The 140,067-nt window shown below is 35.8% G+C and overlaps 6 protein-coding genes across 11 annotated transcripts; 1 reads left to right on the forward strand and 5 right to left on the reverse strand.

Moving 5' to 3' along the window:
* Positions 1-6,523: 6,523 nt before the first annotated feature.
* LOC105233905 (transcription initiation factor TFIID subunit 1) lies at positions 6,524-10,221 on the reverse strand. Its single transcript, XM_011216081.4, has one exon. The coding sequence runs from the start codon at positions 9,970-9,972 to the stop codon at positions 8,026-8,028; it is 1,947 nt and encodes a 648-aa protein (XP_011214383.2). The 5' UTR covers positions 9,973-10,221; the 3' UTR covers positions 6,524-8,025.
* A 6,132-nt stretch (positions 10,222-16,353) lies between these two features.
* Positions 16,354-19,642, reverse strand: LOC105233912 (uncharacterized). Of its 2 annotated transcripts, none has more exons than XM_049447616.1 (2): positions 19,496-19,642; positions 16,354-18,914 (listed from the first exon to the last, which is right to left on the reverse strand). In XM_049447616.1, the coding sequence occupies exon 2, from the start codon at positions 18,895-18,897 to the stop codon at positions 18,559-18,561; it is 339 nt and encodes a 112-aa protein (XP_049303573.1). In that variant the 5' UTR covers positions 18,898-18,914; positions 19,496-19,642; the 3' UTR covers positions 16,354-18,558. The 2 variants fall into 2 exon arrangements, with proteins under 2 accessions (XP_049303573.1, XP_049303572.1); XM_049447615.1 differs by having other exon boundaries at positions 16,354-19,057; positions 19,496-19,639.
* Positions 19,643-19,781: 139 nt separating this feature from the next.
* Positions 19,782-32,276, reverse strand: LOC105233906 (alpha-protein kinase 1). 5 transcript variants are annotated; one of them, XM_029548385.2, is made up of 8 exons: positions 32,134-32,276; positions 31,713-32,064; positions 28,607-29,262; positions 26,942-27,100; positions 21,988-22,564; positions 20,424-20,536; positions 19,971-20,339; positions 19,782-19,891 (listed from the first exon to the last, which is right to left on the reverse strand). In XM_029548385.2, exons 3-8 carry the CDS (start codon positions 28,946-28,948, stop codon positions 19,886-19,888), a joined length of 1,566 nt encoding a protein of 521 aa, XP_029404245.2. In that variant the 5' UTR covers positions 28,949-29,262; positions 31,713-32,064; positions 32,134-32,276; the 3' UTR covers positions 19,782-19,885. The 5 variants fall into 5 exon arrangements, with proteins under 5 accessions (XP_029404245.2, XP_029404246.2, XP_049303567.1 ...); XM_029548386.2 differs by having other exon boundaries at positions 31,713-32,077; positions 32,134-32,273; XM_049447610.1 differs by having other exon boundaries at positions 31,713-32,256.
* On the forward strand, positions 25,473-92,240 carry LOC105233910 (cytochrome P450 4c3). The gene is made up of 9 exons (XM_011216085.4): positions 25,473-25,556; positions 65,195-65,364; positions 65,452-66,332; positions 84,872-84,987; positions 85,572-85,688; positions 85,937-86,096; positions 86,228-86,297; positions 90,749-91,311; positions 91,378-92,240. Exons 3-9 carry the CDS (start codon positions 66,098-66,100, stop codon positions 91,716-91,718), a joined length of 1,602 nt encoding a protein of 533 aa, XP_011214387.1. The 5' UTR covers positions 25,473-25,556; positions 65,195-65,364; positions 65,452-66,097; the 3' UTR covers positions 91,719-92,240.
* LOC105233908 (uncharacterized) lies at positions 32,829-34,243 on the reverse strand. The gene is made up of 3 exons (XM_011216083.3): positions 33,824-34,243; positions 33,670-33,758; positions 32,829-33,602 (listed from the first exon to the last, which is right to left on the reverse strand). Exons 1-3 carry the CDS (start codon positions 34,093-34,095, stop codon positions 32,929-32,931), a joined length of 1,035 nt encoding a protein of 344 aa, XP_011214385.2. The 5' UTR covers positions 34,096-34,243; the 3' UTR covers positions 32,829-32,928.
* LOC105233909 (uncharacterized) lies at positions 35,135-44,815 on the reverse strand. Its single transcript, XM_011216084.4, has 12 exons — positions 44,574-44,815; positions 44,351-44,432; positions 38,932-39,214; positions 37,875-38,849; positions 37,424-37,741; positions 37,135-37,357; positions 36,952-37,073; positions 36,682-36,862; positions 36,261-36,617; positions 36,045-36,190; positions 35,841-35,982; positions 35,135-35,776 (listed from the first exon to the last, which is right to left on the reverse strand). The coding sequence occupies exons 1-12, from the start codon at positions 44,617-44,619 to the stop codon at positions 35,772-35,774; spliced, it is 2,880 nt and encodes a 959-aa protein (XP_011214386.2). The 5' UTR covers positions 44,620-44,815; the 3' UTR covers positions 35,135-35,771.
* Positions 92,241-140,067: the final 47,827 nt, after the last annotated feature.

The raw sequence follows: 140,067 nt of genomic DNA on the forward strand, positions 1-140,067 counted from the left end.
CAATTTGTAGAATTTGTAGATGTTTCTTAGCTGCAAGTAGTAAATTTTCCTTACATTTATGCTTCGGAGAATCCAAACCATTAACTTTTTCTTTCAATTCTATAAATTCTACCGCATTGTGCGAAGTTAGAGTTATACCTTGTCCGTGGTTACACTCTAAAATATAATACTAACTAACTACTTGTCTAACGTTCAGCAAATACAACTTTTTATTCCTGGCATAGAAATAATTAAAACAATTTGAAAATTTAAGCAGAAGTGAGAGTAGACGGTTCAATTGATCCATCCAATATTTCATTACAAGAAACCCTGAACTTAAGGGTTTTATCAAGGCTCAGCTGCTCGCAAAGACTGCAAGCACTTTTATCTAATTGTCGAGATAACGGAAGTTGAAACATAAATACAGCCTACTAATGGCTACAATAACTTATTTTCTCCAGTAATACAAAATTACATTACTTATAATAATCAATCTAATTGTCTAGTCCATTATTGGACTTATCCTTGGCTACATTTCAGCTGTGATTTGTAAGTATTACTAATACTTGTAACATTTTGCTCTTGGGCACTTAAACCGGAAACTCCCGAACACCTATTTCTAGACCGCAATTTATGGACACAGGATAAAGGCGCTCTATATGTCCCAATAGTGGGATAGGAGATTCGACACAATAGCACCTAGCAGGATACTGAAATTTATCAAAGTACTGGTCCATTATGAGTCTGTGTGATCAGGGGAGTGACAAGCCTTAGTTTGCGATGCAATCCACCATTTATTTCTACCTATCCATCTATATCTCGCACAAGAGAGTTAAAATTATAAATTGAAATTATTCATCAAAGAAGTTCCATTAGATTTTGTGTACGGAATCAAATTTCTGATACTGAAACGTTCAGAATGTTGGAAAAGACCTTTGGCGATAATTATTTATGGCGAACAAATATTTTTGTTAGGTACAAATTATTCAAAGAGGGTCGAGAACGCGTTGACGACGAACCACGACCAGGACGGTCATCAACATCAACTGATGATCAAAACGGCCATAAAATAAAGCAATTGAAGTTCAGATTCGTCGATTAACAGTCAAAGATCTTACTGATATCCTTGGAATATCGCAAAGAGCAGTGAAAACCATTTTGCTAGATCATTTCGACCTAATAAAAGTGAAAGCAGGATTGGTTCCAAAATAACTCAATTTTTTCGAAAAACAGCATCACGTTAATGTCTGTGAAACAATGCTTTCTGACTACCAGGAAACGTATTACTGCTGGCGATGAATCTTGGATCTTTGTTTACGACCCGGAAACAGAATATCGAATATCGTGGCAAATGTGAGCCGAAGCCCAAAAGCCACGTTTTATTCGATTATCGAAGTGTGGTGATTTCCGATTTCCTGCCTACCGACCATACTGTTAACAAGGAATAATGATCGTAAGAGCCGGAATTATCGGTTGCCAACTCTTGGTTTTTAAACCGCGATACTACACCACCGCATACTGCATGGATTCAAGGGGGGATTACTTTGAGCTTCCCCGTCATAGATTTTGAAAAATTAATTAAAAATTTCACAATTATGAACAAAGTCTTACTCTTTTTTGCCCACAGAATTGAATATCGAAGTACTCGTTTAAGGGGTTATATGTATACAGTTAAAAAGCCGAAAAAGCGAATTTTCCAGATTTTTTCTGGGAAAACTTTTGAATTTATTGATCCATTTGTACACATATTATGGCATCTCTCAATTGTATTTTAAGAGTTAGTATTAGTAAAAGTATTTATTTGGAAAGGAATTACGGCTGTTCTCCGGGATCTCCTCTCAAGAACAGTGCTTTGCGGTGACCATTATATTTCTGAACACATAATGAAGGCTGACTAACTCATTTGCAATGACCAGAAAATATTTGAAGCCCATATTTCGCACCAAAAGAATAAACGAAATAATTAATTAACCGGCCAGTTGAGACCTCTTATTAAAATGTTAAAGCAAAAGCAAAAAAGTTGTTCTATACTCAGCATACGCTTTGAAGAGAGAGAGGATGAGAAAGAGAGAAAGGATATTTTTTTCAAAACATCTTATCATTTTAGATTTCCTAAAAACGTTACATTCGAAGCCCATGTTAATGGTCGAGGATTAAAAATCAAAAATAGAAAAAATATCTGAAATTAAATTGTAGCTTGCAACAGGTTCACATTGATGTACCATAAAATGTCCGCTAATCAAGGACTAAAATAAGCAACAGGTTTGCAACAATCCACCATAAAGGGACCACTAATAATACGAAGGTATGCCAAATATTCGCACATTCTTTTTGCAAGTCGTTTTACCCAATTAATTCAATTAGTTGACACCTCCAAAAATACATTTTCCACTTTTTCACCTTAAACGATTTTGAAGTGCTTTTTATTTATTACTGAAAATTCCTGCGTTGGGAACTACCTGTTTAACTTGTTACAGACTACATCGTCATTTTCAAATTGCTAGGTTATGTTGCATATCTATCATTATATGAGTTTATTAAAATTGACAAATCGGATTTGGCAACAAAGTGGCGCGAACCAGCAACAAACGGGTTAAATAAGAAAATAAGAAATCAGCCGAAAATGACTAAATAATACAACATAATACGACTGTGTCGCTGTCTCATACTTTTATTTACCCACAAGCAATTGCTTTCGTTTTTTTGAAGTTCAGGTTCAAATGCAGGAAACGTGCGCGTGCAACTAAGCCACATACACCGCAAGCAGGCGCGGCAACATTGCAACTTTTGCTTTATGCAGTCAATCGGATTGCCATAAGGAGCTAGCATGTGGCATGTTGCACGTTGCAAGCTGAAGGTACACACTTACATATGTATGTATATGCCGCATGCCGCAAGTCGCGCAGCTCATGCACTACTTTCTAAGGCCGCGACCGATTGCCTTGGCATTGACGTACGTCGCTGTCAGTAGCAAGCCACGAGCCAGCAGCAAGCAGCTGTTGGTGTTGCCCATTCGTTGGCGCTACAGGATGTGCTGCGCGCCAATGCGGAACAATTTTCTTGTAACTGACTGGCTTGCTTTGCACTCGTTTGGCAATTTATTTATTATGTCTGTATGCGTTCGCAAGCGGCTAGCAACAACAGGTCGCCTGCTTGGCAAGTTGCACGTTGCAAGTGGCAAGTTGCAGCTATTTTCCCTCATTGCTGCCGGTGTTTTTGTAATTGATTACTTCATGTTGTCGTTTTTCTTCGTCTTTCCGTCGTTGCTTTTATTTCGTACGCGCGCAATAACTGTTGCGTAACCATTTCTTTTGCTGCTTGCTTGTGCGGCCGTGTTGGACTTGAATTTTTCAAATTACTCAATAGTTGTCGTGGGCACGTACATATAATCGCGCATGCGCACATTTCCTCGGCACATCCTGTCTGTCGGGTGAGCTGTGCGGCGGGTTCGCGTTTTATGCTTCGCATGTTGCATTCGTTATGCATTCATTTATGTTTATCTTTGGCACGCATAAATGCAATTGCAACGTCTAAATAGTATGAAAAACCAATTGCTTTAATTACCGTCAAAGTAGCCGGCGGGAATATCCGATTTTGGGGGAGCTCCTTAAAACTAATAGATGTGTCGGTAATACAGGTGAGATTTGTATTTAATTGCGTAATAGCGACAGTTGTTGAAAGCGAAGCCACATGCTTGCATATTTATGCCATAAATGAGCTCGTGCTTGTCGTAATTTGATAGCCAAAATCGACAGGCTACTTGTTATTTGAATTTACTTACTTTTCTCCAGAGTCTTCATCTTTATGCAATAAAGTCAAGCTTAGCAGCGGAGTATTACACGGATTAGCTTATAGTAGATAAAGTTTTTGCAGTTAAACGTGTGAAATTACATTGACAGTAGCGCAACAAAGTCGGAGTATTTGACAAGACTTTCTCCGAAATCGAAGGAGGGTCAAAGTTAATCAAAGAAAGGTTTTGCGCTACAAAACGTTTATGGTTTGGTTTTATGGGAACCAGATTTCATTGATATTCTCTCTGAACAGCCAAAGTCAAGCATGCAAATTCATTAGTCTCGTATATTGAAAACTTCGCTCAAATCAGATGACGTACTAGAAAACAAATTTGCCTCTATTTTCCAAGCATGGAGTTCTATAACAGTCCTCTTGGATACACCATTGAGAGCTGCTCTGTAGTCAAAACTTTTACATCTAAGGGCATTCGTTTTATAGTTTTAGACCGTAAGTGCTGCCAGTCTGATTGAACAATTCGTGCCTACAGTTATATTAACCTTAGAAAAATTCCTATCAAAGGGTCAAGTTAAGATTATGATAGAAAGTTGATCCTAGAAGGGACCACCCTTTAAAGGCTTAGAACGCCGGTTCATTTAGGTACATAATACTTCTATGAAATTGTTTATGAAGACTCTCAACAAAGCTTTTCGACCTCAATCTTGTAAATGCTAACAATGGAAGAGAAGTATTAGTAGTAGTAGAAAAGAGTTTTCGTACAACTTTGTCTACACATTTACTATATGTACATATGTCCAGTAAGAACTCCCACGATTGGATTAAGTTGAATTTTGCTAAGGACAAATAGTTCAGTATATGTTCTGCATTCCACTCTAGCCCAAAAGTATCTCGCAGTAGCCCAGATGCTGGTTATAAAGGCCTGCTAAGCGCACACGAGGTCCATAGTTCCAGTGCTAGAACGCAACATAGATCCAACTCGTTACCACTCCGATGTGAACCCCCTCTTGCTACCTCATCAGATTTGAAGTTTCCAGCGATTTCGCTATGACCAGACAACCAAAAGAGTCTGGTATTGAAGTAACTTGATGTTATTTTTAGTGAGGACAGATGCTCCTTGATTAACTTTGAGTGCACAGTCAGCGAGCTCTAAGGTAGTATTGCCGCTCTATTATCCGAGTGAACGCTCATCTCCTAGAAAGAGACATCAATTTGAAGCTACTAATCTAGGCTTTACTGAGATCTCCTTACAGAAAGCTCTCCCTCCAACCTACCCTCCTACCTTCGACCTATCTATGAAAAAGCTCCAGCGACTACTCCCCGTCCATATGTCCTTCGTCGGTACCACGAGTAGCCACTGCTCCGCAGGTGTCCAAGTTTTCAGAAGTTCGATTGCTTTACATAAAACTCTTCTCACAAAAACTAAGCATTTATTTGGATTTATAGCGACACAACCGTTGATTGAACATTTGTTTCTCATTGTTGAAAATTTAAGCACCACGAATGACTGTTTTAACCGGGATTCACCATCAAATAGCTATATACTACTGTGCCCAAAACGACACGTATCTCAAACACTAATGAATATTTTGACATGAAATTTGACATAAATGTGACTGACGGTGCTACCAACCTAAAAAAAAATAATTCTCCAAATCCTTCGACGCGCGCTGTTTAAATTCAAATGTCACTTTATTTTTTGGGCACAGTAGTAATTCAAAAATCTATCAAATTTTCTTACTCAATCGACATACAAGAGAATACCTGAGAGTTCTTCACAAACAGAAAATAATAAACTCGAGCTTATGTACTTTCTAAACAACAAAAACTAATTTTCTTAGTTGGGTTAACATTTTTTTTATTATATTTTATTTTTCAAAACATTGTTAATTGAAAGTATTTTTTACTATACAAACTATGTAAATAAATTTCCTTCACTACAACAAAAGTAATTCTAATATTTACGACGCTAGTTAGTAAGTGTATATCTATTATATTATGTATTGATATGACATATGTTACATAATATATAAGACATAATTTATTACAAATAATTACATACATATATTCAAACGAAAATCCGAGCTATTTATTTTTATAAAAACTGTTTTAAATACCAATAACTTTCCAACATCATTAATTTCAATTATTTTTCATTGATACATATCTACATATATTTATCATGGCATTGAAAGACGGTTGAAATATAGTTAAGGGGAAATTAGATATTATAGTGTATTAGCTTTTTAGAACAGGAGGAGTGGAGCCTTTGGAAAATTGTAAAAAGTGAAAAAATAATAATGATAGAATAAAACTAATGAGAGAAGGTAGAGAATATAGCAGAAATTTAAGGAAAAATCATTTACATACAGGCGATCAGAGGCTGGGTAGTAGTACGAAGTGAATGAGAGCGGGTTGGTTGAGTATTAAGGGTTATCTCGATTTCCGAAAAAATACTATAGTCATATGGATAAAAATTTCAAGAAGAAAAAGATGTTTTGTAAAATAAAAATAAAAAAACTTAAAACTTGGTAATGTCAACATAAAATTTGGAGGTTATGTGAGATAAATGCTTACACAAGGATTGTAGTTCTTTTTGTAATCCAGAATTTGGGCTTTTAACTCTACTATGCCATAGTACTTTTATAAAAGGTTTTGCGGAATTCGAGAAAATCCGTTTATTACTTATAAAACTCAAGAACTTCTACTTCACGACCACAGTTCGGCCGAAAATTCTTTACCCTCACCAATGAGTTTCGAAAAGCGATTGATTTTTTTATTGGAATCAAGGGGTTACAAATCTAATTTTTTTATTGTCTAATTAAATTCTATAACATCTCCGAGTAGTAGTTTCGGAGATATGGCTTTGAGAACTTATGCGCTAGCCAAGGCTAGCCAAGCTAAGTGCGCCGCCTTTAAAGGCGTTTTTCTCAAAACTGTGTTTTTGAAGTCGGTTGGCAAGATTTCTCGAGAGCTACTCAACCGATCTTCATGTAATTTTTTACAGGTCTTTGAGATACAATTCTTAAAGATTTGGACGGAGGATTTTTTCCGATTACAAGTATATGAACAAATAAAATAATATCACGAAATGTTCACTGAAATTTAAATTTTTTTGTAAAAATGTAAAATCCAAATTTCAGTTTATTTTCTTCGTCCAAGTTCTAAGTTAAGGTTTTATTTTTTCCCTTTAGATTATCCTGTAAGGATAACATCTTTTTTCCGAGAGGTCTCCGGAATTGGTGTCGCAATAGACGGGCTTAAAAATTTGTTTCCAAACATTTCAGAATTTCCTTGTTAACAATAAAAATGCTAAAAAAATATTTTTCCTTTTTTTATATAAAAAAATGTTGAAATAAGGCTGTTTTTTACCCGAGAAAACCAATGTAACCCCTTATAAAACTCAATGGTAATAATGTTAATTTTCCAGATATATATATTGTAATATAGATTTGATTTCTACGAAAAAAATAGCTTAAACTTAAAATTATTGTTAGTCATCATATTGACACTTTCGACAGAAGCTGCTGTTTTCAAATAATACAGATAGCTGATGAAGACAAGATATTTGCTAACGTCATTCTAGCTGACTATTGAACAGCTGTTTATTACAAATTTTGTTGTAAACAATTGAAATTAGTTTTCTAAGTTAGTATTAATCCCCAGAAAGAGCCTACCGAATTTTCAGATTTTCAACTGAGATTTTTTTTGTAAAAATATTTTCAATTATCACTTTAAAATATATAATTGTATTTATATATGTATATATCATTAAGCTTCATAACCAACAAAAAATATTATTTGTATGTATATAATATATGCTGTAGTAAGTACGAAAATTGTTTACATAAACGTGATCTTGAATTTGAGTGTAGGCTTGTCATTGTATTTATGAATTTCCAACTTTAAGAACACAAAATGCCATAAAATACTAGTTAAGCGCAATAAAAAAACACAGAAGCCATAAATAATGAAATACTGATACATATTTTCATATATACCATGCACCGAAACATTTGTATATAGCATTGAAATTTGCATATGTGTATGCACATATATACTATAACGTTCATAAAGTCACTTTGTTAATTTTCCATTTATAAAATTCGATCATTTAAAGACAAAACCAAAACAACAACATTTTACGATGATATAGCTCATTTTATGAATGATCATTGTATTAGCGAGCGCGCGCCGCAAAACAAGTACGCGTACAAGCCATTCACCAAGCTCGCGCTATACACTGCAGCTGCGCGTCCAACTATGCCGCCTCTAAGCCGCTCAGCGCCAAGTCAGCTGTTAATCGGGCAGACCCACACTAATGCGCTGACGCGTCGCCGTGCTGCGCGCATTGCGCGTGGGTGCCTTTACGGACGTCGAACCGCCGTCATCGCTCGCAATGATCTCGCCATTGTTAAAACAGAGGCTGCTGCGCAAATGCTTTTTAACGCCCGCTCCCGCCGCCGCTTCTGGTGTTGCGCTTCGCGTGGTGTCGGTGTTTTGCTTTGTTGTCGCGGCTGTTGGCATATTTGGTGTGATTTTTCGTGCAGCTGATGCTATAGTTTGATTGTTAAGACGACTGCTTGTATTATTGTAATTATTGTTTTTGTTGTTATTTATTTTATTGACCACACGCTTGTGCTCTTCACCCTCAATGCACGGGCGGTTATTGTTTTTGTTATTGTAAGTGCCAGCAATATTTAATGACTTGATTGTTGCAGCGCTGCCGCTCATGTCATTTTCCATAAATTCCGGCTCTAACGTCTCCACATTAGCATCATCTGCGATATCGATTTCACTATTGTAGCGTCGTAACTCTGTTGGCTGGCGTTGCAGGTTGTTGCTTCCGGTGCGCATATTTGTTGCTGTTTTTAATGGTGGTGGCGCGCGGTTGCGCGACTGCGCGTTTGACGCGAGCGTTCGTCGTGACTGAGTTGGCATTTCATCGTCGTGCGAGTAGGTGTCATCGCTGTAGGTGACATGTTTTTTTGGTGATGTGCGGACGCGCATATTTCTCATGCGATCCTCCATGTAGTCCATATTTTCCTCAGCATCGTGCTCGTTGTAAGCTTGGCGTTCATACACTTCGTTATTTCTGCGTCTATAAGGGGCATTGCCTCTATTGATATCGCTGCTTCTATAACCATCGTCTACATAATCCTCGTAATGCCTGCGCTCTCTTATGGGTTGTTTTAGTATGCGTTTTGGTGGCGTCGTGAAACGTCCAACGCTATTGGAACGACGCACTGACGTCACGCGTCCATATCGTCCAGTGGGTGCATAATCCGGCGCGCCATATTCATCTTCATACAATTCTTGTAAACGATGTTCACGCCTGTAGCCATGCTCTGGACTAACAGTGCGTCTACTTTCCAAAAAATCCAGTTCACGTATGCGTTCGTCTCTAAAACGATCTACGCTTGCACGCGGATTTCTCTTATATCCTGCTGAATTGTGACGTACACCTTCGTATTCTTCATCAAATACTTCTGTGGCGTAACGGTCCTGAGCTCTGCTCTCCGTTTCGTCGCGCATATTGTTTTTCAATTCTATTTCAGTATTCTCCTGCATATTCTTGCTACCCACTTTCTCTAGCTCAACCTTCTCACGTCGCTCGGCGGGATATAGTTTTTCATTCGCGCCTAAGTCGCGCATATTGTTCTTCACTTGCAATTTGGGACTGTTTTTCGTATTCCGCTCCATCTCCTTCTTATCGTTCATGTCCATTTTGGCACGTCTCAAATTATTTCGATTGTTCAACTCATCACCCACATAATCGTAGAACTCGATTTTCGATGTGAACGCTTGCTTCTTCTTGGCAGTGGTATAGCCAGCGTTCACCACATTCTCGGGCAGTGGCAGTTTCAGCGCTGTCGGTTTGGCTGTCACCTCGCTACCAGCACTCCGATGACCCCTAAAGAGCAAAGGTTTTCTAGCTTTCGTTTCATCACAAAGATTATCCAAAAACTCGATTGATGATTTTGAAAACTCTTTCTGAAATAGTTGTCGTGTATTTATATCTCCATCACCGCCGCCACCACCGCTCACCGATGACTGCATGCGCAACCGTGGCCTTTCGGCTTGTGCAATTTGTAAGCTATTACGCCGTTTGACGCGCGTCTCCACCGCGGAGTCGACTTTGGTGTCATCCGGCCAGAAAATACTTGATTGCAGGCGATTGCGCTGTGTCGCACCCCGTTCAATCATGCCGGGCGGCAGACCCGTGTAGAATTTCCCATTTAGCATCTTAACTTGCAAATCACCGTAAACGACCGTCTACGCGAGAATTAAAAACTCAACTGATTCCACAGATTCGATGGCGTGCACTCAGAATCGATTGAAGGTGATAGGTATGTAGGTTGATTGGCTGCAGCAGCTGACACTTGTTAATGCTGACGCTATACAAGTATTATGCTGGAGATTGTTAGTTTTCTTTGGCAGTTAATAGTTGTTGTTGCTGCGTTTGTAGGCGTTGTTGTTATTGCTTTATTGTTAAATATTCAATTTGCTGTTCTGTGCTAATTAATCCCAACAAGCAAATGCATAAGTACGCCATAATATTTACCTTCAAGTGTGTTAAAAGTGTTACTAGATTTAGTTGAAAGCGAAATACTAAAAAGACTTGTCAATGACAGTTTTGGCAGATTTTGATTTACTAACCTTCAGCCTCAGTCGTCTCTGCCGTGGGACCTTAAACAAAAATTATCTTTTAGTTATTTAACAATGCAAATTCTTGGATGAAAATTGTTCGCTTTCAAGGTGAGGCCACATATACAGTTGAACCATACTTTCCAAATCTGAAGAAATATTCTTCAGAAGACGTCAGGAATAAACTATTTACAATAATACTAATGGCAATTTGTAATAATGAGTTAGCATATTGTCGAAAAATCATTTAATGAAGTATACTGCATTCACATAACACCTCTAAGAGAGAGCTTACACTCCGTAAATGTCGTGCAATTAGTATGCATGACATGAATAATATTCTCAAACATTCGAAGCAAGAGTTAGACTAATCATAAGTTGCAGTGAACGAGAGCAAGACGAAATATCTCCTGTCATTAAACAAACAGTCATGGCACTCGCGACTTGGCGCCCACGTCGCTCTTGACATTCATAACTTTGAACTCGTAGATAATTTCGTCTATGTTGGAAACAGTATAAACACCACAAATAATGGCAGCCTGGAAATCCAGCGCAGAATAGTTCTTGCTAACGGGTGCTACTTCGGACTGAGCAGGCAGTTGAGAAGTAAAGTCCTCTCTCGACGAACAAAAACCAAACTCTATAAGAATAATGAGTGATTCCTGTCCTGCTATATGGTGCAGAGGCATGGACGATGACAACAACTGATGAGTCAACGTTGCGAGTTTTCGAGAGAAAGGTTCTGCGAAAGATTTATGGTCCTTTGCACGTTGGCCACGGCGAATATCGCATTCGATGGAACGATGAGCTGTACGAGATATACGACGCCATTGACATAGTTCAGCGACTTACAGCGAAAACAGCGGTTACGCTGGTTAGGTCATGTTGTCCGAAAGGACGAAAACACTCAAGCTCTGAAAGTATTCTATGCAGTACCCGCCGGGTGAAACAGAGGAAGAGGAAGACCTCCACTCCGTTGGAAGAACCAGGTGGAGAAGGACCTGGCTTTGCTAGGTATCTCCAATTGGCGCCACGTAGCGAAAAGAAGAAACGACTGGCGCGCTGTTGTTAACTCGGCTATAATCATGTAAACGGTGTGTACGCCAGTAAAGAAGAATAAGGAGGAATCTAGTACCATCTGTTTTTTAATTCGTAGCATACTGATCGTACTTCTTCAAGAAAATAGCAACCTTAGTTATACAAAGAAACAGAAGAAACGAAGAACGCACTTCACTTGTTGAATAATGCTCCGGCATACACCACAAATGACAGGCACTGCTGGACTTTGTTTTAAGTTTTCAAAACTGACGCCTATTTTTCAAACATTCTTGTTGCAACAACAGTATGTTGGCGACATGAGAGTGCTTCGCTCGATATAGTTATATGTATTATTTAAGTCCAAAGAGTAATTATTGCTTTTGCCTCAAAAAATAGTGGTTTGTATATTCTCCAAGTTAATTAAAAAAAAGTTTTTAAGATAAAAAAAAAATTGCTATTCAAAAAATAATTTGTTTGCTGGGTTCATAAGGCATAACGTTTCAAATAAACACATACAGCTGCACCGACACAAACACATGTAAATGCACAGCAGTTACGTCGAATAATTTATGCCCCCACTTTGATGCTTTTGGCTCATAAAGTATTTCTTATTCTTGTTGTTCTTACTTATGTACTCGTATATGTCGTCGCAGCTATATTTGCAGCAGCAAGTTTCTCTTTATGGTCAATTCAACAGTTCAAAAACAGTTTGGTGGAAGTGGTTGGTGTTTGCCGTATTTATTTGTACTAATGGTTTGATGGAATGCTTGCAAACAGGCCTTTTGGTTACTAAGATTTCATTCAGAATCTTCTAAATTAAAGTGGTATAGGCTCGTTTTTGTGAAAAAAATTGAAAAAAGAGTCGTCTGTTTGGTATTTTTGCAGTGCTGGCAATTGCGCAACTGCAACTTTTATGGTAAATGACAGTACAGCAAGTTTTAAAAGAATTACAGAGCTGTATTTATTGTATTGGATCATAGTTAATTAACAGTTATTGGAATTCCGCTGAATTCCGATATGAAAGTTTTATCAATATTCTATTCTTAACAAGTTCCTGCTCGTATAAATCATCTTGATTAGAAATAGGGAGGTTTTTGAGAATGTTGCAAAAGTTGTGTGAGGAGTCGACTTTATCATGAACACCAGTTTTTCAGTGGCAGAATGTTTACAGTGAACGTCGTGAACTCATCGCTAATCGTTTATCTACCTCTGTTAATACCGATAACATCGAAAAAGTTAAAGAAACAGTGCTTGAAAATCGACGTGTTGTTATCAAAGAGATGTCAGATAGCCTCAATATCTCTTATGGATCGACTCAACACATGTTGGTTAAAGTTTTGGGTATAAAGCGTGTTAGTGCTGGACTCGTACCAAAAGACCAAATTCTTTTGCAAAAATGATATTCTTGAGAACTTAGCTGAAGCCATGTAAACATGAAATGCATCATTATTAATGACGAGCCTTAGGTTCATGAATATGGCGTCGAAACTGTCCAACAATATATCAATAGTGCTCCAATTTTTATACCAACAATATCATTCAACAGAAATGTGAACGGGTAGTAATCACTTGGGAAATAGGCTGATACAGATTTCGATCGTAGGGGAGCAGTTCATAGTAGATGACTCCCTTCAAATCTCTTCAAACAGACAGGAATCCCTTTTTGACAGTCAATCTTGCGTTTACTACCATTTTCATCGGCACACCACGATTCGACCACGACCGTTTTCGCTTAACGCTGACGTAAATAACCCACTCTTCATCGCCAGTAACCATCTGCTAGAGATAGGGAGCGATTTTGTTACAATTCAGCAGCAATTCGCAGATGGAAAATCCGTCCATGATGTTTTTTTGTATGTGATATACAAACATCGAGCTTCTTTTTATATTCAGCCTTATTTTATTTAGCCTGGGTAAAAGAAACAGAGCTTACATGACAACATTTCTGATACTTTATCTATATTTTCGACAATTGGCCTTTCGAATGAATCGATATTGTCATCCAGACATTCAGTAATGGTTTGATATTTTTCTCAGGCCAGCCTTCATGGTGTTCACGTTTGAAGTGCACAGTACAATAGGGTACACTATATTATAGGCCTTCCATTAGTGCTGAGTTCTCTAGCGAATTTATGACACTTGTTTGTAGTCTTTTAAATTTCTCTTAATTATTATCGACACAACCGGACGGAATAGATGAAACCAAAATTGCGTATAATTAACTCCTACACTATCAGGAATGTAAAAACTATTTACATTTTTAGCCGCTTGGCTTGCATTTTCGCTCTTTAGGAAAGAAAAACTGTAAAACATGGCTTGTTTACTCTTATATGGAGTCTATCTTTGACACCTCTTCAAGCAAAACTGAGTAAAGCAATCACAAAACTGTCTAAGAAATTTGTTTAGTATGGATCCTTATCTTTCAAATACCATATTATAATATCCCATCGCACTTATACAACGCTAGATACAGATTACTAAAGCCATCTACTCGATAAATAATGTAGATCTTTTTACTAGACCAAATATGATTCTAAACGTACGGTTGTGTATCGAATGTGTGCCAGTATAAGCCCTTTGTTATGATACGAAAACCTCTCTGGTATTTTGCTGTTGGTGGTGATCTTTGGAAATGGTAGCAAATATATTAGATTTCTCTCCTGAGTACAAAGCATATTTTTTCCTAAAAAATGAAGTGGTAACTCTCACTCAATTTGTTTTTTACACTTCAATTTTATTTATTATCGTAAATAGTTGTTGTTTTGTTTGTTTATTTTGTTTTCTTTTATCAACTACAATACTTGCAAATGCTCTCTACGAATTCGTTTTGTTTTTGGTTTTTTACAAAGTTTTCTTTTCACATTCTACACATTTAAGTTATCAATTAATGAGTCATCATTTGGCTCTTCAATACTACAAATATGCAATAAATATAAATAATATGTTTAAGTAATAATTACAAATGTTAATATCAATAACTCGGTATATATAGTATATATATACTTGGATTTATATGTAATATTATGTATAGAAAGTATATTGTAACAAAACCATAATAATAGATGAATAAGTAAAATTATTTGCGAAAATCGATTCTAAAGAAGATAATCAAACAAATTGTTGCAGCAACTGCCGAGTTGTGTTAAAAAAATAGCGGGAATTGTTGTTTTTGGAAAAAAACATTTATTCATTTGTCTACATTTATTTTGTCGACTGCAAAATAGTCCTCATCCCATATTATTTATTATTTTGATTTTCATCTATTTTCTAAAACGAAGCCCCTTAAGGTTCTCATTATTTCGGGAAATAGGAAAACGTCACACCGAGTCATGTCTGGCGTATATGAAGGCAGGGACATCTTTAGATACTATTTTTCGCCAAGAATTCACTATCAAGTATCGAAATGTAAGCTTTTAACAAACGAACTTTCCAAGCTCATAAAAACAAGTAAATTCTTAGTAGCTGCTTTAGAAAAAGTAAGCACTGAATATCTACAGTTGAAAATATTATCGTACTTCAGGGATATGTACGTAAAAAAATAAACAATTGGACTGTCCAAACCCGCGATACTTTAATATTTCCGTTCCTGAACACAACTCCTATAGTTATGAATCTATAGCTTTATATTTAGTATAAGTATTGAGCCTATAGTAATCTAGCTCGATATTTTAGCTAATTCCCTTTAGGTATTAACGCATATCTCAATTAATTTTAGATGATAAAGAAATCGGCTAGAATACTAAATAAATAATTAATTTATAATTTTTAACTTGAGAAAAATATCGTCAAGCTTCCTTTGTAATGAGGCTTATATGTATAATGATAATGAAAGAAACTAAATCCTTGATGAAATGAGATGAATTCCAAGAGCGCTTATATAAGTTTTATGGAAATTGCACATTAGCGAATTTTAAAGGTCAACGGATAAATTTTTATAGAAATATTTAGTCTTTATGCTTAGGATAAGATCTTAAAAAATCGATGTCTTAACTGAAAGCTGACATGTATCACATAGGGTTGCCATATATAAAAAAATGTGTATGCAACAATATTAAAGAAATTAAAACTAAATGTTATAAAAATATAGTAAATCAAATAAAAATAAAATATAGAAAAAAATATAAAAAAATGTAAAAAAAATAACAAAAATAACAAAAATAAAAACAACCTATCAGACATAAATTCATATATAACTTTACAAATATTTTTTAATATTTCTTGCTGTCTTACTTGCAACACAATTTTCCATTATATTACAACATTTCGATACAAATTTAGAGCGAGTTTAGCTAACTGCAAAATTTTTGAATGCTCTATTCATCATTATATTTATTTTACTTTCTTTATCCCAGATATGTACTTAAATTTTCCTTAATACTAATCATACACAAACACAGTGTTTCCTTTTTATCATTTTTTTTTCAAATTTAAGACGGCTATTTAAAGGTAAAGTATAAGTTCATAATTTTTTTGGAGTTTTTTTTTTTAATCGGTACTATAAAATCATTTACAAATCACACTTTTAAGTTTAATTTAAAAAGCGCTTATGCAAAGTTTTGTGGGTGCATACATACACTTATATGACGCTTATAGATCTGCGTGAGAATTTTTCGCTTTTCTAATTTTATCGGTGTTTTTTATTACTATATATAGATTTTTGTTTTGCATGGAGACGATCACTTGTTTCTTCTAATTTACTTTATTATTTACAAACTTTTTCAAAGTATTTTGGTTTTTCTTAAAATTTATAGTTATACATATATTTTTTTTACGCTTAACGGTAAATACTTAAAAATTTATATTAAGAGGGTTAGCTACTGCAACTTTGTGGTGTTATTTTTTAAAATGTTTGCTTTTTATTTTTGTTGGAATTTTTGAGATTTCATCGTTTTTCAACTTTTTTTTTGATTTTGTAGTAAGCCAACGCTTTGATAAGCAAGTTTGCAGTTTCAAACATAAGCTTACAGCTCTTAGATTAAAGATTTATAATTTTACCGTTACCGCGGCAAACCAAACAGAGTTAATTTCGTACCATAATTATAGTGTGTATACAAATTTTGAACTGTTTTCATTATCTTAGCTTGAAGACATTTCTTTGACATGGCAATTTCTGCTCAAATTCATATGCATATCATTTTTATACCCAACGCGCGTAAACAAACTGAGCCAAAAAGTGTGTGTGAGATATTTGAGGCCGGAAGAGAACATGTAACAGCTATGTATATAATATAACATTGCTAAAGTGAGAATAATCCGACAGAGGTTAAACCAGAAAAAGTGTAGAAATCGAAAATTTGATTAATTTTTGGGAACCTAGCTCCTACCATTGTTTACTTCGAGGCATAAAGAAAGTCTAAGTCGCAAACAAAATGCTTTCAACTTTGAGAAACAGCCTGGTATGCCAAACATATCTTGAAAGACCATGCTATACAGTCTATCTAAACTTTCAGCTACTAAATCCAAGAGGATTAACCTCTGAATAGAGATACAACCTTTTGCGATTTGATTTTTAAGAGACTTAAATATTTTGCAGCAAATCTCTTTTTTAAACGAAATTGACACGATCTACATGCGCTTTACGTTGAGTCTGATAATTCTGCAACTACTAGTCCCTAGTCATAGGGGAATAGCAGGAAACTGCAATGTCCATGAGCTCGCAAAAGAGGCCACACATGCCCAAATTACATCGGATTGTGACGGATTAGGACCCCTCTGTCCTCTTGCGTTCTAACGCTGGATATCTGGACATCACATGAGTTTAACAGACTCTGGTTCACAACTCCACTGTGGAACTGCGAGATTCTTTAGCCTAATACGAAGCGAAGAAGATCCACCGAGCCACTTGCACACAGTAAGGTTAATTTTGCCCCAATATTATTAGTTCTTGCTGGTCATTGACCACTAGGCGTACATGCAGTACGGCTGAAAATTTTGTCGGAGTGGAATGGAGGAAACTATTTCATCTCCATTATCCAGCTTTTTCAAAACTGAGGTTGAAACATCTCGATAGACTCTGAGTGCTTTGTCGATTTTTAAGAGTTTTATTTGATCAATATTTAGAAGCTAGTAGCATCAAAATGGACTGGCGTTCTCAGCCGTCCAAGGAAGATCCGTTTTTCTTTTTTGGCTCGAATCAATTTCAATCTAATCTACTCTGCAACTACTAACATTTTCATCTCTAAGATTAATTGTGAACTATTCAATTCTCACTTCTTGGAACTACTAACATTTTGTCTACGTTGTAGGCGAAAGTTCAGTTCCGTAGTGCAGGAAAGAATAACCATAAAGAAGGGGGGTTTAAGATTTTAACCAATCCATACGGAAGTCATAATATGCTTGAATGACCAATGTTAAGAATTGATAACCAATTCACATTATTAAAATAGGACCGAATAGCATATGCTTGAATGGTTAATGGTAATTATTGACAGCTCAAACCTTTTAAAAGACTTCAGTGATGCATTTTCTGACCAGTTTTGCCGCATTTTCGGGTTCGTCACCGTCTCTGACACGGACTTATGCATACCGGATATGTTCTGAGTGGCCAACATTATCTAACCTGAAGAAGAAAATTGTACATCTATCGATGTCTAAGGTCCAAATTAGTTGAAGTCTAATAAAGAGGAGAGGCAAAAGATCGAAATAAGTGGAAGAGTCTCATTGTGGCCACACATTTTTCGTGAACCATGCAGAATGTGAAAGGTCTTGTGAATCTGAATATTTTAAAGTTCCTGAGAAGTAATCTTCTTTTTTTTGTATCAAAAGCCTTCAAAATATACTCCAAATGCCTCATTTCGAAAAACTTTCTTTTACGACTGCACTTTACGTGCGCGTTGGGTATAACCTGAACTAGTTTATATCAACACCACTTCGTATTACATAGTTTCCGCTCTTATTTGATATCTTGCACTTAAACTAAAAAGTAGAAATTTGGAAAACCATTTGATTTGTTGATTTCGATATCTCGTTTAATGCAACCGCTATACCTTCCTGCATACCGACGGCGCGCCTACCTGTTTAACCACTGCCTACTGGCTTCCGACAATTACCGAACAGCCGACAAATACGCTCGAACCATTCCTGGTAAACCCATTTCATTGCACGCCTCTAAGCGCCTGACTCCGCTTGCCGCGCGGAAAATTCAATTCAATTAGGATTTTGCACTTCCACTTGCATCGGCACGTGCATCTGCATTTGCATCGGCACCGAAACCGGCGACATTAGAATTATATTCGTCTTACCCTCCTTGTCGGTGGTGAATTGGCCATGAATTTGCAGCAATTCCGATTTCTCGGCGGCGCCCGCATCATTGCGCGTTATTACACAATATTGATTGCCATTGTAGGTGACGACCGGTACACCGGCATTGCCGCTGGTCGGCTGTTGTGCCGCATTCGTTGTGATGGTGGCGTTCGCATTGATGTTGGGTGTGGAAATGGTGTTGATGTTCGCGTTAATGTTGCCATTATTAGCGGAGGCGTTCATATTGGCGGCAACGTTGGCTGTAACGGTTTGATTATCAGCTGTGAAATTGATGCCGTTAAGTTGCGCTTGGACGTATGTGGCTGCCGTGGGGGAGTGTGCAAATAAATGGGAAATCTAGTGGAAATGAAGCGAATCATTGTTAGTGAAAGTGATGACTAAACTGGAGTTGTTGTTGTTGTGGTTGTGGTGGTTGTTTTTGCGGGCAAGGTTGGGGTTTGTTGGGTAATGGTTTAGTGGTTTGGTTAACATTCGAGTTGAAAAAGTAAAAAAAGAAACAAAGAAAAGGAAGAAGAAGAAGAAAAATACGTACACGCAAAGTTGTATTACGCAATACATACAGACATACATACAAATGTACACACACGCATACATACATACATGCAAACTTAGCTAAAATAGATTTACAAAGCGGAGTTGCGGTTGCGGAGTGGTAACGGCAGGTGTGGGGTACGGACAACTTGTGACTTGTTTTACTGATTGAGATCGAAATGTTTCCGCTGTTGCAGGATCACTGGGGTGAGGTGATACATATTGTGCGACACACAAACATACACACACAAAGAAGAAGAAGAAAATAAATTCAGTTATTTTTAGTTACTTCGGTTGGATTGCGGTTATTGTTGCTATTGTTGTTGTTGTTGCTATTGTTGCTATTGCTAATATTGCCATTGTTGCCCATATTGTTATTGTTGTTGCTATTGTTGTTCGACATTGCGGCCGTGGTGGAAAATAATGTGGACTGTTGCGTGTGCTTCTTAAACTTTTTGCCAGCATGCGACGGCTGCTGCTGCTGTTGCTGTTGTTGTTGTTGTTGTTGCGAGTTTATAATCATTTGATTTTGTATGATTATTTTCTCTCTACGTGCATTCATCTCGACTTGCATCGCATTTTGATTGGACTCAGTTTGAAAGCTGCTCTGCTTTGCTGCGTTGGCTGTTGTTGCTGTTATTGTTGGTTTTGTTTCCTCTATTATTTCCTGTTCCTGTTGTCAATACTATAACAAATAAACGCATATATGTGTGTGAATTTAAAAGCAACGCATAACTGTTAATTAATGTCGTCAACCAACCCACCTCTAGATGACTCTTGGCATGCAATGTCCATTCGTCCCGACTTGAGAACATGCGTCCGCATAGCTCACAAGTCCACGACAATTGTTGCTGATGATGATGCGGTATGATGATGCCCGGTATGGCTGTGGTCTGTGTATTATGCTGACCGCCAGTTGTTTGCACTATAATATTTTGTGTGGCCACTTGTACGGCCTGTTGTTGCAATTGCAATTCCAGATTTTGTTTATTGTCCTCCGGTTCGGGCTCTTTCTTTTTCACCATATTATTGAGTCGTTTACCCAATGGCGCTATATTCGTTGGCGTCACATGCTTGAATTTGTTCATATGAATCACAAGTTTATCGCGTCTGGCGAATGCTTTATTGCACACCTGCAAGAGAAATGGATTTATTTTTTTTATTTTAGGTTAGTAAATGTTCGGTATGTTTGTAGTTGTAATTGTTTTATTATATACTTCACAAATATATGGTTTCTCGCCCGTATGTATGCGCATGTGAATTGTGAGCTTATCCTTTCTGGCGAGTCCTTTGCCGCATACCGTGCATTCGAATGCTTTATTGTTGGGGTCTGCGAAGAGAGTTGGAAGTAAAAATTTTATTCAGGATAAGAAAGTTCGAATTTTGTGAATTTTTGTTATAGTTAGGATATTTGATCTACAATTTGATTGAATCTTGCACATAAAAAGCTCATTTTCAAATAATTTCCATATATTTCATATCTAGTCAGTTTAGTTTAAAAGGCCGATACTGTTGCAATCGCCAACAGGGATCTGATTTGAATAGCTTAGAATGCCGTGTGGTTGCAGAACTTAACACTCCTATTTACTTCGTTGGAGCCCTACCACAAATTTCTCAAAGCGAGCAATATAAGTTTCAGCTACCTCTCCTGCTGTCGAGATGTTTCAGCCACAGTCTTGAGTCTTGCAAAAGTTGGACAATGAAGAAGAAAGTTCTTGGAAATTTCGTTTTCAACTTTAGCAAATTGCGACCGATAAGCCTTACCGAACAATGCTTAGTAAAACTGCTAAGATTGCGGCAAGATTACTCCTCTAAGCCAGAAGGATCTTTCAGTCGGGCAAAAGATGGTCATCGACCAACTTCTGCCAGCTTATTTCTATAGGTTGAGTTCTAGAGCGCTGAAGAACATGAAGATCCAGCTGTTTCTCACTCCGATAGAAATGGAACGAAGATGACATCTCTTGCCAACTCATCACCTTCGCACTTTGCAGCGATATAAACAGACATCCGACTATTGTAGATCCGTAGTCGGAGTACTGACTGGTAGAAAATTTCCGCCTAGAAGAAGGAGAAAAATTCCATGGCATCTGAACCCTTTTATGTAACCACTCTCTCAGAGTCTTGAAGTCTTCGAACGCCACTAACTTCAGACAATCACCGACCTTGCGCAGTTTCGTCCTGGATACTATAACAGAGTAAACTCCTACTTAACCAGAATCGACCCAAACACATCAAATATATATGTCCAACGTGCTACGAATCCCCGCGTGACACTAACCACCTCTTTGCATGACCAGCTAACCCTACACATTTAACACCTATGAACCGACCTCTTCGAACGGCACGTTTCCTTGGCCTACCGTTGGATGACCTCGATGCCAACTTATCTGAACATTACTATCCTAATGGACTAGATAACCGTTACAACAACAACAACAGTGTTTGAGTTTTTAACAGAGAGCCTATAAGTTCACCAGCAAAGATCTCTCAATCCGAATTGGACCACAACGCCAATGACCTCGATACTGGAAGCAAATTAGGCAAATTCCCCTTAAGAAAATTACTGTGGAGTAATATGTTACATAGCAATACCTCGCAAAATGTACAGCTTTAGAAAAATTAAGGTGCTGATATTTTTGGAATATCAGATCATCTCAGATCCTAAATAGTGTAGACTAAGATAAAGCTTCGCTTCAAAATATCCTTTTTGGAACTTAATCAAAGAAAAGTTTAAGAATGTAATACAAAACCAATAACAAAACAGTTTTCGACCATACTCACTTTTAGATGGATTCGTTTTGCGTACGCCCGACGAGGCTTGCTGCACTTGTTGCAGTGCCTTCAGTCGACTGGCCGGATGCATGGAACCACCCTCGACATATGGTTCGGTGAATGGTATTAGATTTGGCTTAGGTATATTGTAGGTAACATTGTCCGGTGACCAACTGCCTAAACTTTGTAGCACGCGTACGCCGCCCTCGAAACCCATACCCACATCGTCGGGTACGGTGAAAGTGCTCTCAGCGCCACCCGAACTGGAGGAACTTATTTGTGGTACCTTAATCGTGCTGGCGTAATGAGCTTGCTGCTGTTGTTGTTGCTGCTGCTGCTGCTGTTGTTGCTGTTGCTGCTGCAGTTGTTGCTGCGACGAATTGTTGTTATTGTTATTATTATTATTGGTGGTGGGCGAATTCTGTTGTTGCTGTTGTGCGGAATTCGTGGACGTTTGTTGTTGTTGCTGCTGCTGTTGTTTAAATTGTATTGCCGCCTGCGCCATTTGTTGTTGTACTGCCATATGCGCCTCAAGGTATGCATTCTTTTGCGCTACCGTCATTTTATCCATATTAACGGTACCGTCCTGAATGCGCAACAGAATGGAATAAATAAGAAAGTATTTTTGAAAATTATATATTTCTACCATTTGTATAATCTAAATGTAAAACACAGCGTTGTTAGTAATAAAACCGGCTTTAGCGCCCAAAAGCACTTTTTGCCGCGCAATCCGTTTTTACGCTTTCGTTCATATTTCCACTGTTCTGTGCCAATCTCACTTCGTTTCAAACGCACTTTTCACAAGTTCACGCTCATTTTCGCTAACACGCTCACGCTCTTTCTTTTACTCTCTCTCTCTCTCTCTTTCCTTGGCATCCACTTGCACTTACTACACTCACTTTCCGTTTCGTTGTTATACGATTTACGAGTAGAGGGCATAGTCATTTTACCCTTGGAATGTTTGGGGAAGTGAAACATATTTTGGGGCGCATTTGGTGACGTTCAATTGTTTTTGTCACGCACGAGGGTTGGGAACGCAAAACATTACGTACCTTACTCTAAGGGCTTGTGTTTTTTTTGTGTAATGAAATGAGCTTTTCCTGGAGCATTGCAACTTTTTTCGTTTCGTCAAATATCTGCTCATTGAAATTCGTGGAAATGTATATAAAAATAAATTTAATTTGTTTGTATTTCAACACAATCCGGCTTTTTGTATTGGTGAGTGAACTTTATGCTTGTTATTACATTATATGTATATATATGTATATGTATATATATATTTGTATGTATGGGTAAGCCGGTTGAGCTGTTCATTGCCGCCTATCACTTATGTAAGTATATATACAAATAACGGGTGTTTTTTAGGTGTGTGACTTTCAATGTGGCATTACCTTATTCGGAGTTAGTCTTTTTGACAGCTCTTCAATTATACTCAGTTTGGATTGTCATTTCATAGTTAACGGACTTATTATTAAATTAATTGCTCGGTTCGCGCAACGAATCATGCACTTCGTGTGCAATATTATGACATAAGTTCAGCAAAGTAGTAAATCGAGTAAATATAGATCGGTATCGTATCACGTTTACTCTAGTAAATAATGGGCTTCCTCAGAGAGGCCGTACGGTCCCACCGAAGGCGTTATCGCTGCTGTGGAGCAGAGTATCGATAAAGACCCAAATGAGTCCGTCATCCACCGCTCGAAACAATTTGAGCTGTTCCCATCCACTTTAAGGAAGACTTTGCCGACGGATCTTGGTTTGCGGGCTTACAAAATCCAACTCGTTCAAGAATCGAAGCCGCCTGACTGTCAAACCCGTCGAATGCTCGATGAATGGGTTCACTTTATGGAAGATTTTGCAAACAAATCAAGAATTGAAGCCGAACAATCGATCAATGGGCCCAAAACCAGATGTATAGCGAACCCACCCATCAAGTATAGAGTCGATGAGGAACGTTATAGAGCAATAATTAATGGCTTTTTCGTCGACGGATGTTGATGTTGACAATAAATTTATTGAAGTAAACCATTGGTGAGCGCATTATCACGAGCCGTGGGCCTGTGGCGTGGCCTTCAAGACCTTACGATTTAATACGCTGATTTTTTTTGAGGATATGTGAATCGCTTACCTACGCAAATAAACCCAAGACGTTTGACGGCATGGAAGGGAAATTGGTATGCCTGACAAACCGCCCTAAATTGCTGCTAAAATTAATCGAAAATTAAGCCCCTCGGCTGGAATTTATACGAGCTAGCCGCGGCAGTCACTTTTCCATTTTTCTTATCATTTTTTTTAAATAATATTAGGAAGCACTTATCCTTATAAAAAAGCCGTATGCGTATTATTATTTCTTCGTTTAAACCACATGTCTGAAAATACACCCTATATACATATGTGTATGTATGTATGTATGTATGAAAGTATGTAGGTATGAGGTGAAAGTGCTTTAGGAGAGTTTTGTGCAAAAGCAAAAGCGAACATTGCTCCCCGAACAATGGAATAACCTTATGAGGTCCAGCTAAGGACAAAGGATGATGAAGTTAGTGCATGTGTTTTAGGTATATGAGAATTTCGTTGTGATATGTACATATGTACATGAAACTAAGAAATATATAAAGTTATTTAGCTTACAAAAAAAGATAAAAAGGAAATCAACCAAAAAATATAAAAATTAAAATTAAAATCTTTCGTTTAAATAAAATTATTATTAGCAATATTATAAAAATTCGCATAAAAGCAGCTCGCATGTATGAAATAATGTTTTTACTATATTTTTAATTTTTTTTGTCGTTATGTAATCAAAGTGTTTTGCATTTTTTTATTACTTTATGACTTTTTATAATTTGCTGCACTTAATTATACACTTCATACCCATAAATGTTTACATATCTTTTCAAATTATGTGCCAATTAAATTTGATTTTTTCATAACATTTTGCGTGGCGATCTTTCCGTTCGTCACAGCGCCGCCATTTGTCGGTATACTATTGGGGCGCCAACCGGCAAGCACTTCCGTGGCGGCGCTTTGGCGTTACTACAGCCAGCCGTCGTGCTTCCTGATTTCAGCGCTCTATCCAAAACGCACACGCACACACACACATACGTATGCAACTGTAATTTTTTCACCAAATTTGTCAGCAATTTTCGAAAAGCAAAAGGAAAATAAAATATTTGCACTGTTTTTCTTTTGTGTTTTTTTGTTTTTTTTGAAATTTCATAGCAATTCATTTTTTTAATTGGACATTTTTAATTTTCCACCAACAAATATGTATATACCGCTTAAACTCGCTTGCGAAGAGCCCACATAATAAGGTTTGTCGCGAAAATTTTCATTCAGTCACCAAAAGCGAATCAATCGATATTCGCATTTATTGTCCTTAGCCACCATATAAACTTGCACAATGAGGAAACTTTTGATTTTCGCCAAAGAAACACGATAACACAGGAATTTTATTTTTTTTTGGTTTCGGCACCCAAAACGCTGAAACAGTTAAATTTTTTTTTTGTGTTTTTTGGTGTTGCCTAAAATATATTAGTTTTTTGCGGCAGTGAGTTATAAAAACAGTATACACTTTGTGGGTAAGTAAGTGCTTATGAAAAAATTTTCATCATCACCTTTTGTTTGTGTATGTATTGCGAAACTGATTTGCCACTCATGGTGTAGTAGCCTTCCGTTTTACTTTTTCGTACATTTGAATTAACATTTGAGTGATTTCGGATTCAGACGTAGAGCGCTTCTCGGTCGCTAACTGTTGTTGTGTATGGGAATCGTATCGAAATGTATCGAAGTGCCTGCCGCCCGCCGCCGAAGTTATTGCCGCTTGACTTTAACACCCGCACGACGACGGCTAACCCTCCACCCAGTGCGCGATCCGTACCGCCCAACGAATCACTGCCTCATTTGACAGTCGAACACACTAAGCAAATTATGCCACACAATTGTTGTTGCACACATTTAAATCTGTTATATATATATAATTGTGTGAAGTACTACTATATATTTGTGTATAATAAATATATCAACCCGAATTCGTAAAACTTGGACTCGCGCATGGAATTGAATTAATAATTATTTTATTGAGCCCTGAGTTATAATAAGCAGTTATATGTTATGTTGGCTTTTGTCGTCCTCAGCGCCGCGACGTTATGGCAAAGAATGGCAGGAAGAAATAGCCCGTGTCTACTAGGCATTCAAGCGGAATTGGCGAGAGAACAATAAGTTTTTCTTGCGCAACTCATCAGCACCACCGGCGGCCGTTCGCCGGTACTCGTATCCTTGTGACGCTTCGACTCCCTACCCCAAAAAAAATCATGTTGCCTGTATGCATATTAAAGTGTACACAATGTCAAAGTTAGTCGTTCGCAGAGCAATTTCTGTGAGTATCTACTCAGTTGCGATGCCTTTCTCAACTTTTTCCAAAGTATTTCTGCTCACGTTGTATTTGTCGACAGACGCCGGCCGGTCGCTTGGGTGGTGGGTGGCAATTGGTATGTGTTTTTATGTTCAGCCAGTTGGCATTCCAAGAGTCTCTTGCAATGCGTGAAAATGGAACAACGCGAAATGTACTTTACGACGGCTTTTAATTAAAGTTGGCCGAAAGCTTGGAGTAAATGAAGAAAGCAAACAGCAAATTTGGCACGCCAGTGTTTCTTAACTTTTGAGTTTCGGTGAGCGGCTCCACACAAACTGATGTTGTAGAAAAATTATACCGGGAAAACTACCCGTAAGTTCTCAAGCGCTTAAATTGAACTTCAAACTTTCAAACTTTGGAAAAAAACAAATAATTATATCTACTAAAAGTTAGAGGTTTTAAATAAATTTCCTTGACTTTCAGGCTCTCTTCCCTTTAACTCTTCCAGTGTCGCACAAATCATAATTTAACTTAACTATATACTATTACATATGTATATAAAATCGCCCAATTATGTTTTCGGTTTGTAATTCTATTCTCTGTATAAATCACCTGAAAATTAATTGTCGCCGTCACCGCTCTCATCGAGTCCGCATAATTCTGCAGAATATTCTCAATCTGCAATGTCGATTGTCGCCAATCAAATAGCTGTTCCACTTTGTGTACGCACTGTTCACAGATATTCTTTGGAAGGTAGTCGTCCTTGGATATCTAAAAAGCACAGATACACAACAAAAATCAAGTTTGGGAGTTTCACAAAAAAATTGCAAAAAATAAATAATTGAGCAAATACGCTTTTGAGGAGCGGTGTATATTATAATCAAGGCTTGAATTTTTCATCATGGAATTACGAAAACTCACGTTCTGTAAAGAACATGTTTGGCGCGCTTCGCTCAACTTATGGTCAACATAATCGGCCTACTGAGAGTACTATTCGCAACACCATCACCCATCTTGAGACTCAGCATTCATTATTGTGTAATATTCGATCAAATAGATCACGTCCAGCACGCGTGAAGACAATATAATATAGCAACCGCAGCTGAGAGTGTACACGAAGCCCTTAGAGAGTCCATTCGACGCCGTTCACAGGAACTCGGACTGACGTCGACATCTTAAATTGAAAACGTACAAAATACAGCGTGAACAAGGACTGAAACCGCTCGACCTTTCCAAGCAACCTCGCTTCGCTCTATGGGTTTTTGAAAAGTTCAAAGGTGATCCGACGTTTTCGAGCCAAATTTTGCTCAGCGATGAGGTCCATTTCTAGCTCAATTTGTACGTAAACAAGCAAAATAGCCGCATTTGGGACAAAGAACCTAAAGAGATTCAAGAGCTGTCATTTCATCCAGAAAAAAAAACGGTTGGTGGGCCGGTGGAATCATCGGTCCATATTTTCGCAATAAAATGGCGGCAAACGTAACCGTCAATGGCGACCGTTATAACGCCATATTAACCGACTCTTTTATACCTGAAATGGCAGCATGTGATCTCGACGACAATTGGTTTCAACAAAACGGCGACACTTCACACACATCGCATCAATCAATGAATTTATTGAGAGAACACTTCCGTGAGCAGATAATTCAAGTTTTGGACCGGTCGATTGGCAATCAAGATCGTGTGATACCACAGCGTTAAACTTTTTTCTGTGGTGATGTGTAAAGTCTAAAGTCTATGCGAACAATCCTGAATCGATTCAGGCCTTGTAGCAAAACATCACGCGTCTCATTCGGCAGTTACCCGTCGAAGTGCTCCAACGAGTCATCGAAAATTTAACTCAACGGATGGGACTTCATAGACCAATCTTTCTCTCCTTCTAAGATCACATGCCACTCCAGATTTTGTATTGTATACTTCGTGGTTATCAAGAGATGCCTCATTTCAGTAACGGAATTATGTACATATGTATATTCCCTGTGTACTCACATCAATATAAAAGTTTCGCTAGCTTATCCAAACACAAAACTCATAAAAATAATAAATATATAAAAACAGAAGTAGTTGCCGCCAAAACATGTACCTGCAACACACACCCATCGGCGTATAACAGTAAACTTGTTTGCGACTGCATATTTGTTGATGGTTTCTAGTGGCCGCGCTACAACCCACAAGGAGGGAATTACATTGAGAGCACTACATAACCAGTAAATCATATGTATGTAACTATAAGCTTGTGCTCTTATAAAAAATATGAAAAGTGCTTGCTTTACTCACATTTGTTGACATTAGCGTGCGCAGTTTGTAGACCAAATTCCTCTGCTCCGCCTCCTTTTCGAAGAGATGAATTTTGGCGGGACCATTTCGTATCGAACAGAAGCGGCAAAGTTCAGCGAATGTGGTGAAGTTCAAGTCGCCGTTATACACTTGTTGCTGTTGTTGCTGCTGCTGCTGCTGCTGCTGTTGTTGTTGCTGATGATGCTGTTGTTGCTGTTGCTGTGTATTGTGTTGCTGATGCTGGTGCTGATGTTGGTGCTGGTGCTGCGCGTGGTGTTGTTGTGTTGACTGTGATTGTTGTTGTTGTTGTTGCGATTGTTGTGTATTATTGGCGCTCAACATAACTAAATCGTTTTACTATTCTGTTTGCGTTTTTTCTATTTAACTATCGCACTATGGGCACCCAAGTGCCTTAAACATTACTTTCATAACTCTTAGATTCGAATATTAAAGGAGGAATGTTTAAACAATTGTTCGGATACATTTCAGAATATATGTAAACCTTGAATTGATCGGTGTCAATATCTTTTATATCTTTAAAAGTTATCTTTGTTGATTTCTCTTTTGGTTTTACGAAATAACTTTTGGATTTTCCCAAGACTTGCTCTTTAATATTCCTCGACGACTAACGGTGTGTTGTGAGATTACCAAATATTCTGCATAGATAAACATAAATGAAAACCAGTATTTTCTATTAAATGGTTTTTGATCTCAGTGTAACAAATACATTACATATTATAGGTTCATAAATATTTTCGAATAAGTCAATTAGATGCGTCGATGGAAGATACTGACAGTATCGTCAATTACAGACCAATTGATAGAATAAGTGGATTATAAAAGTCTAGGTCACATGAGAGTTACACTGAGAGAATCGTGTACGGAATTGGAAAGCAAATTTTTAAAAGAATCTTCTTTAGACGCGCTAGTGCAATCATTCATATTATCATTTCCGTCCTAGGAAATAGCACAGGAAGATGCACGATGACGTACCAAGATGAAAAGTGTGCTCCGCAAGGTCTATAGAGCCGTCCGCGTGAGATATGCATATCAAAGAAGATGAAATCATGAGCTCTCCTCGAGTTAACGGCGTAAAAACCCTTAAAAAATGCGCTAGTTGAGCCTTGGCGTACGTATGGAAGATGATGAAACAGGGAAAAGCTCTTCCGATTCGAGATCAATGGGTAAAGAACGGAAGAAAAATCACCCACACTTTCAAGAGAAGGACCAAATGCATGAGGACCTGTCGGCACTTGGAATGTACATCGGACGTGACCTCATAAAATATAGAGGCAATTGGCGAAATTTTGTGTTGTTAACGTGCCGTTATAGTGCCAAACAAGAAGAAGTAAAAGTTCATCCGTTTTCACATAAAATCATGCAAATCCAAAATATCAGTTTTCACGAATTTTAGTTGACAAAGCTTTAGTGGCTAACGATGATACCTATTCATATCGGAAGGCGTGGCTATGCCCACTTCTAAAATCATTTCCTTCTATAGATAAATTAAAGTCAATGCGGGAAGTGTTAGAACTAAAACGGTGCACAAAATGGGATTGTTATCTTGAACATCTGTCTGTTCCGTTTCAGAAATTAAAAGCATTTAGAGAGAGAAACGACAGTACATACATATGCCAAGTTACATATAAATTATGTCGGCCCTGTAATTCGCTCGAGAAAGGTGATGAAGGATTTCACTTGGGCAGCTGTAAACGCTGTTCGTTTAGCTATGAAACAAATGACCTTCATATTGTAAATCAACGAAACAGTTTTAGAGTATCACAAATTGAGATCGCGGAAGGTAGTCTAATGAAAGGTGGACAGAGAAGGTGGAACTCCTCTAACTGCGGCAAGATAAACCTTGCTTTGAGCAAGTCATTCAAATGAGCTCTAGCGCTCTGCTAAGGACCAAAAAGACTTTGCAACCGTCACAAGTGCTGATTGTTAACTAGCGCTAACCGAGGTCGCGCGAGTACCATGAATCTTTACACTAAAACGTATGAAGACAATGTGGTACAGACAAAAGTTGCTTTTTCTAGCAAGCTCATTGGATTTGTTATTTCTGCGAAGATGAAATCTCTTAATAGGACAGGTTCGCTGGTGAAGTCCCCAGCTTTCTCAGACACAATATTTCATCACACGAATTTTTTGTGAGTCCTACTGTCTCAGTTCAATGTCGCGGACGCTTAATCGGCGGCATACCAATAGGGACTTTTGTCTTGTATCGCGTCACCTGGAAGTGTCTCATCATAAACCGAGGTTGGGTCTCATTGAATCGCATTAAACCAAGTCGCCGACGAAGGAAAAGCACCACAACTTTGACAGTAGTCCGTCTACGGTAATTTTTTATATTATTATTGTAAATTCTTTCTCTCGCTTCTTCTTGAAGTACTCATGGTCAACCAAAAAATATTCGCAGCCTATCTTGATATATACTATACATATATTTATAAAAGATTTTTAAAGAGAATTCCAAAATTTTAGAAACTATCGGCAATTTATCATTCCGTTTACAAACTAAATACTTATTGGCAAACAGTGTACTGCACTTTTCATTTTACTGCAGTTAGTTGATATACACACATACATACATACATATGTACAGTATACTGACTAACGCGATAATCGCCTGACGCAATCGTCATATACTCGTACTACGATACACAGCACCGAGTGCAATGAGCTATAAATTTGTTTGGTTGGCAAAAACATTGCCAGTTTGAAGAATTGAAGAAAATGTATACAAAGTAGTGTCTTTTTTTAACACAGCGTAAAATTGGCGCTTCGAGCTTAGACTTGCGCTTAGCAACATAGTTACAAACATACATACATACATATGTATATGAATGCAGCAAATGAAGGTGGAGCATTGGGCGCGCAATAACTGCACTTTTGACCACCCACTAACCTTGGCGAAAAATCGATATTGCACTTTTCCAATGACACAAAATTCGCTGCACTTCGCGGAAATGCCTATACAGCGGCAGCTTGAAGATGCAGAGGCGCGGCGCATACAATTACTTGACAGTTATATATTTTTAAAATCGCCACTTAACGCTCAAAAGGAATTGCTTGGAACCTGCGTGCCAAAAAACTGCCCATTTACCTTTTTCCTGAAGTGTTTGTTTACTTATTCCAACGGCACTGCAGTAAGCCATATAATGCGAAGGAATTTCCCATTTGATGATCACATTACTGCAGTTGCTGCTGCTGCTGCTGCTGCGGCACCAAAGTATACCAATAAGCTGGCCATTGCACAGAAGTCATATTCATTCGCTTGTGAGCACAGATTATGTATTTTACTTTTCACTACTTGCACAGTGGCTTTTCTTTAATTCTTTTGTTTAATTATTTCTTTTATTTTTGCTCGGTTGCAATTTCACTTCTCAAACCACTTGAAAATCGCTGCACACAGTGAGCTTCTTCGATTGATTTGCCCTTTTTTCAGCACTCAACTCCTGCAAATGTACACTGAAAATAATTTCCATAGATTTGTGTATTGTTGTTGTTGCATTAATGCACTTTACACTCAATGGAGTTAATATGCGGCAGCTAAACGCTTTTGACCAATTAAATTTCCGGCCTACTACCTTCCTGCTGACAGCTGGCCGCCACCTCCAACTGCTGTCGCAAATGCACTAATGTCAAAATAACGTGTCCAAAAAGTTACAGTTTTAGCAATACGAGAGAAAGGTTATGGCACAACCCACCCTGCCGAAACTGTATTGGCATTTCCGCGTATGCGCAGTTAACAGTTTGCCGCTAGAAAAGGAAACTGGCCGAAAGGAAAGGGTTAACCGACTGACACTTTGTTATGATAAATGTTTCTGGTGCTAAATTGTGTTATCAACAGTTAAGATTTTCCAAATAATTACTTTAGTGTTTAATACCGCATTCATTGGCTTGGAAATGTATGCCAAGGTATCTAAGATAAAGCGCAAATGTTGTTACAATTGCTAACTTGTGGCGGCTGGAACTGTCAAAATAGCCAACAGGTTGGCCATTAAGTGAAGTGTTATCCTCGAACTCACACCCAACCAGCTATGAAATGGCACAATATAAAGAAGAGTTGGCGGGTAGTCCCATACAAATAGCAGTAAAAACAAACCCACACTTTTGCCAGTGTCCACAGGCTATAAAGCGTGTGTTGTTGTTGCCAATATTGACTTATTGGCCTAATAAGATAACACTTTACACACATGAGCTGTTAGATCAGCAATTAAACTGTGGAAAACCTTTAATTTTGCAAAAATAAATTTTCTATAAACATAAAAATACTATTGAAAATGCAAAAACTTGAGAGATTTATCCCCTCCAACCACTCATTCACCTATGGGGAGTTGTTCTTCTTCAATTTCCATTTCGTTAATAACCTCCATATCTCTACCGCCATACGGTAGAACCTTCCGCAATTCCTCCTGATCGGCAATGATCTCTGCCTTCCACTGCTTTATTTGGTCCTCACACACTTGCAAGCACATTTCATCTTCACATTCCTCATCTTCTTCAATCACTCTATTTCGAAGCGGTGCTACTTTTGGTGCGAAAATCTTTTCCGCTTTCTTACATGCATCTTCCGAGCTATCCTCGGCGCCGGTGCGCTCAAATGGCCGACAAGTCATACACGATGAACTGCTCATTATTGCCGAACCTCCGGAAGATGAACATGAAGAGGGCGCAGAAACTTCAGTTGAGGCCGGTTCACCACCAGCACCATCAGTATGAAAGGCACATGGTTTTGATGCTGGCGATGCCAAAAAATTTACCTGTTGACCTTTGTCTTCGTGGAAAAGATTACGCTTAGCTGAACATACATTGCTTATAATTGGCAGTTCGGAGTTTTGTAAGGTCAACCACTCGGCCAACTGTACTTTCCAACTCTTAGACTCTTCATTCGGTTTCTGTACGATTTCATAAAGCTGACTAATAAATGGTGCTATCAAGGGATCTGTGCTGAACTTGTGTCGCTTGAAAATCGGTATCGGCTCGGGAATATCTGTAGGGTGGGACGTATGTATGTAAATGTTACGAACATGAATTTATGTTAAATTCGACAATTTTACAATTTGGAAATATGAAACTTATTTCGAATGCTGCGCACTCGGCACTTTTCGAGACGTGTACATTGCGTTCCATTTCCACAGATGTAGTGCTACAGAGGTTAGAATTTAGGAACCTTTTCAAAACCATATACGGATATATGTATGTAAGTCTTACAAGTAACATATCATCGTGCAGATTAAATCGTCCACAGCGCATTCTTTGGTCAATATGAAAGCCTCGCTGTTGCCCTTCGACAGCAAAATAACTTGCAACATGAAGTCTTTATCGTCCGCCAGTGACTTGTAAAACTCTGCGGCATTCTCTGGCGAAAAGAGTATCTTCCGTTGACCTTTGATCAAAAATTCGTGCTGCAATAAATGCAACAAGACGGGCTTGCGCTTGTGCATGTAATCCGCCTTTATGATGAGCAGCGTATCTTCGAACATGATAAATATTAGTATGGGCTTTAAGTATACCACTTATTACAAATATGTGTGGGTGCACAACGCGAATAAAATAAAAATTTTCTAGGAAATAAAATAAATTTCAAAATCGAAAGTCAAAGACTGGAAGTGAAGTTTACGGAATATATATGTATGTATGTATGTAGATGTGGCGTTGTTGTAAAAACTTTTGTCAGGCATTATTTTCTGGTATTTGAAGAATGCGAACTTCGGTCGCACGGAAGCTATAATACCCTTAACACACATAAAGTATTTCTCAAAAGAACTTGCTTTTGATGAGCTAGTTGTAAGTTGATCTGAACATTATCTATGGAGATGGTATAGGGCAATTTCAGATCGATATCTCAAAAACTAAGCGGCTAGTTCGCTTATATGCAGACTAACATAGCCCAGCTCATCATGCTGATCATTTATATATATTTCTATAGGGCAACCGACGTTTCATAATAGGTATTACAAGCTTCGTGGCAGACTTTAGGATCGTCTTCGTGGGTGTTGCTGCATTTTGGAAAAGTACACACTATAATAAACATTCTCTCAAATTTTGAAATCGAAATTCAAATTATTACGGTCGCTACGGCATTTTTTGTAAAAAGGGATCAGAGTGGGGAACATAGCTCGTCTTCATTAAATCGGGGATTTTCGTCATCAGAACTTTGGTAGGTTTATTGATGACAACACCTTCGACTCATAACTGTAATAACGTTCGACAAATAATAATTTTTTTACTCCCTGAAGACTATATTAAGTTTGCTAGGAAGTTTGTAACACCCAAAAGGATCTGTCGATATAAGGGCAAACCTCAGATACTTTTTGTTCAAACCGCCGCCATTTTGTCAAACTTCAGATAAAACAAAAAAAGCTTCCATAGTGCGTTAGCGACTTTCCTGTTCCAAATAGCTGGTCAAATGAAACTCACGTCTTACATATGTCCAGAATGCCACCAAGCCAAGACCCAAGCAATGCTTCGCCACATACCTTCCTATATAATGCATTTTATATAAAAAATTTTCGAAAGTAATTTGATGTTATTGAATTTTAAAATACAATTTATTTCAGTTACTAATAACATTAAACATTCCACATTGGAATCTAGCATAGAAAAATCTTTCAAACCGAATGTGAGATACAGACTTTACCGTGACTTCAGTACTTTTCATTTCATTATTGATATTTTCGTTTTCATTTTCGTTTTCATGCTCGATTTAGTGCCGCTTATTATATATATAGTATGTATAAGTATATGTATTTATATTCTGCTGCTTACCACAATAAAAACATATTATTATTATTTAAAAAATGGCGCTACAATATTATCAAACTTCGATTTTCTTAGCCAAATATAACCAAGAGGCATCATAGCGCATTCAATCACATTACCTTAGCGCATGAAAAATATACAAATATACTTATATTCATTAAGTGAATATGCAAAAGTGAAAATTTAATTATTTTTTATAAAAGTAAACTCCACTGCTCTTTCTACATAAATGTTGTAGTTTTTGGTTATATATATGAAATAAAAAAATAATAATTCACAGATTTCATAGAATTTAAAGTAAGGTGAATAATAGATTAGTTAAAAGAAGTTAATCGCATCACAATTAATCATCATCACCGCCATTCTATTTACTTCGCAACTCCTGTAGAAACACTTCTTAAGCTAGAAGGCAAAGATAAACAAAATTATTACAAAAAATTCATAATTTTCGACTATTTACACTTACCGGATACTCTGGCAAAAGCCAAGCTGGATTTCTCACCGCTGAAACACTTGCCGATAGTGGCGCAAATGCTGCTTTCGTCGGTTTCGCCATCGCGTGCAAGATTCAGAATGCTCTGACCATAAATTCTAATCATGCGGTTGCACTGAAATACATGAGAAATATGCTTAGCAAAAGTGTGAGAGAATTTAAGTCAAAGAAACTTACAATATCATAGTATTTGGCAGAGAGCACTTGGCAACCCTCCAACAGCATATAGTATTCTGTAACCGATTCATGATCCAAATGCTGTTTGAAATATGGCAATAGAGCCGAGGTAGCGCCATGACAAACGCCGCACTCAATGACTTCATCTACAAGTACCGGGGGAGAGAGGAAGACTGTGCACCCAGTAATCGTGTAAATATAAAAACAAAAACCTACCGCTGACCACATCCAAGCCGGACATACACAACTGCATTTGTTGGCACATCATTTTGGGTGGCACGCTGCCGATCAAAGCCAAAATAGTGTTTATATATTGATCGATGAATTTGGTGCAACTCTTTGTCACCGTTTTCGGCATTATTTTGCAAATATTCTCAACAGTGTGTTTAATTTCATCCTGAGTCGTTGCATTCTTCAATTCAGACTCCAATTTGGTCATAACAAATTCACATAGCACACAAGATGGTGGATCCTTCACTATGTCATCCAAGCCGGTGAGGCGATCATTCTGCCTGGCAATTTTTTGATCGGGTAATACAACAACGTCGTATTTGAGCGCCTCATCGATGTCCACTGGAAGAGTTGCAATGTTTGTATTTAAATATATTTGTTGAAAATATGTTTATATTTTACTTACAATCTTCTTGTTCGCTCCAAAGACACAGGCCGATTTCGCGGCAAATGACTTTCGGCGCCATTTCTTTAACAATTAAATCAGCAATTTTATCGCCATATTTGGCTACGTATTTGTGGCATTTTTCGCGTATATTCTTGCGTAATTTGTCACAAGATTTATCCAGAGCCTGTTTGATTTCATCCTGAAAAGTAAGGATTTGTGAATATAAATTTTTTTTAAGATGCTTTAAATAATTCATTATTCTGCCATGCTGATAAACAGCTTTCTTACCTTGGTTTGGTGTTTTCCAATTCGCTTCTCTGCAATTTTAATGAACTCCTCGCACAACAAACAGTTTGGTGGTGCACCGAATGCGATTTCCACCGATTCGTTGCTATCGATCTCATTAACTCCTAATGGAAAACAAAATATGTGTATATTAAAGCAACATTTTGCTATATAACAACAACTAACCATCTTCACGGCTCTTCGCTTCCAAAATAATACCCAAATCATCCAATTCATCGCCAGTTGTCGGGCATAATTTCACGGCAACACAGATTTCTTGTGGCGTAAAATCGGTGATCAACATATCGACCAGTTCGTTCGAATATGTTTCGACAAAATCAACGCATTCGGTTTGAAGTTTTGAGGGCAAATGGACACACAAATGATCTAGCACATTCTTGATATTTGCCTGAAACAATAAAAATAATAATTAAAACACTTATATAACAACAAAAAAATTACGTGATTAATCTACCTTTGACTTGTCGTTTTTGATTTTTGCTTGAGCTTGTTGCACAGCAAACAAACACAGTGGACAGGTGGGTTTGTCGCTCTCCACATTTGGTTGGGTTGATGGTTTGGTTGTTTCCGGCGCAAATATCTCTACGTCATCGAAATTGTCGTGATTAGCTGGGCACATAGACAATTTCGGACAAACTTCACGTGGATTCAGACCTTGAACGAGGAGCGCTATAACGGCATCGCCGTACATATCAATGAAGTTGTGACATTCACCGCGTAGTGTATGACCCAAACGGTCACAGACATTATTAACGAGATCTTTAACTTTGTCCTAGAAGTAAATGAAAGTAAATCTCAATTCTTAATCACGGTATTCGGCATGAATTATTTTTCAAATTCTGCCGCTAAAACAACAACAACATTGTCAAGTTCTTGTATAGAATCTGGTTTTATACTCATCTTACCTCTGTGGTTGGTGTTGAGAGTTCCACCTGGATATAGTGCAGCACATATTCACAGAAAGTGCACAGTTCGCCATTCTCCACTAGTAAGCTCGGATTAGCAGCGCCCATTAGTGTGTCAATTGGCAAAGCCATCTCGTGTATTTGCTCTTGTGTAAATTTCGGTTCGTTAGCGCCCAATTTGCGTAGAGTAACCTTAATTTCGGCTGGTGGGAACGAGGGCAACAATGGTCTAATTTCACCCTTGAAAGCCTCATCGTTACCTTTTGGACATACACCAATCAAGAAGCAAGCACCACTAGCATCCAAATTGTTTACCAAGGCATTGTAGATCACATCATAGTACTGTTCCACCAAACTGTTGCACTCCTCTTTGAAACCCTTAGTTTGATTGCAGAGGCCATGTAAGACTTGTTTGAATTCCGTTTCGGTTGTGTTGGCAATTAGTACGTCACGCAAATGTTGTACCAATTGTTCACACAATTTACATGGAATATCATCACCCAAATTACTGGCAAGTGCCACCGTATCTACGGGCTCTGCTGGGTCCTCAGCGTGTTGGTGATAATTGGCGACGCATGAGCCGGACATGTGGCATATGCCGAAAGCGTTGAGATTCTCCTTCATATGATTGTAGATGTCGTTAAAATAGGTCAATACAATATTGGAGCAGGCATCAGAGAAGGATGACATTTCACCGCAGAGATGCAAAATATTTTCGAGCACTTCATCGCGGTTGGCCTTATTGAATTTCTCAGCGATCAAGGAGCTCAAGTGATTGCAATTACCACAGGTTAATAGGTGTTGTTGTTGTTGTTGTGGTGTTGTCGTAACAACTTCTTGAGATTCTTTGGATTCCTTGGATTCAACAGATTCCTCCTCTTCCTTCAATGTGCCATCCAAAGCGGATTGGTAATAGGATCTCAGTAGCTCATCGATATGTGCATTGTTGCAGAGGCCAGCGACAGAACAAACTTGCTGTAAGCGTTGAAAATAAAATAATAATATTAAAAATATTGTATATACATATATATAGATTTATATTTATAAGTGCTCTTACATCTGGATTCATTTCTGAGGACAGCGCCTCCACGAGTTCAGGTACAAAATCGTCGGCCAACTTGTCGCATTCCTTCTTAACAATTTTGATTGGTATGAGATTGCAGGAGCCCTCGAACACCTCTTTCAACTCCTCCATGGTTTCATTGCTGCGCAGCTGATCACGTGCCTGTGTCACCATATCTTTGCATATTTTACAGATGGAATCATCATCGACCTCTACGTTTTGTTTTTCCCACACAGTTTGTATGCAGTGACGCACGGCATGGCAACCTTTAGCATTGCTGTAAATTACAAAATTAATAAAACTCGATTAAATATTGGAATATACCTCGTATATATGTATGTATGTATACAGAGAGATTTAATTCGCTGCGGAAATATGGGCATATTTTGCGCTGACAATCATTTGTTATTGTTTTATTTTGTATATGAAGAATGTATCACGCATATAGATATCAGCGAACTGTCTACATTGGATTGAGATAAAGTCGCGTTTCGTGAACAAAGTGCATATGGGAGCTTCTGTTTACTCTGATATGAGTTCATATGCATGGAATTGCATAATTATTTTATTGAAAAAAAAAAAAAACTTTAATCAGAATAGGATATGTAATAACATCAGTACTCGTCAAAGACGACACCGCCATGTATTTTCCACGACATCGGGTCTACTTACAATCCATGAAATTATGATAAAAAAATGAGCCGAAAAAGAAAAAAAAAACAGAATTCGTTGAAGGTACAGAAGGCCATTCCAGCCGAGACTGTATGAAAAATGGGATTAAGCATTCGCATACTTCTGTTGATTCAGTAGCCTATTGAAAGCGATAATAAAAATACAAAAAAATTCAATTCACACAACAGCCGGTTCTACGCACCGGAATTAATTCGGATTTTATCCGACCAAGGGCTGTTTTTTCGGCGATCCAACCTTGTTTGGATCGGCAAGTGTTAAAAAAACAAAAATATTAGTGAAAATGTAGCGTTTTCAGTCCTGGTCAAATTTGATCGGATGATATTTTTAGGTATACTCTCCAGTTCTTGAACACTAGCACGCTGAATATAGAAAAATATGAGTACACCCTAAATCTTTGCAATATGGCATGATGTGAAAATATAAACCTTTCTTTAAAGGCAAAATGCTACCTTTTTAATTGTTTTACGATAATTTAAAATTTTTTTAAGCATGTTATGTGAATTGCTAAAATTGTAGCACTAAAAATACTGCTCACAAATGTAAGCCTATTGGTAGGGTCAGGGAGCCAGATCAGCTCCGGCGTTTATACATATAGAAACATTTTTTTAAGTTTTAAATACAAAACGCCCATTGCTGATAAAGCTAACGAACTCACAGTTGATTAACACTTGACAGCGAGCAATTTGCTTAGGCAACATGCTTTCATATTTCAATCTTTAATAAACTATTGGATGAGAAAACATATAAAAAAGTTGCTTATGATTGATAAGACTTGAATAATGAGCAATATTGTAATATCTACAAATAAGAGTACAAATGTACTTAGAATATGCATACTCGCACAAACAAAATGCAACAGTGAGACCGCAGCATTGATACACATGCATAAATAAATACATTTATGCAAAATACTATGAATATAATTAAATAATTTTGAATAGAACTTAATTGAGTGTACTAAGAATACTATTTACTAATCAACTTTTGTGGGAAATGAGTATCTATTGACTTTTAGGGATGCCGCTGTAACCCACCCTCCATGTATAAAATTAATTAAAATATGCAGCATGTATGTATGCATATGCAAGCATAAATCGACGGTTAGGAAACCCACAATTCATCAGCACGCAAACACATGCACTCACTTATGTGGACACTGTGTCCATATGTAAGGCATCTGGTGTCAGACAATAAAAACAAAATTTGTGCTGCACCAAAAGTACATTATCAGCAAAAAAAAGTACAGAAGTCAATAAATTTTCAATTACTTCTAGTATATGACTGATTCTTGTGACAAATAATTTCAACCAACCATGGGAATAATCAACAAAGAACTTTTATATACCTACAATATAAATTATTCTGTATTTATAAAAAGATCGAGTGAAGTCAACCACAAAATTAGCGATTTTATTTCGAATGTACAAATCACCATTCCATAATATAAATTTAAATATATTCATGCACATGTGTATGTATGTATTTATCAATGCATAAATGTATTATATAATTTCAAATGGAAATAAAAAAAACCTAGTCAAAATGTATGTACATACATATATATTTTCCAGGCAATAAGAAAAAATTGCTAAAGAGCTTCGCGATATTCGGTATAATCGGTATCGGTATAATGTTTAGCAATATAAGTCTCAATAAAATGGCCTGAGTAATTTGTGTGTACGGATTAACAAAATAAAGCGCACAAATTTACTGGAAGACGATAATACAAATATTTATAGACTTTTGTAAGTATGCAAAGAATAATTAAAATTGTTCCATAAGCAAATGGCTAAACTCAAATATACATATATTTATGGCTTGCTACAATATACACATAAAAAATGCGTAAGAATTTGTATATAGTGATAATGTTCATTTTTCAAAGAAATACATGCAAAATTTCAATTTATAAATTATCGCCATTTCGATAAATATTTAATTATTTCTTCCAAGTAATATGCAGCCTAGCTTAATCAGCACAAAAACAGTGGTAATTTGCATTAGTAACGCTGGGGCACATATTTAAGTACGACAAAATATATACTTAACAAATGATAAAGTGCAAATATGAAAAAGTTTCTATTGTAAGCAGTAGAAAATATTGTGAATGCATACATGCAATCCATCGGGCAACACATACGCTGGAGTTCGACGAAATATATATACATACATATGTATATAATACTTAACAAATGATAAAGTGCAAACATGAGCAGCTGAAAAGGCTAGAATTTCCCTCGTAAGCAGTAGAAAATATTGCGGTTGCATACTTGCAATGCATTGCACAACACATTCACTCGTCTTATTTATCAAAGGAACTAAATAGAACTTCGTATTTAAAGCGAGAAGAAGCCCCCCCATTAGATATTGAAGCCAACACAAGTCCCTATGTTGCTTCCAGTTTATCAAGTTTTTTAATTGTATGGATATCTTTACAAAATTTAGTTGATACACCCTTCTTCCATGGTTCATTTGTATGGATTCTTCATTCACTGTATAATATATACATATAAGTATAGACACTTAAAATTCAATAATATCTTATAATGCTTAATAAAACAAATTTCCTTTCTTTTTAGTATAATATTTTGAGAATGTATGTACATATATTAATCCGAAAACTATACGACATACCATATATGACTATAGATATATGCATTTTCTGTTAATATTGTATTACTTGATAACAACAAACACAATGAAATTCAATACAAAACCATCTACATAAATACGACCATCTACTTAAATACGGCTGTAGAATATTGGGACGTAACATTGCAGTAGAAGGAGCTTTCGTGCAAATATTTGAAATATGAAGGCGTACAAAAAATTAAATTCCACATGAGAAAACAATAACAAACAAACAAAAATAAAAATACACAAATCCAGACAAACACTTTGATTTGGTTTATGGTTTCAAGCGTATACCTGAGACTTATGACTTAGTCATACCATTCATTAGCGATGAGTAATGGAAAATATGACTATTGTGTGTACACACACATATATTCCAAGTAAAGGGGTGAAAAGTACGCAATATGAACCTAATTGCAAACAGAACTAATTAAATTACAATCTTAAAGCGCCGCTCAGTAAATGTTTTCTTAAAATATCAGAGAGTAATGTGTATGATATGTATATATACAAGCAAGTTTTATAAATATTTATTAAAGAGATGCCAACAAGTTTAATAGACCAAAATAACTTAGGGTTATCAGCTATTAACTGTTTGCTCTATTTTCTGTTAGTTAGGGTATTCACAAGGTGTCATAGTGTGTCATATCGTCATATTGTCATATTTTTTTATGACTGTCATAACAACACTGTTGTTGTTTCACATGCAAAATTAAAATATGACTGATACAACACTGCGTGGTATGTTTCTTGAGTTCGCTATTCTATCAGCTGTATTTGTTTACTTTCTTATTATTGGCGTTTAAGTGTTTGAAATTAATAAATTTAATAAATTTCGTTATTAATATGGAAGGAAACCACGATATTCAGGTAAATTAAGTTGAATGTAAGTGAAATATGGAAATATTTTGATGTTTATGTGGTTGCAAATGATTTTATTGCAGTGTAAACCAAAACGCCGCCGTTTCAACCCGGTGCATAAGTGGAATGCGGCAGAAGAAAAAGCGCTTGTGGAGTTCCTAATGGAAAATAGAAGTTTCGAGGTTTGTCATTTCAATTTAAAAAAACAAAACAAAGTCAAATAATTTTTTTTTAAAGAAACCAACGGCTCAAAGCTTTTATGGTCGTTTCATCGAAGACACGCAGCTGACGGTAGGATGGAAAGTAGTGCGCCCAAAAGTATGCAATATGCAATCAGCTGATTAAGTGTAGAAATATGACAAAATATGACATACAACAGTTAAGGGTGCTCACGAGTGTCGTATTTTTAAGAATATTAAAATATGACATAAGACATACAACAAAGCTTGTGAATTGCCTAAGTATCAGATTGTAGAATAAATTGCATCGCAAAATCAACACCCGTTCGCCAGCCACAACAAAGGCACAACTATGTACATATAGTATGTGTGAGTATCTACGTGAAACAGAACTCTTATCAAATAATGTTTTTGTTTTTGTTTTTCGTCCGTCAAAATAATAGAAAACACAAAAAATATACTATACATATTTATATTTACTAACTATACGGTTGTGGGGTAAAGCAACAAAGGCAAAATAATAAAAACCGAGAAACATACTACAAAATGGCTTGGGAAATTGGGAGAGAAAAATGTTAACACAGTCACCAATTTGCTACCTAATAGTAAAATGTACAAATACTTGTGCAAAGCAGCGCTAATCAGCGCAAACGCCGGCCGTGCTGCTGGGAAAACCTATACGCTGACGGCAGGTAGATATGAGAACTCTTTTGTTTTCATTGCAAAACATATTTACGAGTCGTGCAAATACATTTGCAAATGTTTTGTATTCGCAACATTGCTATATATTTTCTTTAGATCGCTGCTCTCTGTCGTTATAGCCTGTTGTACGTCACTTTTGGATAGCATCCAGCGGCGCAATTTCTTTGACTACATTTAATTTATTTATCAATTTTTGTTTTACCTTATCTCATTTCTTTACACTTCGTTTTTCGATGTTTTGATTTCGGCCATTGTGATAATCTTTTGCGTTTCGCAAAATTGTTAACACAATGGCTTGCTTGAGGTAAAACAGCTGACACAACAGAGTTAATAAGTATACTTACGTTAAATTGCTGCACCAGTAACTGGGACCCCAAGTGCATTGTTTCGCTCCTAACATTGGCGTTGCATTCACAAGGAAAGCACCTGCAATTGCAAGAATATTATAGAAACGTCTTGAATACAAATATACGTATAAGTTGTTGTAGTAAGTGCGGTAGCAATGAAGGCAGGTATATTGCGTACAATAGGAAGTTTTATAAAAAATTTGATATTTTTCCCACTTACCAGCCAGAAGCGCGATTGCAGCGCAAAGTAAAAAGCTGCTCCGCATCTTTTCTTCTAAATGTATAACGGCACTCACAATCGAATTTCTTACGTTATCAATATCACCAATGAGAAAATTTAATTTTAAACACAATAAAATTTATAAATGTATTTTTTGTTAGTCCGTCACCAAATATAAATTGAACTTTATTCGACAAATGATAGAAGATGAATAATCGAAAAATAGAGGACAAAGCAAATTGAAATTTTTATTGTGGATTGACATCACGTTTGACAGCAAAGCAAGAGTAGAGCGACATCTACTGTGGATCATATGTATATCTATGCAGTGTTGCGAAATTGAGCAAATGCTATTAAATTTAAATTCATAATTAATTTTTTTAACTGTTCCATATTTTTATACAGAAAAAATAATGTTTAATGATTTTAGTTTTATAATTATAAAAATTAAGGGAATGTTACAGTATTTAGAAGATAACTATGGCTTCTTTAAAGTTCAATTACCTTTACCTTATTTATAGAATCTTATAAATTGAGTGGGTTACGTATTTTATATTGAATACAGGCTAAAGTGTTTTGTTGGAAAAACGATTATTTTAATACATTTTAATTAAAAATTAATGTTGGTTCATTAATTCTGAGTCAATTTGAAAAATTGTAGTTTCTGTTGATTTTTTTGTCAAATCCACAAGTCGACATAACTCCATAATATTGGAAATTAGTTAAGATTTTTACCTGCTATAAAGAGATATCACGGACCCATTTAAGTTCTTTGAATCCAATTAACTTACATATGGTAGTTTTGTTCAGCGTCTGGTCTCCTTAATGAGAATACAGAGTGATAAAGTTCGCTAAAGGTCTTTCGAAATTAATTACAAAGGAGTTTTACATTTTCTTTCGCAGATTATACTACGGGATGAGATGAATGAGAAAATATTGACTTTAGCAACTCCTTCCGAACTTCACTTTCAATAAAATGCATTGTTTTCTTCTTTATTTATATGTTTTTAATTAATTTTTAACAATGTTTTGTTTTTTGTTAATTTTTTTTTTTGAGGGAGCACTCTGTGCTGCACCAACGTTACCCACATTCATTACAAACACCTTAGCAAAGTTGCAACCTATTTTCTCGCACTGCATTGCCCACTAAGTAAAATTTGTTGCAAATAAAATGTCTGTGATATTCTAATGAAAGTGACAAGTAGATGGCGCTTTTTCTTTTCTTTTCTTTATATAATTTGTCATATCGTCAAAATGAAAACGAAAAATCTAAGAATGTAAATTAAAGACAGAGAACGTATATTTGCTTAAAGATCGTAAGGCAGATCGCAGAAAACGTTCTGTGCAGATCGTTTGAAGAAGTCGTATAATAAATTCGTTATACTGTGTATACCAGTTTGATAAGAAGTGTTCTAATTGTGGACAGTAAAAAAAACTACGGAAATCGTTGGTAAGTGCCGCCACCGCACTAACAAGCAACAACAACGTTAAAGAACACCAAACACCCTCAACTTCTTCACCGGTCGTAGCAGCGGACGAATCCAGCAATTAAAAACATACAAAATATGGTAAAAAAAATGAGCGCATGATACATTTGCCGCTAGAACAATCAATGTGTAGGTGTATATGTTACATACATATGTATGTATGCACAATAATCAGCGTTTTTCCACCGCCATTCCATGTATAGGTAATTCAATCAATTATTTTTGCAATTTGCGATTTTTTTTGCTTTTGGAAATTTATTAATGCGCTCATTGTTTTCCGTTGCAATAATTGCCGAGTGTTGCGCGTTTATGTTTAATCTGAAGATGCATCGAATTAGCACAGAACTGCAAGCGTGAAGCAAACAATTTGATAAATTGCATATGCTGGGTATATACAACGCACACACACAAATCTGCTCACATACATACTATACATACATATACAGAATCCCATTTTTTACTCAAGAACGTTTTGTTGTTGGGTTCATTTAAGTTTTACAGAATTTTACACTCGATGATTAGGCAGTTGCTTGAATGTAATTTCTTTGCTGAATAGTCAGCATCATATTTCAAGTTTTTGTTGTCGTCTTTGTTGGCACTGGCTCACACATTGACAATCGTCTGTCATGCGAAATTGCGATTTCAACGCCCATTTGACATAATCACAAGCTGAAAATTAAACAAATTAATTAATTGCTTAACTCATGTATATAATGTGTATATACATACATACAAATGTATATTTAAGTAATGATTACTTTTGCAAAAAGCTAATTAAGCCACAAAGTCATTTAATTTTCCATTTATCATCTCCTTTATTGCAGTCCATTTAAATAATTTTTGTTAATTACATAACTGAAGTACTTAAATACATACTTAAGTATACGTAACCACCACCCCCGTACTGATTTACTTCAGGGTTTGTCTTCTAGGTACCGATAATCCTGTGGGAAGAGTGGCATATTTAGACTTTGCCGATGTTCTTAGGTCAAATAGAGAAGAGCTGCTAAAATTTATTATTCCTTTTTTCGGAAATAGATTTGAGGTTAGACGTTTTTTTTTGAAGAGGGGTGTATTAAGTTTGTCACTAAGTGTATAACACACCGAGGAAAGATCCCCTCTGTCGTCTCAAAAGTTTTTGCTTTTCGTCGGTAACAAAAACGTCCGAGGGGTGGCACATCTGGGCTGTAGGGAAGCTTTGGGATGCCGACCTTGTTTAGGTATCTGTTACCAAGAAAGACGAGACGCTGTCCGCACCATATATTGTGGCTTGTGCCACATATGGAGCCGCTGTATGGTGGGAAGCACCCACGACTGTCTTGGGGTCCCAAAAACTACTCTCAATTCAGCGTTGTGTGATGCTTGCCTGTTTGCCTGTATGGTATGCTATGCAGATTTTGTTAGATGCATCCCTCTTGACATGATTGTCAAACAGCGTGCTGTTGCAGGCTTGAGTTTGTTATTGCTGCGAAATGACTGGATTTCCAACGATGATATGGAGAGGGAGTGATAACTAGGGAGCAAGAGGCTTCTAGATGATAGTGTTAGGTGTAGGTGGCAAGAACGTTAAGACAATAGTCCTAACGGCCGAGTGACATACGAATACATTCGGGACGCTGGGTTCATTGAGGATAACCCAGACTCAGTCGTGAAGGCGGGTAACTGTGAATTATGGTTAGATTTTGTATGAGTGGTATGTGTATGTAATGTGTGTATGCGGTCCAAACCCTGGCCACCAGTCCAGAGCCGTGTGGAAGCTCAACTGGTAGTAGCTTCGGCTACGAGGTCTGACCGGAGATTTAATTCTGGTACCACGGTGAGCAGGAGCCCTTAGAGTTTACTCCAACCTGCTCATGCGGACTGGCCCCGCGGAGAGTACCGTGGTGGTTATGGCTAAAGTTGAATGTGGAGTTGCATTGCAAGCGAGTGCCGGACTCAAAGCACGACAGAGGTTTTAGATGGGCCTCGAACCCGACCAAGGTGGTTAGCATTCTCAAGGCGCTGATCAACACGTTGATTTGCTCTGCTGTGCTTTTGAGTGCCGTGGGGTAAGACTGTCGTCAGCAGGTACCCACGTTAAACACACTGTGCGTTGACGGTTTGTCCAAGTGGAACAAATTCATGGCTGGCGATGCCTTTGATGCAAAAAAAGATAATGAGCAACGTTTTCACTTTTCCTTTTTTGAGCGATGGGCCGGCGTGTACCAGTCGGAAGATTGCCTCTTTGTCTCGAGATCATACTCAAAGATACATGACTGGTCACCTGTGATTTCTGGTCGTCAGTGCGGCTTGCACCACTCACAGAAACACGTCTTCGAAAATGTTTGTCCTGATTCTCCAGGTGCTCGGAGACAACAGTCTAACCACTTGTTAATTAGTTTAGAACGCCCTCTATCGAATCCAGCCGGTGCGAGCACGCTCCGAAGTACAGTCACGTCGAAAGAAAATCAGTCCTATTACTTTCCGGACCAACTCTGTATGCATGTCATAGAAACTTTTTTAGTCGACAAACATCTTCACAAAATTTGGGATAAATTATTATCCAAAACAATGCTTTCTGAAGAAAATTTCAGATGAGATCCCCTAGCATATAGCTGCTATAAAAACTAATCGATCAAAATTAAAAAAAATATGTTATGAGAAATGCACCCATGAAGGATATTATGGCTTCGGTGCAGCCGAAGCTAACATATTTTATTGTTTTGTCATTATTTGTTTTCTTCTGGAGCACATGTTCAATTTTGTGTTTCTTAGAACAGCCGAGATGTGATTTAGTTGATATAGGCCATAGGCCCATAGACCTAAGGTCGAGGCTGACGTTGTTGTTAGTGTTAATGCTGGTTCGGAAATTATATAATATAATAATAATTGCTATTTGAACTTCTTTATTGGCGGGCAATGGAACGTCTGCACTGTCATCATTGATTGGGGAATCGGCTTCGCCACCTCCTGGTGGTATGCTTTCACTGCCATTCAGCGGGCTGGTAAAGTGTTCTCTCCATAGTTTCAGTATACACTGGGCATTAGTCACTAGATCACCCCCAGATTTTACAAGAGTATGCTCCTGTCTTTAAACCTTCTGTTAGTCGCCGCATCTTTTCGAAGAATTTTCGAGCATTGCTTCTGTCGGCCAGCTCTTCGTGCTCACGCATTTCGGCTTCTCTCTTTGTACTTTACTACCTTTTGCATATTCGGAAGGAGAAGTAGTCTTTTGACAGACATTTTTTTTAGATGGCGACAACACTTATAGATAGCGTCATCTTCGAGATCTTCCCAAAAAATACGTTTGCCGCATGAAAATTCACCGAATTGAGCTTACCGACCTGAAAACGATTAACACTTTTAGCTCACTGAATTCATTTGATCACTGATTCACTGATTAATTTAAATATAAGAATAATATTTTATTTTTCGGGTTTTTTAAAATATTGTTAGTACATTATTGTTTAATTAGATGGCTGGGTTTCTCACTAAGAAATCTAAACTCATATTGTACTAGTAAACATCCGAGATTTTTGTTTGCTCCTAATCGAGTATATCGATTCTCACTAAGAAATTCACAGTATATCACACCGCCAAAAATGGTTTTAATACCCAGTACCATTGTACAAATAGTATGAATCATAAGATTCTTTATATGCTAACAGAAACGCGTTTAAGCCAATACGTCACTATCAAATAATTATGTACATGTTTGCAGATGTTAATATTATGGCTGTAGCATTCTTTACATATTACTTACATATAAAGTATATATTGGTACATACGATGCACTTCGACGAAAAAAAAAATCTAGCTCGTTGACCTTTACATACTTTGTAGTCGCATCTTCGCAACAGAAAATAAAGAATTGTTCGAAGCGACTTATTATTGCCTCGCCTGGGAAAATAATTATTGTTTAGTTCGAAAAACAGAATTCTTTCCCCACAGGTATTAATTTGCGACAAATGGCGGTGATAAATTTACTATTTGCGATTCTTAACTAAAGGGTGTCACACGTTTCCGTATTGAATTCAAGCATTTGTGCTTCGCTTTCCTACTAGTGATTTTAAGGAAATCGGCAATAATTATTTCTCATGCTCTTTTAGAAAAAGTAAAGAATTAAAGGCAATCACGAAGTTATGTTGTTGAATCCCTTCCAAGAGAGCATAATGATATCTCAGTTAGGGAGTATAATATTTTTCTATGTTTTATCTATATTTGATTTATCACAGTTGCTTGTTCGTTTTGCCGCTCTCCAAGTTTTGATGAATCGTCCACAAGCTAAGCTGTTAAATATTCTTTTTCCCTAACTAAGTATTTATACAAACTGTTAGAGGTCTTTCTCCCTTACATGGATGCCTTACTGATCGAGAATTCGGTTTCTCTACAAACTTAAACAGCACGAAGGCCTAAAACTGCATTTCTTCACTATAAAATTTTCGTGAACCCTGTATAATTTTAGTGAAGAAACAGCTCTTCAGACATAGCGCTTAGTCTAAGAACATTGACTGCTAAAAATTCGAGGTCACGTGTAATCAAAAACCAATACCACGCAATAAAAAAGAACGAATAAACCACTAATCAACCAAACCAGCGCCGCATTAGCGAATATATACAGACATGCCATCGGTCGTCGTGCAGCGAATTATTTGAGGCGCGCCGCGTATTCTCACAGTAATAGGTAGATGCCGAACAGAGTACCAAAATATTTACATCGAAATGCCATAGCAACGACATGAAATACAGTAAATTTAGCAAAAATGAAACTAAGAATTTGTTTTTTTTCGAAATCGGGATTTACACCAACTTTTATACTCTCGGAACATTGAAAATCATATGCAAAGCAAATTTCAAGCCGATAAGCCGATTGATTAGAACTTGAGTTGCCAAAACACTGAAATTTCGCTATTTTATTTTCGATAAAAGATTCCCCCCTTTACTGAATAATTGATTCACAATTTCCTATAAAATGACTTCCCAAGGAGTATTTTAAGGCCTTTGACTTTACCAGAAACTATATGGTTTGGTAATACTCAATCATGGCCCATCCTTAGTTGTTCTGCTTATTTTTGGTAAGAGTCTTCGTGTTGTACGACACTTCGTATCATCGCTGACCGATTTTAACAGCATATTTTCAGTCATAGTCTCGGGATCTTTAAGTCCCGAACAGAGTATTATCAGTTTGTCATGGATTTTTTAACTCCTAGAAGAAAATTCTTAGATCTTATAAAATATATACATAGATTGATAGACGAGGAATGCACCGCGACCTTAGGTCTATTGTGCCCTCAATATACTCGTATACGTATATAATTGATCAGTGTACCACGTCGACTTGGTCATATCCGTGTACATTTTTATCGGTCTGTCCCTGTCTCTCTATATACATATATGCGAACTCGGTCTGAACTCAGTCACTCAGTTTTTGAGATATCGATCTGAAATTTTGCTCACGCCTTTTTTATCCAAGAAGCTGCTCATTTGTCGAAATCGCCGATATCTGACTACAAAAGGATGTATGTGGATGCCATGCAAACTGATCAATCCAAACTTGTTTTTTGACGGAATATCTTAACGAAATTTGGCACTGATTATTACCTAAGACCCAATCTCCGAACTAAGTGTTAAGATCAGTTCAATAATGCCTGTAGTTGCCATTAAAATCGACCGATCAAAATCAAGAAAATGATCTTCATAAAAAAAAAATTCTTTGAAAACGAAAAATCTCAAAAAGTAAACAAATATAAATAAACAATTTTCCAATAATTAAAGATTTTTCCGGTCGGTCCAAAAAAGAGCAAAAAGTATTTACTGTAGTTAGTAATAGTAAGTAAGTAGCGTGTAGTAGTAGACTTAAATTTGCAGCTGGAAAGGAAACTTGACTTCAAGGTCTAATCAAAAATTCTGTACATTCGTACACGGGTATCTAACAGAGTGTGTATGTGTGTGTGTCTGTAAGAGCGCCACCACAATCGCCACCGCAAATACGTAAATAGTAGCCAGCAGTCACTCCATCAATGCCAGCAGCTTGTGGCAAATTGCAGTGTTCTTCAACTTGACGCGCTAACGAAATAGGCAACAATTATGCTTGTATGCTTGTATGTGTGCATATGAATAGCTAAGAACTTGCAGCATTTAGCCACAAAAGGTGATTGTAACGGGTGATTTTTTTGAGGTTAGGATTTTCATGCATTAGTATTTGACAGATCACGTGGGATTTCAGACATGGTGTCAAAGAGAAAGATGCTCAGTATGCTTTGACATTTCATCATGAATAGACTTACTAACGAGCAACGCTTGCAAATCATTGAATTTTATTACCAAAATCAGTGTTCGGTTCGAAATGTGTTTATCGACAAATTTTGTTCAGCGATGAGGCTCATTTCTGGTTGAATGGCTACGTAAATAAGCAAAATTGCCGCATTTGGGGTGAAGAGCAACCAGAAGCCTTTCAAGAACTGCCCATGCATCCCGAAAAATGCACTGTTTGGTGTGGTTTGTACGCTGGTGGAATCATTGGACCGTATTTTTTCAAAGATGCTGTTGGACGCAACGTTACGGTGAATGGCGATCGCTATCGTTCGATGCTAACAAACTTTTTGTTGCCAAAAATGGAAGAACTGAACTTGGTTGACATATGGTTTCAACAAGATGGCGCTACATGCCACACAGCTCGCGATTCTATGGCCATTTTGAGGGAAAACTTCGGACAACAATTCATCTCAAGAAATGGACCCGTAAGTTGGCCACCAAGATCATGCGATTTAACGCCTTTAGACTATTTTATGTGGGGCTACGTCAAGTCTAAAGTCTACAGAAATAAGCCAGCAACTATTCCAGCTTTGGAAGACAACATTTCCGAAGAAATTCGGGCTATTCCGGCCGAAATGCTCGAAAAAGTTGCCCAAAATTGGACTTTCCGAATGGACCACCTAAGACGCAGCCGCGGTCAACATTTAAATGAAATTATCTTCAAAAAGTAAATGTCATGAACCAATCTAACGTTTCAAATAAAGAACCGATGAGATTTTGCAAATTTTATGCGTTTTTTTTTTTTTTAAAGTTATCAAGCTCTTAAAAAATCACCCTTTACAATTATGCGATTACACAAATGTACATATATGTATATTTTTCAAATTTATTAAATGTCTAACGCGCCAAGTTTGGTGCGAGTTTCGCAGTCAAAAGTTTGTGTTTTGAGAATTTTCGTCTGCGGCCGTGGCCGAAGTAGAAGTCGGTCCATTACAATTGCATTTTATTGGCGGATTTAACGGCAAAATGCGGCGTTTGGTCATTGCAGGTGTTAATTGAACGGTGTCAAAATAGTGGGGAGCTCTTTTTAGGCAGCACAAAATGGAAGATTTATTATTTAATTGAGTACATTTGACATTGTGATGGTGTTTTTTGATATGTTTGAATTATAAAATTTTATTGCCTTATTAGTAAGTTCACATGTGGATCACATCTATGTATATGGATAACACTTTGTGAATCACAGGAAACCTTGGCCAAAATCTTTCCAGTCAGTAAGCCAGTCTTCTATCTCTTCAGTATCATTGTTATTGAAGAAACTCTTTTGAATTACGTTCAACAACAATAGAGCGTCTAGTGGAAAAATTTTAATTCACAGACACAGTACGAGAATATTGCGCATCTATTGAAGAAGACTCAAATCAGTCTATTACACGTCGTTCTCAAGCGTTGGGCATCTGTGTGATGTATGTAGTTGTGGAGAATTTTGCGTAAAAAATCTTGGACTACATCTTTACAAGATCAAATTGCTGCAAGAACCACCACAATTGTCATATGTTTGTGAATTGGACTGAGCAACAACTTGAAAATAATCTGGATTTTCGTCGAAAAATATGCGTGGTCAGACAACACTCCACACGTACTCCATGAGTCACCCTTGCATCCCGGTTTGGTGCGGTTTATGGCAGCGGCGTCATTAGGCCGTACTTCTTCCATAATGATCATGACTGGTATGTTACTGTGTATAGGAATCAGTACCGCTCAATGATATCCGAATATTCGTGGCACGAATTGGCTGATATGGTCTTGGATAATATGTGGTTCCAACAGGATGGCGCCACAAGACACACATCGAATGTCACACTCGATTTATTGAAAACCAACGTGTTATCTCACGAAATGACCCAGTCAATTGATCGCCTATAGTCTATGCCAAGAAGCCAGCGACTATTGATGAACTTCGTACGAATATCGAACGTGAAATTACAGCAGTATCGACCGATTTTCTCGTATGCTTCAAAACCGTCGAAAAATGTGTTCATCGTCTGGACTTATGAAAGCGTGCCCGTGGTGGCCATTCAAAAAAAATTGAGTTCCATTAGATAGATAAATTGTGGGATAGAATGTATTTTCAGAGCAATAAGGAATTTCATTGAAATCCCGAACCGTTTTTGTTGTATTAAAAAAAAAACTTCTACATCACTCTTGTTGAAAGCCCGTTAGTAAGTATTTTTGGAGACTTATGTATATATTAATGCTATTAGAGGGCGGAGCCATGCCTAATTTTGGTTGGATTAATTTAAACAATTTTAAGCAATTGAATTTAAGAAAATGAAAATTGTATTTTATATTTAATACTTTATCTTTATCCACATCAAATAGGCTTGAGATGGAATTGTAAATACAATTGCATTCAACTAACATTTGTCTTTTGAAAATGTTTCTTATTTTTGCCTAAAAAAAATCAGTTGCGGTGCGCAAAGTGCAGCTTTTCATTAACCAATATCGCAGAAAGGCCGCCACTTCCGTTGCAAGGTTTTAATTACCTTCATTACTCATGTACTTCAACACTACTTTACGTGCATTTATGAACATGTTAGCATTACGTACATAGCGTAACAATTTTTAATTTTATTTATTTATACTTACATATGGTATGTACGTATGTATGTCTGTATAAAGCAAAAGGCCTATTTAAATGTTCATTACTGACCAGCAGCCAACCAACATTTATCCATACTAAATTATGTAGTAATTACAAAGGCATGTACATACATTAGTAAATATTAACATACATACGTACATATGAGTATACATATATGTTTGCATAAGGCCCACTTAAGACCCTCTTATCCGCCACTTTATGTTCAAGCGCTTCGTTTACTTGGCTATGAATGTAGTGCTGGTGCGATCCCAAATTGTAAATTAATCAAAATCGGTTGGAGAAATTATACTATACATATGTATATGTATGTAAGAAAGCCAATGATTCTGTTCTTCAAACACTTTAATGTTGGCAATAAAACATTTGGTCGCATTTAAATAACGATGAGTGGGTGCCACACGAGTTGAGACAAAAAATTTCATGGACTGATCCATTTATGAAGCAGATTAACCAATCCGTCATCCATATGGCGATGAAAAGTGGATCTCTAACGACAATGTCTACCGAAAACGGTTCCTGTCGAAATGAGCTGACAAAAACATAGACCAACCCAGGATTGACGATTAGGAAGAGTTTCGTATGTATTTGGCGGAATTGGCAGAGTACCACTACTACTATGAGCAAACTCCTAATTCGATATCCTATAGTGTCAGCAGTTGGATTGTCTGAGGTAAGCATTCGCCCAGAAGGGATGGTTTGGCTAATGGGAAAAGAAAAAGAATAGTGTTCCATCAGGAGACTCGCCAGATGCGCAGGAACCTTGGTTTGGAGGTTCTTATGTACCAACGATACAGCTTACTACCCTTTTTTGTCTATGACGAATATTTTGCTGATGAAAAATTCGCCTCAAGAGAAACTTGAGACTGTCCAAGTTTGTTTTGCCAATAAGGATGGAGGTTTCTATAAGAATAGCATTAAGAAATTGCCTTCAAAATGAGAAAAAGTTATCGAACAAAATTGTATTGTACTCTTCAAAATAAAATTTACTCAGTGTGTTAAAATAAGTTATAACGAAATGGGAACTACCGCAATAATGTTTCTGTGGACGAAAATATTTTAAGCAAAGTTGCCACCTTCTAAAAGAAAAACAAAAAACATAGTATCCGGTTCGGTAAATTTTCCGCTGGCTATTACAAACTTCGTGACGAATTTAATACACCCTGTTTAGAGTATAAAAAGCTAAAGGTATTGTTTGTCTTCTTATAACTTTGATACGAAGTATAACTACTATATAGAAATAGACTCATAGTTTTGAATATAGGAAACCAAAATAGTTCACTCTTACAAGTGTTAAATTACCACTGGAAATAAATAATCAAGTTGAAGCATTTCGCTTTGAAGATCTTCTCTTATTTACCACACTTCTCTCTTTGTTTATAATTTAATTAACACCTTTTTCACAAACTCAAGTTTACAGACTCTTAAATACATATTTTGGCCACACTCGATTAAACTGTAATCAGTCATGTAATTTTAATAGTGTTTGTCTACCTCAATTCTTTCCTTCGAACAGCTTCGCCATTGTCTTTACACGAGTGAGTGGTAAAGTGGCTGAAGCTTCTTAAACACGCAAAGCAGCTACAGCCCGGTGATATGTTATGGAACAGGTATAGAGATTAGCGTCGATTCACACATTTTGGTAAAAAATTAAAAATTGATGCGCGTTAATTGCATAACATATACACGTTCTAGCTCGTTTCGTTTGTTCTAACTATGACAAATAATAAAAAATAAAAAAAAATTGTAACAAAAACCACAGCGAGTGATGCGCTTATACTTTTTTTTGACAATTTACCGGAATTCATTTCAAAGAAAGACACTAGTTTCTAAAACACATATAAATATACGATATATGTTATATCTAGAAATGTGTTATGCAGATATTATTGCATAACAAACAGGTTGGTTCATTAAATATTTACTTTTATGCATTCTTAAATTTTTTATTGTATAGCTTTAATAAAAACTGCACAAAAAAGCAATTAGAAAATCCTGTTAAAAAATGTTTACTGAATTTCGTTGATTTCCTATTGTTTCGAAGCGCTGAAACATAACACTTTATATAGGTACATAGTTTGTAGAACATATATGTATGTATATTTTTCTTTTTTCTTGTATGCATCGAGTCATGTTTGAAGTTTATATAATTAGCAAGAAGAAAAGAGTGAAGACTAAATATTATACATTATAAATTTGAAAGCGTCCTAAGGCAACACTTTTGGCTTTTTCGTTCTTTTGTTGATAACCAAGCTACTGCTGACCAGTTGGAAACCGAATGTACTCGTACTCTTTTGCCTCGTTTGTACCAGTTATCAAAGTACTTTTGCCAATCTGATTGAGGTATCTCCAAAATATCAACCGCCTCTAAAAGTGTCGAGAAACGTTGACCTCTTATTATGAAGTGATTTAAAATCTGAACTTGGATTAAGTTATTCCAAATAATAATTTACATCTAAGTATGTATAAGTATCTATAACTAAAGTATGTTAATGTAACTTAAGTCACCTTTAATTTTAATTCCTTCAATAGAAATATTTTTGGAAATATTTTATAGACAACCTTATATTTCATTTTATTTTAATCTTTCAATTCTTGATATTGCGGTATGTCAGCCATGTCCATTATCTTCCTTAAAATGGCTTGAGTTGTAATAATATCAAGTGGTAAATTCTCAAAATATCTGGTTTATGATCTAACTAAGGAACATACCATAAAATTATACAGTTCATTCACAGAAATTTTTAAATTTTTAATCTATTTTTTGTAAGAAATAAGAACAGCTTAGAATATTTTAGCTCAATTAAATTAGATTATAGAATTATACTCGTACACACTTGTTATAAAGGAGCATATAAAGTTTTTCTTTTTTTTGAATTATTCTTTCAAAACTTATGTTTATTAACTGATATTCATCGTATAATAATTATTTCTGTGGTAACAAAGGCGAAGGTGCTAAATCGAAAATCATATACAGGCGAAATCATTATCATTCTTATGTCACCAAGTGACTCAGCAAAATGTTGTTATAAAGTGAATGTGATAAAACAGATGAATTTGCAAGAAGAAGGCAGTAAGAAGACCTCTAAGATATCTTGTTTTGATTTTGGTTAAGTTGGTATAATGTTGGCTAGACAAGCCTGCCTTTAATTATAATAAATTTAAATATTTTTAAGGCAATAATATACAAAAGGTTATTAAATTGAATAATGCTATGTTATATGTTCGATATATATATATACATATATATATGTATAGCAATGATAGTTTTCATAATCTATGATTTCGTCTTTATTTCACAGAAATTTATCTTTTATCAATAATAAATTCTCAAATTTCCGATTAAAATAAATGTTTTCTTCATAAGATATGAAGAGTCCATCGAAATATTATGAATTTAGATTTTTGAGAGCAATATTCTGAGACAAGTTATTATTGAAGAGTAGGCACATTTGACCTGTCTAACAAAAATTTGTTTATTTTTCCATTTCTGCCCTTTTTTGGAGCCTCAATGCCTTCAATGTTCTATGTATTGAAAACCTACGTCTCGTCCTTAGTAATAATATATTTAACAAATGTAGCGTCCTCAGCACACTTCATGCCCAGAATGGATGGGCAACTCGCATGAGAAAATTTTCCATGACGTCACGTCTTTCACTAAATGCTCTGCGCAACTCAAATACTTGTGGTAGTGATAATGAAAACTACTTAAGACACTTTATCGACATTCGTTGTTCAATTTTTTCTATGATAAATATGGAGATCAATCTCCATGCGAGCAAAAAGGAAGTTGTATCAATCTATGAAAATAGTACATATCGGTTTGGTTAGCGCACGCAGTTTAAATGGAATCCGGGTTAAATTTGATCTGCTGTTATAATGCCCAAATTTACAATTAATCATATAATAAACGCGTTTTCTGGAGAATCGATTTTTTTGACTTATGCCGGTCTTGCAGCAAATGAGCGATATGTACATTTCTCAGAATGGAACTATATCAAGTATGAAATGTTGAGAATCTACTCACTATCAAATAAAGCAGTTCATTAGGTGAGATAAACGAGAATAACGGTACCCAAAAACTCAAGAAATTCTTCGTTTTAGAACATACACAATATATCATTCAATTCTTTCAGTGGAGTCTGCAGAGTTTTTGTTTTAAGTATTAGAAAAGTCCCCTTTTGTCGAGTGTGCACATGTCTAAGATTAAAACTCTTCTCGCAATGATATGCGGTTTTGAACAGCAATCGCTTTTGTTTCGTTTTCTGACGCGATCAATATTTTATATATTTATTTAGATTTTATTTCATCTTGTAGCTGGTTGTTGTTACTGTTGTCGATTGGATAATGCTTAAACGCAGATTTTGTTATTAGTCTCGCTTCCTCGACTAGTCGTTTTTTTGTTGCTGCCTTATTTCATATAACGCATATTTATGTATTTTCATACTTATGTATGTATATTGATGCTTGTATTTCGTCCGTTCGTTTCGATAACTATTATCACTGTTGCTTTTCGGGGTTTGTTTTGCAGACTTTTGCTGTTATTCCACAAAGGTCAAGTTTATTTCCGTATTGAGCGGTTATACCTACATATACAGTTGAGTATGCGCATTTGTTCGCTTGTATGTGCGTGTGTGTGCATTTAGCAAGCTGGTATTTTGAGATTCTTGGAGAATAATGTTAAAGTGATTGTGCCTTACTAATGGATGTATATCGCTTGTTAGTGTTGCTTGGAGATGAATGTGACGCGGAAGAGAGTGAGGACGTGAGCAAAGCCACCACGTTCGGCTTTGACTAGAAGTAGACTTGAACATTTATTTTAGCAAAATTTATGCATTCATTAGATCCGAAAGTGTGCTAAGGACTTTCGCATACCAATTAGTAGAAGATATTTTTGCAAGCCAATGCTAAATTTTAAATATCTGAGACATTCGCCCTGATATTCGTTCAAGTATGTATTTCTTCTTAAGTTAGCTTAACAGGTTTTTGTATATCATAGAATATATATATGTATATATACAATATAACAACTTTATTGAATTCTAATCTGCTTCAGCAAATGAAATATTGCCCGTAATAGGCCAAGTTTTTATACAAGGCGGTCCGATAGCTATTTAGCGTACAAAGGAAAATCGATAGTTTTTGCGATTTATAATCAACATGGTCTTCTTTCAGATCGTTAAGCTTGAGGCAGTCATGTCCAAACTTCTGTAACTCATCTGAAAAATATTTTTTAAAGCGATCTGAAATGCTCTTTGAACATAAAACTAATTCGAAATACAAGCATAACCTCCTCTTTCGTCTCAAATTTCTGTCAAGCGAATGTATTTTTCAAGTTTAGATACAAAAAGTATTTGCACGGAACCAAATATAGTGAATACGGTTTATGAAGAAGCAGCCCATATATCTGAACGTGACTGCGTGGATTTCGGGCTTGGCTATTGTGGCTTTTTTCTTCATTTTTCTGCAATTCGATGTCAAATCGGTTCAAAACTTCAGCATAGCAGAACTCTATGATCTTTTCGCCCTTCTTAATTAGTTAAGATTTAGGTAATCTTATATATTCCGGATTCAAGACCCACAACCTCTTCCCCGAATTTAACAATCGCGATCTTTTTTCAAATACTGCTTTGTAGAAGTTTCACAGTTACGATTGTGGTTCGAAATGGAACAAACTCGGCAATTTTCATATTTTAAAATCTTTCGAAGTACATTCAGAACAAAAGGTACCCTAATGTTGTCCTACTTTAGCTTGATGGGAGCATTCTAAATTTAAATATCGGTCTATTGCATATAGATTTACATTTCTTATTCCTTCACTTTAGTTCAGATTAGAACAGACCTAACTTTTTAATGAATTTGCGTGAACTTAAGATGCTGAACCAGTTCTTATCTATTTTGGTGAAGTAAGGCACATTTTCTGCCATCGTTGGCTCTGAAGCGCCGAGTAACACTTAAGCTACGTGCCATTACTTACTAATTGTACGAGTCATATATCCGTATCTTCATTTTAACAAGCGTAAATAATTTTGTCAAAATTTAAGAAAATGTTTTTTGTTTTTTATTTTAGATTATATGGGCGTGTGCATAGAGGAAACGCTTAACTGTCACTCTCAGTAGCGACATACATAAAACAAAACACAGCTACACACTTATAATTATAGCAATAATAACCACAATTTATACCGGGAGCAAAGCAAAAGAGAATTACCGGCAGCAATAAGTTTTTGTTGTCTTCTTTTTGGTTGTATGTCTTCTTTTTGTGCCACGGATTGAGTTTGGTTGCGCTTTCCGCATTTCTATACAAAAAATTATTTTAATTGTCAAATTATTCTTTGCGAGCTACACACCTAAATACATATAAACATTCCTTCCTACACTACATGTGTAGTTATATGTAGAGCTACAAGCTATTCACATTAAGCTTTTAAAGAATATATAAATTGCAATCATAGCTTGCTCATCAAGCAAAGAGATTTGCAATAAATACACATTGTACATATGCACAATTGTATGCTTGTACGGAGGCTAGAGTTAAGGAAATTTTATAAGCTACTTTTTATACTCTTGTTACATGTTGCCATTGGGTATAATAGTTTTGCTCTCTTAACAGTTGTATGTACCACCTAAAATTAAACGAGATATATATAATATTATGTATATATAAATGATCCGAACGATGAGGCGAGTTGAAATCCGGGGGACTGTCTGTTTGTCCGTCCGTCCGTGCAAGCTGTAACTTCAGTAAGCAGTGAGATATCTAGATGAACCGTGGATCGGAATACAATCACGCCATTTGAAACTTTCACTTTCCGGTATATAAATCAGGAATCAATTAATATAACGGGTAAAACTTTGCGCGAATAGTGCCTTTGAAATAGGTCGTCTTATGATCAAAAATAGTCCAAATCGAACCAAAACTGTTCAAGCCCCCAAGTACTGAGTTTGTGGACTTAGTGCTTATAGTTGACTTTTTACCAAAGATATCGGCCATTGTGCGAGATATTGAAATAAAGAGAGAATTCTTTCCTGATACTAGTATGTCTGTGTGTTACAAATGGGTTGAATCAGGTCAGTACCACCCTTAGCCTCCATTTACTTAAATAGACATTTTGGAACCTGTGGGTGACTTTAGACCCCATATATCGGCCAATCTGTGAGCTATGTTAATAAAATTGAGAGAGCGTGTTTTTCTTATAATGTTACATATTTATTTGCGAATATAAAAAATCTATATAACGATGCAAATTTATGCTTATAATGAATAAAATCGGATGAAAGCTCGCCCTAGACCCCATATAACTAACAAGTCTTAAGCACCTGAAGGTACTTCGCAAGCTTTAACCATTGCAAGTTGCAAGAGTATGAAATGTTCGGTTTCACTAGAATTTAGCTCTTCTTTACTTGTTTATTATGTACTTATAATTTATTATTTTGAAATTATTTTCCTGGTGAAGACATAAAAAGTTTCATTAAAGATAATTTTTATATTACAAGAATTTAAAATTTTTATGAGTACAATTATGTTTAAAGAATTCTTAAAAGTAAAACATAATCAAGTATAATTTTATACGGAGTAAACCACTTTGATATTCTTTTTTTTGCACTCTTATAAAGAGTGTCGTGGTTTCTTTTGAAACACACATTTTATATAATAAACAAATAAAAACTGTGCGTTGACAGAATTCAATGTACTTTAATAATCAGAGATTCGGTGGCCATGAGGAAGAATTTTCAGCTTAATTTATCTCAAACGCAAAAATGGAAATATCTAAATTTTGATTTATGTCCAAATGGCGACTTTCAAAAAAAGTAGTATTTAGTGAAAAAGTATACTCTTAAAACATCGAAATTTTTACCAAAATATTGAAAATTTCTGTCGTCCGAAAATAACCGAAAAAAAGAAAATTTCCTTAATAATAAGCCAAGCTAAAAAATTCTTACGAACTCGTTTATATTTCAGTTCAACTTCAAATTTTAGGAGAATATTTTCAAATATATGTATGTATGTACATGCTATATACATATGGATATATAAAAAAAAATTGAAATTTATAAGTGGATATAACCCCTTAAGTGATTTTAATATTACCTTATTCATCCGCGTTTCTCGAACCTTTAGTGAAGAAGCGTCAAAAATTCTAGCCAACTTTTATGTGATAAGATTTTATGCGATGAAATGTCATTTGCGTTTATGAGGACAAAGTAGGTTTAGAGATATAAACTGATACAATTTTTAAAATATTTAATACTGAATAACTTCATGTCATATTTGCGTAATTTTAATGAAGCCAAATAGGGGGATGGGGTTCAAGCTAACGATATATTATATCAAATAAAAAATTGGTTCTCTTGAATACTAAGAACAAGAACAAGCTAGAGAACAGACCTCGAGAATATCGATTTTTCGTTACCAAAAATGTCGTCCGACAGCTCGATCCTCGCAACTGTACTTTTTAAAACCGACGCCGATGGTACTCGGAGATTATTAAATGTATTCTCTTGCAACAGGATTGTCAAGGAAACTACGTTCAATTTCGTTGTAATTATTTAATTTTTTTTTATAAACAAATGAAGTTCTATTTTTTCTGGGAAAAACTGTATGTACAACAGATGCTAAACTATTTTACTAGAGAGTCTTATCTAGATTAAGATTTTCGGCCCAAAAGCCGTCACTTTATATTTATACCCTCAAATATTTGTTTTATAAAACCGAAAAGTGCAAAACTTGACTTTTTCATTACTCTGAGAATAAACAAGAAGAAACGTTAACTTTGGCTGCACCGAAGCTAATATACCCTTCACAGGTGCATTTCTTTTAGTAACTATGTGTTCAGTTTGTAGGGAAGCTATATGCTATAGTAATCCGATCTGAACAATTTTTTTAGAGATTATATTATTACCTTAAGCAGTAATGCATGACAAATGCCAAAGTTTTCCATACAAGCATTTGTTTGTATGGCAGCTATATGTTATAGTGGTCGTTTGCACAATTTCAAAACGATATCTTAAAAACTGAGGAACTAGTTCGTATATATACAGACAGACAAACGGACGGGCGGACGGACGGACATGGCTAAATCGACTCAGCTCAACATACTGATCATTTATATATATACTTTATAGGGTCTCCGACGCTTCCTTCTGAGTGTTACAAACTTCGTGACAAACTTAATATACCCTGTCCAGGGTATACAAATATCAGTCAACAGTCAATCAACAGTTGCCAACGTCTTTCTTTTGAACAGCTTTTGGCTTGCTTGCGTAATATAAACAAATATGTAAGTCCGGAACTATGTCCGTATATTTATCTCATTTTTCTTTTGTTTATTTATAAACAGTTCAATTTCCGCAGTCAAAAACGATTAAGCAATACAATAAATTTTCAAATCAGTTAGCGATTATCGGCACTCCAAAATTACATGTTATTCGATTCTACTGCCATTGCTTATTCTTTAATAATCTGTGCGCTCAAGTAAGCTCTTAAAAAATTCTGTTTTTGTTTGAACCCTAAAAACTGTCAAGTCACTCCAAAAGGGTTTTTCGGTTGGCTCATGCTCTAATTAATATTGTAAATTATGTATAGAAGCGGACGGTTTTGTTCACATTCTTGAGAGAAGTGCTTGAAATACAGGTTTAATATACTATAGGCGTATACTATGACGGTGACTTTCAAATATTGCAAACTTTAAGGGATTGGCTTGTACATATGTATGTAAAGTTTTCGATATTCTAGTTTTATTGCTTTTAAAATTTATAAATAAAGAATTGTGGAACTATTTTGATGTAACATAAAATTCTATACTTGTTTTTTGGGTTAATAGGCTTTTTGAGTGGTTTTTAGACTTTTATTTTATTTTATTTTTTTGCAGTTTTGGTTAGCAGAAAATTTCGCTTTCACACACTGTGGGCCGACATGTCGTATGATGAATGCAGTGCTGGAAATTCGCTGAGGCGTTAAGTACGGTAGCTAATCGCAACATTGTTCATCTGTGATGCAATACTCTCAAGATTGTTATCGTCATAATTAAAATAGGTTTTATCATACACTCAATGTCGCCGTTAAAATCGCAAGCTCAAAACAAAAACTGGCAAATGAAAATTTCACATGGCTACCGTCAAGGGCAACCATAGCGCATTTTCAATAGTAGTTGTATTATTTAAAACACGCTAAAAACGTCACAAATAAAAATCATCTAAACACACGCTCTTATTTTGCTTCTTCTTCTTCTTTTCAGCACAATCATACTTCAGCTGGGTCGAAATCGCAGCATCACCAAGCATGGCTCAATCGAACCAGCAGCGCTACGTGAGCCAAATCATTATGTACACGAGAGTACGTACACACATACATATGTACATAAGCACACGGCCGTGTTTCACCGCACAATTGCAACAATATGCAATGGTAAGTAACAACAACAGCAAATTGCTACTATTTTCAGACGGACAGTAGTCAGTAGTAAGCTTTTGAGTAACCCTTTTCCAATTTCAGCGCCGCTGTGTGAACTTCAAAATTCGGCCGAGGTTCAAACGAATTGAGATCGCCGCCACTTGCCGCCCAGCCGCAGCGCCTCAACGCGGACAATTGTCTCAGCTGGTGAATGTTGTGGTGTGCCCAGCATTGTTAGGGGCGCGCAGCTTCAGCAGTTGTGTGCGTGTGTGTGCGCGTGTATTACGGCACTATTTGTGTGCCCAGAGACCGGCTTAAACCGTTTTGAACGCTGCGCTGCTCACTGTTTGGCTGACGATGACTTGGTTGTTTCGGCGCTACGCAACAGTCGCGGCAAAATCAGTGTGCACAATGAAATTTCTAATACTTCTTTTAAATCTTTATGCGTTCATTGAGATTTTGTTAGTTGACATTCGGCTGGCGAATCAGCAACGTCTCGTGGTGGCGGTTGAAAAGGTGAAATCACTTTATGGCGGTTAACTTTGAAATCGAAAGTGTTTCATTATCGTGGATTTAAAAATAATATTTAAATATTAAAGAAAAATACAAAAACTGTTGTTTTGTGGCGAAGGTGTTGTGTGAAAAAAGATCAAAATTAATGAGCAACCGTTAGAGATTGTAAACATAAAGAAGTTGAATAAGTGAAATTTGTTTTACAAAAGTGTTTTAGTTCATTTTTATTGCCAAAATGTCTGACAAATTAATGGCTGCGCTTCTGGCTGAGAGCGTTTTGCTTACAAAAGTTACCCAAATAGTGGGCGAATATTCGCCAATTACCATAATTTTGGTAGGCGCCGTCACTTTATTCCTCGTGATGTATAATAAGAGACGCGCACGCATGGTACAGCTGATTGAGAAAATTCCCGGTCCAGCTGCATTACCATTCATCGGGAACTCGATTGAGATGAATGTGGATCACGATGGTAAGTATAAATAAATATTTTAAATATTAGATAGTGGCAACAAATATAGAAATTTAGTTAAATAGATAAAAATTAAATAATATAAAATGAAATAGAATAAAAAAATTAAATAAAATAATTACATTAATTTTAATGAAATCAAATAAAAAAAATTAATTAAATAGAATACAATAAAATAAGATAAAGAGCAATGGATTGGAATAAAAAAATGAAAAATAAATGAAATAAATTAAACCAAATTAAGTTTAGCTTCAATAAAATAGAATAAAGCAGAATCAAATAATATAGTATAAAAGATAAAATATAAATTTAATAAAAAGTAAAAAAAAATTGTATTGTATTTTAATAAATATTTGTATTTAATAATTGTATTGTAATTTAATAAAGTAAAAAAATATAAAATTATGAAAAATTAAATTAAACTTTAATTAAAATAAAGAATATAAATAAGTAATAAAGTATAAAAATAAAATATTTTGAATAAAATAGAAGTAAAGCAAAGTAAAAAAATAAATTAATTTATATAATATATAATAAAAAACAACTAAAATAAATAATAAAGTGCAAACAAATATATTTAATAAAAGATTAGACAAAACATAGTTAAAATAAAGTAAAAAAATAAATTAATATATTATAATACATAATAAAATTAAATAAAAAAAAAATAAAAAAATAAAAATAAAATAAAATAAAAAAATAAAAATAAAAATAATTTAAATTAAATAAATTAACAAAAAATAAAATAATATAATGTATTTGAATGAAATAAAATAAAACAAATTTAATTTAAATAATAAAGTCCAAAAAATATACATATTTTTAATACAAAATAAGTAAACACTTACTTCAAATAAAAAAATAATAAAATTGAGTAATAAACTATAATTTAAATTTATTTGAAAGAAAATATAACAAATAAAAAAACTTAAGAAAAATAACCCAAATTTTATTAAAATTAAATAAAAACAAAGAAAAAAAATATAAAGCATAAAAAAATTAATTATAAATTAATTTAAACCAAACTTAATTAAAATAAACTAAATACAATAAAATTAAGTATAAAAATAAAAAAAAATTAAAAAAAAATAAAAATAAAATAAACTAATATAATATAAAATAAAAAAAAATTAAAAAAATAAAATTAAATTAATTTAAAAAATAAAAGAAATTAACATAAAATCAAATAAAATTTAAATATAATAAAATGAAAATAAAATTAATTAAAATCATTACTAATTTGTATATATTTAGAAAAACTCAGGTTCTAGTTCCTATATTTTTATATATAAAAAGCACGTGTCACGTTGTTTGTTCGCGATGGACTCCTAAACTACTGAACCGATTTTAGTAAAATTTAGCACACTGTGTCCAGTTCGAACCAACTTAGAAGATAGAATAGTAAAAACAATTCATAAATAAAAAATACAATGAAAGCTTTATTAAATGGACTCTCTATTAAGCGGTCATCTCCATTAGCCATGCACATTGTTGATGTTTATTAAGTACAATCTATTAAGCGGACAACGCTATTAACTGGATTTTGAGAAAGCAGCCTTAAATTCGTAATTTTTTTCAATGAAATTTATTTGGACGAACATATTTAAAATTGAATCTCAAGTACAACCCCTTAGAATTTTTACTGTATAGAATTGTTTATTATATGAATAATAGTATAAAATGTATACCACAGCAACGCGTGGCCGAGTCCCCTAGTTTATTTATATATATTATAGCGATATGCAAATTAATAATTTATAGATGCAGATTGCATCGTTGTCTTAAACAATAATTCACGTCAAATTTCGTGAAAATTTTTTGTTGAATCAAAAGTTTTCCATGCAAGTACTTTGTTTCAATTGTTCAGTTTATATGACAGCTATATGTAATAGTGCTCTGATATCGGCGATTTCGATAAATGAGCGGCATCTTAGGAAGAAATGAATTCTGGTTGATATCTGCAAAATTTAGGGACTATTTCGCGTATATATAGATAGGTGGCTAGACAGATGGACGTAGTTAAATCGGCTTCTCTTGCGATGGTGAACATTTATTTATACATATATATTTCATGCGGTGTCCGACGTTTCCTTCTGGGTGTTACAAACTGAATATACCCTGTCCAGTGTATAATTATGTATGTTATGTAATTATGTACTTCACCAAACGAAGTTAATGATTTTAGAAATAGTTTTTAAACCAAAAATTTGAAATTTCAATTACTCTTGCTTATTTCCAATTAGAAAAAATAATACATTTCGATCACACCTTAAAAAAATGTAAACAATTATTAATTTTTCTGAATTAATGTTATTTATTAGGTGCAAATTATTTCAGTTCGCCAAACATTTTTTGTGTACAGTAAACGCGTACATATAAAAAGATATTTATTTTTATGTAAAAGCTATATGTATATTAGGGTTATACAAAAAAATTTTCTTTTATTTTTTTGATTGGTACTCGGAAAAATAGGTTCCTAGACACCTCTAAGAAAGCCTCTCCAAATATGAGTTTTTAATTGTAACGAAAAGGTCCTCCTACATACAGTTTTCTATTTTTCTTATTATCAGATAGAAAAATTTATATTTCGCTTCCAACTACTTGAAAAAATATCTTGTTCCTTGGATTTTGTAGGAAATTGAATGCTTTACAAAAAAGGTCTGTTACAGTTTAAAAGATATTAACAGTTAAAGTTTGATTATTTTTGGGAAATTTTTTTATTTTTTATTAATTTTATAACTCAATGAAAAAAAATTATTATGAATGATGAAACTTATAGTTTTGTAGGAAATTTACTGCTCTATAAAAATGGTCTCTTATGATTTTTCGATTAAGTTAAGCGTTTACGAGAGTTATTTTTCCGAGTACCAACCGAAAAAAAAAAAATTTTTTTTGAATCACCCTAATGTATATATATTTTTATATCAAAACCAACATCGTACATTTATGCCTACCCTTTTTAGCGCACGATTTCTCACTTTTTAAAATCAAAATTTTCGATTTATTCTCACATCAATATTCTCACACGTTCACCAAACTGATGACCATGATTTTTTCTTTACTACAATATAATTTTTTTCCGATTGATTAACTATATATATTAAGCAAATATCAACATACTCACTTAAATCTCATCGTAAATAACTTCGTATACTCTTTTTATCTTGCTTTATTCATTGTTTGGAAAACATTTCGATCTGTGATCAGGAATGTAGCTCGGTTCATCTTAACAGGCCGACTAAAAAATAAGGTGCTAATTAAAAGTTCAACTGATTAAGAGCCCTGTGTTTGACGCTAAGTCAATGCACCGTTGCTGTGGGTGAATCAGGCGTAAATATAAATATTGGTTAGTCGAAAAAGTCTTTTCGTATTTTGTCAATAGATTTCGTTGCAGTCGTATATCTGCAGTGCTGCCAATCACATTGTGTCGTACTATGTAGTGTTGGAAAGGTGAGATCTTAAGCTTCATGCAACCAAAAAAAATTAAATTGAATAATGTCTCTAGCGGAAAAATGGCAAAAAGTCGTCAACCAAAATGGTACATATTTGTTTATTTATTTTATATTTATTGTGTTAATATATATTTTATATATATATAGCAAAAAAATAATTTAAACTTTGATTAGAAATACGAAAAGACTTTTTCGACAACCCAATATATTAAGAAAATATCAACATACTTCCTTAAAAGTCATTGTAATTAAATTTATACTTTATCTCTTCTTATATTGCTTTATTAATTGTCTGGAAAATACTTTGACTTGTGATCATTGTAAATAAATTTATACTTTATACTCTTCTTAAATTGCTTTATTAATTGTCTGGAAAATACTTTGACTTGTGATCAGAAATGTCGCTCGGTTCATTTAAAATACCGGTTAAACAAAAAGGTGATAATTAAAAGTTCAACTGTTTAAGGGCCCTTGGTTTGACGTCAATGTATCGTTACTGTGGGTGAATTAGGCGCTATAAATTTTTATATAAACACAAACATTATGTTTATTGTTATTGTACGCATGCATGTTTAACCACCGTCTGGGGAACAACGCAGACGATTTTGCGAGACTTTATCGACAATATTTGTTGAGAATGCACATTGCACTGGTTTAAATGAAAATATGTAAAATTCCGTGCAATTTATTAAAAGCAAATTTATTTTAGCAACCCGTTTCACAGTAAATTTTTTTGAATAAAATTAATGATGAGGTCGAATAATTCCGTATTGAATAAATTTATTTTTTAGATAATTTTTTGTGTTAAGCATCTTACGGTGCCCAATTTTTAATTAAATTCTTTTAGACTTATTTATCGAAAAGGGTCAGCTCTATTCTTGAATATCTATAAAGTGAGGAATTTGTCAGTTGCTCTTTGTTTCATTGGCACTATATAAAATACTTTCTTCGCACATACTAACGGGTGATTTTTTTGAGGTTAGGATTTTCATGCATTAGTATTTGACAGATCACGTGGGATTTCAGACATGGTGTCAAAGAGAAAGATGCTCAGTATGCTTTGACATTTCATCATGAATAGACTTACTAACGAGCAACGCTTGCAAATCATTGAATTTTATTACCAAAATCAGTGTTTCCGTAATCCGCTTTTTATAGACAAATTTTGTTCAGCGATGAGGCTCATTTCTGGTTGAATGGCTACGTAAATAAGCAAAATTGCCGCATTTGGGGTGAAGAGCAACCAGAAGCCGTTCAAGAACTGCCCATGCATCCCGAAAAATGCACTGTTTGGTGTGGTTTGTACGCTGGTGGAATCATTGGACCGTATTTTTTCAAAGATGCTGTTGGACGCAACGTTACGGTGAATGGCGATCGCTATCGTTCGATGCTAACAAACTTTTTGTTGCCAAAAATGGAAGAACTGAACTTGGTTGACATGTGGTTTCAACAAGATGGCGCTACATGCCACACAGCTCGCGATTCTATGGCCATTTTGAGGGAAAACTTCGGACAACAATTCATCTCAAGAAATGGACCCGTAAGTTGGCCACCAAGATCATGCGATTTAACGCCTTTAGACTATTTTTTGTGGGGCTACGTCAAGTCTAAAGTCTACAGAAATAAGCCAGCAACTATTCCAGCTTTGGAAGACAACATTTCCGAAGAAATTCGGGCTATTCCGGCCGAAATGCTCGAAAAAGTTGCCCAAAATTGGACTTTCCGAATGGACCACCTAAGACGCAGCCGCGGTCAACATTTAAATGAAATTATCTTCAAAAAGTAAATGTCATGAACCAATCTAACGTTTCAAATAAAGAACCGATGAGATTTTGCAAATTTTATGCGTTTTTTTTTTTTTTTAAAAAGTTATCAAGCTCTTAAAAAATCACCCTTTATATTGAGGTATACGGTTATACAAGCATACTGTTATACACATGTTACATACTGATTTAAATACAAATTTATATACACAAACAACTTTGCGCTTGAGTGTCTTATGCCTTCATGCAGCTTTTTCTAAGAACTTCTTAACAAAAACACCTCAGAGCCTACTCAAGTGGTTAAATATTACTTAAGAACTTACTTACAGAATTTAGATACCATATACATATGTATATTTTTTTGTTCGTATGCGTGTCTGTTTATTAACAGTAACATAAGAGTTCTTCCAACTTCTTCCGCAATTTATTGATTATCAAATTATTTCAAATTATAGTGTGTAAAGTAGCAAAAAAAAAATATTTAACCTGCCATGAAGCCGGAAGCTTTTTGCGTCATTTTCAGCTGAAAAAATCGGATCTCTTTGTTAACGATGTTGTAATACTTTAGAAACAGCTGAAAACTTCAAATTAAACGATTAGAAACTGGTTATATGATTCCGGATAGATTGCCAAATCTGTTTGCTATTCCGTTTACATTTATTATTCTTTAATATATTCAATAAGAACGTTGTATTGCCTACTTTTTTCTGCCGGCTCTTGAACTAATCGATAATAAGAATATTAGATAGCAAAAAATTTTGCCCCTAACCTTTGTTACTTATGAGGTATTTTTTTGGAACATAAAAAAAGTAAAAAAAAAATGGAATAATAAATAACCAGTTTAAGGATCATTTCCGCAATGTAATTATAACTGTTTTGACTTTTTAAATGTTTCTAACGGTATGCTTACATATGTATTTGAAATTACCGTTTTATGTCATATTTAAATAAGTTTGAATTTAGTGACTGCAGATTTTGTATAGTCTCCAATTAACCGTGTAGTCTAGTTAATTTTGCTGTTCTTTTTTTAGACCGGTTTATTTTGTTGATGAATTTATAAAATATCTAAAAACTAGAACACTAGAACGGGTCATATGCTTATTTCTAATTGACGCTATTAATGAACTGACGTCATTTTGTGGAAAGATTATCAAGTTATGTATTAATTTAATATATATTTACAAATAAATTATGACTTTTCAATAACTAAATCTTCTTACTATTGCTACATAGAATTATTTTTAGGAAATAAATTATCATGAATTTTTACCTGCCGTCTGGAAAGTAGTATATCTGAATAATTTTTGATATTTCGATATTGTACATTTATCAAATTAATGCTAAATTGAACACCACTTAGACTATTATTCTCACGCACTATTTTTTCTTTTGGTTTCATAAATTATGGACCAATAATTTTTGGGCACGGATACCAGTACAGAGAACAACTTTTTTTGAGATCCACATCTTTGGTTATTTACTTAAGTTTCAAGCCAGAGTAATAAAGTATGTACCTCTTAGATGGCGATCCCTTGAAGATGAGAATGCAATTTACCGCTATTGAATTTGGACCACTATTACTTGTAAACCGTACAATTATATTTTCCAAGCACGACCTCCACAGAACTTCAATATCTTGTCGGTTGGCTTTATACCGTATATGTACATTAGTAAATAACGGAGATATTTTAGCAAAGTTAAGTGAATATTAAATTTCATACTGCAAGACTTTTTATTTTAAATTTCACGCGAAAACCCATTCGTCGGAATATTTTTTTTTCTAGGTTGGTATCACTATCAGTGACATCTATGCCAAATGTTACATCAAAATAATCTGTAGTATTTAGGCTTGTCTTTCTGAACTATGAAAAATGGAATTTTCGGAGCCGAAACGTTCAGTATGTAAGAAAAAGCCTTCGGTTATAATTAGTACAAATTGTTCAAAGAGGGTCGAGAACGCATAAACGACAAACCATATCCAGTACGGCCATCAAGAAAAACTGATGACCAACACGTCTATAATATAAAGGATGGTGCTTGAGACGATTAACAGTCAGAGATCTTATTGCCATCGTTGAAATATGAAAACGATAAGTGAAAACCATTTTTCATTTGGGTCTAAGAAAAGCGAAAGCATGATTGGTTCTAAAATCACTAAATTTTTGCGAAAAACAGCATGGCGCTAACGTCCGTGAAACAATGCTTGCCGACTACCAGGTTCTCATAAAACGTATTTTTACTGGCGAAGAGTCTTGGATTTATGCTTACGGGATTACTTTGAGTAGAAATTAAGAATTTTAAAATTATGATTATTATCTCACTAATCGACTAAATTTGGTAATCTACTATAAATGACTTTTATTAATCTCGTCACTGAGGAGATGTGAAGCTAATCTACTCGAAATCTCTATGTAGGACTCTGATTTCTCAATTAAGGATATATTATATTATCGCAGCTGATTTGGGTACCACAAAGAAAAAAATTAAACTGACAATCGACTTCCGAAATCAGAAAATGCGTCCATTATTTCCAATAAATAGAATATATTTAAAACAACATGTGAATTTTTTGATATTAAAAGCAGATGTTTTATGAATCCAACGGCAATGAGGACGGTATAGATTAGTAAAGTGATTAAATGTAATCTAATCACTTAAAGTTTTTGGCCGGAATATGGTTTAAAGATATTTCCCCTACTTTGATGCTTGAAAGTTGCGAGAGTATAAAATATCCGTTTACACATTTTAATATTTTTTCGCTCAAATAATACCCACAGGTTCACTAACTTTGCTGCATGTCCCAATAAAAATACTGATAAATTTAACAAATAGAAAATATTACCTAATACGAGATGATGTTTGAAAAGATCTTATCTTATTTGATACTTAAGATGTAATATTTACTATAGATAAGTATTTGTTTTTGTTATTATTGACAAATCAGAAATGAAAAAACATCCGTTCAAAACTTATACTGTAAATTGTTTTTTTCTTTATTGATTAAATTTTCTTTTTATTTTACAACAAAACCCCCTAGGCAAACATTGAACCAACTCAGCCCCATTCAGTTATTTTGCACTATATGCATGTGTATGCATACATAGTATATGTATGTACATTGTGACCAAAAAAGTACCCGCTAATTGTAAATAAAACGAAAAATATTTAATTATTTTTTAATATTTATTTTGTCGCTTTCAAAGTAATCCCCAATTTATGTAATACACTTACTTGTATTCTAACAATTTTTCCAGTTCTCGAAACACTTTTCATAAGCAGTTTTTGGGATGGCGGTCAGCTCCTTCGAATTTTGTTTCATCTCTTCGATCGATTGAAGACGGTAATAGTAATAAAGAACATGTAGAAAAATTATTTTCTTTTGGAATACCATTTACCCCGGGGGTTTAATTAAAATTTTCGGTTGCTTATTTGTCTCAATGTGTATGTGAGTTTATAAAAGTTCACAGCAGTTATTTTCTCTTAACTAGCGTTTGGCATAAATATATAAAATTAACTAAGTAACTTCAATGAATTACACATAAATACAATACATATTTACTCAATGAATGCTTTGGCTTACTGATTAGTCATCAATGAATTTCTCTACATACACACTTACATATGCATATATGAATATATTTGTAATTTTTGTAAGCTCCTCAGTTGGTGTGCCGATTTGTGCATTTGTCTATCTGTTTCCATCGACTCGTTTAAGTGGCGCTTGTGTTTAACCATTTGCGGCATTTTACTACATCATTAACGTATACTTATACAGAAAACGTGACGTGTAGCACACACTTTGCACCAAAAGTGAGCGAAACAATGATCAAAACAAAAAGAAGAATTCGAAACATGAACTTAATTTATTTTAATTTATTGTGTTTTTATTTCACTTTTAATATGACAAAACCATAACGGTAAAAAATATGAATACGTTAGGCCAGTTTTTGATTGGCTTATAGTGTCGTAAAATTGGGCTATTTTGACGGCCAAATATGGCTAATTTGACTGGTTTTGGTTGATGGCTTATATTATATAGATTTGATTCAACTGTACAAATAAATAATTTATGAATAAGATATTTGCATATATGTACCATATACATATGTATGTATTATACATATAATAGATTTAGATGGCAAATTTTTAATAGTTTGGTGGGAAATTTTAATTAAAATTAATAGTTTTGTAGAAATATGATATCCGAAATAAATATATGTAATATATACAAATTTTTGAGGCCCTATGTTTCACCTAGGATATATACAAATTGATAAAATATATATTTTTGCAAGATTTAAAAAAAAATGAAAAAAATGGCTTAAGGTAGCAAGTGAAAACTATTTAATTTCATGTCCAATTCGCTGTATTGTCGGACCGTTTGGGTAAATCATTTTTTCGAAACTAGTTCGGGCGGCAATGGTACTCGAAGACTTTCGTACGTATCCACTTCAGCTTCTAACTGTAGCTAGCACAGCCACATTATCCGGTAAACTATTAACGATTTGTATGCCAATATTGAATTTGTCACGAAGTTTGCAACAACCACAAGAAAAAGTCAGAGATTCTACAAAATAGCGGTTTTTAAAATATTGATCAGAAATTTTACAAACGTTCTTTGCTCAGCTAAGCCCTGATATCGTATCACTATAGCATATAGCTGCCATATAAACTGAACAATCGGAATCAAGTACTGGCATGGAAAACTTATCCATTTGACAAGATATCTTCAAGAAATTGTGAATGTATTATAGTCTAAGGCAATAACGAAGTTTTCTACAAAAAAATTTTTTAGATCGGATAACTATAGTGCATTGCTATGAATTACCTTGGAGGCACCATGTTTTATACAATTGCCCACATATTAACTTTTTATACACCCAAACATATGTTTAATAAATCTTAAAAAAAGAAATTCGACTCTTTTTTCTTTACTTTCAAAATAAATTTTCAAAAATAATCCTTAGTTTGAGCTCTAGACTAGTCAAACTGATCAAAATTTGTGTTTTAGTTATTCGAGAATCGATATCGACCATATTTTATGTGGTTCTTTGACTTCACAAGTTGAATTTTTTAAGTCAAAACAAGATCTTTCCGCAAAATCTTCCCAAAATGGATGTTGTGCCCATTGGCGGCTGAACTCATACGGTCTTTTTTTGACTGTCTGCTCCTCAACAGCAATAGCATCTACGTCTTGTACGGTATCTTTGGCGATGGGCATAAGCCCTTAGAGTAAAAAAAGAAAATATTTTTTTGGTAATAAAAATAAAAAAGTTGCTTCTTTGGGACTAATACCGAATAAGAATGTAAAAACCCATTTAAAGATATATGAATGTGAAGCGTCACTTTTCTTTTTTAAAGAAAAAAAATGTCAAAATGTTCACGCTTGATGCTAAAAGGTTTGCTAGCATTTTGGGAAATACCATCCAAAAACAAAACTATATTTAAATAAGCATAATTAATAGCTCATCAAAACAAAACAAACAAAATTTGTCTTTCTATTTATTTTTTTCTTAAGGCACTTTGCGTGACTTTTTCTGATTCAAATGTCTCCATTTAAAATTCTTTTCTAAGCAGCATCTAAGTATATATTTCTTAAACGCAACTTGTAATCAATCAAAATGCTAGCGCAGGAACCACTCAAGGTTAATGTGCTCTCCGATTGCGAATACTAGACGAAGAACTTGTTCGTGCAGCATTAAAAAATATTTTGGTTTTGCGTTGATAATAAAAAATAATCAATTTCAAGGCTGAAATTACAATGAATATATACAGGCGTATCTACTAAGCACATAAAAGTATATATTGATACAATGGAGAATAGTTCTTACCACTTCATATATGAAGAGATAAAATTATTTTGCAATTAAGATTATTGATTTGATGGTAAATATGTACGTAGTGGTATTAAAGACATTGGCATTCAAACAGAACACATGCATGCGCTACGAGTAAAATCTGTGAGTGTTAAAAAAACATAAAATATTACTCTGCGTTGGCGCTTGCGTACTTGTGCCGTGTTTTAAGAACTTTTAATACCAACGGAGAAAACTTGTCTTTCACGAAACTCGCCACGTTTTTCAGATTTTCCACCTGCAAATTACTGCTCTTGAACGTCAACATTTATCTTGGCGCGATTGTTGGCAATGACACGGCAAGAATTTTTCGGGAGTAGCTTTGTGCGGCTGCTGCCGTTGACTTCAAGGTCGTCAAGAACTCGTGGCGCACACATAATGCAAAATTCAATTGCTGGTGGAAAAGTGTGCTTACTGTAGCTCTTAAGCTTATAAGTAAAGTTCTTTACTATATTCTAATAACACATATATGTATATATGAATATATAATATATTTTCAAACGGAATCTACTAATCACTTTGAAAGCACACTTTTCAAGGATTGACAATCAAAAGATTTTATCACCTTTTAATTATATGCTTATGCTAGTTTTTTTATTTTTTCTAATTTTCTTGACAATTAAATTTATTTTGCAATTGAGTTTCTTTGCTAGAATTGAAGTTTCTGCAGCAGTTATGCATTTGTCGGCAGTTCTTTTTCCATTAAATACAATTTCATTGTTTACTTTGTTGCTGCGACTTTAATAACAATGCGAAATAATTACAGAAATATACACAAACACATATATATCTAAGTGTATTGTAGTTTTAATTTAGTACTGACTGTGACTTTGAGTTTTGCCTAGTTTTGCCAAATGATATGATTAGATGATACTAGCAATCTCTAAAAACTTTGATGGCTCCTCTTTCAGATATAGAAAAAAGCATAAAACACCGATTAGTTACTATATATAAGCGTATGATAGAAGATTAAGCATCAGGTGTAAGAAAAAACACTCCGATAGTCTCATAAACTTATTTTATTTGATAGCAAATGCTCGCATCATTAATTCATTCTAAGATTTTTTGACTATAAAGGTAAATTTTTCGCTAGAATAAGCCAGTATCCACCTTTTCTATTGTATTGTATTGCAAAATCGGCTGAATTGAAAGTATTAGGTAACGAGCTCTGATGCTATGCTTACAAACGTATATACGTATTTTAATAAATTAATCAAGGTGGTATTAAATATGTAGATATAAAAGTTTGTAAAACTCTGTGACAAATATATGCTCACATGAGCAAACAAATGACAAATATTTGTTGTTTGTTTTTGGCACTTGCACGGCCTCTGTTGAGAAATGTGAGTTCGTTGTAAAAGTCTTTTGTTCTCAATAAACAATATTTTCTTTAATAAACAATAAAACATGACAGTGAACAGTGTGTAATTTGCATACATTATAGCATGACACTAAATCAATTAATCATTTATAACTCAGAAAAGAACTTTGACAGAACTTGGAAATTTACTATTAATTTCACAAAGATCTTTTTCTGAACACAGAAATTAACAGTAAATTTTTTATAAAATATTGGAATAAAAACACAAACGTCTATTTAGGGTTATATGTAGATTATATTATCATGAACTTATCGTATTAAAATCTAAGATTTGACTTATTTATTTGACGAATAATCCCGCTATAGACGTTTGTCTGTACTGATGTCCAGAACTCTTAGGTATAGATCAAAAGACTTTAGCAAACCGATAAAACGGCTGGATGCCAGCCACAAATTTAGTGCGGCGGTTGATCAATTCCAGCCAATTTTTGCTTCTGTGAAACTATGACAACCAAGATGCTTCAACCTTGGTCTGGCGAAAACTGGATAGTGGAGTAGAAAGTATGTAGATGTTTACTATTCATCATCTTCTTTGCAACTTTAACAAATTTTATCCTCAAAAATCTCTAGCCTCTCCGCATGAGTGTAAATGGAACAGGGTTCAGTTAAGACACCAGCACTTCGGAGAAGTACATCCGCGGCTACGTTGATGACTGCCACTTCTGCTTGTAGAACACAACAGTGCTCTGGCAGTCTGAAACAAGAGTTGATTGAGAGCTCCTGACTGAAAAACTTCTCGCTGCGAGTAGGTTTCACGGCCCAGTGGTCCAAGTTCTCAGAGATGTAGTCGAAATGAGAGATGATTCCGGAATACCCCTAACTGTGAAAAAAGAATACAAATACTTAACTGATTACTTTATGCATTTAAGAGTTGCCACTGGTTCACATTTCCACATATGTATGTTGACATAGACTTATATCAGGTATTTGAACAAAAGATTTTTGGATGGACTCCCGAAGGATCTTTTTTGGCTATTAATTTTAAAAAAATTTTCTCTCCTTTTAATTTTGGAAGAAGCGAATATTACCTCCATTTCCTCGTGAACTGTTCAGTGGGTTGATGGCCTGGCACTACCTCATTTGATTTTTCTTTGAATTCGTTTGCACGTTATTTATTCAATAATTTTATACTCAGTATTATATAATAATAACATTAATATATGCATATTCATCATACAATTCAAACGTCCGCGCACAATAGAAGCAAAACAATGTCATTCAAACAATGTGAAAAACATGAATGTATGTACATGTATGCAAGTAAATAAAAAAAGAGATTTTGTTTACATGCCCGTATAAAATATGCAAATTACAACAAATCGACGATGGAAGACATCATCACACTTTCCAACAATTTTTGGCAAAGACGCCCGCAGTTTGCATGATTTTCGCTTTTGCCTGCATTCGTACGCATCTAACTAAGGTGTGTAGTGTAAGCGGAAATATAGTAGAAATAATGAAAACAAAAATATTAAACAATTAAGTTTGAGTTATAAAACAAGTGGAAGTAATCAACGACGCGAATTTAGCGCATCTAATGACGGACAAGCGATTATGCACCCACGCTAAAATTCATTTTTTCCTACATATGTATGTATGTACATAACTTTTATAATATATGAGTATTAATATATTTGTGTGTAGATATGTATGTACGTACATATATTTAGTATATACATATATTGCTCTTCATGCGTACTGACTGACTGAACTTCAATTAGTCACAAGATTTCTATCATTTTCATTAGAAAAGCGGCGTAAATTTGACGAACGCATTTTTTACGAAACAAATGGCTGAAGAAATTACAAACATAATGATGGCGATAATAACTTAATCAGCTTAAAATTTATGATAATAGCAACACTTTTTTATATTGCCATATTTGTGTATAAATTTTCAGATTTTTACGGTTGCTGAGCTACTAACTTAATTGAAATTTCTGATTTATAACAACAACATGTCGAAAAATATAAAGATTATTCAAAAGATGATTTTTTTAAATATTATATAATAAAATTGTATAAATATTTTGATATTTTTATTTAATTTAATATTTAAATATTTTAATTATAATTATATATTTTAGTTATTTCATTATTATTATTATTAAAAAAATAAAATTGACTTAAAAATAATAAACCTTTTTCTAATTTCACATCTGCCGAAAATTCGAGACGAAAGTCAGTGCAAGCTGCCATAAAATAATTTAAGTTATTCATTAATTTATATAAAAATGTAATTTTTTACAAAAGACACAATTTTATGTGCGTGTTTATATAAACATCAGTATATTTACATATACATATATTTATGTACTACATTGTATTTATAAATGTTTACAAAGCACAAATACATAAATAATATTTACAATAATGATAAAATTAAATTAAAAAAAAACTCCATAATAGCCTTCATAATGAAAACAGAAAAGATATTCAGAGATTATATCATTGTTTTGGATAATAGTCCATGCCGTGAAGACATCTTTCCAATCAAAAGAATTTTCCAAGCAAGAAATTTATTTGAATTGTTCAGTTTGTGTGGCAGCTATATGCAAGTCAAAGCAATCCGATCTGAACAACATGATCGCTCATTATAGCGTTGCCGAAGGAGAAACCCTATGATAAATTTTGTTAAGAAATCCCGTTAAATAAAAAAGTTTTCCGCACATATACAAGTCTTTTTCATAGGGACGCTATAAAAAGTAGACCGACAAAGACAGCAAACGACGTCATATTTTTCCGCTCTTTTGACATTTCTATTCAGTAAGGCTTGTCTTTTTATCATGGAAAGATAGACGATCCAACAACGAGCCGAAATTATAAAAATTTACTATCGAAATTCGGGGTCAGTGGCCTCAACCTTAAGAGCGCTAAATCCAATTTATGGTGGACAAATTTGATAATCTTCAGCGATGAGGCTCATTTCTGACTGAATGGCTTCACCGATAAACAAAATAAGCGTTATTGATCAAGCTGCAATCCACACGTATTTCATGAGGCACCATTATATACCGAAAAAATTACGGTTTGGAGCGGTTTATGGACCGGCGGCGTCATTGGGCTGTACTTCTTTCGTGACCATCAAGACCGGCAAGTTACTATGAATGGGAATCGCTACTCGTTTAACCGAATATTTTTGACCCGAATTGGATCATATGAACTTGAACAATATATAGTACCAACAGGACAGCGCCACAAGCTACACAGGGAACGTCATAATCGATTTATGGAAAACCAAGTTTGGTTAACGTGTTATCTCAGGAAATGGGCTAGTCAATTGGCTGCCTCGGTCGTGCCACGCCGTTAGACTGATATAGACGATTCCGACAAATATGTGTATTCTTTAAGAGAAAAATACGTGCAGGACTAACAACTGTACTCGTGACACCGGCCATTTATATATAAATTTTATAGCGTTTCCGACATTATATACGCCGTGTAACAAAAATCGTGGCAAACACCTGTTCACGGTATAAAAAATTGGTGCATTGCTGACTGAGCTCGACATATTTTGTAACGGTAATAATTACAACAATAATGCTCGCGTTAAAAGCAAACAACTTTGCCTCTAATTCAATTGCAAATGCGGCCGGGTGACATTGGTCGAATGGACTGCCCACTTTGTTGCCATTCACAACTCTGGCTGACAATTGATTGCGTTGATGACAATGAAAGTTAATAAAAATCACATACATATACATACATAAACATATATGCGTGAAGTGTGAATGCAAGAAGATCGCATAATGAAATTGTTGATAATAAATATAATGATGAACATACGTACGACCTTTTATTTATATTTGTTTATGTGTGGAGAGTGGGCGCAATTTACGGTTTCAAATTTTTCACCTACACATACACATGTACATACATATACAGATATATAAAATGCATATACATATGTATGTATGTTATTTCTTAAATAACCGCACAGCAAGAAGCTGTTTTTCGTGACATCCAAATAACTGTAAATGTCGTGAAGGTGAGTTTTCTGTAATTGCGATGTTTTTTTTAGTAGATAGATGTTGTGAAAAGCTGCAAATTACACATGACACTCGTATACATATATGTATATGAAACTCGTATGTACAGTTGTAACCGAATTTGGTACCACTGACCGAGTTATTAACCATGACGCGGCAAATGTACTTTGACACAATCACACAAATGATTTGGGGAAATCATGATTACATACATACATACCTATGTAAATATATGCTCTTACTTATACTTACATATACAGTTATATAAACTTATATATGGCTATAAATAGATTTGTCATGCGCGCATGCGCAACAATCTGTTGAGGCTCGCAGATTCATACATATGTACGTACTCATACAAATGAACTTGTCACCTTAAACAAATAGAAATCACAAAAACCGTTATTATCAGTAACAAATTATTTAATACAACTCAATGTGAAAACAAACGTGCGTATGTATGTATGTGTGTTCATAGACTTAATTAAATTGGCTGTTAATAAGTCACTGATTCATTGTAACTGCTCAAGTGAGCATCAAAGTTACACCCTTGGCGATTGTCAACACAGCCTACGCGTGTTAACGGCAGCACATCCGCCAACTGGTTTACAGTAGCTCTGTAAATATTTATATTTGTGGATCACATATGCAAATGAACGATTCCGATTGATGCCATTAAAAATATTGATAGATGCTGTATAAAACAGTTAAGCTGTAACTAATTATTTTGACTAGACTTTTGTTTATTTATATAGTATGGTGAAAGTATAGGCTTATTAGGTAATCAGCAGTTTATATTGAGTAATCAGCTGTTTATATGTCAAGAGAATTCTGTCAAGTCTCTGGTAGAGCCCAGCAGACCGAAAAGAGAGAAAATCATACAGTATTTTTTGAAGGACGTACACAAGTAATGTAAATATCTTAACCTAGAATTTAAATCGCATAAACCTGCTTCAATTCTAACGCAGATTGGGAGCTCTAGGTTTTCAATTCAAGCCTCTTGGACCATCCACCCCAACTCAGTTCACTTTTTAGGCATTATTTGCTGGAAAATTTTAAAACAATACTGTTAAATGGAATATAGTAGTATTATTACCAGCTGTTCTCACTTTTCCATAGTATTTTAAGAAATCATCTACCTACAATGCTAAAATAGCAAGACTATTAACACTATATTTATAATTGTATGCCAACGATGGAAATTCTGCTTATTGGTTAAAATTAATCCCTTAGAGTTGCAATTATTGCAATTTATTTTATTTATTAGCCTTTTTATATATTGTGGAGCTTTTATTTTCGAACAATTAACAATCAAATGAATGCGATAATAGTTGAGTTGAGTTGAGTTGAGTTGAGTTGAGTTGAGTTGAGTTGAATTGAGTTGAGTTGAGTTGATGGGTTGAGATGGGTTGAGTTGAGTTGAATTGCGTTGAGTTGAGTTGAGTTGAGTTGAGTTGAGTTGAGTTGAGTTGAGTTGAGTTGAGTTGAGTTGAGTTGAGTTGAGTTGAATTGAGTTGAGTTGAGTTGTGTTGAGTTGAGTTGAGTTGAGTTAAGTTTAATTGAGTTGAGTTGAGTTGAGTTGATAGTTTATGTTTATATGATTTTATTTCTTTGACTTACTACAGGCTATATAATTAACAATTCAATACTCCGGAAACTTTATTACCATCTCTTCAGTAGAATTATATTATCCAATATGTAGCAGACTTGGCGATTGTAATATTTAAGATATTTATACATCGACTTTTTACGTTTCTGTCTGAAGATAATAAAAAATATGATCAAATAAGAAGACAAAAAGCTTCTGGAAAGACTTGAAAAAAGTATAAATACTAGCTTTTAAGATTAAGGGTCATGATACTACGGTACTTAGGATACAAATTTCAAGGTTTTAAAGAATCCGATTTTTTCAAAATGCGACAGAGTTAACAATATATATTAATTAATTAATTAAATTGTTAACTTTATTTATTTTAGCTTTAGAGAATTAATTGAAATAGTTATCTATTTGTATTTCAAAAACAAAAATATTTACAAACCTATTTTTCTTGAAATCTTTGAAAAGTAAAAATTTCATATTTGTATTTATTTATTTACAGAATTATTCAATCGCTTGACGGGTACAATAAAGCTATGGGGCAACCGTATCGGTTTAAATAAAGCATGGCAGGGACCAAGCCCTTATGTGATGCTGTTCGACCCAGAAACAGTAGAGGTAAGAAAACGAAAGTAAAGAACGATGAAAATTTCAAGTGTTTACATGGTGAAAGAATTTAAAATTAACCTAAAATTGCGGACCGTCGATAACTTAGTCAAGATGCGAGTTTATTAATTAATATTAAGAGTAGAACTGAAGTTAAGTTCTATGCTGGTAATATTGAATCCTTATACTAAAAAATGTTAACTATTCTCTTAAATCTCTATTAACTATGCCAAAGTGATGTTTGCGAATTAAAAATTTAAAATATGTGTATAAAATAAATTTATTGCCATTACCTCAGCAAGGTCAAAGTGTACTTAAGATTTAATGGTTTGTTTTGGTTTGGCTAAATTTGCTCGTAAAAGTTGAGGACTAATTTGTTATCATCAAGCTAAATTTTTATTATAGTCTAACAGTGCATGCAAGTAAATGCGTTTATATAAAATTATATGCGACCTACTTACCCGCCTTGCAGCCATAGCGCACATAATAACGTGGGAACCCTTCTTCACTTTCAATTTTTAATGTATTTTGTTGCTATTGTTGTTTTTTTAATAGCGTTGCGGTAATTAAAAATTCACTACACTTTCTGATTACAGCCAATCTTGAATAGCCAAAAATTCATAGATAAAAGTCACGATTACGATTATTTGCGACCATGGCTAGGCACCGGACTGCTGACCAGCTTTGGCCGGAAATGGCATTCGAGAAGAAAGGTAAGCGATAAAATAAACAAATGAGCCGTACGTATGGCATATTTGTATTTAAATGAGCTTGAGTGTTTAGGTGCTAAAAATAAATGTTGAGTGTTGTTGTTTTCGGCTGCTCACCGTATTACGCAAACAGCTTTGCTGTCTTCACGCATCAAGTTCAAAGTCAATACAATGACAAAATAGTTTTTGTTTTTATTAAAATATACCACTTATTTACATTTGGTTTATTTTCTTTCATATTTTGCAATTAGATCTTGACACCGGCATTCCATTTCAAAATTTTGGATGATTTTATCGATGTCTTCAATGAAGAGAGCGCAGTTTTGGCACGCAAACTGGAGCGCGAAGTGGGCGCCGAGGCCTTCAACATCTTTCCTTATGTGACGCTGTGCACACTGGACATTGTGTGTGGTAGGTGCTTGCTTCATTGCTGTACTTGGTGTACAAGAGCGTTGTCACCGCTCGGCATTTGACTTTTATCTATTGTAAATAATTATTAATGTTTAAACTTTTTTTTATCGAAACATAAAATTATAATTTAGAAACGGCTATGGGCCGCAGCATTCATGCGCAAGACAACAGCGATTCGGAATATGTAAAAGCTGTTTATGGGTAAGTTTCTTTCTTTTGGTCTTGATATAAAAGCAAGTAAAAATAATTTTGTTGTGTCTGTATGAATATATAATATCTTCCAATAAAGTTAACCGGAAGGCTAAAGAAGTGTAAGAACCGATGCGAACATTTTACTAAGTGATTACTAAGGGTTCTATGTCGGCCATCATACAAGTAGTTCTTGCTTTGATTACTCGTATGTATCTTTAAAGCAAGACAGTTGATTTGGTTTGAAAGAAAAGAGGCTTGAATAATACATACAATTTTTTAAATTTAATAATTCTTACCATAAAAATGGAATATATTTGCTTGAATTCAGTTGAATGGTTTTTTAGATATTAAAGATAAAAGTTAAAGGTTTCAAGAAATTTGCATGAACCCTAAATTAAGCAACAGTTAAAAAAGCTACCTATATAAAAAGAAGTAACAATGATTTTTTCAAATGAAATATTTTTTAAAACTTTGTGAAATCGTATTGTGGTGTCATGCTAACTAGTATTTTGATATATTGAACTTTCCTTAGAGACAAAAGAGAAAAACACCACAATATTTCACATGTTGACATAATCGCGTCAGTGTAAGGTAAAGGTATAGACACACAAATATCTCTCTAATTAACGCTAAATTTTACTTAATTTGCCACTTAAGTTCAAAGTCATGGCCAATATTTAAAAATATATTTTAGATGCACGCGTTTGTAGAAATTTCACGCTTGTCACACAGAATTGGCTGTCATTCCACTTAATTTCTACTTTTTCAAAGTGCTAATTTTCGCAGCTTCAATAAATTTGCATTTAGAGAAAAATGTAATACCTAGCTAAAACCAGATTAATTAATAAGTCCATACAAAGTTTATTAAAGCACTAGAGTCTATAATTTACTGATTTATAATTAATTAATTAACACAATAAAAGTTTCTATTTTGCTTTTGGTTTTCAACTTTATAATAAGAATAAAATCATTTTAAGGCTTTCGCTTGCACCAAAGCTACGTATACGAGGGCTGCTATATATATTTCTGGCCTAATAATGAAAATAGGCATATTTATCAACGAAAATGTTTTTTTTTTTTCTTTTTTTTCGTTGGATTTGGCTCGTCTTGGAAGACCCACACGGTCGATTGCTGTTTTGTTTCGGGCTCATACGCATAGATCCATGTTTCGTCACCTGTGACGATCTTATAAACTTCTTTTGAAGCACCGCGATCGTATTTTTTCAGCATTTCTCTACACCAATCCACACGAGCCTTTTTTTAAGCGATTGTCAAATTGTGCGGGATCCAACGAGAACAAACCTTTTTACGGCCAGGTGTTCATGCAATATCGAATGTATATTGGTGGGAGAAATGCATAGGCATGCCTCTATCTGAAGGTATGTTACATGACGGTCTTGCATTATGTTACGTACGGCATCGATGTTTTCTGGCACAACGGCTGTTTTTGGACGACCTTCACGGAATTCGTCTTTGAGCGAGCGTCGGCCACGATTGAATTCGTTGTAACAGTTTTTCACAGTGCTATAGGATGGTGCTTCATAGCCCTACAAAGATTTTAGTTCATCGATGCACTCTTGTCGTGATAATCCACGTCGAAAGTTGTGAAAAATGATCGCACGAAAATGTTCACGAGTTAATTCCATTTTTTGGGCCAGATGAATTTTTTAATTCCCTATAAGTAAACCAATTCACGATTAAATGACAAAACGTTCTGAGTGATTTCATGCTAAAAAATATCAAACTTTTCAATGGAAATGCCAGATTGCACCTGGCAATACTTAGTGTTGCCTAGGCCAGAAATATATATAGCAGCCCTCGTATTTATTTCTTCCTGGATATCTCAGAAAGCTTTGATGGTTTTTAGCGTACAGGTAGTGAATTGTGGACTTGCCTTTTCTGGGTTTTTTATTATATATTGGCTTTTTAGTAACAAAATTTATTTTTCTAGTCATCATGAGGGTTTTGCACCCCTTTTCGCGCATAAAATCATCACGTGATCTCCATGAAAATTCCGCCATATTTCCAGAAGTCATTAAAATCCATCAGAGGGTGAAGCGTCTATGCCAAGATAATTTTTTCAAAATGAATTCAGTGATTTAATACGTGATAAATTTAGGAATGATATGGGATAAGTATTTTTTAATTACAGTTGTTAAAAATTTCCGACGATTGGTATGGAAAAGTCGAAGGTGGACTATATGTATATTTGTCGTCAAACCACATGATGTATGGAAGATAGACACTTTATCACGATTGAGACTGCTCTGGAGATTAAAGCTTGAAAATGGTTTTTTGTTGGTAGTAAACATTTTTTTAAATGACCATAAAACAACATATTATGAAAAGACTTTGAAAAACATACTGATAAACTTTGAGATTCTAAGAGCAGATGTGAGCAGCAAATGAGACTATATCCGCAGTCATCAGTATATATTTTCGGAATTGGGAAATTATAGTGTGAAACATAGAGAGAGCGTTCTCTTCCACTTAGATCTAAACGTGGTGAAAGAAACGCACCAAGATTGATTGCATCGTCTCATAATGACAGATCATTGCTGCTTCTTTAATAGACATTGTCAACTGGACAAAATTATAAAGGAAAAACGCATACGAGGAGTTTATTTGAGATATATCATATGTATGTTTTCGACATTTGTCTTTCTGCTTTCTTCAATGTATCCTCATTTTTCAAAACAAAATTGATTTTATAAAAGTATCTGCTATTTTTTCAACCATATGAGAGCAAATTTTACAAAATCTTAGTGTCATGAATTGGGTTCACATCCAAAATCGATGAAGTATCTAGGGCAATAAACCCAGTGTAGAGCAGTAAGTTAGGTTAGGTTAGATGGCGGATCAAAGATCGCACGTGAACTGCTATATGTAGTTCTCTTTAAAAACATGGAAAATAAGAACTCCTGGGATCAAACTAATAAATTAGCAAAAGGCTTAGTAGCCAATACAGTTCGCTGGGATGTCTGAAGGTATCCGCTCCCAAGTGTTTAAGTCTTGGCCTCCCAAACGCAGAACTGTCAAGAAAAGGAAGGAAGTGTTGAGTTATTTCCTTCCACCTCATCCCAACCTTACAGACTGGACGCCAATAGATCTATTGCGATCAATTTTGGGCCAAAAGGCTTTTGCGACAGCGCATGTACCGATGATGGTCGAGCGCTGGCCAAGCTTCCGTGAAACCAAGATATCCAGTAGTAGAACACAATGGAATTTTATTCAACCGATAGCTGTTATAAGGTGTCTTTCTCTGCTAGCTCATCTGCTTTGCAATTTCCTGCCATTCCGCTGTGGCCTGGCACCTATATTAGTCTTATCTCAAAGACCTTCGATACTATTGATTGCTCGCCGCTCTACTATCTGAGATTACCTCACTTCTCTGAAGGAGGCCGCACAATGAAGCAGTAGAACTACTGCTACCAGTTAGTATAATAGCAAGGAAATTTTTTCAGTGCTTGAAGCTAATTTTTCCTTTACTAAAGGTCACTCATTCTAGAGTTGTTTCCAAAAATTATAAATTTTCGGAAGATAAATTTTGTTGTAATTAACCGATCTCCATTGATTACCTATTATAAAGACTTTTTTATTATCAAAGTTTTGACTTTTTCTGCCATTGGATGCCCGAAAAGATTTTTTTTAAATTTAGAGTCAATGCTAATATGAATACTTTTGCTCCTCGTTTTGCTATTAAACTGTATAGGTATTTATGTATTTGTTCAAAGTCTGTACATAAAAGATAAGTAAATAATAATTGTGTGTTTAACCATTCCCAGTTAGATATGATCTTTGTACTCACATCCACACCTCGTTCAGGTCTAACAATTCAATTTAGCCAATATGAAATAGCAGAATTCTGCGAAATTCAATTTACTCTTACCCCGAAAAAAAGCACTGATATAATCAGTATGTGTGCGAATTGAAAGTGGTAATGTGCGCCACATATATACAAACAAATCTATATATTGTGCGTATGTACGTATATATGTATGTATGTATGTAATGTGAGCCAAATGAGTTGTCACTGAAGTGCACAAAAGTTTAATATCGAGAGCTGTCAACTTTGACAGTGAAACAAGCTCACATGCGTTCGATAAAATTTTTATAGGGTGGTATGTGCTCATGTGGAAAATATGCGAGATTAAGATGTCAGTTTGGCGGCAACACCAAACGAACTCAACTGACAAATGAAGTTTTCCACATTTAGTCGTGATAACGGGCATACAACAACATGCGAACATACGTGCATACAACAACACAGTTATGTAGGTGCAATAGAACATGTACACGGTAGTTGAATGTCAAAGCTTGAGGCAAAAAAAATAGCAATAAATAAAAAACTGTCGCTAAAGATAAGAAACTGAAATTATTTCAAATTTAATTTCGAATTAATGTTATTTGAATTTTTTTTGATTAACTCCAAAATTCTTCATTCTCAACATTTCTTACAGCATCGGCTCCATTGTGCAAAGTCGCCAATCGAAGTTGTGGCTACAATTCGACACGATTTTCCGTTTCTCCGAAGATTACAAACGTCACCAGAGCTACATCAATACTTTGCACGGTTTCTCCAATCGTGTAATACGCGAACGCAAAGCCGAGCTAGCAGAAAATATACTCAACAACAATATTAACACCGCACCCGATGCTTATGATGATTTGGGCAAAAAGAAACGTCTCGCCTTCTTAGATCTGCTCATCAACGCCTCGAAAGATGGCGCAGTGCTCTCCAACGAGGATATACGCGAAGAAGTCGACACATTTATGTTTGAAGGTCACGACACCACCTCCGCCGCGATTTCGTGGACGCTTTTCCTGCTCGGCTCACATCCCGAATACCAAGAACGTGTGTTTGAGGAGCTGCAATCGATCTTCGGTGACGATAAAGAGACACCAGCGACTATGCAGAATCTAATGGACATGCGTTATCTGGAGTGTTGCATCAAGGACGCGTTGCGTTTGTTCCCCAGTGTGCCCATGATGGCGCGCTCTATTGGTGAGGATGTGAAAATTGGTGAGTTTCCAGACAGCTAGTGTGTTTAAGGCATATATTTAGTCCAACAAGTTTTTTTTCTTCTAGGCAACTACCTGATACCCGCTGGCACCACTGCCATTATTGTCACCTACATGCTGCATCGCAATGCGAAGTCATTCCCCAAACCCGAACAATTCAATCCTGACAACTTTTTGCCCGAGAACTGCACCGGTCGTCATCCCTTCGCCTATATACCCTTCAGCGCCGGTCCACGTAACTGTATCGGACAGAAGTTCGCTATACTCGAGGAGAAGGCGGTGCTGTCGACGGTGCTGCGCAAATACAAAATCGAATCCGTCGATAGACGCGAAGATCTCACACTTTTGGGTGAATTGATTTTGCGGCCGAAGGATGGTTTGCGCGTGAAAATAACGAAACGCGCTTAAGCAACAAGTGTGTGGGAGAAAATAATTTTAGTTATACTTGCCGTATGCTGAGCGTAAGCATACCACTAGTTATAAGTTGGGTTATCTGAGCTTTGTATATGAATAATTTTAGCAATTAGCTTAAGCGTTGATTAATTAACTTTAAATTTTTGTATATACCTACACTTATAAGAATTCTCCAAACCAGATAGCTTTCACTTCAACATAAGTATTAATTGGTAACTCTTTTTTAACGAAATTTCTTTCTTATTTAAGCACCATATATAGATACATATAACAATTGTAGCTTGTATATCTTCCAAGCCAAATATACAAGTATTGTTGTATTACTAAGCTATGGTCGATGCTCTATCTAAACTACAATACAGTAATAAGTGTGATATTCTGATACTTCTTTTAAGATTTGTGAGAAAATATTTGTTTTAAACTCAAAAATATGTCTTTACAAAGATTTATGTATATTTATGTACCTATGTATGTAGTCTATAAGGGCAATGAAATATAGTAATTATTTTTTATATGGATTTTGTAAAACCAGTTCTATTAACGCTGCCTGGAATAATGCAAAGAGCAGTGTGATGCTTAGGTTTAAGGGACTACAAAATTTTCCAGTTTCAAAATTAATGCATATTTAATCATAACATAATTATTAATTTAGAACAAGGGAGGACTAGTCGAGGGTATATGTATGTAGATATGGCTGAAGTAAAGTTAAAAATAAAGTTTTGTATAAATGACTAATGATTTTGATCATATTCCGATGTTAATCCATACAAAACAGTAAAATTTTTCAGTTTGGCGTTTCCAAAAATTTTATTATTTAATGAATAGTTATTTTAAAAAGTAAAGCATTACAATATCGTCCAGGATATACTTAAAGCAGGTCATAATCGTGATCTTCGGTGAGCACATAATTTCACGTTTTGGGCTGGTCGATTAGCCAGGAAGATTGTGTGATATCACACCGTTAGTTTGACTGTGAGGATGTGTTACGTTTAAGGTCTATGCGGACAATCTCGCTTCGATTCAGGGCTTGCAGCAAAACATTACGCGTGTCATTCGTGAGTTATCAGTTGAAATGCTCGAACGAACGATCGAAAATTTTACTCAATGTATGGGCCAACTTAGACGTGGCCAACATTTGAAAGGGATAATCTTCAAATTCAAAGGGAAATATTTTTTTTATTTAAATAAATAAATTCAAGCAAAAAAAAAATAATATTCATTCGATTGATAATAAACATTCCCCTTTAAATTTGAAGTTTCTATGTGTTTTCTTTAAAAACGTGCGACCCATATTCCCTTCATTCCAGGTTTGTATACTTGTGGTACAAGTCAGGGATTGTTTTCTACAAGACTCAGCTATATCTACAACGTGTTTGTTGATTAAACGTTGGGATATACATACTTATTTTTTCACTTTATCGAGGTCTAATTGTAGGTTGGTGCTTTTTCTGGCTAGCTGAAACTTATTGCGGGTTTCTAATGAAACGGATGTTAGATTCAGTAATAGATCGATATAATATTTTATTATCTTCAATTAAACCTTAAGAGATTTCAAAGTCGCTTTTGCTAAAAAGACACCACCTCGTTATCCTGCTTGGACTGGGCTTTCTCCACTTCACCCCAAATCTACTCATTTCTGGAGGAGAAGGCAATATTGGGGATTCAATTGAAATTGATTTCCACAAGGAAGGTTCGACGTCGAGAAGCTGCAATCACAACAGACAGCCGAACGTTTTTCTACTCGGCTTGCACTCCCGCTCTCTGAGAGCACTCGCCAACAACTCGGTATAAGGGAACTGTGGGACGGCATTTTAAACTCTTTGCGTACAGCTGCAACCGAAACCATTGGTTTTCGGAAAGTGCAAAAGAACTGCTGGTACGACGAGGAGTGCCGTGCCGCAGCGGAGAGAAAACAGGCTGCCTACCTCGCAACGTTACGATCGACCACAACACGTGCGGGATGGGATAGATACCGAGAGTTGAAGAGGGAAGCGAGACGCATTTGCAGACAGAAGAAGAAAGAGGCCGAAATGCGTGAGTACGAACAGCTCGATAAGCTGGCCGACAGGAGTAATGCTCGAAAATTCTACGAAAAGATGCGGCGACTTACAGAAGGTTTCAAGACCGGAGCATACTCCTGTAGAACCCCCCAAGGTGATCTAGTTACCGATGCCCAGAGCATACTTAAATTATGGAGGGAACACTTCTCCAACCTGCTGAATGGCAGTGATAGCACAACACCAGGAGAAGGCGAACCCGATTCCCCAATCGATGACGATGGAGCAGACGTTCCATTGCCCGATCATGATGAAGTTCGAATAGCAATTGCCCGCCTGAAAAACAACAAAGCGGCAGGGGCCGATGGATTGCCGGCCGAGCTATTCAAACACGGCGGCGAAGAACTGATAAGGAGCATGCATCAACTTCTTTGTAAAAGATGGTCGGACGAAAGCATGCCCAACGATTGGAATCTAAGTGTGCTCTGCCCAGTCCATAAAAAAAGAGACCCCACAATCTGCGCCAACTACCGTGGGATAAGCCTCCTCAACATCGCATATAAGGTTCTGTCGAGCGTATTGTGTGAAAGATTAAAGCCCACCGTCAACAAACTGATTGGACCTTATCAGTGTGGCTTCAGACCTGGTAAATCAACAACCGACCAGATATTCACCATGCGCCAAATCTTGGAAAAGACCCGTGAAAGGAGAATCGACACTCACCACCTATTCGTCGATTTCAAAGCTGCTTTCGACAGCACGAAAAGGAGCTGCTTTTATGCCGCGATGTCTGAATTTGGTATCCCCGCAAAACTAATACGGCTGTGTAAACTGACGTTGAGCAACACAAAAAGCTCCGTCAGGATCGGGAAGGACCTCTCCGAGCCGTTCGATACCAAACGAGGTTTCAGACAAGGTGATTCCCTATCGTGCGACTTTTTCAACCTGCTTCTGGAGAAAATAGTTCGAGCTGCAGAACTCAACAGAGAAGGTACCATCTTCTATAAGAGTGTACAACTGCTGGCGTATGCCGATGATATTGATATCATCGGCCTCAACACCCGCGCTGTTAGTTCTGCTTTCTCCAGACTGGACAAGGAAGCAAAAGAAATGGGTCTGGCAGTGAACGAGGGCAAGACGAAATATCTCCTGTCATCAAACAAACAGTCGTCGCACTCGCGTCTTGGCACTCACGTCACTGTTGACAGTCATAACTTTGAAGTTGTAGATAATTTCGTCTATCTTGGAACCAGCGTAAACACCACCAACAACGTCAGCCTAGAAATCCAACGCAGGATAACTCTTGCCAACAGGTGCTACTTCGGACTAAGTAGGCAATTGAGAAGCAAAGTCCTCTCTCGACAAACAAAAACTAAACTCTATAAGTCACTCATAATTCCCGTTCTGCTATATGGTGCAAAGGCCTGGACGATGTCAACAACAGATGAGTCGACGTTGCGAGTTTTCGAGAGAAAAGTTCTGCGAAAGATTTATGGTCCTTTGCGCGTTGGTCACGGCGAATATCGTATTCGATGGAACGATGAGCTGTACGAGATATACGACGACATTGACATAGTTCAGCGAATTAAAAGACAGCGGCTACGCTGGCTAGGTCATGTTGTTCGGATGGATGAAAACACTCCAGCTCTGAAAGTATTCGACGCAGTACCCGCCGGGGGAAGCAGAGGAAGAGGAAGACCTCCACTCCGTTGGAAGGACCAAGTGGAGAAGGACCTGGCCTCGCTTGGAATATCCAATTGGCGCCACGTAGCGAAAAGAAGAAACGACTGGCGCGCTGTTGTTGACTCGGCTATAATCGCATAAGCGGTGTCTACGCCAATTAAGAAGAAGAAGAATTGAAATTTATTTCTAAAAGGTTAAGAAAATCGATGAATATGGATGGAAACGTGAACTTGTCATATAATTTATTGCTAACTTAAAATCGTCCAAATCGAATCAACGTTACTCCTTACCGCTCTGTTATCAATTTTTGTAAATTTTGGTAACCAAACCTGTAAAACTCTTACTTGCTTTTATCGATACAGAATGAGGAACTCAAATGTCAATCATTGCTTTGTTGTGTGAACACTGTAATTTGCTATTAGAAATTTTTAAATACAGTTTTATTTATATTAAGCCTTAGTTCCTTTTGGAATAACAGGTAGATGAATTTTATTCCTGACCTTAAACATTTTTGTTGACCGAATAGATTTAAATTATTTCGCCATCGGTGTAGCAGACATGATTCCTAAAAGTATGCAATACATTTCGATTGGATCTTGTGATCTCCGAAGATTTGATCAGCATCAATCTAAATATGCTGTTGGATGCATCAAATTAAATTATGAACAGCAATCTTTACTAAAATACACGCACATAATGATTTTGAAGTTCAAAATTTTTAATTTAATAAAATCTACTGTCTTCTTTCTCGAAATTATTTTACAGCATTGTATTTATTGTTTTCTGCGTAAATAAAAATATTTCTTGCTTTGTCCTTTGGCCTCTCCAGTAAGACTGGTGGTCTTATCTTTGCGATACGTAAACTAGTGTCGTTGCACGTTCTGGGTGCGTCCAGGTTTCGCAACAGTGTGACAGGCGCACCAACTTTGAGTATCAACTTGTGGAAGGCAAGTCGAAGCAGGGTATACATATATTGTAGTTGCGTCGTCAGTTGGCAGTTGTCATTACCTCTCTCTAATATTCTTTTACTAATTTTTTCTACTAATTCGTTTGTGGTCGCTAAGGTAATTCTTTCAAACAACTACTTCTCCTTAGACAGGTTTTCTTTTGATATCGGAAATACCTTATTAATAAGGATGTCTTCCGAGCAAACAACATTGCTAAATAGGCTGATAAAGATTATTTGGTCGTTAGTAACCGTCGGCATGCGACCTTCGCCGACCTCAGGAAGCGAAGAGTTCAGGCTCCTGCTCATTGAAGAGCTAGACCCACATGCTAGTATTCAGTTATCTCGTCTGCGTGGTATTCCAGGTAGTTCGTGAAATATTAAAAACATATCTCTATCGTAATACTTCGTTCTCAGTTTCGCGAAAACACACAATGTTAGTAATTTGGTTTCGAGCTTCATCATATGCCGATTGGACAATATCCAGTTAGAACACCAGAAATCAATTCAAAGGACTTACTAATGTGGGCAAACTATAGTCAGACTCCTCAATTTAAATTTCGCACGAAAAACCAAATCGTCGGAAATTTTTTTTTCTAGTTTGTCACTGTCAAATATTACACTAAAATAATCATTACTGTTCAGTATACGGTACGTAAAGTGTAAATATTCGGCGATTTTTATGTTGAGCGAAATTATTCAATAAACAAGTTTCATTAAATGTTGTGTGCGGAATAAAATTTCTGGTGCCGAATTGTTCAGAATGTTGAAAAAGGACTTCGCTGATAATTGTCTGTTACGAAAAAGTGGTTTTGATTGGTACAAATTATTCAAAGAGGGTCGTGAAGGCATCGACGACGAATCACGTCCAAGACGGCCATCAATATCAACAACTGATGATCAACACGTCAATAAAATAAATGAATTGGTACTTGAGAACCGACGATACACAGTCAGGGATCTTACTGGTATCGTTGGAATATTCGAAGGATCAGAGAAAACCATTTTACAAGACCATTTGGACCTAAGAAAAGCGAAAGCACTAATGGTTCTAAAAACACTCAATTTTTTTAAAAAAGTCTGTGAAGCAATGCTTCCCGGCTACCAGGATGTTAATGCTTACGACCGGAAAACTGACCCGAGAACCGAATATAGTGGTCAAAGTCAAAAAAACTCCTCACCAGCTCTTTCTTTATACAGCTGTTTTGACAGAATAATGATGCTTTCTGAAGATCTGTACTTAAATTAGTAGAGAACTTGTAACTGAGGTCAGTAGGACAATGAAACTACATAATTTTAAATAGGTCAGGAGTACAGGAGTACAACTATAAGCAAATGGATGTATGTATATATGATACAAATATGTTCGTATTCCAGATAAATGTGTACTTATTACTAAGCAGTTCAATAAAGCTTAACTCACATAATCACACACCTATTGATTTAGAGTGTGTATGTATGTATGCAAGCAAGTATTTACACAAATGGCATATGAAAATGGAACCACCATAAGGGTGCATTCCCTGCAAACGCCAGCGATTGGCGCCTACGCCTGTCGCAATGAGTACTCAGGCTCGACATTGTCAATAACAACAACAATGTGTAACGTGATAGCGATTGGTTTTTGTGGCGCCACTGCAATAATGGCGCCAGCACGATAACTTCGATTAGAGGCTATATATTTTGCGAATCACAAGCGAGAACGCAAAAATGCAACTAGAAATTTATCTAAAACTTCCCGCTGTACACCAACATAGCTATATATTCGCATTGCAATTGCTTTTTTATAATAAACAAATATGTCATAAAACGAATCACAATCACGGCGATATCTAATCAAATAAAATGGTGGTCTAGATGTGAGTAAAAATGGCGAAAAAATAAGTGTTTGTAATGCAATGAAATCCCTGCCAAAGCAAACTGGCTTACAATTAAGCCTTGAGCGAAATGTGGCTCAACAAGAGTGTTCTGAAAGCCACAATAAAAGTGTGTGATAAACACAACCCTAACACCGTGATGAGAGCATCACAATGATCAGTTTTAACTCTGAAAAAAATTAAAAAAAAAACTATGTTGAATTATCGATATACATATTTGTATGTATATGTATATACATACATGTATATTCGTAAGAATATAAGAAAGAAAATTGAGTTGGTATCTTCACGTTGCCAAACTGTTGCTATTAATTGGCCGTGATGTGTAGCTGCATGAGTGTACTGTTCTTACAGTAAATGTCTCATCATTTGAAGAAGTCACAGTGTTTAGTTGGGCAATTATATCTTGGAAGAATAATAATTTTTCATCAGTTATACTTAGAGATATACAAATTTGCTTAAATCTAAGAAACTTGTCACTTGCCCTTAGCAAATGTCGTTGAGCTGAATTAATTCTCTTCTATCTGCGCGAAAAAGATTTAAAGTTCATCTTTAAGGTCACCGTTGATGAAGATTTCGCCGAAACTTTTTTCTTCAGATATGATGCGAATGCTTACTTTAAGTCTCTCAATGATGTAACTAACTATAGAAGTTCTTAGCGTCCATTTATAATGTCTGCTGGATCTGCTCAAAATGTACTACACTGGTATACCATAATAGACTATGCTTTATTAAGGCTTAATAATCTGCTTGGAATTCAGAAAAAAATAGTTTTTTATGAAGTTTTGTCGAAGACTAATTTCATTTATTAAATACATAAATAAAAATAATATACATTTACAGAATTCAATATACTTTGATAAGCCATGATTCATTTAAAAAAGTTTTGAATTCCAGTTGTCCTGCAGGTGCTTTTCAGGAGGTTCCAAACCCAGCGGCCAACCCTGAGGTGGGACGTTTCGCCTTTTCACCTTAGCTCGCATTCAAACAGATGTTTTTTTGTTAGCCAGAGAATACTTGGCCTAAGACCGGAAGTCGTGAGCTTGAGCTTGAGCCATGTATAAAATAATCGTTTCTGGACACTCTCAAATGAATGGCGCTCAGACTACTTTCCTCACTGGCGTGAACTTCTAAACATTTCTACATCCTCCATTTTTTAGTTCTTCCTTCCTTCCTTCAGACTGGATATAGAAATGAAGCAAATGGGTCTGGTAGTGAACGAGGCCAAGACGAAATGTCTTCTGTCATCAAACTAATAGTCGTCGCACTCGTGGCTTGGCTTCCACGTCACTATTGACAGTTGTAACTTCGATTTCGTAGACAATTTCGTCTATCTTGGAAGCAGCATTAAAACCAACAGCAGACCCGAAATCCAACGCAGGATATCTCTTGCCAACAGGTGCTACTTCGGACTGAGTAGGAAATTGAGAAGTAAAGTCTTCTCTTGAAGAACAAGAGACCAAAGAGAAGCATGGACAATGACAACATCTGTTGAGTCGGCTTACGAATACCACAATCGATGTAACGATGAGCTGTACGAGATACACGGCGACATTCACATAGTTCAGCGAAATAAGAGACAGCGGCTATGCTGGCTAGGTCATGTCGCCCGAATGGACGAAAATACTACAGCTCTGAGAGTATTCGAGGGAAGCAAAGAAAGAGGAAGCTCTTCATTTCGTTGTAACGACCAGGTGAGGAAGGACCTGGTTACTTGGAATCTCCAATTGTCTCCTATTTCTTTCGGTTTTATGCTGGAGATACCATTGACCGACTTTTTTCTTTGAATTTGATTAAGGCGATGCGGATGATCGGTCCTCAAATTTCACGTCAGAACGTACATAGATTACGTGCAAAGCCTGGCCAATCGAATTATCCCCCAGTCAAATGACCGCTAAGATCTGGAGGAAATATGCGTACAGACCCTTGATGGCCTTTCCGCCGATTGTAACAACTTTCCGAAGTATTTTCAACTGGTAAAAATAATTATACTTTTTTTTTTGTCTCCAGCATTGAACAACGATGCAAATTCGGTATTTTTGCTTCTTAATGACAATTTCACAAAGAATGGAACCAGATAACGTCAAATTTATACGTTCTCAGATAGTATCCCCTAAACTGTAGTACCACCGTACATGTCACCTTATTCGTTCAAGTTCGATCCAAGTACTATTTAAAAGATCTATTAAGTACTATTTACAGATCTACAGATGCTGTATACGAGTAACTGCAGATTATGGGTACACTATTGTTTACTGTACTACATTAGGATTCTTGAATCCACTTTAGTTCTTTGATTGGAATATTCTTCAAAGCGACTGCGTTGCTCCAGATGGCACACAGTGCTTATTATTGTATTATTTGAAGCGTAAAAAGTAATTTTTTCAATGGATTTGAGTTGCGGTAGTCACGACTTGCTGAGAAGTTAATAACTCTTGGCAAGGGATCTGCTGATTGTTTATTTTCACAATCAGATGACTGCTCATACTCATGTTCCGAATATGAAAGTACTAGATACCACTTGGATTGATTGAGTTGAGAGGACCTAGCCAAGTTTCATATGCAATTTTTCTACTTTCCCGCGATATTCGCAATTTTTATACCCTGAATTAATATACCCTAAGTTTGTCACGAAGTTTGTAACACCCAGAAAAAAGTGGCGGAGACTTTATAAAGTAAATATGTATATAAATGATCAGTATGTTAAGCTGAGTCGAATTAGCCATGTCCGTCTGTCTGTATATATACGAACTAGTCCCTCAGTTTTTAAGATATCGTTTTGAAATTCGCAAACGTCATTTTATCTTCAAGAAGCTGCTCAATAGTTGGAACTGCCGATATCAGACCACTAAAACATACAGCTGCCATACAAACTGAACGATCGAAAAAAAGTTCTTGTATGGAAAACTTTTGCATTTGACAGAATTTATTTACAAAATTTGGTATAGATTATTTCCTAATGCAACAATGTAATCTCCGAAAAAATTGTTCAGATCGGATTGCTATAAGATATAGCTTCCATATGAACTGAACACATAGTTACTAAAAGAAATGCACCTGTGAAGGGTATATTAGCTTCGGTGCAGCCGAAGTTAACGTTTTTTCTTGTTATGTTAGAAATTGTACTATGACTACATCGGGATCAATAATCGATCCTTTCGAGGAAACAGCTCTTCAGCGCAATGCGATTGTTGGTTAAGTACGGTCTGAAGAAAGTCGGTAAAAACTGCCCCCCTAATAATTAATAAATATGTATTTTTATTCTTATATTATTAAGCTTCTAGTATTAGATTATTAACATTATTTTAAAATTGTATTTAGTTAAAAATTATCTCATATTTAATTTTTCACAAGGCACGAAATACTGTGCGTCAACAACTGACAATGTTACTAAGGGCGCCAGCAACTGGAAAAATGACGCTAAAAATAATAAAAATAATTATGACAACACAGTCAAATGGCAAATAAGCATCAATAAACACATTTAATAATTTACAATGGACAATATTATTTTGTATACATACATATGTATGTATGTATACAGCAGTATATGCCTAGGTGCATATGGACATAAATATGGTACTTGCATGCAATTTTTATTGCACCACTTTAAGTCAATAAATTGTAATCTAAACTTACAAATATTGTTTTATTTTATTTCGCTACGCATTTTGTTTGACTTCTGTTTAAATGGCGTCTCGTTGTTAATGTCAATGAAAATATTTATTTATACGATTATTGATTGATTTCATGTAATTGCATTAAGGCAGCGATATGCCAACAGAAGTTGAATATAAAAAAAAAAACAAAAGAATAGCGGAAAAAATACGTTCACAGTGTTAATACAAAGAACTGCTGTGCGTAAAAAAAAATCAACAAAAAAAAATATCAAAAAACAACATACATATTTAAATTTAAAAAATGTGTAACCCTTAAGCCGATGCATAAATAAAAAGTTTAGATATGTACATACACATGTATATATGTACATATGTTTATAAGAGAACAAAGAAATTTGGTTGCTGCTTTTCAGTTTCATTCATCATTCCATTTCGAATGTAATAATTACGCATCTTTCTCAATATGCTTTCTGTTTATCTAATATGACGAGTTTCCCTTGAGAATCCAGTGCGACACGTGACCCACCACTTTCCTGTATAAACAATTTCGTAATTATGCGCTTACACAGCTAGATTTGATTTCATGCACGCTTTTGCATTTGTTATCCTTTTTGTCGTTGGCTGTGGTGAATACAATGGAGACAACTGTTGTCTTTATTTATTGGCTTGCTTTCTTTTATGAAATTTTTTTTTTAAATAGCTGAGAACTGTCAGGTCAGTAAGTGCATTAAATTTACTCTACTCTGGACAAAAAATAGTAAGACTTTGTTCATAATTTTTAAATTTTTAATTTATTCTTCAAAATCTATGTCGCTCCGTACAATGAAATCACACTGAGCATCAACACATTTCTGCCAACGTTTTTTCTAATACTGGAAACAGTTGTTAAAGTCGATTTTCGGAAAAACCACTTTCACGATTTTAATGTCTTCAGTTGACTCAAAACGGTTTCCATGAAGCGGTGTTTGAGTTTGCTGAATAGCCAGAAGTTCCACGGAGCTAAATCGAATACGAGGGTTGCGGTACGAGAATGGTTAGTCGAAAAACTCGCTAAAAATCAATGCAGTATGCGACAGTGCATTATCGTGGTGCAAAAACTAAGAGTTGTCGGCCCATAATTCTAGCCTTTTTTTACGAAAAGCTTCGCGAAAACGACTCATAACACTCAAATAGTATTCCTTGGAATTCGGCTTGCACAACACCTCGAAAATCGAAGAAAACTGCGAACATAACCTCGATTTTTGACCTGATCTCATATGGTTTTTTCGGCTTCGGCTGACTTTTGCCACGATATTCGGCCGACTGATCGCCTGTTTCCGGTTCGTAAGCATAGATTAAAGTCTCATCGCCAGTAACGCGTTTCATGACATCCTGGTAGTCGGAAAGCATTGCTGGTTTTTGAAAAAATTTAGAGATTTTGGAACCAATCGTACTCTCACTTTTCTTAGACCCAAATGATTTTTCAAAATGGTTTTCACTGATCCTTCCGATATTCCAACGATGTAAAAAAGATCTCTTACTGTTAAAAGTCGATTCTCAAAGAACAATTCCTTTATTTTATTGACGTGTTGATCATCAGTTGATGTTGATGGCCACATCCTCGACGTGATTCATCGTCAAGCGTTCTCGATCTTCCTTGAGTTACCAAAAATACATAGTCGCGGCAGTGTATGCCTATGACGTTTCGGCACCAGAGATTTGCTTCTGCACACAAAATTTAATAGAACTTCTTTGTTGAATAATTTCACTCATCGCAAAATTGCCGAACGCACTTTATGTACTTCAGGGAGTCAACCTAAATATTTTGCTGTGATATTTGGCAGAGATGTCACAATGACTCTTAGTGAATCTACTTAGAAAAAATTTCGACGACAGGGTTTCGCGCGAAATTTTAATTAAAGAGTCTTACTATTTCTCTAGGACAGTTATGTACATATATACATATATTTTTAATTTTGTTAAAAATATATTTTGCTATTGAGACTTCTTCTACCTAAGGCTGTATAAGGCGTGTTCTTAAACTGCTTTTCTGTTTTGACTGATGACATTTGCCAGAGCTTCTTCGGGTTCTAAATAAAATTATAAATTGAGAACTCATAAAGAAGGCATAGGTTCATAAATATCAGAAACATAGTTGATATGCTGTTAAAGGGGTAATATAAGATTAGAGAGGTCTACGCTATATAAAATTTTGAGTTTTAATACATGTAACTATCAATATTTGGTTTTGAAGGGTTTATTCCAGTCCAAGGGCCCTCAAAACATTCATTACTTTAACAATCTATTTTAGTAGAAAGAAAAAATGATAGATAAAAATGATGAAGTTTATCAAACACATAATTGAGGGTTTAAATAACTTTTATATTTACATTTGGACACAAGATGACACCCCAATCTTCAATAGACTTGTGCACTGTGAATCAACTCGTGCATTATCAAAGCAAATATAAGACGGGATTTTGATAATCAGGGAAAATTACTGGCTCAATATAGTTTTGTTTTGGCTCTAGGCGCTTTGTAGGTGTTTGTGCCGAGTCATTAAAGGTGTGTGTGATCTAGCGTTGTCCTAATGGAAGTCGAAGCCCTTTCTGTTGATCAGTTCTGGCCGTTTTTTTCGATTGTTTGCTTCAATCTCATCAGTTGTTGACAATAAAATGTAGAATCAAACCTTCGACCAGGTTAGAGCAGCTCATAGGGGGTTTCAACTCCAATTAAACACTCAGCATAACCTTTCGAGCCGTCAATCTTGGCTTTGCGACCAATTGTTGAGCTTCACTACGCTTACCATGATCTTTTTCGCACATTATTGTCGTATTTGATTCATCTCCTGTTACCATACGCTTCAAAAATAGTTCGATTTCATTTTGTTTCAGTAAAGAATCGCAGATATTAGTTCGGTCCATTAAATTTTTCACAGACAATTTAAATGACACCCAAACATCGAGCATATTTTAGTAGCCTGGTTCAAAACCGTTTGATGATGAATGTTAACCTCCTTAGCGATGTCATGGCTGCTTATGTGACGTTCCTGGTCAATCATTTCTATAATTTAATCGACTTTTTCAACGATAGGTAGACCAGAGCGAAGTGCATTTTTCACATCAAAAATTTCCGGAAGCGAACGAACCATTGTTGTGCTACACGAATTGATACAGTATCGTCTTCGTAAACTTCACAAATTTCATTGTTGGTTTGCGTGGCTTTCTTCCCCTTTTTATACGAAATTTTCAAAATATAGCGAATTTCTCTATTATTTTCACTAATTTTTGGGCAATTTTAACTTTTTACAACTTCCCTGAATTTTTTTAATTATTGACAAAATACGAAAAGACTTTTTCGACTACCCAATATTAGTTATATTGGACCTTAGGGAAGTATTTACCCGATTCAATTAATTTTCGATACAGAGTTACTATTATCAGGAAAGGTTTTTCTCTAAATGTCAATTTTATATTACACACATTGACCAATTTTTTCGGTTCAAAGTGAAAATTTTATACTGGGGCCAATATATTCGGTATCTGGGTACATAGTCGCTTTAGTAGACCCTCGTCCAGACACTTCATTACACCTATAAAGGTGTAAGTACCTTATTATCTCATTTTGATCTATATTTACTGTCGTTTCGTAAGCGCGATAACCTTCAATCTGATGATGATACTTATTATAAAAATATATTAGTATTATTTTCTGGTATCCGTTGGATCAACTTTAAATTATCGAATTAAAACTAAATACCGTTTTGTGTTATACCAAAGTCGGCTTAAATTCAAGCAAACCACAAGCCGCTTGAACAAATCGAATTAGCTATCAAGCATCTTTATACATTTGAATTAAAGAAGTCGCATTTCCTGCCCACAACCCTTGTATCGAAGCGTATTTAACACAGATTGCAACGCCTTCCAATTGTTTTTCTATTTTGATAGATTAGCAGACAAAACGAAAGCGGCACATGAAGAATGCGACACGTGACCGAAAACAAATTTACAGAACACTCGCTTTCAACGTTGCATGCAGGAAAAGCAAAGGATGTTGGATAAATATGAGGACATACGCACACACATATACATATATTTATGTATGTATGTATGTATGTATTTATGTGTGAGTGCTTGTAGACACTGCATTCGTTTCCATTTAACGAGCGCAAGATGACTGAATTGATTTCCAGTAGCCAATGTAGGCACACACACACACACGCTCATAAACCGCACCAACGTTTGTAGCAACCTGCAGGAGCAACAACAAGCACAAAAACAACGACGTCGTTTGACACTTGTGCACATCCTGAGGCGTTCGAAATCGCATCCATCACACGAAACTAACGAAACGAAAATATTTGCAGATGATTTCACAAGCGCACGCCTCATCCACAACTAAAAGCCTCCTCCCTTCTCCTCCTCGACGCCTCGACGTGTGTTGCTGTCGCTGTGTATTGGCACTGTTGCACGGTGATAGATAACACGTGGCATGGAAATTGCACCGAAAAAAGAAAAAACGAAGAAGTTGAGGAAGAGCAGGAGCATCAACTGTCAACAGTGCTGTGTCATCATACCAGCAACCAGTCGGTCACGTGACCTACCCACAGCCGACATAACGCCGCGTTGCTTAGCAGGCATTCCGTGGCACGTCAATTCGACGTTGGTGTTGAAACAAAAATTTTAAACGCTGTGTAATAAGGCGGAAAATTGAAAAACAATTGCAAAGGCAAATACAGAAAAGAGGAAAGGCAAAAGAGCAACTCCGAGGCAACCCACAAAAACGGAAGGAAGCGGAAAAGTGCGAGCGGTGGTGGGTAAGTGCCAGCAAAGCACCAGTAAATGGCGTCATACTACTAACAACGACCAACAATCGCAATAATGTTGTGACGATTTCAAGGCGCGGATTCACATGCGCTTGCCTTGCCTCTTGCCTCGCATTCGCTTCGCTATGTTTGCCCTTAATTAGCTTGGCAAACAAGCACTGCTAGTCAGTGCTACTTCATCTTTGGTACAGATACACAGCCAAAGCGCCATTGATCCGACTATTTACACGCACTTTGTGCGCATTGCTTGTTTCCGGTGGAAACGCCAAGTGTTTGCCATTGATTGAATGGTGTGTTACTACGAAAATGGTAAAATCAACAAAGGTAGAAACAAATAACATGGTTAGTTATGTTGTTGTAAAATCGTGCGCTCCCCATAAAATGAAAAAAAAAAACGATGTTGAGTCTACTAATACCCTTAAAAGGTTCATAAGCTCTGACTGAGGTCACATTTGTTTAGCATTCAGACCTTTCACAAAAAATAACGAAAGAAAATTTGAGAAACAGCCCCAAGTTCTAACATGATGGAAGTTTATGTAATGAAATCGTATAAACTGAAAGTGGAACACCGCGTCTAAGACTGTAAAAAATTAAACATATGTTCATCCTTCTCTTTGATTGCCATGTTGTGGTTTGATCCACAGGACTACTTGATCGTTAATAGGCGTCTACATAAGACAATGTTTAACAAACTACCACATTAGCGTGCAGAAATTCAAAGATTTTTTCTTATAAAAATGCGATTGATTGTGATTGACATTTTGGCCAAACTCGAGACGAGAAATGCACTATTCCCAACACCATCACCCATCTTGAGATCCAGCATTCATTATTGTATATTATTCGACCGAATAGACTCCGTCTAGCACGCAGCGAAAAAAATGTATCCGCCGTCCCTGAGAGTGTACACAAAGACCATGGGGAGTCGATCTTCGCAGAAACTCGGCGCCGTTCACAGCAATTCGGACTGACGTATGGAACGACTTTACGCATTTTATGTCGAAATCTTAAACCGAAAGCCTTCAAAATACAGTTTTGTACAAGAACTGAAGCTGATAGAGCTTGCCAAGTGACATCGCTTTGCTCTATGAGCTCTTGAAAAGTTCAAAGAAGATCTGAAGTTTTCAAGACAAAATTTCTTCAGCAATGAAAATTGCCGCATTTGGGACGAAGAGGAACCTGAAGAGATTCTAGAGGAGCCATTTCATTCAGAAACACCAACGGTTTGGAATCATTGGACCATATTTCTTCAAAAATGATACTAGTGAGAACATGACCGTTATCGCGCCATGAAAACCGACTATTTGATGCCTGATTTTGAAGCTCGTGAACTCGGCGATATTTGGTTTCAACAATACGGCGCCACTTCCCACACATCGCATCAATCAATGGATTTATCGGGAGAACTCTTCGGCGAACAGATAATTCCACATTTTGAGCCGGAGGGACCAAGATCGTGTGATATCACAACGTTAGACTGTGGGGATACGTAAAGTCTATGCGAACAATCCCGCTTTGAGCAAAACATCACGCGTGTCGTTTGCTAGTTACCAGAAGAAATGCTCGAACGGGAACCCCGAAATGGCTCATTTTTAGAAAAACGGAAAAAGTAACATCTGTTGGTGATTCGATATTTTTGGAAGGGATGTCTTATAGTGTAAATAAAGAACGTTTGGATTCTGCATTAGGTGATTTCGTTCCTTCTATGTATGGTGATCGTCGAAAATTGGTGTAACGAGTTTCAGAGGTATCACACATCGTTTTTTGATCTGCCACGCCTAAATGCGCCGAAAACCGCAACCACGAAAGACAACGTGACAAAAATTCAGTGATCATTTCAAAAGTCTGCTTGAGGAATATCGAGCAAAGAGTATTGAGTAAGAAAAAACCTTCAGCGTGATTGGTGCCGCCTTTGCTCTTCACAGTAATATTTGACGCTGTTTAAGCGCAATCCGAGGGAGTAATTGTTTCATGATCTATTATCTACTGGTACACACCGGAAGCGAAGAAGCAGTCGAAGAAAAGAACCTCACCCGGTGATCCGGTTTCGAAGAAGACAATGACTACTCATCAGCCGAAAAGGATACCATTCTCTGGTATTCACAAAGGTCAGCGTCGACTACCCGAAGAAAGGCAAAGCAGTCAAGAACTCTATTATACCGAATTACCAGACCGATTTGAAACCGAATTACAAAAAAAAACCGACCACCAATTGTCGAAGATAAAGTTAAGCAAAAATGCTCAAATTTTATTTTATTTTTTTTTTTGTCGTAATATAAAGCAATCATAGTCGAAAATACCTTTCTGCTGTATCTGATAAGATTGTTTGTCTCATTTATTTCATTTGCATTAATGTCTTGCTTCTCCAATGTCTAAAATATTAAAATACCACATCAATTACTTAAAAATAGTTTCGGCTTTATGTTGGATTAAAAATGTTTCAATCAAACGAACATTTTTCTTTTTTTTATTGCTTTGTCAGTGTTTTAGTTCGTGCCGATTAATTTCTCGTACTTGCATTGGTTACTAACATGACACACATACACAATGTTACATACGTAAAGAGGTGTCAGAATATTCCAATATATGTAAATATATTTTGCAGCAATCGTTTGTCGCTGTGAAAGTCATTGAAAGTCATCGATAAGGAGAGTTTAGATTTCGAACTGATAATGCAAATAAAAAGGAAAGAACCTGCAAGGAACGTGTACATCAAATAGATCTGGATATATGTATGTTCATAAATTAATTATCTGATTGCAGATAGATCGTTTTTTGCATATATGTATAGACATATAATTTGGAAGCGTGGTAACAAAACTTAATTAATATGCAACAGAAGCTCGAACATTTTTTTAATAGACACATGGGAGATTAGGGAAGTTTTGACCCGATTCAACCCATTTTTCACATACAGACATGCTGTTGTCATAAAAGGAATAGCCCTCAATTCCAATTATACAGAGACTAATTGACTTCGCAGTTATCAGCGAACATACAGAACACTCGAAATGTTGGGGGGAACACTTCTCAAACCTGCTAAATGGCGAAAGCAGTGCTACGACGGATGAAGAAGAACTCACACTAAGAATCTATTCCGACACCATTGTCGTTCCGCCACTCGACCATGGCGAGGTGAAATCAGCTCTAAGGTGGCATAAGAACAACAAAGCCCCAAAGACCGATGGATTACCAGCTAAGCTGTTTAAAGCAGGCGGTGAGGTGCTGGAAAGGCGCATGTTGCAGCTGCTAAGCAGAAACTAAACAGGATTTGGTCAGATGAATACATGCCCAATGTTTGGTATTCGAGTGTACTCTGCCCCATTATACGGTTCTTTCGACAGTATTGAAAGACTTAAGCCCATAGTAAATAAAATAATTGGACCTTATCAGTGTGGCTTCAGATCTGACTATTAACAAACAGATCGATACTCATCATATTTTTGTCGATTTCAAAGCCGCTTTATACAACTAAATCTAAATAATCTGGTCTTTGCAGACTGATACTGAGCACAATCATCAGTTCCGTTAAAATTTGTGAATGACCACTCTGCGCGCTTTCGATACCAAACGAGCTTTTCGACAGGGTGATTATCGCTCGTACGTCTTTTTAAATATAATGCTGGAAAAAGTAATAAGTACAATGCTACTGAGGTACGCAGATGATATTGATCGGAATGCAATTAAACAGCAGATCCCTCTCTCGACGAACAAAAATTACGCTCTATAAGTCTCTCATTATTCCCATACTATTATACGGCGCAGAAACAAGAGACGAGAAAGCATTTGGAGCATTCGAGAGAACTGTTTTTCGCAAGATCTTTGAAGCGTCCGCGTGAGCGATGTGTATCGAAGAAAAGGAACCACGAACTGTATGAGCTATATGGCGACAGGGATACGAGTATAGTTCAGCGCACACAAATACAACGAATACGCCAGTTAGTCGTTCTCATGAAAGAAAAAGCTCCAACGAAAAGCTCCTTCGACTCGAGACCTATGGGTGGACAACGGAAGCAAAGGCGTGCACACATTCAGTGGAAGGAGTAAGTGCATAGCGACCTGTCTGCACTGGGGATGTACAACTGGCGTGAATTCGCAAATGGAAGAGGCAACTGGCGAAGTTTCGTGTTCTCGACCCAGACCGATGCTCCGTTGTTATGCCAAAGAAGTAGGTAGAAGAAGAACATATTTAAAGCGCATGTTGAGAAAATTATACATTTAGCTACAAGACCGCATGATTATTACCTCATCTAAGCTCTCTTAAAACTGCTTTGTAAATAAAGCTTTGGTTCGCTGTTTTCTTGCTGGATGTTAATGTATACCTTTCGCCAGCCCTCTATAGTTAAGAAAAAAAAATTTAATACAAGTAATATTTACTTCTGGACAAAATGATTAATTAAAATTATTAACTGTAGTTTTTAACTGAAACGACGCTTTTTAATTCAAAGATTTCAATATAATAAAAATAAAAATAAAATTATGCAAGTGTCACATGGCATGAGGATGATGTGTCTATTAAGTGTTCAATAAAAAAAGTTTTACTCCAGACTACTCTTCCTTGTTATATACTTATTGGTTTGAAATATTGAACTTGTATTGATAAAGTAGTTTGCTTGAAATCTTAAAAACCCTTAAATCTGCATTTTTTTCTTCAGAAACCGAATTCACAATGCCAACTCACTTCAAGTTGACACGTTATACATTAAAAAGTTTGCATTGTACTAGGTCTAAAATACTTCCATATTAGATATATCGTATTTGTAATCGTTTGTCGTTATCTGTAGCAACGACCCCCTCCAACACCTTCAACGTAGGTATGTATGTATGACGGCGATTTTGTTTTATTTCTTATTTTTCATTACTCACATCATTATTTGCGCTGCCCTCTGTTGCACATTTAACAACCTTATAAACATTTATACATCATAAATTTAACAAATTGTAAATATTAACTATTTCCAAGCAAGTTTGCGAATTTTATGACTTTTCGTCATTATCAGCCACCATAAGTAAATACAGAAGTGTTTATGCGAATTTCAGCAGTTGCAATAACCGGTGGCATATCGAAGCGGCCAGTCGGTCTGCTTGGCGACAGTTGGTACACAATTAAATGCATCTATAGAAAGACATACATGCATACATTTATTTACATATGCACACTATATAGGCTACATAAGCACGTACATACATTTATGTCTGTATATATGTATGTGTGCATGAAATGGCATTGAACGCTTGTGGATCTAAAACAATATTAATTGCACTCACTGTAGTGACAGAAATAACTAGTGATCAGCGCTGGTGTTGGTTGGTGGTGACGCAACAAACAAAAAAAATGCGTTTTATTGCAGCTAATTATTGAGGTAATGAAAAAGTGCAGTTGGAGTGACGGCAAATAAATAATATTTTGAATTGAGAAGAAATTGCTTGTATGCGCGAATGGAGCAGCTTAATATAATGAGGATACATATGTATAAATATATGAAATTTTGGAAATCACGTCTCACGTATGAACAAAACCAAAATAGTACGATAGGAGTTACCACACCCACCTTTAAAAGATATGGTTTTCTGGAGACGGACACAGTAAAGTAGAGAAATTCGATAGAAAATAGCTAGAAAATACATTATTGGTTGTTTACAAAAATACATATGAACCGCAGATAGATAACCCTTTTGACAAGCATACAGTTCTACCAATCTAGAAAAAATAGCCTGCTTCCCTTGCTTTGCTTTTTGATCACAGTTGTGAATACCAGATATGAGGAAATTTTCTCTTAGCCTTAGAAGTACGAGTGTTTCAACTGCCGTTTATTTGTCTAATTTTACCATTATAATTTCGAGCAATCCCGAAGGTATGTATCGGAAATCTAACCCTGCAGGTATATTTGTGATTACTTAAGGACTGTTTTGACAGACTTTAAAAAAGTATGTGTCAGACTACTTTCTGTTTGAAAGATACTAAATATACAAATCAATAATTAATCACTAAAAGTTTACTAAATGATTCAAACTCTTAAATACTCTATTTATTAAATAATATCTTAGTCATTCGTTACCAGTATATGTATGCTTACGTTCACTGAGTCACACCAAAAGCAATTTGGTAACACTTATAATGTTCTTTGTTTATGGGGCTGACTCTTCTTTATTTAGTAAATCAATAAACGTAATACCTAAGCTAAGTCCAAAGAACTGACACAATTATGTTAGACGCTAAATGACTAATATGTTTGGAATTGGTTAAGGCTCAAATTAAGGATATGATTTCAAATAGGATTAAGGTCATTTATATTCATTTCGGAACCCTTCGATATGGGTATGGGAATATTCGGACCACAGTTGATGCTTTTGATGTGAAATAGATTTTGTTGAGTACCGTTAAATTTGGATTGTATGTATTTATTAAAAAGCCATGTAGGTAAGCACTCCACCAGTTTCTGGCATCTACTTCTTGGAATGGAATACCACGCTTCGTTAATTCCAGGCAAAGATCATCCAAATTTTTTAATTTTTTTCCCGATCTCTACTTTTAAATCACTCCATAGGTTTTTTTATCAGGTTAAGATCGGAACATTGCGCTGGCCATTCTAATACATAAATATTTTCTGTAGATAGCTGCATGTTTCAAATCATTATCATGCATGTATATTCAATTTACAAACATTGATTCAAATGAGAATGGCTTAACTGTAGGTTTTAGGGTATTTCAATAGGAATACTAGTCCATTCTTTCATAAATGCTGACCAGCAGTCCCACTCCTCACCCCGAAAAAGCACTCCTTACCATGACACCATACCTGACACCTACACCATGTTTTACCGTTTTATGGTGTATCTTGGGTTTAATGATTGTCCTTTCAGACGATGAACAAACGATTTACCATCAGCTCAAATTCGATTTACTTTTGTTTCATCGCTCCAGAAGACTCTTTTCCAAAAATTTTCACCACTCCTTTTAATACTTTTCAGGAAGTGTTCAAAACAGATCTTCATGACGGCGATAACTCCAAATTCGACTAATTATTTTTACGCCAAGAGCGATTTTTTTAAGTTCTGGAGAATACGGCGGTTGGCAATACCACCAATGTGGATTACGGCTTTGGAATCCAATAATACGATATCTGTCATCTCTTTCGGTCGATTCTGAATCCGATAACACAGTTTGAGCTTTCCTCAGGATAGATTCGCGGATAAAGTTCACTGTTTTAACCGTTTTTGGGTCTCTGTTATGCATCGGTGAACCCATTTTTCGTCGCCGGTTGCAAACTACGCAGCCAATGCCACATACTGCTATGTCGGGCTGACAGCTTTCTCATGCCTGATATTTTATACAGTTAGCTCCCGAACTTTTAATCGCTGTTTCACCAATGTGAAATCGCACACTTTTTCATGAAACTCTATGAAACCCGTTCAAATTTTGACGACCTCATCGAAGTGAAGCGTTGCGTGTACAACATCTTAGCGCTCTCGCGCCCAAAACATTTGACACGAACCGGATAATGATCTCTCTGATTTGGCTGAATTTTGACAGCAGCGGTCACGATAAAAAAATGTCTTTTGTGGTACTTTTTGTGTCGCCCTCGGCATTTATAGTGTGTGTATATGTATGTTTATTGTCGTTTGCACTCGCTTGCATGTAGCTCTACGTCAATTGCAAGCAAAGTGTACGCACAGATACGAGTATATTGCTGGAAAACTATATGGCACTGTCATAAAATAATAAAAAATGGCACTGTGAGTACGCCAACAACTGCTCCGCCAACAACAAAGGTTGCTGCTGGTGTTACTACAATATTTGCAATTTATAAGAGTTGGTATTGAGTTAAGCTTAAATGGGTTTAGAAAAGTTAAGCATTTAATTGCACAATTAAAAATCTGCAACTAAGCTCAAGCGTGGAATGTAAATCGTGGGAAAAATTACTTGCCAGCACACTTAAACGGTTAACCAACCCAAAAGCCATGCAAAACAAAGGGCTTAGAACAAGCTGCGGGAGTAGGTGCGTGTGACTGGGTGTATTTGTGAGCGTATGCACTCGTATGTGACACTCATGTTGACACGCTCTTTGTGCAAACACTCTGCGCTGTCACAGAGTTATTGTACTTCTATTTGCTCAGCAGCGAAATGTAAATTTTAGAAAGTGAAATATTTATTTAAAAATATTTTTATAACGCGCAATGGAAGAAAAGCTTATGTCACACGTTCAGAAGATAAATAGAAGTGTGCATCAAATAAAAGGGGATGGAAAAATTGCGAGTGCTGATTGTTTGTGTGCGAGTGTTTGAGTGTGAGGCATGAAGGCCGTAGGAATAATATAAACTGAAGCAATATTAGATGGACGCTTTGAGTAATGACGATACACGCCGAAAGTGAATGGAAATAGCCACGAGAGAGACGCAGGTAGGCAGGAGTATCTCTTATGCTTCTATCCAGCAGTATTTAGAACTCATCTTCGATATCTAGATGCCACTTATTCAAGGAACTAGGCGAAGTATCAAGCCTAGATAGCAAGTTGCTCTTAAAGTTCACATGATGACGTAAGACGTATACTTCACCTCAAATTTAGCCGAACCTCTTTTGGGCATTACTAAGGACCGGTAAGTCTATGTATGGCGTGACATCAGAACAGCATAACCTAACATTTTCTAAACTATGTTGTTCTAAAATATTTATACATATTTTAGATCTAATATTTTAGGCCGAAACTTGGTAAAAATATTGGATATATGCAAAAGAGCTTTTGGCCAAGTCTTTTAGAAAATCGGTATAGAAGAAAGTAGTAAACTCTAAAATTAATATAAGGACAGATAAAACAAAACTACATATAAGTACTAAAGTTCATTAACTATCCTTATCCTTGAACCCTTTGAATTTACTACCACGAGATAATATTCCCTTTTGCTCTGCTAACCAATGTTTGATGTGCCATAAACAAAATTAGCTACCGCCTTTACTCACACACATAAATATTATCTTTAGCTTTATTTCTATGCTCTTTTTTCGAGAATTTTATAGATACTCCAGACATCTTGTATAATTATAACTGTGTGCCTATTTCATCACAAGTAAGCAAGATTTCATCATAAGCATAACATACGCGCAATTATCATGACTCGGCGTTTCTCGGCGTTCAACGTTTTTTGGATGTTCGCAATCTGCACAGTGTCAACTACCGAAATCAACGCCCATCCAAGCGACCTTCCAAAAACACTGAACACTGAAGGTGTTGACTTTTTAATTGTAAATCTTCTTGTCGCATCTTATCACTGACCAAACAACTGTTCTTCCACCCACCTACTGCTCTGGTACATACACACGTACTTACATGTGCTGACAGTCATATGTTCTATGGCACATAAAGATATTCACAAATTATGACATCTTCATACAGCCGGGCAAAGATAGTCCGCGTGTTGTCGCTAATTTTACAAGTAGCAGCAAAACAGTTCAACACCCGCACAAACTTTTTTGCATTTACATATGTATGTATGCACATAAATTATTCGCATTAGGGTGGTACGAAATTTGAATTTTATCTTATTATTTATATATAAAAGGTGATCAATTTCGAGGTTTCCTACCATTTAAAGCATTAACTCAGAAACTTCAAATTTAATGGGGAATGTTTATTATCATTCGGAAGAACATTCCTTGGGATTGTTTTTTTTAAATCTCTTTCAATTGCTGGCCGCGGCTACTTCTCAAACGGTTCATCCGTTGAGTCCAATTTTCGATGACTCGTTTGAGCATTTCAACTAGTGACCTGCGAGTGACGCGCGTGACGTTTTGCTTCAAGGCCTTAATCGAATCCGCATAGACTTTAGACTTTACATATCCTCATAGGAAAAAGTCTAGCGGTGTAATATCACACGATCTTGGTGGCCTTTGTGGTGAAATTATTTACTCACCGAAGTATTCTCTCAATAAATCCACTGATTGATGCGGTTTTTGGGAAGTGACGCCGTCTTGTTGAAAAAAAATGTCGTCGAGATCACGAGCTTCAATTTCGGTTATTATGGCGCGATAACGATCATGGTCTCACTGGTATAATTTTTGAAAAAAATATAGACCGACGTTTTCACCGGTCCACAAACCACACCAAACCGTTGTTTTTTTCTGGATGAAATGGCAGGTCTTGAATTTCGTCAGGTTACTCTTCGTCAAAAATGTGTTAATTTTACTTGTTACATACTTAGCCAGAATGGAGCTCATAAAGCGAAGTGTTGTACCGTGGGAAGGTCAAGCGGCTTCAGTTCTTGCACAAGATGTATTTTCTATGCTTCAATTTAAGATCTTTACGTAAAATGCGCCAAGTCGTTCCATTCGTCAGTCCAAATTGCTGCGAATGGAGCCGAATGGACTCTCCGCGGTGTTCGTGCGCACTCTTGGCTACAGCTGCTATGTTTTATTCATTGCGTGCTGGACTTGGACATGTTTGGACTTGGTCTATTCGATCGCATATTATCCAATAATGAATGCTGGGTCTTAAAATGAGTGAAGGTGTTCCGAATAATACGCTCACTAGGCCGATCATGTTGACCATAACGTGAAAGAAGCGCGCGAAACACATTCTTTACTGAACGTGAATTTTCGTAATTAAGTCGAACAATTTTGAAGCGGTATTTAGGCGTATGTCTTTCCATGATGAATTTGTCAAACCACAGGGAACAAAAATAACACGACTCTCGCGTGTTCTGTCAAAAAAAAAGGCTATTGAAAAACTTGGATCACCCATTTTTTTCCGTTTTGGGACGTCTTTCGCCAGGCAACAGCTATTCAACGGACTTCCATGTGCACTTAGGCGCCTAATTTGGATCCGTGCGACTCTAGGCTATTTAGCAAACTCAGTGGGCTAATACGTACTTACCCTGTCAACACGATTGAGGTGATAAAAACCAAATAGAAGAAGATTTTGAAGGCTATACCAAAAACCCATTATTTCGACTGTTTCGAGAAAAGGAAAAAACGTAGTATTTTACAGTTCTATTCGATAAAGGCGAAAGTGTTCATGGTCCTTAGCTAAATACTGCATGTTTGGAACCTTATTAATAAGGCTGGATACACTAGAGGCGCAATATATGGGTACCATAAGGTGCCATTTCTAAATCTGATGTTACTGGTGATGACAAGGGGATCACTTACGACTGCGTCAAGCAAAAACTGTTCTGGTACAACCGCGGTGATCCGGCGCAAACGTCAATAAGAATTTGCTTTGTGTTCAATTATGTGCCAAACTCTTAATTCGAACCTTTACTTGATCTAAGGGAAGCATTCGCCAGCTTTGACTAATAGCAGGACACACATGCACAGACCAGTTTTGGTACTTTGTGCTAACAGGTGGAGTTCAGTTGTTATATCCAACAGGAGTAGTCAACTTTTAGGATGCCTGCCAGTTTATATTCCCATTATGTTCCTACAGTATCTTTTATCCAGCATCAATAGGAATTTCTTGTACTTCCATCGAGTTTTGAATTTTTTACCATGCCTCTGTCAAGATCGTCGTAGAGATAATGTTGATCACGTTTTCAGATGTTAGCCGTACACCACTCTTGGCAATTTCGTCTACTATTTCATTGCCCTCGATGCCTTTAGGGCCTATACTCAGTAGAAGTGAAGTTGCTTACTTATGGCAACACTTTCTACTGTTACAATGCTTCCCAAGACACTTCTGGCCGATATGCGGTACTAGGTTACTGCTTTGATTGCTGCTTGGCTGTCTACATAGATGTTGACTCTCGCTTAGCCTGCAAGTGCATTAGAGGCCAGCTCCGCGACTTTCGCAATGCCAAATACCTCAGCTTGAAATATAATATTGTATATTGCAATGGTCCGGCAATTTTACAGGTTGCCTTAAGTCTCCTTCTTGGTCAACTCAAATTTAAAGTGTGTCATAATGTTATACCCACCCTAATGTACGCCTACAGTTAAATAAGGAAATAAAAGCTTATGGCACACAGTATTTGTATATTTTTTCCATTTCATATTCTGCAATCGCATTTTGATTTACTCTCATTATAATTGCTGCTAAGCAAATAATCTGAGAAACTAAGCGCTTTTTATGAATTTGTAAATAGCGAGTAGCTCAAATAAAATATTTGTGCAGAATCAAAGTATAAAAGTATTACGTTTTGTTGTTTTTCTTAATGCAATGCGCTTGGCGTTCTCAGTTCATTCCATATGAAATTCAACACTTCACATGTACATACATCGTATATTTAACACCAAAGAAATTCATACACACTTCATTACTTTTCTTTTGTGCTTTATAAATATTATTGCTGGACAATTTGTAAACAGTTCCTTTTTCAGCTAAATTTGGCACATAAAAAACTAAAATGTGGTGATTTATTAGATTGTACGCAGAAAGTTAGCTAATATGCAAAAAATTCTCTCCCAAAATTTAGCATGGACATGCTCCGATAGCAGGCTATGGCATGCTGGGTTGGAAAAGTTTTGGTAAACACGGCTAACAATAAGCTTAACATCAATTTTCAATAGGGATGATGAGATTTCTAAGAGTCCTTTCGGTCATTTTTAATATGTCATGATCATTTTTTTCATTGCATTCAGTAATGTAAATAAATAAAGTTGTCGATTTGGTGCGAAGAAAATCCACAACTATTCATGAACAATCATTACATTCACCTAAATTAACAGTTGGGCGTGGGTTCTGGTCTGGTGGAATCACCGATTCTTACTTCTTCCGAAATGTAGCTGGTAACCACGTAACTGTCAATGTAGAGCTGCATAGATCGATGATCTCTCCTGCTGTTAAGGAGAAATCCCTATCGAAGGAAACCTCGTTCCCTAAATTGGGAAGGTGCCGCTACCCAGCTAAAGGATGTAATTTTTGGCAATCCAGGTCAAATTTGATCATTTGGTATATACATATGAGACACATGTAATAAAAGTCATGTAAGTTATAACTGCACTTTAAACAGTTTGCTTTGACAAATGGCGGCATTCAAATATCCAAATGAGATCATGCGATTATTACTTACACAAATGTACTACAAACGACAACAATGCTGACGCTGCTACTAAAAAATTATCTATTTTGACCACTCAAAAAACACGTAACCGCCCCAACGATTAATTTGTCACCGCTAATAAAGGATAGAAAATGGATTCTGTCTCAGTTGTATTTTTACGTCAACACAAAGGTGTGAACAAACAAATGGCACACTAAACACCTAAAAATCTCCACCCAATCCAATATAAGCTTCAAAGCTTACGTTAAATACGTATATCAAAAATTTCCAAAATGTCTTTGATCTTTCTCAAAGCTCTTCCAAATGTCTATACGCAGTTAACTGCGACTAATTTGCACCTCAAAGAGGTAGCCGCAAATGAAGTATGTGAATTAGGAATGTCATACTTACATATGTACATGTATGGTAGAACTGGAGTGTTTGTAATTTGACAATGCATATGATTGCATATTAGGGTGGCCTACTTTAATGTCACCAAATAATATAAACTTCCTAAGAGAGAATGACATTATGAGGCGCCGAGAGAGTGAGAGAGAGAGAAACAAGTTAAGTTGTGTTTGAATGTAACCGGAGTTGTAAAAATCAGATTCTAGTCAAGATATTTTTTCATAGCTCGATAGTTTAAAAATTTAAGCATATGTATCTTCTCAAAAGGAATTCCGAAATTAGTTTTATTTAAAAAGTTACAGCCATTTTGATGTTTCACATCCCGTTCAAAACAATATTTTCAGGGATCATTTCATTGCCTAGGACAATAACTTATGTCGAATTTCGTGAAGATATCCTGTGAAATAGAAAAAAATTCCATACAAAGACTGTCTTTTGATCGGTCAGTTTGTATGAACGTTATGTGCTATATATGTCCAAGATCGGCGGTTTTGGCGACTAAGTAGTTTTTTGGGTGGAAAAGGACGTGTACAAAATTGCAGATCAATATTTCAGAAACTAAGGGACTAGTTCGCGTATAAACAGACAGACAGGGTCATTTATAAATGCAGAGCCTCCAAAGTTTCCGAAAATGATCTCGGGAAAGAGACCGCCGCGTCTGACTCGAAGCTGCTGCTGAGAGACCCAATTTTCGGTAACACGCGGGGTATTCTCTCCCAAGACGTCAATCGTCTCATGCTTCCAGAATGTTTCTGGAAAGTAATAGGACTAAGTCGATTTAAAAAATTATATTGAAGCTATCGTTACAATTCTTTAAAAAGTTGCAAAATAGGCTCCTTCTGCGTCGATGTAGCGCTGCCAGCGCGATTTCTAAGCATTGAAGGCGTCACGGAAGGGATTCTATGGAATAGCCTTGAGAGCCGAGGCGCATGCTGCTTGGATCCCCTCCGTCGTCTCAAAATCGCCCTTTTCAGGCAAGGAAACAAAAAAGTCCGGGGGCCACATCTGGGCAGTAGGGCGGCTGCGGAAGCGTTGGTATGTCGGCCTTGGTTAGCTAGCTGTTCACAAGAAAGGCGATGTGAGCCGTGACGTTGTCGTCCCACAACTTTTAATCGGCTGCTATGTCTTGTTGGACCCGATTGACCCCTCGTTTGAGTCCCTTGACTTGGCGTTGACAGTTTGTCCATTAGGAACAAATTGATAGTGGACAATGCCTTTGATATCAAAAAAATACGAAGAGGATCGTTTTCACTTTGGATTTGCTCATTCATGGTTGTCATATTGGCATTTGCATCACCCTAATGTACACACTGTTCCATTTCATTGCTGCATTTATGAATGAAATTTGGATAAAAGGAATCATACAAATTAATGTAAATACATATGTATATAAAAGAATAGTGTTGTTGCCGAAAAAAACATATAGATCCCACAGCCCCTCACAATTAAGCACCCCTCACGCAAATCAACTGCAAACCGCTCCTCTAGCCCAATGCTGATCTCTACTATACTATAGAGTTAGCCGAAAATATCGTCGCCGAACACCTACTGATGTCAACCGCATTGGTGCGTCTTCACTACACCGGTGCCTTACGCACATGCACCTAAGCTTGTTGTTGTTATTGCTGTTATTCATTTTGTTTGCATTGTTCGCTCGCTTGCGGTAGCCAACATAAATCATTAGTAAACATTTTGATATTGTAATCCCCATTTTAATCCACTCGCATAAAAACCGAAAATCAAAGTTTCTTTGCCATAGGCGGTGCGCTTTCATGTTTTCGTTTGTTTTTGTTATTCATTTTTTGTTGCTTTTATTATTATTTTTTTGGTTTTCTGCGGCTCACAGCAAATTTGATGGATTACGTGTGTCCAAATATTAACCGAAATTTGTTGTTCGTTAGTCGTTAGCTTGTCTCAATCGTTTGCGCTGTCGTCGCTACAACAACAACAAAAGCGTTTGCTTTGCGTTCATGTCTACAACAACGCTAACGTTCAATGCCTGTTACGCTACATAGAAACTGCACACTCCTATGCGTGGTGCCCTGCACTCGGCCATTTGCTCGGCACTGGACGTGCACCGATCGGCACTCGGCCGCACGGTGAACTGGTGTGTTCGGTACTGACGTGTTCTCTGTCGTCATCGCAATTGCTATTTTTTTCAATTTTTGTATTATCATTGTTTTTGTTGTTGCTGTTGTTAGTGATAAGAAGTTGTTGCGGTGGTTGCTGCTACTCTTTTACTCCCATTTGAAGTTTTGGTAGGCGGTAAACCAGTGAAACGATGAAGCAATGAAGTGTTGTACCATTGAAACGGTATATCGGTATAGCGGTAATTGTTAAACTGTTTGTTGTTTGTCATTTCAGTTTGATTTATTAAATAATTAGTCGGAAACTGTGATATTAGTGCCGTGTGTGGAGTAAGCATAAATAAAAGTCATTTTTTTCGTGGCCACTGTGTTACACACACGCACACATACTCGTATAAATATGGCCACATATGTGTTCTAACACATACATACACAACTAATAGTGTATTTTATATAAAAATAAATAAAAAGTGCACGATAATATGTGGTGAAATATAGATCTGTGCGTGAGATAGTGTCGGCATTTGAAATAAAACACGCTTCTTGTGATCTCAACTTCAAAGCGTTTTGGCGACAAAATTGGGTAAGTTAATTACTTACTAATGGATCACTTATTTGTTTATATATTGTTAATGGTAGTAGATAAGGTATGCTAGTTGTGGTTGTAATTGGGAAATTTCAATACCGTTATACTGTTATTTCTTTGCTTTAAAGTGCCGAAAAACATCGAATGCATCAGAGAAGAAGTGTGTATGTTTGTGCAGACTACTAAGTACATTAGAATTCTAGAAAAATATAATAAATTTGTTCTAAAGCAATTTCTAACCGCAGAACAAAAACTTCGGTTGCATTGAAGCCAGAATATTTTTCATCAATAAAATTGTTTCCATATAAGAACCCGAGACTATATACCGCACCAGGCAAATGCCCTTTCAAGCCAATTTTATCTGAACAACAAAATTTATTACTTTTGAAAATAATTAATGCCAACTTCTTATAGAAAAAAACCCATGTTCTACAGGTGGAACATATGTATACTCTTATTATGGTTTTCTACTTGAGTTTGAAGCAATTCAACTTCCAATCAACTCTGTTTTGGTATAACGAATTTCAGTTATTTTCAGTCGAAGTTTCATTAGTGTTGCCAACCTAAAAAAAAGAAATACATGATGACTTAAATTACCTTGAATTAAACTCACGTTTTTAAAATTAAGGCGAGAAGGGCTACTTTTGGGTTAAATTGAACATTTCATACTCTTGCAACTTACCAGGATCAAAAACCGATTTCAGTTATTCATAGATCAAACTCACATATTTGCGATATTAAACTATATTCTTCTTCTTTATTGGCGTAAACACTTCTTACACAGTTATAGCCGAATTTACGACGCGCCAGTTGTTTTCCTTTTTCACTGTTTGGCAGCAATTGAATTCTATGTGTAACCAGGTCCCTCTTCACCAGGTCTTTCCATCGGAGTGGAGGTCTTTCTCTTCCTCTGCGTCTTCTGGCGTGTACTACGTCTAATATTTTCAGAGCCGCTGTCTCTTAATTCTATGGATTATGTCAATGTCGTCATATATCTTTCATCGAATGCGGTAGTCGCCGTTTACAATGCGCGAAGGACTACAAATCGTCCGCAAAACCTTCTTTCGAACACTTCTACGGTCGACTCATGATATGTTGACATCGTCCATGCCTGCAAGATGGGAATGATGAGTGACTTGTAGAATTTGGTCTTTGTTCGTTGAGAAAGGGCTTTGCTGCTTAATTGCCTACTCAGTCCGAAGTTGCGTTCTGCGTTGAAGCTGATGTTGTTGTTGAAGGTAATGCTGGTTGCAAGTTAGATGAAATTATCTAAAACTTAGAAGTCATGACTGTCAATAGTGACGTGGGAGCCGAGTCGCTCTTGCGTTGACTATATTTTTGATAATTCGAGATATTTCGTCTTGCTCTCATTCACTACTATATCCATTATTCTTTATGGAGTAAGTGAAGAACCGGTTGCGGCTACATTTTATGGCCAATAATATCGAAGTCATCGGCTTACGCCAGCAGTTGTACAGTCTTGTACAAATTTTTACTTTCTCTATTCAGCTCAGCAGCTCGAATTATTTTCTCCAGGAATAGATTCAAGAAGTTCCGCGATAGGAAGTCGCCTTGTCTATAATATTTAAATAACTTTGTTATTGATGTCCAATAATTCACGGTAGTATTGCTGATTAATTAGTTTCTCCGCTAACGAAGAATCATAACATAGTGCGCATTCCAAAAAAAAATGTTAATCATCTGTTGTCGGCCGACTCTTGTGCATACAAAAATACAAATTTATCCTTTAATTTTTACAACATAAGACTTAAAATCAATAATAGGAACTATAAATGATAAATAACGCGAAAAACTTTGACAGACTTAAGAAAAATCATACAACAATGCGCGTGATATTCCGAGGCAAATAGAGGAGTGTGGCCCTTGCACCACAAGTGCTGCCCATTGTATTATAAAACGCCCATACCACTTCTTTTTTCGATTCGCTCTCCAACGCTTGGCTATGCAGTATTTTAGGTCGTTTACTCTCAATAATCTTTTAACGAAAAGATAAAATGACATATATATATGTACAGATTTTAGCAAATATTTATTACTCTGTGACCGATAATATAGAGTACTACGAGACTAATGTCATCTATATTTCGCCTCAATCTCATGAATATGTCACATGACGATCGATTTATTGCTTTCAAAATATTCTTTCCGATCTACAAAATTTTTGCATGCGTATGAACCAATCTTCCAAAACTTTGGCCACTCTGCCTGAGGTATCTACGACCTGGATGTATATTCACCATCAACTGCGATAACCACTGATCATAGAAGAAGTTTTAGTTTAAAATTGAATTTAGTTCATCTACGAGTATGTACTGTTGGTGAGATAATCCTCGGCGAAGATTGTAAAACAAATCCTGAGCAAGTTAGTGGGTAATTCCATATTGGAATGGGTATCATTAAACTAATAGAGTGATGGCTGTTAACTGGATGGAGAAGTCGATGTTATTTCAAGCCCATAAAATTTGAATCGAGCTTCTTTAGGAAATTTCTATGAAAGGAGTGTGCAGGTTGGAAAATAAAATGAATGTGACTACCAAACCGCCGATTACAGGAACATTTTCGGCAACGAAAGAGCAGACGCGTTGGTTAAGTCAGAAGCCTCGCGAAGGTAGCAAGGAAACAGTTCTAATTTGGCTCCAAGAAGCTACCCAGTTACCATCAAAATCAGACATCGAACTTTTGGTTTCCCAACCTTGAATGTCTATCGATAAAAAGCATAGCGGAAATACGTACTTACATTGATGGGCGTACAATAGATTTTTCTCTTCTGAGCACCTTGCTTAGCCGGTTCCGGATGACCGTCAATGTTAGAGGAATCCAAAGGAATATTTTCGGAGAGCTAACATGACTTGCCAAGGTTAATTCACTTTTTGAAATTACTTTTTTGATGTTAATTTATAATAGGGAACTGACACACGTTATATGGAGTTTTGACACTTACAAATTTTTAGGTATAATTGTATGTATATCGGTATATATAATGGGAAAATATTGAAATTCAATAACAGTAATAATTACCCTTGTAAATAAAATCTTTGCATGTATTAATAAAATGTGGCTATAAATGTTTGCAAATTTTAACTGTACATCACGGCGTATACGCAACTTTCTGTGAAAGTGGAACTGTGTATTTTTTTGTGATTAAATAAAAAATACATTAAATTACACATATTACAATAGGGAACGATTACTTCGGTAATATAGGAATGCTTGGTTCTGCTCTTTTGTTTGAAAATTTTCAGCAAACCAGTTTGAATAGAATGGAATATTTTTCAAAGAAGTTGGACAATTAAACAGTAGTCTTTTGATTCTTTCGCAGAACTAAGTAATAAGAAGTAATTTTAATAACTTTTTCCGTAAATTTTTGCAGTGAAGTAAGTAGAATGAGTTTTGTAATTTTAAATTATTTTTTTTCAGGTAATTGGAAGCAAGATTTTGACTTCGTGTATCTAATAATAAGAAAAAATATATAAAACTATAATGCGAAGGCTTTTTCCTCTACACTTATAAGATCATAATTAGAGATATTTTCAATGATGTGTTTAACAACTAATTTTTTAGGGGATCAAGCGAAAAGTATTCGTGTTTTTTACCCACCCTATTTAAATAAATATAAATAATAAAACCTTATTAGTTAATTGCTGCTTGATATATAGCATTACAATAATCCAAACCTGGAAACAGAAATATACATTTTTGGTATTACCAAAGATCTTCTGGTACAGTCATTTCGTTTTGGCCTTTTCAAAAGTGTCCTGATTATAGTTATAATCAATATACTTATCAAAAAACACCACAACAAAACCCAGTCTACCCCGAAACCTCTAGTATATACGAATTTTGTAAACAATAATTCAACTATAATTTTATTTAAGATTGTGCTTATGTCACAATTTAGAGTAGATTACGTCTAGTCAACTTGAACTGTACTTAAACGCCCGTGCATAAATATACAAAAGTATGTTAGCTGGTCATTCATGATTGTCATGTTTTGTATTTCATAAAGTGGCACTTATGTATGTGCTCCAGATTAAAAACTATAATAAGGTTTGGAGAAGTGTCCTCAGTTTGAAAGGCAATCATCTTTCTTCAAGTTTTGTGTTCAAACGAACCGACACGTAGTCCATTGGCAGACCTTTAATGATATATGTACATTCATTGAAATATTTTTTTACCTAATGCGCATAAATATAGATATTTACTTATATGTATACAGTTATGGGCAGAGTAATAGGGTAACATTTTAGAAGGGAAAGGGAAAAAAACTCATTTGAAACCTTGAACGGAAACTACTCCTCAATTGCTTATTCAGTCCGAAGTAGGATCGGCTGTCACGAGTTATTCAGCATTAGATTTCGAGACAGACGTTGTTGTTGCTGATAATGCTGGTTCCAAAATAGACTTCGAAGTTATAACTGTGTTAATAGTGGCATCAGAGCCAAGTAGAAGACTGTTTGTTTGATGACAGGAAATATTTCATCTTGACGTCATTCACTAGGAGACCCATTTGCTTCGCTTCCTTGTTCAGTCTGGAGAAAGCAGAACTAATGACGCGGTTGTTATGCCGAATGATATCGATGTCATTGGGGTACGCCAGCAGTAATACACTCTTATAGAAGTTTGTACTTTCTCTATTTAGCTCTGTAGCTCAAAGTATTTTCTCCAGCAGCAGACTAAATAAGTCGCCCGATAGGGAGTCGCCTTGTCTGAAAATTCGTTTGGCTTCGAACGGCCTGAAGAGGTCCCTTCAAATCCTGATGGTGCTTGTGGTATTGTTCAACGTCAGTTTACACAGTCGTATTTGTTTTGCGGGGAGCCAAATTCAGACACAGCGGCATAAAGGCAGCTCCTTTTCGTGCTGTCAAGGGCAACCTTGAAATCGACGTAGAGGTAGTGTGTGACGATCCTAGCTAGTCACTGCCAAATTTTCAATTTGTTACACTTCCATCGAAGATTGATCAGATCCTTAGAACGAAAAAAAGTAGAAAAATGTGGTTTGGTCGAACGAAAAATGGGTTCCATTCCCGTGAATAAGTCCCTGAGTACGGATGAACAAGGTGGACCCCTGTTTGACGTCAAAGGAAATTAGAGCACAAATGGAACATAAGCATGATGTACGTGTATCAGCACAGATCGTCCGCCGTAGATTATAGGAAAACTTCTTAAATGAGCGAATTGCACGACACAAATCGAACATATCAAAGAAGAACATCAAACGAAGGCTAGCTTTTGCGAGAGAGGAGAAACAAAAGGATTCAAAGTTCTGGGATCTAGTGATAGGGAGGGATGAATCCAAGTTGAATGTCTTTGGGAATGATGGTACACCCTTATGCCAGCCGATCACCACTACAAGATTTAAATACAAAATATATACAAAAAAACCGTGAAAGATCATCAGTCATGGTATGGGAATGCTTCACTTCATATGCGGTGGGACAACTTGTACAAGTTGAAGGTAAAATGACTGGCAGTGTGTGCAGAGACATTTTAGTAAAATTTTAAATGGAAATTACGCCGATGCTTTACCACTAGCATGAATATTTCAGCAGGATAACTGCTTCAGGGTCGTTAGCAATGAATCACATCAAGTGTCTCGAGTGGCCTGCCCAAAGCCTGGACTTAAACCTCATAGAAAGAGAATCGTCGAATAGGCTTACATTGTTACAAATCCTAAAGAACGAGTGGAGAAAAATTACCCCGGACCAATGTACCACACCGGTACGTACAATGAGCAAACGGTGCAGGGAAGTAATTATGCAAAAGGTGTTTCCAACAAAATACTATGCTAATAAATCAAGAAATCGAATATTTTTTTCTGAAACTTTTTTGTTGTAGGTGGCTTAGTTACATGAGCACGAAAAATACATACTAATAAAGAGGAAAAAAGATTGTTTCTAAGCTAAAATTCAGCTTTAAAAACAACGAATGCAACAAATTTAAAGTCAATTCCTATAATTCTTTAATTTTCAATTAAATTCAACTATTATGAATTTGTATATCATGACGTTCATATGGCTTAATTGTGTGAGCACAAATGTACATATGTTTATACATACTATATATATTAACACTTGTATACCTAAATATGTAGAAGTAAAATATTTATAAAAATGTTTGCAACAACAATTCTTACTACATAATCAAGTCTAGCGAAAAAGTCTTGCAAATCCCCGATTAGCCCATAAACAAAGGTCAATATTGATTAGCCAATTATCGTTTTACCGCCAGCAGAGATTATGGCTCACGCGTGACATTTGTTGCACATTGTCAAATGCCACACAGCTGATTTTCTGTGACAACTTTTGAAAACATGGAAATTGTGGAAGTCCTTCCAAAGAAACTCCAATGTCCCAAAAGTTTGTACAATTTGTTTTTAAAATGAATTTTAAGGGGAAAACTCTCACAGGACACAGCGAACTCCATTGGAAGCCACCCCTAAAAAAGACACTTCCATTATTCCAGTGCAAACGACACCAACAAAAGGGGAAGCAACAACGCGGTGTTTGAGCAATGGTGGCTATTTGATTTTCAGGCCCTGCAAATACATGTGCCAGAGCGAGTAAGCCATATGCACACAGGAATGCATAAAGCCACACCTACCATATTGATAGCGAAGCAACGCCGCGAAGGCGGAGTCAGTAGCAAGCAGAGCAACGCAGCTCAACTCGAAGCGGATGAGGTTTCTTTGGACTTTCTTATTCTTTCTTGTCGCTTCAAATGCGCTTCCATTTTTTATTTGCGTGCGCAGCAAAGGACGGACGGCGGTCGGCGAATGGCAGCGCGAAAGTGCAACAACAACAAAAACAGCAAGTTAAATATGAACTGACAGAGCAAAGTGCAGGTTGAAAATGAGTGCGTGGTATTTTTCTTTACCGCCGAAATGATATACTCACACACCGATTATTATTTTGGGTGCAACGCTGAAACGATGTGTGTGTGTGTGTTTGCGTGCGTGCTGAGCACATACAAAATGTCTGTAAAATTTTTGCACAAACACGTGCGACGCATAAATTGAGCGGCGTACACACCATTTCGCTATCCTGACGCCACAATCTGTTGTTCTTATTGCTGTTATTGCATCCTTTTTTTTTGCTCCAACAGCTAGGCAGCGCGGATTTTTATCATATTTTGCTACATGCTTTCAACTTTATACTTTCCTCTCATGGCAAACAGCAAGCAAAAATAAAATGAAATGCAAAGGAAAGTATAACCAAAAAGTTTTCATTTTGTGCCAGCAACCACGTCGCAAACGAGTAAAGTGTCCCAATTGCAACGGCGTACAGCCGCAGCCGTAGCCACTTAATTTGTTTGCACTGCAACACGTTGCGGTCCTGCTACTTTACCTACGCCAACGGCCATAAGTCCACACGGTGGCTGCTCCAATCACCGCACACACACACACACACTCGCACTACAGCTTACCCGCTGCATCCGCGCCTTTTTGGTGCCTCATCAGTAATGCTCCTTTTGTGCTGCGGGGATTTTTTTCTTGTTAGCGCATCTGATTCACTTTTTCAGCTAGTTGTTGTTGTTGGCGTCTGTGGTATGCGGTACGCTGCGCTAGGTCCGCCATATGTATGCGACAGCATGACCTGACCGAGGTACGTTGCGCTCTTACAAGTACTTTACGGTAATGGGGGATTTTCGCTTGAAAATCCTCTAACAAAAATTAATTTAAATCGATATTGAGTAGCGATTTTTTCTCGTCCTATGTCAACGTTTGTTATGCGCGTTTTCATGCATTTTTCTGCTTCCGTTTTCTTCTTTTTTACTTGCAGTATTTTAAGCTTGCGCTTCGGGACGGAGCGTCTGCTGTCGCTAAACGTGGATGATGTTGATGACGCGCCGTAAAAGTCTATTAATTAGCTTGTAGAAGTATACAGAGTATTAAAAATTTACACAAACACATACGTACATATATAAATTTCCACAATTTTACGCTGAATCCTTTGCCCAGCATGAATTTGTAAATATATTTCCACGCACACATATGTATTTAAACCTGTATATATTTGAAATATGTGTGTATGTATGTGTAGTAGTTACTAAAAGGGTTGTAAAAGTTTTTAGTTGCTTTAAAAATGCATAGAAGGTCAAACAAGTAATTAATTGCGCATCAACTTGTTATACATACATCATTCAATTTATTGGTTAAACATGCATGCACATGAAGTAAAAAATTGCCACTGCAATGAAGTGCATCTGGTACTCCATGATACTTTAAATATTTTATTATATAACAAGGCAAATAAATGATAGCGCTTTGAAGTGTTTGAACTGCTTTTCTATAGTTTTCGAAAACTGAAGATGAAAATTCCATTATATTAGATATACAAATATTTGTATTAGAAAAATATACAATATGTGTATATATACATATTTATATATGTATATCTTGAGTTTTACACTTCTAACTAATATATATGCTTATAGGATAGCTACATACATACATATATAGTACATAATCATCAACGAACGATACCATAAATTTATTATTATGAACTTTTATTGACATTCCGCTCAGGTCATGTGACTTGACTACTTAAAAGTACGTTTTATAGGAGTGCGTCAAGTCAATGGTCCAAAGAATCTACCAGCTGAGAACTTTACTCAATTTTCTATGTTCAAAGTTATACATTCTGACAAAAAAGTACCGAAAATTGTAAATAAAACGCAATATATTTAATTATACAACAATATTTATTTTGTCACCTCCAAAGTAATCCCCATCAGATGTAATACACCTATGCCAACGATTTTTCGATTCCTCGAAATTTGGGATGGACATCAGCCAGTCTTCGGTCGACTGAAAACGGGTTTCACGGAGCGGCAATTTCAGTTTGGGAAACAAGAAAAAATCACACGAAGCACCAAACCACTAACAAAGAAAAGAAAAAGAATGAGCATCACCTTGATTTTTGAGTGGCTTTGGCATGGTTCGTCTCTTTTTTTTCACCTGCATTCCAATGATTGTTGACTTGTTTGCAAGTCAAACTCCATAAACTCTTGTCTCATCAGCAGTTATAATGCCATTCATGAATGTGGCATCAGAATTCGCACGATCAACCATGTCCCAAAGACTTGTTTACGGTACTCTTTTTAAAAATATTCAGCTTTATCGGACGAGTCGAGCGAGAACGCATCTCATACCCAAAATATCCAACAAAATCAGTCGAACGGACATCCGAGCGATATCGAGTACTCTTGCTATCGCTCTAACACTTGCCTGACATTTCTAACGCAGTTCTAAAACTCTTGAATTATTATTGAGAAACACTAGCGACCACAAGTCATAAAAGTGAAGTGAGCGATTGACGAAAAACGACCGGGATTTGTGAATAGACATGATGTATTATCATTGCCATCCTGACAAAGCTTGACCTCATATTGAAAGACTGGTTAAAAACGATTTAGAAAGGTTTTGATTTTGATCTGACTACGGTTTGTTTCGGTATCAAAAATAAGCTCAATTCATTCTTGGCCACCAACATTCAAGCAATTTTGCTTAACCCTATAAACCAGAAGATGGATTCTCATACACAGGTAAAAAAGTAAAAAATAATAATATATAAATATCTATATGAAAAAATAATAGCAAGCAAGAAGAAATTACTGTACTGAGGCTGTAGTACCCTTCAGAAGTGCATTCCGTATACCAATCATTCTGAAAACGTAATCGGCCAACGGCTTCCATACAATGGAAAAAGTTTTGCTGGTTCTCAACGTGGTTAGTTTGAACAATCTTCAAGCCGAATTAAAGTTATATATATATTTGATTAAAATTTGTATTCGGTTCAAATCGGTTAGTAAGACAGTTATACTTGTAGAGATCCTATAGTGGTTCCGATTTAGCATTGTCGTGGTTTATACGCCATCTCAAACTTCGTGAGAGTGCCTCGTCAAATAAACGAGAAGTAGGTGGATCAGTTATATCGGGTCCGTTACGTCAAATTAATATAATAAAGTATAACTTCATGGTGAGAAAAAGATGGGTGTGAAATTTCAGACCGATATTTCTAGATTAGTTCGCCCATAGACAGATGGATATTGAGAAATCGATTCAGCTCGACACGCTACACAGTTTTATATGATTTTTATAGGGTTTCTGATGTTACAAACTTAATATATTCTGTTCAAGATATAAACATGCTTACTTAAACATTTTGAAGGCTTTCTTGGGAAGGGATGTGGAGAAAATATTATCATAACAATATGGAAAATATAACAGTTTTCCGAAATATATCAATTTCTTACTACTATAAAGTATTGAAGATAAAAATGCGTTGCGTTTGAAATACTTATAACCAAGAAATAAAAAAACAAACTTCCAATGTGCCTTGGGTTAAAAATTTAAGTTTTCTAATAATTACTCCGTACCAAGGGATCCTTCTACCTTATATTCAAATTTCGAACTAAAGGAAAAGAGTAAAGCGAGGTATTCAAAGTCAATGCGAAGGCGAATGTTCTTTTATAAAATGCTATTTAACCATAATACCTTTTTGTTACAACAAAAAATATTTAATTTTAACACAAGGGAAATCAAGGCTGTTGAATAAAGACTTAAAACGTAAATACTGATCAAAGCACACAAATGTCATTTTTGTTTATATGTCAAACGACAAAGGTCACAAAAATCCACTGCTAAAATGTGTCAATTTTTCCAATCCACAAAAGGAACATTCGACAAAATCCTTTGTTAGCTTTGAGTTCGAAAAGATCAAACAACAAATGTTTCTACCAAATTTTTCAATCCTACTTGCATACATACAAACTTATAAAAGCAAAGGCGCAAAACGCAATTGGTGAGAGTCATTTGCAGAGCCGGTCGACTTATTTGAAAATCCTTTCAAGACATACATACATAAGTACTATTCACATATGTATGTCTAAATCACACACATATCTACAAGACGCAATGTAGTCAGCAAAAGAATCGCGCTTCGCTTAGACGTCAGACGTCGCGACAGTGAGCAGTTGAAATCACTGCTTCATTTCGCCATGCAATATCCTCTTGGTCACATCAGATGAACAGCTTTCACACTCAACTCACCTTAAATTCACTGCGAAATCCTTGTGGTAACCTTGGTTAGCCTGAGGGACGAGGCGCTTAATCTCAAATTACCGCGCCACCTTCTCGGCTGCGGCGTCTTCAAGTGCGCACAGCAAAGAGTTGTGTCAATTGGCGCTCAGCGCACATTTTGCGCATATGGCGAGAATTGCGAAATGGCAATTTAACAAGTGTTTAAGTGTGTGGCAGCAGAAGGATCTTGTCCTGTTTCCTTTAACTTTGGCATTCGCCACCTTTTCGCGTTCTTTACTTAGTATCTGCATATACATACGTACATAGAAAAGGTAGGATGAGCGACTGCGACTGCTTTGTTGGTGCACGGAAGGGATTTCGATGAGAAAATAGTAAAATAAGATTCAACGACGCACATATCACAGCGAAATATTGCAGAAGAAAGCGAAAGACATGCAAATAACTAATATGAGACTTTGCGTCCTTTAGCTTATATATTATCTTATACATATCTGTATATTATTGTACATATATAGTACACATAGTATGCATATAAACATTTCTCTTTTAGTAAATCTATTTTATTGACTTCTTATGGAAGTGCATTTTCACAGAGATATCCTTGTGGCAAAAGAGAGTCCTTAAAATTATTATTCCTCCAAAGGTTAGACGGGAAGTTGTCATTTGTAGACGAGTTTTCTCATTACCATACTGTATGTGAGACAACAAGCACTTTTTTCAACATCTCTTTTATTTTGATAATTTTCTGTTGTCTCCCGGTACTATATCCTGGGTACCGCGTGGGCTTTGGTGTAATTATCTTTCTTGCGAACTTCTTTTCATAATTAGGTAGTGCCTTTCAACCAATATAGGGAGAGGTGGTGTTTGCATCATGGATGCTTAGATCGAATATGGTTCATCAAATATGTTCTTTAGGTGGCTCATAATCATGAAGACACTTCTTTTAGATAACAAAAGACTTTGGCCCGGTCTTTTGACATTTCTCTTTAGCAAGGTTTACCATTTCATCATGGAGAGAAATACGATCCAACAAAGAGTCGAAATTATTAAAATTTACTACAGAAATTCGAAGTCAGTGGTCTCAACTTTAGTAGCGCTACGCCCAATTAAAGTTGTCATAATCGTCCTGTCAGATCAACAATTGAGTGTCTCGTGGAAAAATTATACTTCACAGATACAGTACAAAATGTTCCCGAGTCAGGGAGACAAAGAAAATCCCGTAGTGTCGAAAATATTGCTGCGACGTGAATGTGGCAAATTTTGGGGAAAGATCTTGGCCTACATCCTTACATGACGCAACAACTGAATCCGCTTGACCAGCAGAATGTTCGCGAAATCGACTCGAAAACGATCCGGATTTTCATCGAAAAATCATCTTCAGCGATGAGGCTCATTAAATGTACATAAAAGCAGCAGTTACCCGGCACCAAGGGTCCAAACTATAAAGTAGATGGATAGGAACCATCAATTCAGCTGCTATTTGAAGATGGAAATTCGAAAAGTGGGTCATATATTGAGCGTCTTTTTGTATCCAGTCTTAAATAAATAGTTTCAATCACCTTTTTTACAATATCAGTACCATATATTTCCAACCACGTGGATTGCGTTTACGTCTTTGTCGAAGAAAAATTATAAAATAAGGCGTACTTTCTCTTGGCTGGAGTCCATCTTGGACGTGTGCTCATAGAATACTGAGACACCAACAACGACAAAACTAGTACCTCAGTTCTATTGTGCCCTCTCTCCTATATCACATATTGTCACAAAGGTCTAGCACTCAGAATTATTCCAAGAGCTTGAGCGACGGAGGTGATGTGATTCCTGTGCAAGATGGATCATAGGGCCAGTATAGAGTCCGACAAAGAGACGCAATTTGTCTCGAGGGAGGTTGACCATATCTCTCAACCTTGCTTGGTTGTAACCATTTTGGCATTTGGTTTACTTTATTTCCAAATGCTTTAATAACGGTAAAAATTAAGATGATGCATAAATATATGTATCTATAGTTATGTAGTATTTAAAAAATTCAATTTCAAATACTTCTCCCTCCGAAGAGCATACATGACTATGTTTGGAAATGAAGAAGTGCGCTTCCGTTCAAAAACGCTACAAAACATTTCCAGCATCGGAGAGGCAAAGCATGCATACACGTTCAAAACCCACATGCACACATACATATGTATGTATATACACATCTATGTATATGCAAGCATGTGACTGCAAATGTAGGCTAGTTGGCAGGCTTGCAAGCTGCTCAGCCTCTTCCTCTGTTCTGGATTGCTGCACTCACTCATACGACATCGTATTTCATTTCGTCATGTACTCGGATTATATGGATTAGCGGAGGCTGAGGAGTGCTCTGAACTTTCCCAACGAAATACCACCGTGCGCAACGAACAAGCAGCGAACGTCAGCGAACGAAGAGCGCAATGAGAGATGCTACAATGAACAACTGTTCAACAACAACAACAAACACTACAATGCAGCAGCGCGGTGGGTGACTGTGAAGTGAAGTTGAAGATGAAGATGCTGCTTGAAATGTGGCATTGTCTGCAATGAGTAGCGCCCATAACGAGATTGCCAGCAACAATAATTGCTGTGGCGTTGGTGGCACGTGTGTTTGGTGGAGCATCGAATCGCCTTACATTGTATGCTTTGCCTATTGATTTTTTATTGCCCCGTCTTGAACTCTTTAAGGCGTTTTCACTATTTGCGTGTCGGCGGCGCGTTTTGCCGCCATTTGCATGTGTGTACGTGCGACTTTTTAAAATTGTGGCATTAAGTTGGCATCAAAGGATGTAGGAGTTCGTCGAATTTATATAGTTACAAATACGCTTATGTACTTGACATTTGTTGTTTCTGGAAATGCCATTAATGAAATGCGGTGCTGACAAGTTGCCTTCTACATACGTCTATGTATGTTTGTATGTGTGTGCCCCAATTGTTTTTATGTGATTGCGCAGCTTATTGTAATTGATGCAATTTAATTGCTTTATAACTTTAGAACAGAAATGAGCCTGAAGGGAGTTGTGAAATAAAATATTGAATTAAAAGTTAAACAAGGCCTTAATAGCTGTCTTCGCCGTGTGGAAACGACAATGTGAAGCAAGGAACCGACTTCGAATTTTAACCCGCAAAAGTCTAATTAAAAAATAAACTTTAAGTATAATGAAAAAAAAAAACAGGTATCGGACAAAAACAATTTTTCCCAAGAAAATGAGTGTCAGTTAAAAAATATTAATTTTTCTTTTCCCACTTTCTCCAAAAATTTAACACTGAGGTAAAAATGTAAATTTTACTGTTTTAATATTTTACAACAATACAGGATTTTAAAAATAAAAAAAACCGTAATCGTGTTCTGCCATTTTGTACTAGAGTTGGTAAGGAACAATTATCTTCGATATTTTAAAGTACTTTATCAATTTTTAATTATGATTTCATAATCATATAATTAAAATAATATATTTATTTTATTAAAATTTTTGATGAAATTAGTTCAATTTAAATTGAAATAGGTTTTCATAAATAATTTAAAAACTGTGCATCAGATATTTGAATATGGTGGTAGTCGGCTTCAATTAGTAGAATTTTTTCTAGACTTTAGTCAATCTAGAAGTGCATTGAGAATTAACTTCTATTGAATGAATTTACTTTTCAAATGAAAATAAGAATTACAACTCCATGCAATAATTATATCTTATTATATTATATATATGCCACCTTACGTTTCAGGAAACCCCCTATTAGTTTAACTATAAATAGGAAGTGATCCTCTTATTGGTTTTGAAAAAAAATTCAAAAATAGTAGACAGGTGCAATCTTCATCTGGCATGAGTCTATGCTGTCGAAAGCATATCCAGATTGGTTAAAAAAATGAGATAAACTATTAAATAATGTGTATACAAATTTCTCAAAAATTTAGTCAAGAAGTTGTAGAAATTCTTCGAGAAATTTAGTGCCATAACTGAGAGAATACATACATATTGTAGGTCTTAAAATTTCACAGACATCTATTTCAGTCTCTGTGCTGTATAAAAGGTTTTTTTTTGATTTCCTTGCCAGATCCCTATATGAAAATATTTCTATTACAATTATGTCTCTCAGTTTCCAGAAAACAGAAGTTTCTCTCTGTTCTATGTGTGTGACACATGGCAACCATTCTTGTGAACGTTAGTATGGAAAGTTACTGACTGCTTCGATGGTATTTAACTGTGGTACTGATATGTTACGTCAAAGTTTTTGAAACATTAAACGCTGTAGGTATGTTTTTTTTATTCCAGAATTCCCGAAAAAAAGTCAATAAAATGTACGTCCGAAATGTAAAGTGCGAAAATTTCCACAATATTTTCATATCTTCAAAATTTTTTTTTTTAGAAATTTTTACTGAACAGTATCTTTTGACCCCTTTCTGTTAATTCGTGAAATATTATAGTTTTGGTGAAATAAGAATTTTCTAACTTAGTGTAATCAACTGCCAAAATTTCAGAGAAATTTTTCTTGAAAAACTGATTTCAGAACACGTGGGGAAAATATTCACCGATCAAATTGACTTTCTTTTATACATATTTGTAAGGCAATGATCGAAAGAATAAGATTTTTGATAATTATTTAAATTTTTTAAGATTTTCGAGATTAAATTAAAAACAAAAAAAAACTTTTGCGAAAGTGGCATTTTGTCAAAAATCAAAGTTTCCACAAGTCCTTGGTTAATTATTTACACCCAACAGTAATATTTTTTTAGTTTTGGGATTTTAGATAATTTTAAGTAGAAAAATCGTTCTGACCACGTAACATCTTTTTTCAGATCAGCTATGCGAGCAGAAAGGATCCAAAATATTTCAAAATGATTTGCTAAATATCAATGTACACTACTTTATTTAATTTTTTAGTAAATAAAATATCTTTACGAAAAAAATTACGAAAAACGCGGTATTCCACCCAAGTATTTAAAAAAAGTTGGAAATTTCTTCAATTGTTTAGGTGTGGGTATATAGTGATATATACATATGTATATATGTATGTACATATATAAATATGTATATGTAATCGCCTCAAATTTTCTGGTGTCAAATGCCTACTGACGAAATTTCACCAATTCTATATTGACGGATGAGTCGCTTGACTGATTGTTGCTGTTTTCATTGAATTCCGCAGCGGAAATCGAACCAATTAGAATAATAAAATAAAACGCAGTTAACTTCTAATATGCACTCAAATTTTCCATTACCATTATACATGTGATGTATGTATATGAATATCATATAATTATTTATATTATATACTCATCAATACGCCCATGCCTCAATATGTACAATAATATTTGTATGTATATATATACATACATATGTATATAATTTTGTCACTTGAGTGCTTTCCCACACCAATAAACAACGACTGTTACGTAGTTTGCGTAAATAGCACGCCATTTTGTAAAATTCAATTAGGCGATAAGAACAGGCGCAATTTTGAGTGTCACGTAATTTAGTAAAATAAATTGAACAAAGAACCTGCTCTTGTCATTTAAGTGTCAATTTTGTTAAAGTAAATACACACGCGCATATCCAGTGAAATATGTAAATACCAAATATAAATACATACATACATACATATGTACATATAGGTATGCGTTGCTACTTATATTTATGTACACTTAAGCATATTTACGCTGTGGAGCAAAATGTTAAACGAGGCAGAAATTTTTTTAGTTTACAACCAGCTATATATGGATGAAAGCGAACTACTCGGAATATAAGTAGTTTATAACTGGTACTTATGTATGGAAGGAGACGCGAGACAATTGTTCACTGATTTTAACATTGCATTGGGTATATATGTAAATATATATGGATATATATATGTATATATATGTATGTATATGTATATATGTACATACCTACATATGTATATGGCTTTTTGCCAACTCTGAACGCAAAAAATACGCCACAGAAAACTTATGGAAGAAGTTTTGCCTAGACCTTGCCATTTGTTACGGTCGATGCGGAGAACCCTCACTGAATTACGGTTCATTTACAGTTACTGTAAAGGCAGTAACCGTTTTCTTTGCTGATGGTATACAAAATATATATGTATTATATGGTGAATTAAAAAAAAAAAGGCAAACGAAAACCCTACCAAACGAGTCGAAATTGATATTTTTTCATCTACCGATTATTTCGTCGTCGTTTCTATAGGGCTCGTGGTTTTGCTTGAAGTTGAGTTAAACCATTATAAACGCTTAAAAATTCCCCTTGCTTTTCCTGACCTCAGATCGGCCGAAAATTATTTTTGTTCATCTAACGGT

The sequence above is a fragment of the Bactrocera dorsalis genome, chromosome 2 (genome assembly GCF_023373825.1).
Source record: "Bactrocera dorsalis isolate Fly_Bdor chromosome 2, ASM2337382v1, whole genome shotgun sequence".
NCBI lineage: Eukaryota > Metazoa > Arthropoda > Insecta > Diptera > Tephritidae > Bactrocera > Bactrocera dorsalis.

Coding starts and splice junctions, on each gene's coding strand:
- LOC105233905 (XM_011216081.4), bottom strand. CDS start 9,972: ATGCTAAATGGGAAATTCTACACGGGTCTGCCGCCCGGCATGATTGAA.
- LOC105233912 (XM_049447616.1), bottom strand. CDS start 18,897: ATGAACGCCTCCGCTAATAATGGCAACATTAACGCGAACATCAACACC.
- LOC105233906 (XM_029548385.2), bottom strand. CDS start 28,948: ATGTTGAGCGCCAATAATACACAACAATCGCAACAACAACAACAACAA. Junction 27,101..28,606: donor GCACGCTAATGTCAACAAAT/GTGAGTAAAGCA, acceptor TGTGCTTTTTAG/ATATCCAAGGACGACTACCT. Junction 20,537..21,987: donor CAAAACGAATCCATCTAAAA/GTGAGTATGGTC, acceptor CTCTCTTCGCAG/ACCCCAACAATAAAGCATTC.
- LOC105233908 (XM_011216083.3), bottom strand. CDS start 34,095: ATGTTCGAAGATACGCTGCTCATCATAAAGGCGGATTACATGCACAAG. Junction 33,759..33,823: donor TGCACGATGATATGTTACTT/GTAAGACTTACA, acceptor TAACCTCTGTAG/CACTACATCTGTGGAAATGG. Junction 33,603..33,669: donor AAGTTTCATATTTCCAAATT/GTAAAATTGTCG, acceptor CCCACCCTACAG/ATATTCCCGAGCCGATACCG.
- LOC105233909 (XM_011216084.4), bottom strand. CDS start 44,619: ATGCGGAGCAGCTTTTTACTTTGCGCTGCAATCGCGCTTCTGGCTG. Junction 39,215..44,350: donor TACTGGTGCAGCAATTTAAC/GTAAGTATACTT, acceptor TGTAATTTACAG/CAATGCTAAAGGTTGCCATG. Junction 36,191..36,260: donor CGGCTTGGATGTGGTCAGCG/GTAGGTTTTTGT, acceptor CGGTACTTGTAG/ATGAAGTCATTGAGTGCGGC.
- LOC105233910 (XM_011216085.4), top strand. CDS start 66,098: ATGTCTGACAAATTAATGGCTGCGCTTCTGGCTGAGAGCGTTTTGCTT. Junction 86,097..86,227: donor CACACTGGACATTGTGTGTG/GTAGGTGCTTGC, acceptor ATTATAATTTAG/AAACGGCTATGGGCCGCAGC. Junction 86,298..90,748: donor TATGTAAAAGCTGTTTATGG/GTAAGTTTCTTT, acceptor CATTTCTTACAG/CATCGGCTCCATTGTGCAAA.